Here is a 140540-nt window from a genome sequence, read left to right on the forward strand (position 1 = left end):
GAAGCCTAACGCAGTAAAAGTGAAAAACACCCTGACAGAAAACCACTGGTCCTTCAAGATTGGGGAGTTGGGAAGGAGGCCAAAGTCTTCATCCCGGATAAAACGACAGTTACAGAAATATGCGATGAACATCAAAGAGCAAAGAGGATCGGATGAAGCGCGATCGAACCGCCAACAGAGACAGTAGAAAGACGAGGGGTGAAAGCATAAAGAAAGCCCAGCGTCCCACTAGATCCCTTGTGACACCCAAACATTCACCATCGGATACTGGAATGTGCGAATAATACCGGTATACAGAGGAAGGACATCAGCAAAGATTGCGAGAGAAATGGAAGGATTTCAGCAGGCATTTTGGGATTCAGTGAGTGCAGATAGTTGGGAGCTGGGAGGATGAGAATGGCCTAAAATCAGACCACCATATACAGCGGGATGAAGAATTGCACGAGGGAAAAGTTGCCATAATGACCAGTTAGCAGGCACTTTAATCACTCATTGAATGGACACCCAACAGCGAGAGAATCATAACAGCACATTTCTATACCAGATACATGTGAGTGTCGATGATCCAAACATATGCCCCACATAATGAAAAGGAAGAGATGGAGAAGAACCAATTATATCAGGATTTACGGGGATCGATGCAATAAGAAAGACATCATTATTATCACAGGGGACCTCAATGCCAAGCTAGGAACTGATAACAGCGAGTATGAAAGAACTATCGGTATCCACGGACTAGAAATGTAAAACGAGAATGGAGAATTAAAGACTGTGTGAATTTTGTCAGACCAATGGACTTTTAATCACATGAACATTGTTCCCCCATAAAAACACGAGTGTCTGCTACTGAAACAGCAAAGAATTAGATTGGCCACCTTCTTATTAGTGGGCAGTGGAAATCTTTAGTTCTTGGCACCAAGGTATAGAGGTAAGCGGATGCCAAGAGCAACTACTACATGGTGAAGACTATGCCTATGCCTCAGCACACACAAGAATAAGATCAAACTGAAATCAAGATTGTTCAAAGACTGTATGGTACTTGACAAAAAATCAACCTAATATACAACAATTCTTCACGATAAATTAAAATCCATTGCTTTTTTTAACATCATCGACATCTGCTAAGTTGGTATTAAAAAGATGCTCGAGTTACTGAGTTTCTTTCTTGATCCAAATAAAATACATTCAGTTTTTCCCAGGTGTTGATAACATTTTTATTGACAATCCAATATCTGAGTGGTTTTTGGAGACTAGGTCTTCAAACAATCGATTGGAATTCCATGGGTACCAATTGCACTCCGCCACTGGCAGACCTATTTTTGTATTCATATGAAGCAGAATTTGTTCAAAATCTTATACGTGAAAAGAAGAAAACATTGCTTTGGCCTTCAACTGGGCATTAAGATATATTGACGACGTATTGTGAATTAACTATGAATATTTCCATTCTTATTTTGATACATTATATCTCAGTGACCTTGGCATTAAAGATACTAGTACCACAGTGTATGACACATCTGTTTCATTTCTGGATATTTTACTTGAAAAAGACGTTAATGGTAATCGAACATCCAAGTTTTATGATGTTTATGGGGAGCTGCTGAAGAATGCAGAAGCAAAGCTTGCCATGGAATACTTTGAGAAAATGCTAAACAGGGACACCCCAGAGTCATCGCCACAAAAATTACATGAAGAGGGAGAGGAGGTAGATATATCAATCGAGCCACCCACAACACAGGAAATAAGGGCTGCACTGAAAAAAAGCTTTGGATTAGGAAGACCCCTGGAACATACCAAATAACTGCAGAAATGTTAAAGACAGACCTGGATCAGACCAGCCAGGGACTGAAGTATACTTTAATCAAATATAGAAGGAGGAAGAGTCTAAAGAATGGACCGAAGGACTGATCTGCAAAATTCCAAAGAAAGGTAACTTACAGGACTGCAGCAACTGGATGGATGTCACTCTCCTGCCCCTAGCCACAAAAGCACTTAGCAGAATCCTCATCAACAGAATACAGACTGGAATTGACAATATCCACAGAAAAGATGACACAGGATTCTGGAGAGAGAGGGACTACCAATCAGATCTTCATCATCTGGAACATCCTGAACCAAGTCAATGAATAGAATGCTACCTTGTACATTTTTGTGGGCTTTGAGAAAGCTTTTGAAATTGTGCACAGAGACAGTCTTTTGGTCACGAAGAAATAAGGAATTCCTCCTAAAAACTAATTAAGATGGTCAAAGCCCTGCACGATTTTCAGTGTTCAGTGTTCCAACTGTGATTGTTGACAACGAGACAACAGACCCTGATGCCAAACAAGGATGCTGTATGCTAGGTTTCTTGTTCCATGTAGGGATAGACTGTGTGATGCAACAGACTGTCCGAGAAAAGAGAACAAGAATTAGATAGAACTTCACCACTATGCTTGAAGACCTTGACGTTGCAGACGACATTGCTTTACTGTCATCGACAATGAACCGCCTTAAGTCCAAGACAACAACACCGGAAGAAAACTCACCAAAAACTGGAAGTGAAGCTATATGCCAAAAAGTGCAAAGGGATGAAGATAATCAGCAAGAGTGAAGCCAATAAGACAGACGAAAATAGGGAAGCCGAAAAGGTATAGACAACTTCACTTAGCGCCAATGTCAGCAAGAACGGAAGAGGCACTGTTGACAGCAGAAAGAGGATATAATTGGCTGGCACATTCTTCTGGAACACCAAAGACATCAGGAGAAAGATCAAAGTATTCAAGAGTCTGGTTCTTTCCGTATTGTTATACTGATGTGAGACTTGGAAGCTTACCAAGACAGAGAAAAAGAAGATAAACATCTTTCAGAAGAAGTGCCTCAGCAGAATTCTTAAGGTCAGATAGCAGCAGAATATCGCAAAAAAGTTCTGGAGAAGACAGAAGTAGAAAACATCAGTAATGAGATGAGATGGAGGATATGGATTTGGATCGGTCATATTCGGATGACTGTATTGTGGCCTTCGGTGGACGCCTAAAGTTAGAAGAAAGCGAGACTTCTCAAGACACTATGGCGGTGGATGGTGGAGGTGAAGCGGAATAATTCAGACAGGAACTCTTCTAACACGGCACCAGTGGAAGAGAGATGTTCAACTAGGCCATATGTGCCTTCCAGCATGGAGAGAATAAAGGTTAAGGATACTAATTGGTTTATACAGACTTTTTTGTACTTTATCAAGAAGTGTTTTTTTTTTCAAAATTAGTTTGCAATATTTCTAACATTTGCGAAAAATGTTCTCAATGGTAGTTTCCAAACATCAGAAGCATAATTTACAACACTGCCTACAAACCAGACAGGAACAGCAATGTCTCATGAGTAAAGTATATGTTTCTAGAATTATTTTCTTTCATTCAAAAAATAATTGTACCTATAGTCTTTCTTAAAAATTCTTTTCTTTCATTTAAAAAACAATTGTACCTATAGTCTTTCTTAAAAAGACCGTTTATCAAACAATAATTGAATGTCATTTCATTAATTTTCAAGTAGAGTAATATTTGAAAAATAACAATGTGGGTCATGTTTTAATGGATAAAATGAATACGTTTCACTGCGTAGTTTAAATTTTTTATGTAAAGTTGCACAAAAATGGAATTTGAAGTGAAAAATATTTGTAGAGAATAATAAGAATGGTTTCAGAAGGGTAGAATTTTGAACATCACAGAAGGTTAAATTACAATTTCTTTATATTCTAAAATTTTTTTTAATCATTTGCAATGAAATTGGGTCAAAAAATATAAACCAATCCAGGCATCCATATTTTGTTTGTATCATCTGTCCTTAAAAATATTTCGCCTTTTGAGAGACGTTTTAAGCAATTATGAAATGAAAGTGTTACTGTAAATCACTAAATTTTCGCGACACCTTATTTTCGCGAGAAAGGATTTGATTCGTGATAAGCGAGACAAAATTTTCACGAATTGTGGTTATTGCTCTAAATAATACTAAGGAATACTATTATACGCGAGAATTATATTTTCGCGAGTACACTGTCTCGCGTAATTACGCGAAAATAAAGTTCTCTTGTATAAAAAGTGATTTACAGTACATTAAAATATAAGAATTTAGAAAATTTAGACTAACTATAACAATCAACTGTTATACCCGTAGTGTTTTAAATTCTATAAAATGATTTTTGAAGCTTTAAAGTTAAAAGTAACAAAATTATTGCTGCACTTCTTAATAGTAAGCGCAAGAGAAAACCACTTTAATTTCAAACATTCAATTTCATCATTTCCCTGGAGGCAACAATAAAGATATTTGATTAAATAAAGCATGAATTATTTTTGTCGATAAAACGATTTTCAGACTATACTTATATTTATTGAAACACAAATGAATGTACCTCTTCTCAGTACAAGGTTTTTAGCAAGATTGATGGGATATACACGGCGTAAACAATTGATTTTATTTAGAAAGAAAACATTGGAATACGTGCGGCGAGGATATACAATATTTGATATATCTGTCTCTATTGTAATAGTGGTGAGTTTTCCCCCAGCCAATGTAATTCTGTCCATAGAACTACCGGATACAACGGTGGGAAAATTGCATAAAAAGCACGGCGTGTTCTTTGATGCTTTGACAATACAAGGACACAATAAAGATGTATTAAATCGTGACATTGGTCCCCCATTTTCTATGGAGGAAATGATTAAATGCTTCGGAGGTTATTTCTGTAGAAATACGAACGTAGTTTGTGAATTTGCAGGTATAGCTATTTGATGGCAGGAAAAAAAACAAAGTAAGTATATGCAAAATAAATATGATTTTCACTGAAATTTTATTGAAATTTATTGTTTAAAGCAATTTTTTTTTAGAATTTATAATTTAAAAAATAATTTAAAAAAATGTTGTAAACAAATGTTATTTAAAGATTCTTTAATTTAAATAAATACTCAAAAAAGGGATTAACTAAAATCATTTGCGAGTACACGTATTGATAAAAACAAAGAATTATATAAAAAGCTTTTTTCAAATACAGAATCCCATTTCTTAAACAGATTTCATGTCCTTCTGGAGCCAGAGTTCTATCCTTGAAGAAATCAAAAGATCCCCTGAAAAGATGTGCCTGTCTGTTTAATTGTGCTGATGTATTTTGTTCTGCTCGAGGCCATAGATATCTTCGTGTGTTTTAAAAGTTTAATAAAGACGGTGCATTTTTAATGATGTATTGTCACACGCAGGTATATATAAGAAGTAAAAAAATACATATTAACTTTAATATTTCCGATATTACGTATACAGACAATAAATCTTGAAATCTCGGCATTGGATCACAAAGTCGGGTGAAACAGAGTTTAAAACACATTAACGATTTAGACTTTGTTGTTTTAAGACAAACATTAATTTCTTTATGAACTTTCTTGCATAGAAACCAAAGTGAGGACAGAGATTTGTACCAAGTGATTCCTTAACTCTACGGACTGTCGTTTTAACCTCTTGGAAAAGTAAATATTTAAGGGATTAGTACATGAACGGCGGTGGACATTGAGACTTATAAATGTTTATGAAATCTGATTTTTTAATAAATCAAAGTATCTGCGTGAGAAGCCCTGACCGATCGGCAAAGGATACTTGAAGGTTTATTAAAATGTTTATTTAGTGTTATTTTCCGTCAATGGACTTTTGAATACACAGCAAGTCCTGGAGTCTTCGGTCAGAAAGGACTGTTTGTAGAACAGCTATAGAACCGGGGAACAAATAGGCAGTATGAATTCTGACCAATCTGGAATGTTTCATGCAATAAGTTTGTTAAATGATAATATCCCTATAGGAATAAAATCCACAATCAATGATATGACGGATTAGAGCGCCAAATAACACATGACATTGCAATCCCTCGGGATAGATAACTGAAAGTCAAGATTTTCTCCATTGACTGCGAAAAGACTTGTAAGACAAGGGAACATTGCTTCTTTTCATAAAGAACACATGTTTGTGTTTTTAATAAACCAGAGAAAAAATATTGGGTGTTTAAACATTGTTACAAAACCTAGATTGTGAAAAAGTTTGATTAAAAATCTTCTAGTGAGATCATGAGGTCCAATATCGTGTCGCGTCCCACCACAACGCAGCTCTCGGAATACGGGTCTCTGGGGTCCTCCAAAACAAAGACGTGGAAGTCCTCCATGGAATACCTTAACAAGAAGAAGCAGACCAAATCCGACATCTTCCATGCCGAGTACGATCAGAAATTACTGAGACTCAAAGCAATGTTGATGTTGGATAACCAAACAGAGAACGAAGCAAAGGCAAGTAAACTAAACAGGACTGAAGAGACCGAACTAAACACCGTGAAATCTCAAGTCTGGAAAGAAAGTCTGAGTTACGAGAGACAGTATAGTCAAAGTGTGCGCCAATTCCGGGCCCATTCTGCCCGAGTGTTCCGTAATTCTGGACATCCTCCAATCAGTGGACTCCAAAGATCCCCGACCCTGGAATCATTTCCGAAGGACAAGTTGTTACAGCGTAGGAAGTCTCAGAACCGAGACGTGTTAACTCCTAGACACTGTGTGACTTGTGGACAAATTCAAGGAGTCATAAGAGCCTACGAAAAGGAAAGGACAAATAATAGTGACTTCAGAAAAAATTCTGAAAAAGACGAATGCCGGGTTCCTCAAACTGTATGTCTGTTTAATGACAGACAAATGAAAACGTTTATCCACTCTCTAGAGACGGAATACTGCAGTGAAATGCCGGATGTTACACAACTGATCCAGGATTCTAAATTCTACCTCCAACAAAACCCAGCGGACACGTCCAGGATCAGACCGCAATCATACCCACTGGAGATGATTAGGTTAAAAGAAAGAGTAACAACATTCTGTAGAAGTCAGGATAAATTTAACAAACAACATCCGATACCCGGGTGTGTAAAAATGGAGACGGATAAAGCCAGGATAGATCTGGCAATATCAATCAGAAAACGGCGGTAGGCGCCACTTTCATATAAAACAATTGCATAATCCAATTTTATGAAAAACTATCGAGAGATTGGATTCAGTTGGATAAAAGCCATTCTCCAATGTCAATTTTGCAAACAAATGTGAGAAGAAGAAAGAAATACCCTGTGCTTTTTTTTCCAAATGGACATTTCCTTATTACCGAGTGATTGTACTGAAGTAAAACCCCTATGTACATAAAACCCAGAGTTTGTCGATAAATCGCAGTTTTAAATTCTTCAAAATACATTGTATTTTCAATAAAAATGGAAATGCAGAGCTCTGATTTTAGAAAGCAAACCGAAAACCTAAGGTATTAGAAAATTTGCTGAAATACAGAAGGAGGACGTACAGAAAATGCATCAATGCTAATCCGTGTTTCTGTGGAATTCAAGAATGTTCGTATGACAGTCAGTTGACCTTATACAGCAATTTGTTTATTTATGATTTCGTGATTAACTTATCTTTTTCTGTTTCCTTTAAAACTACATTGAAATGTATATTCCACACTGGGGGTATTAAAATGAGTTTCATATCTAGAATTTCTATTGTTTGTGTCGCTTTGTGCATTGTTCTTTAAAACCTACTTAACATACACATGCAAGATTTGTTTGAAATGTGTTAATGTACACAACTAATAATTTATTGAAATGAATGTTTGATCATTCAATCTACCGCATTCCCTGTGTTTTTTATTAACGTGGAATTGAATTTGATTTATTTGATTAAAAAGTTGAGCACTAGTTGTTCTACCATGTAAAGGTTGTAAGAAAAATGATGTTGCAAATTTTTGATCACTGATTTAAGTCTTACAGTAGATGTAGTTGTACAATCCCGTAATTAAATAATTTTAATCGACAAAAAAGTCTAGACACAAATGATTTTAAGAAAAAACTAGTCGACAAAAGAAGGCAGCAAGACGATAAAAAAGGATTACAATTTAATTTGATTTCGTTGTTTTCTTTGCACTTAATAAGAATGCCCATAAGGTAAACAACGGAGGGCAGTGGCAGTGAACTCATTTTTATTTGAAAGATATGGTCATATATACTCACATTAATTTTCAAATAAAAATCAGCCAACGACAAAAAGTGGAACACCTCTGTCGTAAGCAACTCCAAAAGAGGTTGATTCAGAATAAAAACACTCATTTTGCGGAACATCTGATTTTATGTTTACCAGAGCCCCAGAATAAGCTTACAAGAACATGACAGGCAAAAAAGACAAAGATTAACACCACACGAACATTTAAAATTTATGGAAAATTTGCATTTTGAAGCAAACATTTCAGAAGAAAGTATGCTAGAGGAAATGGAGACATTTAAAGACATCTCTTATGGTTCTAGTGTCCGAGCTTGCTCTGCTCCAAATGTGTATTGTTACAATGGACATGAAAGCTTGATAACTGCTTGTTATCATCAAATTTAATGAATGTAAAATGAAGCTAATGTAAATCTAGTATAAATTTATATTAGCCTCTGTTTTTCTCTACTCTTCAGTGACTGTTATAAAGACCCATTAAAGATTACATTCAGAAATGATATAATAATAGCTGATTGCTTTGAAAAATATCAATATTTTTTGTTTACACACCGTAGAAACAAATCGAACTCTGCGAACCTATAGAACAAACGCAGAACCTACTGATGATCCTGTTGTAATGACCTTAGCTCCTTTGAGTCGTATCTAATGCTAGTCATGTTCCTATTTGAAACTACCTAAGCTCTTTTATTATGTCGTCTTTAATGCTAGTAATGTTGCTAATAGCTAATGATCTAAGCTCCTTGAAGTTGTCTCTAAAGCTATTATTGTTCCACCTTGTAATCTAAGCTCTAAAATCACATCTTATGCTAGTAATGTTCTCCTCGCTCGGTGATGAGCGGTGTTTCTTGAACTCAGCAATGTTTTAAGTTTGTTATCATTTAAGCTTCTTGAGCCTGGGGTCACTGCTACAGTGATGTTGTTAGTTTGTACTAACTTGAATCCGTGTTCAGTGCCCGTGATGTTCTTAGTTTGTTATTGTCTATGCTTTTTGTACTCTAGTGATGGTCTTAGTTTGTAATTAACTCTTGTTCTTTGAGGTAACAGGCTGTGATTTATCTATACAACGAGCCAAATGTTTGGCCTAAATATTTAACAATAGGTAAAATGTGTACAAACCAGAAGGATAAATCGTTCAGCCAATTTATTAAAAACCACTTGTGATATTTATTTGATTAAATGAAGAGTGTTTGTTATGCTGAACAATAAAATATTTGTCTATTGAAGTCCTCAAACACATTGTGTTAGCTTGCTTCTTTACACACAATAGAGCACTTAACAATGCAACATGACAATGACAATGAGAGCACTTAAACCCCTAAAAACTTCAAACTGATACATTGTGGTGAGATTGTTGTGATTTTATTCTGAGTAAACTTGCTTTACTGTATCTTATTAACCTTGGTCCAGTACCTTCTATGGGAAGAGAACACAAAAGTGTACAATCGAACAGCCATGAATTACCAAAATCGGCCCTGTCAGCATTACATTAACTTGAAGCCTTGTAAAACCCTAATGTAGGATTTGCAAGATTTATAACAATTTTAAGCTATATCTTTCCTACTTTTTTTTACAGTCGCATTAAATTGGTATTTTTTTTAATATCAAATTTATACAGACAGAATGTCTCTCCTTTCAAATTAACCCTTCATGTAGAATCTCTCGACAGAATTTATAATTGTCTCATAGTAGAAATAAAGTTATGTCGCCCTTTGAAAGATAGTGAAAACGAAAAATACCACAAAAACCTTGCTCTAGCCATAAGCATGACAGAGAGGAAATTGTCCTTTTAAAACAAATTTTAGTGAATATCAGTCAACTTGTAATTTTCCTTTCAATCTGTTCAAAATACATTAAAAGTAACCATTTAAAACTCTACACAGATATTTAGATTTTTAATATATGTCAAAAGTTGAATTTCTGAAAGTTAGTCACCTTTGTTAACCTTAACTTTAACACCCTCCCCCCTGCAATCGACAACATCAAAATGTTCGACTTTTCAAAAATTATACAACTAATATTCATGTACAACCATTCTCTATGATGAAGATAAGGTTCTTTGGCATCTTTGGCAGCTTTTTTTTTTATTTAATAAAATTTAAATGAAAAATTGAACTTGTTAGTTAACTTACCCAGTCATAAGTCATTATTTTGTATTAAAAAAAAACTGTGATTGTACACACTAGTACTCTGTACGGAATTTGAAAATAATAATCTTTCAAAATTTTTTCTGACAATATAATAAACAAGTCATTATTTTGTATAAAAAAAACTGTGATTGTACACACTAGTACTCTGTACGGAATTTGAAAATAATAATCTTTCAAAAATTTTTCTGACAATATAATAAACAAGCGATTATTTTTTGAAGAATATTACATAAAAACTCTAAAATCAGGGATTTGATTCAAATAACGCAATACAACAAACATGAATTTATAAATTGTACACAAATACAATGTATCTATGACAGAAATTTCCAGCACCTAAAAGTAAAGGAATTCCAAACTTGAGGTGATCGTAGTAAAAGAGAAAAAAACTTCATTAAGTAGAGGAATAAAATCAATATCTGGCATTCTGGTTTAATAACACTATATACTTTTTATCTATATTTGAAAACACAATGTCTTAAGCCCTTGCTCTTAACATATTCATTTTGGTATGGAACCAAAAAAAAAAGCCAGATAAAACTACAGGAAGAACTCTTAAAGTGTGACAAAAAGTTGCAAAATATGGATCTTTTGAACAGAAAGACAATGCAAAGAGATGGATTTTATCTATCTACAACTTTAAGCGATAGGTTCCAATTCATGACTTGTTGTAGTGTATCGGATTACTATACTCTTGTTCAAATATTAATTTTATTGATATATCTCATAAGTAGTATACAAACATGATCCGTCAGATGAAAGGAAACATGAATTAGCGGACATGACCATGTTATTGGCTTAAACAGTGGGATGACGTACTCTTTGACCAAAGGCGATCAAATTTTTGTGCAAAGACAACGGAGAAAAATCTCATTATGAAAGCAATATTCCATCGATAACCTTCTCAAATTGAACACTGATTGTTCGCAACATTTATATTATTACGTGACATCTATTAGTTTTGTTTGAATAATAATCATGTAAATAGATCAAAAAGATGACAACGAAATAATTTATCAAAAGTACATTAGATACAATACATTCTATTTCTTTTTCTGTGGATTTTAGTGTAGGGTTTACTAATATACTGTACTCATTGATAAAGCAAAGCATTTCTAACAATCTATTGGATTTCCATGGGTACCAATTCCGCCTTATTATTAGTAGACTTATTTTAAATTCATATGAAACAGACTATGTCCCAAATCTTTTACGTGAAAAGAATAAAACATTTGCCGTGGCCTTCAACTCGACATTTAGATATATCGATGAGGTAGTGTCAATTAACAATGGTCATTTCCATTCTCATGTCAATACGATATATCCCAGTGAACTTCAGATAAAAGATACCGTAGAGTCTAATACAACCAAGCTCTATGATAAACATGATGACAGCAATATACCTTCATCACCTACACATTGGGCTATACCTCTCATTTAATTTGATACGCAATAACATGCTCTACTTATGTAACACAGGCACCTGAAATTACTTATTTTTTTATATTAAATTAATAACCCCATACCAAAAAATTAGGTATGTTTTTATTGTATTGGAAAAATAAGAAATATCGGGTACCTGTGCTATGTATAATTTCTAAAACGAGGTAAACTATTGACAAATTGATGAAACAAGAATATCAGCAGTCTTGTTTTAATTAAGTCATCATTTCGTAAGTTCTATGATCGATACAATGACCTTGTCAGCAAATACAATTTATCATTGAATCAAATGCTGAATGACGTTTTGATTCCAATTCTTAGGCCATTATTTATACACTGAATTGTCGACGGATTTTCCCGTTATTTCGCGATCATGACAAGAGCACACGGCAGGTGTGACCGGTTGGCATTGGATGCTCAAACCTCCATGGCGCCTGATCCCACCTCTGATTTTTTGGAAGTCCGAGTTTGCTCTGCTCCTACTTTTCGACTGTTTAATGGACTTTTGAGCTTGAATACTGCTCATTATCTCCATATATTTCATATTTTGTGCATTTTCTAATCGACAGCAATTTATGTATTGGTATTCTTCAAGTCTCAAAGTCACATTGATTCCTACTACATGTTGTTTCAGAAAATTTAAAGCACAAGCTTGCCTATCTGCCAAATATATATATATATATATATATATATATATATATATATATATATATATATATATATATATATATATATATATATATATATATATATATATATATATACTTACCTCATATGCATCTTGTGTATAAAAATCTCAGATGGGCAATCTTGAGTTAGTGTTTATGTTTTTTTAAAAATAAAATTTCTTTTATAAAGCAAATATATTAGTGTTATTTATTTCAAGTTCAGTGGGATACATCCAATCAAAGTATGAATGAAAATGTTGTTACTAGATTTTAACAAAGAACTCTTATTAATTAATATTAATACTATAATTTATTATTTGAAAACAATTTCAACAAGCATCTCTTTATTAGCTTTTTAAACTAAATTCTGAATTTAAAAAAATGCTTATTAGATTTTATAACATGAAAAATAACAACGAATTCTTGAAATTTGGTCTCATAGTTCACAAAACACCACAGAAAGATGAGATTTTAAGTAGAATTTGATCACTTGTGGTCAGTAATTAAAAAGAACAAAAAAACAAAGGAAGAATTTTTTGTGATTTTGATTTTTATAAAACAATTTTAAAGTTTTCCCATGTCCTAGGTAAACTTAATCAAGGAGAGGTAACTCAAAATAATTCGTTAGATTATTAAAACAGTGCTTCAGCACAGGAGAAAATAAGAACAAAATGCAGTTACTTAATTATATATATACTATACCAATAAAGTTTGAATTAAAATTTATCCCAAAGCATTTTAAAATATAAACGAAAATTTCATTCAATTCTATAAAAAAAATTTGAGAGGGAAAGTTTGGTATTTTACAAAAGAGTTGAATGTTATATACATGTAAATTAGATAAAAATTTATTAAGAATTACATGTATACCAATTTCCCCAAATCTTTATGTTAACAATTTCTTTTTATTCAGATCAATCCCACAGCATAATTTCTTTAAAACTTCTTTAAAAACTTCGGCTTATTTATTTTACACTGAGCAATCATCTATTATTCAGAATAAAAAAAAAATGAATCAAGAATTACGAACACGTCTGGTTAGTCAGAGTATTATTTTTCACATGACTTCCTAGCTTTATATCTTTCATGTCAATATTTACCTGTTCTCAGTGAATTCAGAGCGATTTATTTCCCATAATAACATGACAGGTTCTCTGGGCTTGAGCCCCCTATACCCTCCTTCTATCTAAACTTGAGTAAGTTGAGTTGCCTGTCCTGTTTACGTTGTTAAGGGATGATTTCATTTTGAGGACAAAAAAGGCATTGAACCTATTTTCACTGTTTATATCAAGCCTATATGTTGAATATGAGCGTATGTTTATTAAAGGCAAATAAATAGCGATCAAAGATAATAATATTGTTATGATGTACATGTATAAGGTTTTGAAAGGATTTATCGATATGTCAGAAATATTTTGCAAAAAATATTTCAACCTTAGTTTATCTTAGTTATATATACTTTTTAAGTTGTTTTTGACGAGCAAATCATTGAAAATACAAGAAATTTCTTACTTGTAACTATTCAACATTCCGCTTATTCCAAAATATTGACAACGTTTAGATGTTAGTATATTACTTTAATGAAACATATGGAGATAACGAACAGTATTCAAGATCAAAAGTCCATAAAACAATACAATAGGAGCAGTGCAAACACGGACCTCCAAAACATTAGAGGTGGGAACAGGTGCCATGGAAGAGTGAGCATCCCCTGCCGACCGGCTTCACCCGCCATGTGCTCTTTGTCTGATCGTGAAATAACAGGAAAACCCGTCGTCAATTTAGTGTAGAAATAACGGACTAACAATTAGTATGAAAAACGTCAAATCGGCATTTGACTCATTGATAAATTGTATTTGCTGAGAAGGACATTGTATCGACCAAAGAACTTACGAAATGATGACTTTAAACGAGACTGTTGATATCCTTGTTTCATTAACTTGTTTGTCAATAATTTACCTCGTTTTAGATATTGTTCATTCGTAGAGCATACTCTTGCATCTAATCACTTGAGATATATAAACTTCGTAAGCAGGTGATGAAGGTACATTGCGGCATAAGTAAGGTAAGTTGACGATAGAAAAGTTGGAGTCATCACGTGTATTTTAGAGCTTGGTTGTTAAATTACCATTAGCGTCTTTTTCGAACAAAAATATTGAAATATGAAACAGATTTGTCAAACTCTGGGATCTTTTATCTCAAAATCACAAGGATATATCGTATCGACATAACAATGGAAATAACCATTGTTGATTGACAATGCGTCGTCGATATATCTAAATGTCGAGTTGAAGGCCTCTCGAGCTTATTTCTAAATAGTAAATATTTTATATTAAAATCTAGACATTTTGATATCAAAGACAACTGACTTCTCAATATAAACACGATTTGGAAATTTCCACATCTTGTGATCAGTCATCAGCAAAAATTCTTCGTTAAAACCACTCTGATTGTACGCAGATATCAAAAGGATGCTGAATTTCATTGACAACACTTATGTAGACTTTGGCGATAAAATTTTCCAACAAACTGCTAGAACTCTGATAGCATCTTATTATGCTCTCTTTAAACTTGATCTGTATTTCTATGAAGCTGACTTTATTCGAAAACTTCTACATGAATAGAGGAAAACACTTTCTGTGGCCTTTAACTCGACACTCAGATTTATGGACGATGTTTTATCAGTTAACATTAGTTATTTTCATTCATATTCCAAATCTGTTTCATATTTGGATGTTTTTCTCAGTATGAACGATAACGACCAACTGAAAATAGTCCCTTTTTTGACAAACGAGGTCAGGTAAGCTTTGCTTTGAAATCAGCAGTTCGTAAATTCTATGGCCGGTATGATAACCTTATTAACAAATGTAGTCTGTCATTTGGTCATCTTCTAGCGGATGTTTCGAAACATTAGTTAGACCTTAGTTTTTATACGAAAATTGAGTACGAAATGCTCTAAAATAGAGCAAAACATAGTGCTCACTGCGGATGTGCCCGTTCTAAAGGGGATGTTTTCTCCTCCTAGGCACCTACTCCATCTCTGAAATTTTCAGAGATCTGGGTTTTAATTATGCCCATTCCACATATTAGAATTGTTCATAGAATTTTATATATAGATAACGTCTCACTATCATCCTTTTTAGCTCACCTGAGCCGAAGGTTCAAGTGAGCTTTTCTGATCAAAATTTGTCCGTTGTCTGTCGTCGTTGTTGTCGTCTTCGTTGTCGTTGTCGTCGTAAACTTTTCACATTTTCATCTTCTTCTCAAGAACCACTGGGCCAATTTCAACCAAACTTGGCACAAAGTATCCTTGGGTAAAGGGGATTCAAGTTTGTTCAAATGAAGGGCCACGCCCTCTTCCAAGGGTAGATAATTATGAATTAGTGAAAAATTAATAGCATTTTAAAAAAATCTTCTTCTCAAAAACCACTTGGCCAGGAAAGATAAAACTCATGTGGAATCATCCTCAGGTAGTGTAGATTCAAGTTTGTTCAAATCATGACCCCCAGGGCTAGGGTGGGGTCAAAATGGCCGACCAAATTTTTACATAGGAATATATAGGAAAAATCTTTAAAAATCTTCTTCTCAAGAACCATTGAGACAGGAAAGATGAAACTTAAATGAAATTATCCTCAGGTAGTGTAGATTCAAGTTTGTTCAAATCATGACCCCCGGGGCTAGGGTGGGGCCAAAATGGCCGACCAAAGTTTTACATAGGAATATATAGGAAAAATCTTTTAAAATCTTCTTCTCAAGAGCCACTGAAGTAGGAAAGATAAAACTCATGTGGAATCATCCTCAGGTAGTGTAGATTCAAGTTTGTTCAATTCATGACCCCCGGGGCTAGGATGGGGCCAAAATGGGCGACCAAAGTTTTACATAGAAATATATAGGAAAAATCTTTTAAAATCTTCTTCTTAAGAACCAATGAGACAGGAAAGATGAAACTTAAATGAAATTATCCTCAGGTAGTGTAGATTCAAGTTTGTTCAAATCATGACCCCTGGGGCTAGGGTGGGGCCAAAATGGCCGACCAGAGTTTTACATAGAAATATATAGAAAAAAATCTTTAAAAATCTTCTTCTCAAGAACCACTATGCCAGGAAAGATGAAACTCTTGTGGAATCATCCTCAGGTAGTGTAGATTCAATTTTGTTCAAATCATGACCCCCGGGGCTAGGGTGGGGCCTAAATGGCCAACCAAAGTTTTACATAGGAATATATAGGAAATATTGTTAAAAAATATTCTTCTCAAGAACCACTGGGCCAGGAAAGATGAAACTCATGTCCAATCATCCTCAGGTAGTGTAGATTCAAGTTTGTTCAAATCATGACCCCCGGGGCTAGGGTGGGGACAAAATGCCCAACCAAATTTTTACATAGGAATATATAGGAAAAAACTTTTAAAATCTTCTCAAGAACCACTGGGCCAGGAAAGGTGAAACTTAAATGAAATTATCCTCAGGTAGTGTAGATTCAAGTTTCTTCAAATCATGACCCCTGGGGCTAGGGCGGGCCCAAAATGGCTGACCAAAGTTTTACATAGAGATATATAGGGAAACATTTTAAAATCTTCTTTTCAAGTACTTCAAAGCCATGATTAGTGATATTTTTCTATTTATATGGAATCATCCTCAGGTAGTGTAGATTCTACTTTGTTCAAATCATGACACCCAGGGGGGTTAAAATTCAAGCGCCCCCCCTCCCCCCAGTAAACTTTCAGTTTTGATCTGATATGTGCTTTTGCCTAGTCGATGTGCTCAGGTGAGCGATGTGGCCCTTGGGCCTCTTGTTTTCATCTGCATCCACAAATTTTATACATATGAGTTCCAGGTAATAATTCATGTATCAGATGAAAATTTATAAAATGGTCATAACTGTTATAGATTAAAGTAGACAATTATAACCTGCAACAGATCTAATCGATTTGCAGACCTACACCCTAAACTGCAGAGTTCATTAGTGACTAGACATAGAATGTGAAGGAATTCTACATTTCCTTAAAGAGATGTAGTGAAATATTGGAGAAACAGGCAAGTCATTACGATGAAGGTGAATTTTAATTTCTTATATATATTTTCTTTTGTAAACATGGATTACTTGATTTTAAAGGAGGAAAATTAAAAGAATTTTTCACATTGAAATAGAACTAATATGCACATGAAGAGGATAAGCTTTCATATGGCCAGTTTTTTTTTTTAAATGCTTTTACACCGGAAGTTAGTGTTGAAACAATTGTAGTATTTTAAAAGAATCTCTTCTATTTTTTTGCAATTTGTTAAATTTCAAACTTTGTAAGTCATTTCTCACCAGAAAGATATTGGATTCTGTAAATGAAAAGATCAGTTTGCGTCAGACAGAAAAACAAACAAAGTAGTTAAAGGAATGATCGACTGAGCACATAAACACTACAGTCTACATTGTAGGTAGTAGAATGCGCTCAGGACTATAGATTTAACAGGTGGAAGTTCGTGTATGACACATATAAATCTGTACGACGATTCTATAGACTGTACATAGCTTGTATACACATTATTGAATGTTATTGAATGACTTACTGTATACACTAATAATATTAGTTAGATAACCGTTACTTAGATCCAAGAGAGAAAAAAACTTATGTAAAGAGTTAAAATTTCAAAACAATGCTTTATTTATACAAAAGTTTCTAAACATGAATAATTATATTATATACTTTTACATTCCGAAGAGATTGGTAACTACCTTTGCTTTGTGTTACATGTATTATTGTCTTGCAATAAACTTAAAATGACCTTGTGTTATGTTTGAAGTGACTTTAACCTTTCCCCAATAATTTTGTTCTTACATTTGACATGAATATTTTTGTTATTTAAAAGCTACTTTTCTCGAAGATTTTCCCTTCTCGTTTTGAATCCTTTTTGCCACTGATGGACTGATGGTATTCTCTTCACTCTTTAGTAAGTCATCTCTCATAGGAATATCAACCATTGTCTTTGGCTGTCTCTCATGATGTTGGAGATTAACATAAGCCAGAAATGTAGTCACTTTACTCTGGATCCGCCTCTGGTTTTCTCTTTCGAACACGCTCAATTGTTGTCGTTCATTCATCTCCGTCATTTTGTGGAGAGAGCGTTTGAGGAATGCCTTGGAAAATCTTAACTCCCTCCTAAATCCTCCTTTTGGAACAGCTAATTCTTTTAATCGAGATGGGCTCATACCCTGTTTTGGCTCAAATATATGTTTGATCATTTTCAAATCATGAGAATTTTGATCACCGTCCCCTGTGCTACTGATGTTTTTATTAAACTGTTTATTCGATTTCTTTTTCCTTTTGTTTGGCTTTGACAAATCGTCTTCTTCTTCCTTCACTTGAACCAAGCCTGGAATGAGAAAACAAGGTCCTTTCTTTTTTCTTTGAGCACATGTGTTGCAGGTCGGTCGACAAACCGGTCTATGGCAGTCTTTGATTTTTGGTAACTGCAGAGCGTCATATTCTTTTCCATTTCGATTTCGAATATTCCAAGGATTATATATCTCCTGAAAGTATTTTGTCACAATATCAGTTTCATTTTTGTTCTCCTCTTCAAGGAAAGGATCATCCAAAAACACAGAATCATCATCGCTCATGTTAGGAATGTGTTCTAAAGCTGAACAAAAACCACCCTCTGATTTTGTTTGGCGATTTTCACTTCCAAGTAAGTTTCGCCTCGATCTGAAGTGCGAAACTCCGTCACCCGTATGAGCCCGAGGTTCATACTTGCATCCCCCTGTTTCAATATAGGATGGAACTCCTCGGAGTGCTCTGTTTATTTCAATGACAGCTGTTTCTCTTTTGATAAAGTCTGATTTTGAGGAGTGTATTCGAGATGTCATAAGATCGGGAATTCGATATGAAACCGCGGAAGACTGCGTCACACCTGAGAGAGAACGAGACGACAAGGTTCGAATCCCTTCTGGGCTACTTCCTGTAGACATATTAATATCCTTTAACGTCCTTCTTAACTCTTTTATATTCTTTTTATAATTCTCTGATGTGGATCTTTCATCGATACGTATAGAATCGATGGTCTCTCCAAGTCTGGCGTGTTCTGCTTGGTTTCGTTTTATTGCAAATTCTTCATTCGTGGACAAAACACCAGGTCCAGCGTAAACTACCATACTGCACTTATAAATGATGCAATTGGATTATTCACATGAAAGGAAAGTAATTCACGTCTAGAATTTTCTGGGAGATGGGTGTCAATTAGATCCCCTTTTCAATTTATGCCTTTCCCTTATCAAACAGATTATTTGCAACCAAACTTGTCAGTAAATGGATTTGCATGAAGCACACGTCTCAATAAATAAATTAGTATTTTGAAGGTAAAAGTTGTCTTCAACTTCGTGATTTTATATAAGTGGTCCAATACATGTACACTCTTTATTTAAATACTTCCATAGCTTATGAAACAAGCAATATGTTTTCATTCCATTACTTACGTGCTATCTGCACAAAGGGGTTTTGTTGCATGATGGGAAAGTAAACTTGTATCAAATCTTCCCAACAGCCTTAATAAGTGAAATGAATACACAATGTTTGATCAAATCTATACCATAATACATGGTAGTTCATTTCGCTTTCAGTTCATTGGGAACGGACATCTAGCAAAGCGGTGTTCGCTTCCGTTTCGTGTATTTAATTTTACAATCATCTGTTCGTTATTTAAATATTAGTCACAACTGCAAAAACCAATAGAACAACTCGCACACAGTCATATCAATCAAATATTTGTCTCGAGAAAATGCTTATAAAGCCTGCTGAATTGTAGAAGATAGGTCAAATAGTAATGTTTGGTGTTTCCTCTATACTGGAGGTCAAGCACGCGGAAGTCAATTTGTAGGTCAGCCGATGACGTAGAAATGTCCCACAATTTAAGACCATGCTAATAATTACAATTACATGTACTAAAGTTATGATACCTTGGTGTAAATTTATAAAGCAAGTAGAAAATATTGACATTTAGAAGTACATCATACATTCTTTGATTAACTGGATAACCCATTCCAGAACAGTACATGTACTTTATTCCTAAAACTAGTGTTGATCGCCATTTCCCCATCCTTTCTTCAATGAAAATCAATTAAGAAATAAAAGCAATGTTAAAAAAAATCAGTGGTAAATGAACTTGGTTGATCACGTTATCAAATCCTGTGAATCCCGAAGGGCTTCTCAGTAGTTTTGCTCACGTACCAAGCAAGTTCTGCTGATTTCTAATTGAGATTCCCTTCAAATTCTTTTAGCTTCATCACAACAATGATTTTAACTGTTATCTGACAAACCCTATTTCAAATGCCTCAACCCCTCCAGGATACAATGGGGTACATTGCATGGAAGCGAAGTTGTAAGTTGAAGTACGGTATATAAAGTTAATTTTTAAAAAGTTTTCGATTCTACACAGAAGAATCATATACGTTTAAACAAATTGGTATGTCATTATTCCAATGAACTACCGGGTATACAAAAGTTTTGTCTCTAGTAAGATTACAGTAAATTGCGAACACCTAATGTGAAGACCTTTACGATGTCCTCTTTTTTTTATACGGTAATATTGTAAATTAGATATTGTTGATGTGCTCTCTTTGTTCCTGTTTTGATCAAAACCAAATAACGTTTTACAGGAAGTAATTTACTTCATTCTCAGGTGAAAAAAGGTTTTACCTGTAGCAGAAAGACAAATCCCCGGAATCAGATTTCTTTTAATTAATGATCATTTTATACAGTCAATGTCTTTTCTTCACCGATTCTCGCCTTTTCATATCTATTATGGATACCCTCCCCCCAAAATGCGAGAAAAGACTACTCGTCAGATTCATTTCCTCACATGTAAAAAAAAATTAATCGTAAAAATCCCGAAGTAAAAATAAAACAACTCATTTTCGCGAGATTGCTTTATGGTATTTATAAGCTAGACAAAATTTTCACGAATTTCAGTCTTTGATCTGTATAACCTTGAATTGATAGTTCACGCGAGAATTTAATTTTGCGAGAAGACAGACTCGAGTAATTGCCCGAAAATAAAGTCCTCAAAAATAAAACATGATTAACATTATGGCTAAAATAGGATTCAAAATTCCTCACCGAATTAAAATCTTAATCATTTTTAGCCGAATCATGGTAATGAAAATAGCTTTACAATCCTATGGAATGTAGTTTTTCAATTATCCCATTCTTTTCTCGAAAAAACAGGTGGCTGCTCTACAGATGCATCGCTGTAGGTTGAAATTCATTAAAATAACATACTGATTTGATAAGCAAGAGCATGCTATACGTACGAACAATTTCTAAAACGGGGCAAGTTATTGACAAAAAAGTTGATGAAACAAAGTTATCGACTTGTTTAAAATCAGCATTTCCCAATCTCTATGGTCGATAAATGTCAGCAAAAACAATCTATAATTAACCGAATGCTAACAGACGTTCATTCTGATTATTAGGCCACGATTTACACACTGAATTGTCTACCAATGTGGCCTACGTCCGATCATGTCAAGAGGCAAAAGCGGGTGTGACCGGTCAACAAAGGGTGCTTACTTCTCTTTGGCACTTGATCTCGCCTCCTATGATTATGTAGAAGGTCTGTCTTTGCTGCGCTTCTGTTTTTTTATGGTTTGAATTGATTTATGAGCTTGAAAATTGTTCTCTACAGCTGTATACTTGTATTTCATTACAATTATAGATATTCAAGAATTATATGTACTTTAATTACCTCCAAATCGTAAATATTACATTGTTTGAGAAACAAACCTTATTTGGAGAACAAAAGATGTGCTTATTTGACGTATCCGTGAATGACGAGTTACAGAAAGTAACTTTATTTTCAAATAAAAAGCTAATGTAACTGTTCCACCAGAGAAAACCCAGGGCATTTAGTTCTTCTAATTAATGAACTTTTAGTCCTATCACGAACTCTTTCCTCTGATCATGATCTCGCCTTACTGAAACCTATATGTATGGACATCAAGATATTAAGAAACATTCAAGGAAAGACACGAAAACATAGGTTCTTCTCTCTTTGAAAAAATACTTTGTTATTAAGGTAGGATTCTTCTCTGGTTTCTGACTAGATGGAATATTCAAAGTATATTTGTTGATATGTCTTATATATTTAGATGTAAGAGATTAAAAAGACCATATTTTTCTTTCCTTATCACAATTATACAACTTTAGATTAAAATGATAAACAGTGTTTGAAAACTAGCAGGGACTATATTTTTGGCGGAATGGTGGCGTATGAAAATATCTTATTTTCTGCCTCTCAAAATTATTATAGAACATTACATTTAGTTATAATTTTCACGCAATCAAAGACTAGACGATATTTTCAAATGTAAGTTAAATTAATAATAAGGGACTAAAGTTTCAAAATATATCAAATAAATAAGATTTTTCACACATACTAGAACTATGTTGGCTTTTAAATGCTTCAAATCTAAGTACAGATTTGAGCCAAAAATCTGTTAAAAGTGTTATTTCTCTCTTAGTAAACGATCAAAACTTTTAGATTTCGTATCATTTTGTACCTTTAACTGACAACTTTACTATATGTGAAAATCAGAAAAAGTTAAATATAGGAAACATATAAAAATAACTAATAAATCCTAAAAAATTTAAGAAAATTAGAGGAAATTCGGATTAGCAAATATCCATTTTATTTAAATTATCCATGTCAATTTGGTAATATCATCTTATAGGCCCTATACGGTAGTATCTTTTTATGCAAAAAGAAAAACATTCAATCTTTTGAATTACAAGTAGGGATCGCATGATTGGAAACAGTAATTTTTTATTCTTAATGTCCAGGAAAAAGGTAATGACCTTGACCTGACCTTGCCTCTAATGTTAAACGGTCAAATTTAATCTCACTGATACCATCACTTAGTAATATTGTCCTCTTGATTCTGTGAAAATTTCATTAATCTTTAAATACAAGAAATGTGAGAAGAATCCTACCTTAAGCGTTTATATATATGACCTAACATTGGGTCGCATTTTGACTTACTACCAATTGTTATAACTTTGTTTTTATACCAAATTTCACTACTGAATATTCCGGCTACTAAATCAATACAGATGGCTAAAAGGGTGGTCGCCCGCGTAGCGCAGTGGTTGAAACGTCTGCTCTAGAGTCGCAAAGTAAGGAGTTGATCCTTACGGTGCAGTTCGAATACCACTGTGGGACGTGGAGACCGGTCCTTCGGATGAGACCGTATAAATCGAGGTCCCGTGTCGCAGTAGGTGCTGGTACGAAAAAGATTCCTCCCTGCTCAATTGTCTAAAGTGTCAGTATAGGAAAAGATTTGTAGCTCTCCACCGGCAAGTGGTGGCGCCTCCATATGAGTGAAACATTCTCGAGAGGGACATTAAACAATATACAATCAATAAATCAAAGCGGATGTGACCGATCAGAGAATGCTTACTCATCATGGGCACCTGATCCCACCTCTGGATTTTCCGGGGGTCTTTGTTTATACTCTGCTCACAGATTTTGTTTGTTGATTTTTTAAGAACAACCGCTTTTTGTTATATTCCCAATTTTAAATTGTAAATATATAAATATAATTATATTAAAAAAGAATTGGAGATGAGTTTGGTATTTTAGGCGACAGTCTCCTGTTTTTTCTCTATGTATTAACTATGATAGTGTCATATTAGAGGGTAAATTAAGTCAAACATGAAGGTTCATAACATTGGAATCGGATATAGATATGATAAAAGGCTAAAGTTGAACATAAATAATAGTTATTGAATATAGATAGGAAAAATCAAACAAGTGAGTATTGTTCGATTTCAAAGTACGAAAAAGTACAAAAGAATGGTAATTCTGTGGGGAAAATTAACGCTACTTACGAAGATGAAAACATACTTTGAAACCGTGTCTAAGGACCGTAAATATTGATCCACGTAAATATCTTTGGTATCACAACATAATTCAACAATATACAAAACGCATCAAAAACGCATTTGCCAGTAGATTATTTGAATTATAAAATAATGATAGCTACAGCTAGACATCGAGTTAGTGTTGAATGAGTTCCTGTGGAGTCTCTTTCTTGTTTGACTATCCCTTTTCTTACGCCAATCATTACAGTAAGAACGAATATAAAACTGCAAACGATTTGATGATGGTCAGTTGAATTCGATGAAAATAATTCTTTAAAAGCAGAAATAAAGATCTAGTAAAGGCTCTTTCACATTTTTGATCATGTTTAGTGAAATAATGATGTATTTATTGGGTATTTTAAAGTTCAATGAACTACAAATTTGTTTTATGTCTCTTGTGCAGCCTCCAGACCCGTTTCAGTAAAATGGCAAGTTTAATATATGTGTCTGTACATGTATTTCTCTATGCATTGTTTTTATTTAAAAACTCAACATTGCCTACATAATGAAAAAAAGTCCTTTTAAGGGCCGTTGACCTGATTCGATTTTCATCTTAAGTTCAATTGGATACATGTAGTTCAAAATGTCGACCTGGGCTAAAATAATTTTTATAAGTTTTATAAATGCCAACATGAGATAAGCTTCGTTCAGTATGCCACCTGCGTGGCGCAGTGGTTAGAGCGTCTGCTTTAGAGAGGAATTAATTCGTATCCCACTGTGGGACATGGAGACCGATCAGTCGGTTGAGACCTTTTAAAATGAGGTCCCGTGTCGCAGTAGGTGCTGACACGAAAAAGATCTCTCAATGCTCATGGTCCTTAGTGCCGAGTATAGGACAAAATTTACAGCTCTCCACTGGCAAGTGGGTTTCTCTCCAAATGAGCGAAAAATTCTCCAGAGGGACGTTAATTAAACAAAATGCAATCAATCAATCAATCGAATATGCTAGAGGATGGGCTAAAATATCAACACTTTTTCAAAATGGTCTTTTGGTATTTAAAATCGCATTATGCAATCAATGAGTGAATTGCAAACTATATGTATATGCTTCCGTTCGGAAAAGGCTACATGTACATGTTACTTCTTCAGCTGACATAGATTGAAACAACATAAAGCCCTTTCTCACATTTTTTAAATTATTAGGCTCATTTTTAATATTAAAACTGCATTTTTAAACTTAGGTGCTTATGTCTTTAAACTGATTCGTTACTCTTTAAATCTGAAAACATAACTGTTGATATAACAGAGGTTTCATCTACACATTTTTCTCCCTCAAAATTATCATTTTTTAATTTTATGGTCTTAAATGAAGGATATGGAGATAACGAACTGTATTCAATATCAAAGTCCATAAATCAATACAAACTAGGAGCAGAGCAAACTCGGACCTCCTAAACATCAGAGGTGGGATCAGATGCCATGAAAGAGTGAGAATCACCTGCCGACCGGTCATCACACCCGCCGTGTGCTCCTTGTCATGATCGGGAAATAACGGAAAAATCTGTCGTCAATTCAGTGTACAAATAATGGTCTAACAATTAGTATGAAAAACGTCAGTCAGCATTTGACTCAGTGATAAATCGTACTTGCTGATAAGGTCATTGTATCGACCATAGAATTACCAAAATGATGACTTTAAACGAGACTGCTGATATTCTTGTTTCATCAACTTGTTTGTCAATACTTTACCTTGTTTTAGAAATTGTTCATACGTAGAGCATGCTCTTGTGTATCGATTCAACTGAGATATATAAACTCCGTATGCGGGTGATGAAGGTATATTGTTGCATAAGTAAGGGAAGTTGACAATAGAAAAGTTAAAGTCATCACGTTTATCATAGACCTTGGTTGTTAGAATAAGATTACCATTTATGTCTTTTTCAAGTAAAATATCCAAATATGAAACAGATGTGTCAGGCTTGGTTGTATCTTTTATCTCAAGCTCACCAGGATATATCGTATCGTCACAGGAATGGAAATTACCATTGTTAATTGAAAATACGTCGTCCATATATTTAAATGTCGAGTTGAAGGCCACAGCAAGTGTTTTCTTCTTTTCACGCTTTAGATTTTGCAGAAATTCTGCGTCATATGAACTTGTTTGCAAATACAATCAATCCCTGTTTCTTTTGCTTTACCTAACATGTTTTACACCAATTGTAATGCTTTTATTTTGAAAAATTTTGGCTATAAATTACTATGAAATCACAATTTTTCGTAGGGGTTTAATTTTCGTTGTTTTTCGAGGTATGAAGAGACCCAAGTAATCATGTCCACCACGAAATGTAAAATGTATCATACATAACTACTCAATACTTCTCCATCCACGAAATCAAATCCCCACGAACCAATATATTATTTCTAAACCGCGAAAATTTGACCCCACGAAAATATGTGATTTTACAGTATTCCTTTTACCTGACCATTGCTGAGTGCCCATGACGTATTTGCACTATCAACAAGAGATGCTTACTCCTCTAAGACACGTGATCCCACCTCTGACGTTACCAGAGGTCCGTGAATTTGGCCTGATCACAATTCTTTTTCTTTCTTTGAATTATAATTTGATCACAGTTCGTTATCTTTAACTTTATATAAAAGTAGACTTTGATGAATAGATTTTTTGGAAATGGTTTATTTGTTGTTGAAGCTTTCGATTTACACATTAACCTGCTATTGGCGTACCCGTAGACTCGATTATGTAGGTCATTATTAAATGGCATTTGACCCAGTGTGAACGCGTTTCCCTACAAATAAATGGATTGTCAGGTCATCAGTTTAATCACACAGTCCATTCCCTAGACAGATACAAATCAGGAGCAACGTAAGCATAGGCCTCTAAACATCAGGGATGGGACACTCGCTGTGTGCTCTTTGTCGGGAAAAACGGAAAAATCCGTAGATACTCCAGTTTGTAAAACTAGTTAAACAATACTTATGAACAGTTCGTATTAAAGAGTCAGCTACCATTTGATTAAAATGATAGATTGAATTTGCTGACAAAGTCATTGTATCGACCATAGAATTTGCGAAATGATTACTTCAAACGAGACTATTGTTATTCTCTACATCACCAAATATGGTTTCTACTCATAAATATATGAAGATAATGAAGAGTACAAAAGCTCAAAAGTCATAGGATCAGAGAAAACACGGAACTCTGAAACATCAAAGGTGGGTTCAGATGCCATGGAGGAGTGAGCATCCCCTACCGGCCGGTCACATACGCCGTGTGCTCCTTGTCATGATCGGGAAATAACGGAAAATCCGTCGACAAATTCAGTATGTGGCTAATGGCCTAACAATAAGTATGAAAAAGTCAGTCAGCATTTGACTTCAATATAAATTGTATTTGCTGACAAGGTCATTGTATCGAACATAGAATTACGAAATGATGACTGTAAAAGAGACTGCTGATATTCTTGTTTCAGCCATTTGTCTGTCTATATTTTACCTCGGTTTAGAAATTGTTCATACGTTAATATAATTAAGCATGCTCTTGCGTATCGAATCAACTGAAAGACATAAACCCGTATTCAATTGATAGAAGTATATTGTTGCATAACTAAGGAAATTTGACGATTGAAAAGTTAAAGTCATCACGTTTATCATAGAGCTTGGTTGGTAGATTACCATCAACGTCTTTTTCAAGTAAAACATTTAAATATGAAACAGATGTGTCAGACTCTATGGAGTCATTTATCTTAAGCTTGCCTGCTCATGTAAGAATAATGCAGAGACTCTAAGTTTAATTTTGAAATGTTTTAAAAAACAACAATAAATGCATTCTCTCTTTAACATAATTTGTTGATATCCATTAAAGTAAAATTCAAACTAGACAGTGAAAGGGGCGGGGGGTTTCAGCCATTTTCAGACTATTTCGATCTCCTTTAGAAGAAGAGCTCCATATAAAGATATACAAAAATGATCAAATTTTAAAACCAAAATGTATGAATTTTTTCTTTGCCAAATGAGAGTTGACAGCTTAAGATACCGTTTCTAAAAAAATAAGTTAAATCTGGTGATTAATTTGTAAATAATTTGTTGACCCCCTAGCCTCCTTAATTTGGAGATGCCTGTACAATGGTTTTCTTTCATCAGAAACAAGCAGAATAGACTGATTGACCTGATTACCTACTTTACTTTCTTCCAAAACAATTTAACAGGGTGTAATTTCGAGTCCTTGGCTTTACCCTTTGTTACCTATATGATTTTTTTCTCATAGAGGCTAACCAGCTATTTTTTTCTTTATACGTTCGTGACAATTCTATTTAATCTTCAACCCTTCCTGTCCTGTAATTAACGGAGAACTACTGTAAGAAATAAACTGTCACCTTTTAACAGTGTTTTCAGTAAATTCAATATTGACAGAAAATCTCCACATAGGTTTTAAGCCATTTAAGAAAGCAATCAGGCAGGACTTTCATGTTGCATATTTTGATAACAAATATAGGAATGTTTTAATACCAAATGAGTTCGCACCAAATCATAAAACGCATATCATTCGGTAAAAGATAATATCAAGTCATTCTGGGTACTTTCTACATTTATAAGGTATGTATTTGAACAACAGGGGAGTGTAACTAATCACAGATTCTAGTTGTTATCAAAAAAATGTCTGATAAACGGTTTGAAAAATTAAATGTAAGTCTTGCATTGAGAGCGACTTAAACAAAGATAAAAAATGTTTCTTAAAAATGCTGTAATAAGTGGGTCTGCGATTTAAATAGGATTTTACAAATCATGGATAAAGCTTACATGGTTTTATTTACCGATATGTAGATCGGGACTGTTTAAGCAGGGTGTATTACCTCTAATTATGACTTTACCGCAATAGAAGACGAAATTTATAACTGTACAGCTGGATCTGTGAGAATCAGTGCTAATTTTTACAGAAAGTTTAAGGTAAGATTTTAGGATATGAAAATATTTTAAAATTGATTTCAAAATATTGTTACCTAGTCTGATCAGAAAATTTCATTGCTTTAATCAGAATTATTTTAAATGTTAATTTAAAGATATGTGCAAAATAAGAATAATTTACTTAATAGTTCCTTACCTATAATATTGATTTTCATAATGCAGTAAAAATCTTAAAGTGTTCTTTATTTTAAACAACGAAAAGTTTAATAATTATTTTTAAATGACGATTAATCTTAATTATCATATGCATATAACTTAGATGAAAAAAGAACTTTAATTTTTTCCTTACATTTTTTTTTCGGATGTCATCGAAAACTAAGGAATAATTGAATTTTTTAAAACAGAAACTTACTCCAACTGAATAACTTTATTTTTTAAATCAAAGGGATTTGAGTGGCATTTTGAACCTTGCATTTTCGTGCCTTATCGAGAAAGCACCAGAACGCTTCTAACATAATGCATTTATTCTGTTCTGTGACTGACGTGATACAGCCATTTTATCAGAGCCACTTTTAAAAAGTTAAAATTTAAAATATGCTCATTTTTTATTGAATATACGCAGGGTTACGTCTTCAGTAACAAATTGAAAAGCTTTTAGTCTCTTTAATTTGACCTGAATCAGAACTATATGTGGGTCAATTATACAAATTATAGTAAATCTGAGATTAGTCGAGTTGTCCGTCATTCGTTAATCAGTGAAACGATAAGGGGAAGAATAAGTCGAGGGGTAAAAAAGAAAACTGCGCCTTAAGAAACTCTGATGTCCATAAACAACACTATAAACTTTACATTTATCATATTATGAAAATAAAAATCAGAGAATCGTGCACGTCTTATTTTCAATTAGATAAAGTCACTTGAAAATCACCGTTTATCAATTCATACGTGAAAACAATGAACATTGTAAGAAAAAAAAGCGTAACATATAGATTGTACATTTTCAAGTGGACTTTAAATAACTGTAAAGAAAGCAACATAAACTCTGTATGTCAAGAAAAATCACGAGATCAAATGTCCTTAATAGACCACAAATAACGGCAACAGTTTTGGAAAGTTTCCCTTTTAGAAACTCTCCGTTAAACTTACTATAAAAAGCTGAAGCAAATATACATTATTCAATGGCTAGAGCCAAAATGAACTAGTCTGGCCTTTTCCTGATATCTTCAGTAATTATTTATCACTATGTAATAGAACTATGTAGAGCATCGGTGTATCATGGTTTTAAAGCGCCATTACGAGCTTCTTATGAACATAGTGTGTAGATAACGGATATGACTCGACCCTCTTTGAGGTAGAGTCATTTTAGGCCAAGGCTAAAATCAAATGGCATATTACTTGCAAATTCCCCAAAATGATGCAAATTTTGTCAAAATGATGCATTTAATAAAAAAAATGTTAAATTCTTTTCACCTTTTTTGCAAAATAATTTAATTTACGGGACCAATTTCATTGGCTGAATTAGAGGAACATACAAATTATAAAACCATCACAAGTGCTAAAACGTATCTGCAGCTAAAAAACATTTGAAACCTTTTTAATTTTGTCTACACAGAAATTAAATTATAAGGGTACATAATTTCAAATTATCCGAAAAAAAAATGTTCACATTCTTTTAAAAAAAAACTTTATTACTAACCCAAAATAACCAATAATCGATTCGAATATTTAAAATGCCAACGCTGTGTCTTTTCTCACAAAAAAAGATCAAAATATCGAACTGAGATTGATCTTCTTAAGCATGTAAACAATATGAAACGACCTTATAAGAGTGAAAACCCGGACCCCTGCAAACACTAAAGATGGGAGTAGGTGGCGAGGTTAAGTAAGCATCTGGTTACAGTACCGCCGTGATACCCTTATCTTGAGCAGGTAAACAGTAGTTGTCCGAAGTCAAAAATTAGTAAAATAGTAAATGTTTAGGAAACATGTCAGCTAAATAGGTTTTATTTGCAAACTAGGTCTTCAAAAAGACAATAGAAATTGAGAAAAGTTGGCTTTAAATTTGCATGTAGAAAGTCTAGTTACAATTATTTGTTTATCGGTAGACTTCTTCGAATCATAACTTGATCGTTCTCAGAATGTGCTGTTGCATACGGAGAAATTTCGGAGATAAAGACTATTTGCAGCTGAAAGTGTAAAATTTTTATATATAAATAAAGGAACCTGAAGATGAAAAAAGTAGTTACGTTTGTCATACAGTGTAGTTGTTTTGCCATTAATATACATAGCCATACGTAGCCAGCAAAACATTCAAGTATGTAACAATTTTTTCAAGCCCTGCTATATGTTTTTAAATTCGATTTCATTGGGGTATACTGACCAAAAAATGAAAGTAACTTTTGTTTATTGATAAAATGCGATCGATATATCTCAAAGTCGTATTTGATTGAAGGTCACACAAGGTTTTTTTCTTATGCACAGACTGATTTTTTCCATATGAAATGTAAGGTAATAATTTCTACTTTTCCCCCCAATTTACCGATCATGACAAGGGACACAGAGCGGGTGAGACAGGTCTTCAGAGGATGCTTTCTTTTCCATAGCATCTGATCCCACCTCTGATGATTTTGACGTCCGTATTTGTTCTGCAAAGCTCTTTTGATATATAATATATGTGAAATTCAAACAGCTCTGTGAATATATACCTTCACGTATTTCAAAAATGCAGTTTTATTTATGAGCCTTAAAAGAACTTTGTAAGCTGGAATCGTTATAAAATATAAATGTACTCCTTCTATATTTTAATCACATTTGATCTCTTCTAGATAGAGGGATAAGAAAGGGTACTCAATTGCCCTTTTATCTGTCTCATCTGAGCCTTAAATTTACATCAGGAACTCTCTATTTATTCCAAAAATGTGTAAATTAAGCTTTCCTCTTAAAACATTCTTCTTAAAAGGCTACATTAATCTAGAACAAGAGTGGAAAGCTAAATATAATACTAGTAGGTGATATCGGTATTTTCATTACATTAATTTTAAAGTATTTGTAAATATGAATATTGTTTCGTTTATTTTGCAGACCTTCATACTTATTCATAAATCATAAAAAATCCTGTCCATGTAGAAAATACGAAACCATTGCCAAAATGATCAAAACTGATAAAATAGCTCGCTAGAAGTACATCCTTTAAGATGGGATAATTCTTAATAAAATCTTGACAAACAAGCGCAGATATGGGGCCTATAATGACAATATACTGCTGCACAAATTAGGGGGAAAGTTCCGACGAAAAAATCTAATTATCAAAAAAATCAATAGATTGTGTGTATCCTTAAAAGTGAATGTATTAGTCTTAGCTTAATCAGAGAGAATGGGGACTTTCTACCTACACCATGGTAAGACCGTAGTATTTCTTACACTGATGATTTATGTTTTTTTTTTTTAGTATTCAATGAAATGCTTCCTTGGAGATTTCACTGTAGAATTCATTTTTGTAATTATTCTTAACGATTTACTTCGCAAGTCAGGTTAAACTACATTTTATTTCCTTGATTAATTAAAAAGTGTTTTAAAAAAATAGATGGAATTAAATCATGTAAATGAATTTAGAGAAAATGAATCTTAAAAAAGATATTGAACAAAGCAAAAAAAAAAAAAAAAAAAAAAAAAAAAAAAAAAAAAAAAGTTAAAAATTTAGAATCTAGACACCGCCTACCTGGCTTTAAGATTTAGACGCTGCAATTTTTCATGTAGGTGCATTAAAAAAATCAAAGCAAGTGAAATGTATATTTGCGACTTAGGAAACTATTCTGGTATAGACTACTTTCAAGGTCAATTTGAGTTTAATAACGCCATGCTCTACTCAAAATCTTTCACAATCATTACCCAATTTATTGCACGATATTTTGTTAACATGTCATTTTTATTGAGGCAGTTCAAAATCTTTTAAACCGAACATATCACAGCTGTCAAGGTGAAGAAATCTCATAGCTATAATTTAACATTGGATCATCGATTACGGATCATAAATAAAGCTTTTTTTTCATCTTTTTATTCAATGTATACAAATTCTCGGCATTTACTTAATGAAAAACTAAATAATATTAAAGAAACCTGGTATTCAATATTACAAGAGGTATTTACATTATATGCATCTGAAACCGCAATGAAATCATATAATCACTATGAAATCTTAAAAAAAACTTACGATAGGTAAGCCTGTCAATTTAATATCTAGAATCAAGACAGTAGAAGATACATATGAAATTATAAGGGCGGTATTCGAGAAATTAAATTTTATGCAATTGGATATAATGATACATTGTATGAAATTTATGGTTACAACGAACAATATTAAAGCTCAAATGTCCACTTAACAATTCAAAATTGGAGCAGAGTAAACATGGACTTCAAAAACATCAAAGGTTGGATCAGGTGCCATGGAGGAGTGAGCTTCCCCTGCCGACCTGTCTCATCCTTCGAAATACCCGGTATAATGATCACAAACATATGAGATTTATTTGATACATCATTAAAATATCTTTATTAAGTGTTTATTCATTTTTTCTCAGTTAACCTAAGATATATTAATCTATGGCTCAAAAACATTGAAGCTGAAGGCGAAAACAGTTAAAACCGTTGTACACACATATATATATATGTTAAATAATTGTGATCGATAAATTGTGTTTTTGGCTAAAAAGTGGGACTTTGATCATTTATGTAGTAAAAATATCATCTGTACTTGTATACATTCTTACCAGAAAGTTTTTGAAAAAGAAAGGAAAATAAATCTCCAAACCTGAAAATCCTATTTTGTAAAGGGATGGGGTTTTATTTTGTTTTTACGACCGAATTTCTTTATGTGTTACAAAATAGCCTTTCACCTTACATTTTCTTTAACTTTGCAATCTTCAAATTCCAACTTATGTTATCCAATATACCTTCATCACCTGCTTTATAAACCGCGAAGCGGTTTATATATCTAAGTTGTTATATCGGATACACAAGAAAGCATGCTCCTTATAATTTAATTCTAGTGTAGGCAATTTCTAAAACGAGAAAAAATTGACAAACAAGCATTATGACACAAAAGTAACGTCAAGCGGAGTAATACGTTTTTGACGTAACTCATTGTCGCAAATTCAAAATATTATATGTGAATGATTCAGCCAATGAAATTGCTTAATACAAGTGAAATTAAATTATATAGTAAAAACACAACAACAAAATTGGAAGCTTATTTCTGACGTTTTTCATACTGATTGTTAGTCCATTATTTATATACTGAATCTTACATGTGATTGTGATAAATTGTGTTTTGTGGCTAAAAATTTTGAACTTTCATGACAAAGACCACACAGCAGGTGTGACCGGTTCACAAGGGATACTTCCCGCTCCTTGTGATAAAAGATATCACCTGACACATCCTCTGATATTTTTGAAAAAGACGTTTATAGTAATCTTACAACCAAGCTCTACGATTAACGTGATGAACTTAACTATTTTGTATTGTTTTATATACCTTCATGATCTTGAATACGGAGTTTATATATCTAAGTTATCCATACTCAAGAGCATTCTCTAGTCATGATCATTTTTTTTAAACCGAGGTATGCTACTCACACATTAGTTGATGTTACAGGGATATCAACAGCGTCGTTTTAAGTCCAGTTTTTAAAATAATTTTGTACAATGACCCTCAGCAAATACAATTCATCAAATTAATCAAATGCTGACTGACGTTTTTCATACTGATTGTTAGTCCATTATTTATATACTGAATTGACGACAGATTTTTCCGTTATTGTCCGATCATGACAAAGAGCACACAGCAGGTTTGACCGGTTCACAAGGGATACTCGCTCCTCCATGGCACCTGAACCCACCTCTGATGTTTTGGGGGTCCGTGTTTGCTCAGCTCCTATTTTGTTTTGCTTTACGGACTTTTGATCTTGAATACTATTCGTTATCTCCATATGTTTCATGTTTGCAAATTTATTCCATACTCAAGAGCATTCTCGGCACTTTTTTAAAAACGTATGCCATTAGTTGATGCAGGGATATGGGTCGTTTTAAGTCCAGTTTTTAAAATAATGTTTGTTTGCCCTCTCAAGACTCATGATACAATTATTGGGTCGGAAGGTAGGTGGGTGGAAAAAAAATTCCAGAAAATTTCAACATTTTTGTTGAGGGGATAAGATTGATTGAATGTTGTTAACGTCTGTCTCGAGAAATTTTCACTCATGGAGACGCCACCACTTGCCGGTAGAGAGCTGCAAAATTTGTCCTATACTCGGCACTTACGGCCATTGAGCAGGGATGGATCTTAATAAAGAGGTTTCCTGGAATGTAAAAAAAAAAATTAAATCGGGCCATTTTTAGTCAATTATAAGATTTCTTTTTTCGATATTTGTTTGGAAAATTGAATGATTAGGCATGCATTGTCAAATCAAATCCCTTTTATCTACTGATTTCTTTTCAGAACCGAAATTCCATGCTTATACATGTGAGTCCGTCCAAAACTGGACTAAATGTTTTCTTAAATTAGTTTTTTTTTTAAATTCACTTTTAAATTTAGTAAATGTTGTCGGTTGTGAGTAAAAAATACATAAATGTCATAAAGTACACCCTGGTCACGATGTGTGAGGTAGTGCTGAACATTATGAAGATTTCTTGAATGGAGAGTGCACGACTTGTCACATCCTCCTACTAATTAGCGCTTCAAGGTTGTCCCTTTAACATGTATATAATCAATATGTTATCGTGTCTTTTAAATGTAATCTGGGTACACTTTACAAGGACTCGAAACAAAGTTAATTTTATTCTCCATACCAAATTGTAGATAGTATATGTACACTAATTAAGTTCACATTTTTTTTCAATTGATTGTGATTTTGTTATGTTCCTAAATAAAATATTATTAGCCTGTTGGAGATTTCCTCGCGTGTTCAAATCCACTGTACAGGGTGGGTATCGGTCACTCAGATGAGACTGTACAAGAAATGAAATTACAAATACGTATAAGAAATACCATTGCATAAAAATAAACTGAATCTTTATTAAGTTCAACTGTCGTTATTTGTTTGTTTTTAAAATGAAAAGGTTCGATGACATATCAAGATAGCGAATAGAAATCATTCTGATAACTTTATACAAACAATACAGATTTGGAGCAGAGCAAACATTGAACTCTAAAACCATCAGAGGTAGGATCGGGTGCCATTGAAAAGAAGGCATCCTATCGACCGGGATCACTCGATGTGTGCTCCTTTCCATGATCGGGAAAGCGGGCAATTCAATATATAAGGAGGGATATGGAGATAACGAGCAGTATTCAATCTCAAAGTCCATAAAACAATACAAAATAGGAGCAGAGCAAACACGGACCTCCGAAACATCAGAGGTGGGATCAGGTGCCATGGTGCCATAAACATAGCTTAACAATTTGTATGAAAAACGTCGGTCAGCATTTGACAAAATAATAGATTGCATTTGCTGATAATGTCTGCAAAATGTTGACTTTCTTGTTTCATCAACTTGCCTGTTAATAACTTGCCTTGTTATAGAAATTGTTTGTAGGTAGAACAAGCTCTTGAGTATCATGGTTTACTATTAATTGTTTTCTTCTATTTCGGTGTATTTTCTTCGTTTCTATTTCTGTCTATTTTTGTTCTTTTTCGGCAGGTAAGTTCGAGTTATTTTTACTGATGTTAAGAATAATCGAATATTCTCTATTTGGAAATCTGATAGCATTGATACCATAGAGATTCCCCAGACTCCGTTTTTTTTTCAGTGTACACATAGTCTGCCATCCCCGCGTGTGCTAGTCTTAGTTTCTGACAATTGATTTCGATACAAGGTTATATATACTTTACCTACCAGACAAAGAGTTTTTTAGGTGTAAACTGATCAAAACAAAGGTGTTAAATGACGTCAGAGGCCTTTAAACATCGCCAGAGCACGTGGAGAGATTCCACACTTGTGATAACGCGAGATGTTCCATTGTTGGCAACAGTCTTTAGAACAAGTCTCTCGCCAACAAAGGAACCGCAGGCGCTGCACAATACACCTTTAATCGTACTAAGTTAAGCTGGTTTTGCATAAGCTGTATATATTATTACTGGAGGTAAATATATATTGATACCTTCCTAATGGCCAGGCTACCAGAGCCTGGGTAGCTATCGGTAAGTACCTTTCCAACCTCAGTAAATAATATATATACATTCCCTTCGCAAATTATTTTGAAAACGAAATATAGTCCATAACATAAATTCTTTATAAAATAACTGTTAACATTATTATTTGTAAAATGATTTAAACTAATTTAAATTGAACGTTAAATAACTCATTTCTAACTTGATGCCATAGATATAATGACTGTGCTTACATATTATTTCCCCATATATATATGCATAACTTTGAAATATCTTGCAAAATGATTAAATTTAAATGATGCGATATATAAATTACGTTTTAATTCGATATATTTAACCTTCGAAATCTAATGCAGCACTATTCTATGTACAGTCTGCTTTGAAAAGAAATGAATTCTTTTTGTTGTTTAAAATATTCTTGTTCTTTTGACATCATCTCTGATACAATGAATATGTGTTATACAGCTAGGTATCGATTTTGGTTTACAATGCATTTACTTTATCCATGTTCGGAACCGGTTAGTAATGAGTCTCGGATATGAACACTGCATTAAGTTGCTGGTCATCAAATAAAAATATGTCTTTACTCGATAAAAAAAACCTCGCAGAAAGCAATGCAGGTTACAAAAAAGCTTTACGTTGTTTTCATTCATTATTGTTGCATTAATTTTTAATTCGACAGGAAAGGCATATTCACCTTAGGACTTCTACTATTTACACTGTATAAAGATATAAAGGAACGTGGATATCTATAGTCTGCCTTTCTTTGACCAAATCGCAATGAGGTTTTTAAAATATTGAAAGTGTTCTTTGCATCCGATTTACATATCTTGTTTAAGTTATCTGTGCAAAATAATTCTTCTTTACATTATGAATTGTTTATTTAATTATTTTGGTTGAACTCAGAAAAAAAAAATTCCTGATTTATGAAGAGTCATTAGAGACCTTATACTTTAAATCCCGATTAAATTCAAGACAATATTAATCCGATAACCGGCTTAATAAATAATTAAAGTGGTTTAACAACATTGTATAAGGTCTGATTCTAAAGATTGCAGGAGACGATTAGCCACAGGAGCTATATTTGTGATTTCTGGGCCAGAAAAACAAAAGGTAGTGGCCCCAAAATAGAAATATTACTCTGGAAATCTGTAAAAAAAAAAAAATCCTCATGCAAACGGAGTAAACAAATTATCGTTAATAAATTCGAAAATACTGTTGAAACGAACTTAAGTGCGGAAACAACTCGAGCATTATTGTTATTTCTTCCGTCGTCAGTTTGCTACTCCATCGGAAGTCAAATAATGTATTTGAATTGTCCACAACTACCCTATACACTTTGTAAAATGATATTTTTTGATTCATTATCAAACTATTGATATTTTTGCAGAATCATGGCGACATTTCAACACCTCCCGCGAGAAAAGATGGCCAATCCAGGACACCGTAATCACGGATCACTTCCGCTTATCTCAGCACCAATAAAGGAGATACCTCAGAAAGAGGAAGCGGAAGACACCCAACGGCTGACCAAATTACCGTCCATCTACATCCCCTCTGTACCCGTCTCAAGGTCACCTAATCTAAAAATACAGCTAACAGACTTTATCGGCAGCCGTCCCAACAGTCTCAAAGGAGAGAGGAACCCCGAATCGGACCTGAAGGTAAACATCATAGCTCGTGACAAGGCTATCCAGCTTCTTCAACAGTATAACGAAATCGTCAGAGGCGACGACAACCTGGCAGTGAAAAATTTACCCCCGATCAAAGTCTCTATCCGCCCTAGTGGAGCTGACTTAGGTTTCAAAAAAGATAAAATGTCCAAAAAACTTCCCGTTTTCACAGAGGGCATAAGTTCTATCAGTAAGAAACAGGAACCCTCGTTCACAGTGCCAAAAGAAAGTGTTATCAGGGCAAATCTTCCGAGAAATGTTATTGTGGCACAGAAGAAAAACCAGTTTACTTTCGGGATAAAAAATAACAAGAAACATAGGAAAGACGACAAAGGTGAAAACGTGCAATTCAAACAGATGAGGAAACTCGGGCTGGATAACATGCCTTCAGTGGACATGGGAAGGTATCTGAACAAATCTCAAATGGTGCAAGAAAGTGTAAACCTACGAAGTGGAGTAAAAGGTGGATACTTCAAATCACCAAGAAAAAGCGAAGACCGGAGCGAGGCACCGAACCAAACCAATGCTCAAAAAGGAACAGAAAGAACTCGAATATTGTCAAAGAAAAATTATCCACAAGCAACTCCTCGATCAGAGAGTAAGTTGAGTGTTGTGTCCTTGGGAAATTCACTGGGACCGTCTTACTTTCTTTCAAATAGAAGAAACCTGAAAAATGAGTCTCCACATTATGATCCTCGCCTCCTACACGATTCTCAAAGAATGAAATATCAGCCTCGTGATCCGTCAGTTTTTGGTGTGTGTTCTTTAGCTCCAATCCATGTTGGTGGACCATATCAAAGGATCGGAACGCTCGACCCAGTCCTACCAGGGCCACAGAAGTCCAATAAATCTCTCAAAGGTCCGAAAAAGAAGTCCCAGAAGGGCAAAAGGAAAGACGCTTATAGCGATATCGGTCCCTGGCAAAATGACCTAATCATTCCAACCGAATTTCAGAACGAAAATGGTGAGCTCCTACAAGTTGCGAAAGAAGAACATGAATTCATTGACAATTCAGAGACAATGTCATATCAAAGGGAACTACTTTACCGTAAGAATATGACAAGTCCAACCGGAAGTGAATCAACGATGACGACACAGACCCATATGGTCAATCCACCACCGTCTTATGTCTCCAGTAATGACGATGAATACTACAGACAGTTTGACAATCCTAGGGCTATGCTGCAGATACAGGAGGAACGCTCAAACCTAACTCTAGATAACGTAGAAGCACACAACAGAGAAATGAATGAAATAAATTCAGTAGCGACGAGTAATAGTATGGTGAGGAGAAAGAAAGATGGACGCAGAAGTCGAGTAAAACCGGAGCCTAAAATCGTTAACCTGGAGATCGAAGGAGAGAAAAGTGGAAGGAATTCAGTTATTGAAGATGGTTTGTTCTTAACAATCCCTTCCATCAATCCTGATAAGGAGCGAAGACCGCCTCGAGCGGAAGTTGATCGAAGCCATGACGACTCTCAGGCCACGTGGTATAGCACGCGCTCTGAATATGACAATCCTAAACTTGCTGTGAAAAACATCCAGTTGTATAATGACCAAAACACTGTTCCAAATACAAATGTTGTCACGCCAGAAATCAACGTCACTTCCGACAACAGCGATACTGAGATCATATTGAAGGCCAGTCATGAAGGTTCAAGAGAAAATCTAGAGAGACTAAACACAGAGGAAGAGTTCAAAAAGTTCACTATGTCTAGCAAAACCATGCATTTTATTTCACCATTACAAGTTATTGACAACGCCAAAAGACACTAAACTACCGATTTAAGCCTTCGTTATTTATAAACTATTTTCAATGAGATGTCGTTTTGTGTCACTCGCTAGTCAAAATGTTTTTTAATGAAACAAACCTCCATTTCTCGCTATTTTCATATGTAAATTAATACGATTCATAGCAATTGAATTAAGTTATTTAACATCGAGTCCTTGTACACGTATAGTGTAATACGACACAGTCACAATCATATCAATTTTAAGATTTTCTCGTTTATTTTTTTATGTTCCTTGTGGAATGAGAATTTGTTATGAGAATTAGAATCTCGATCTTGAATACCACAAGAGACATGGTACACTAATGAGTTGTAAACATTACATTGCGACACTTTTTTAATGACATTTTTTACACAATGACTGATCAAAGACATTTATGAATATGTATGTTTGAGTACACGAATAATGTTGTAAATATGTTAAAGTACATATTTGTTGAATTGTCCGTTTACAACCAAAGTGCTTATGATTCAAACCCAAGACAGTGAAGATGAAGGTACTAGTAAAATGCAAAACGAAAACACACACCCCACCAAAAAAAAAAATGATTTATATGAACGGTGGGCTGGTAATAAATATAAATTAATAGTAAATATAAAAGTTTTCCTGTCAAAATTAACAAAAGAACTATGTATTGACCGATTTTAGATCATTTGATAGATGACTTCAATCACGAGAACATATTAACGTTTGGGATTTGTACAACACGGACCTAATTTTTTTGGTTTTTTTTTTTATTTTCCTTTTGCATTGTACGAGTACCTTTTGAACACTGACCTTATGTTGTTCACTACTTGTTATGTTCATTACGATTAAAACTAATGGAAACCTTAATATGTTCACAACATTTATATGAACATTTAAAAATAAAGGTTAAGTTTCGGAGAATTTCATTGAAATCAAGGTAGTTTTATTAGCACACAATTTTCAGAAGTAGCTAGCTCAACTGATTTTTCTAGATTTTTTTATTTATTAACTTGAGTCCAGTCCGTTTTCCTATATCTTTCCCCCAAAATTCCTTTATACATGTATTTAAAATACTTTTGAATTAAAAAAAATGATTTTGATTTTGAGGTCAGAAAGGTAAATAAAATATGTGGAGATGACAAACAGTATTCAGACTCAAAGGTCCATTCAACAATTCAAAATTAGAGCAGAGCGTACACAGACCTCTAAAACATCAGAGGTAGGACCAGGTGCCAGTCTAAGAAATTCAGATGATGATAAAATGGTTTCCACTGGTAACTTTATTTTTCTTCACACAAATTCTTGACTGATTTATGACACTGCTGACCGTCCCTTGTCTTCACCTTTTACAAAGATAGGTCAATGCTTGACAACTTTTCTATGAATTAGATTAAGAATTAGATATCTAGAGCTAAAATTATCATTTATTCCTTTTTTGTAACAGTTTATATTAAGCAATCTGTTAGAAATGTGACAAATTCTTCCAGTACCAGCAAAATAGCTTCTCAAGGCATAAATCAATAGAAAAGAAACCCCTTAATAGATAAATCAAACAATATATATAAATTATAAATTTATATTGTAGAAAAAAATGATTTTTACAGAATAAGATCTTAAAAGGTAAGAAAAGGCAGTACATGTACTTCTAAACAGCTGTTTTCTCCATTTGTTTGTCAATTTCTGCAATGTTGAGGTTCATCATGTCAACTGCCATCTACAAATAATTATGAAATGGTATTTACCACATTAGTCTCTCTCAGGCGAAAATACGCAATAACCAAAAAAGAAACACTATTAATGTTATTATGGAGGGACACATGCATTACAGCTTTGTTTTATAAAGTATACCAAATATAGTTCTCCTCCCTATATTTAAACAGCTTTGTCAGTAACATAACTACCAACGTAAAAAGTTAAGAGTAAATTTGCCTTATGTGCATGATATTCTAAACTAAAAAAATGTATTATTTTACAAAACACTTCAATTTCTTTTATCTATACAATAACGAAGGATGAGTATAATTTTTCTCAAATTTTACAGGAAACACTTTTACAATTCATACTAGGATTACAGCTCAACAAACTTTTTAAGCTCACATGGTTTTTCGCACAAATTAAGGTCACTTTGTTATAATGTAATATTGTGTGATAAGACATCAAAATACATTTTAAAAGTATTTGTTTACATTATTTGAGTTTTATTTCATTTACTGAAACAGAATTCATACAAATCAATTGCTAGAACTTTAATATATTCTTCTGAAAAATAATTATTTCCATTTGATTTTTTGTATAATGTCAAAGTTGTCTTTTTATGGTTCTTTTGAAAGGATTGCAGAAACATAGACACGGGCACAGTACACTACTGTAACTTGTATTTTCTGTAAATTATGACTCTTTAGCGCAGGGTGATAATAGTATTTTTCATCTGTTTGACTGCTTTGTATGTTAATAAGGTTTAGTCACCTTTAAAAATCTAGAATCATGTAAGATTCATCCCACAGCAAAATTTTAACGTTTCAAACCGTAAATGCAGAAGAATTTTCCTTTTCATAGAGAAAAATTACTATTAAAGAAAAATTAAAAAATACTTTATTATCCAACCCTGTAGTATGGTTTCTCTCTGCAATGTTATCCCTTTTCGGCGCTAGATTTCGATAATACCCAGATGAGTATGGTAAATGAGCAAAGAATTTCTAAAAATACTCACCTTTAAGAAGAAAATTTAAAATTTTCAACTACATTGTATCAAAGAAAGCACGTTTTATATTATTTGTAAAAAAAACTTACCAATACCGATGAAACACCGTACCATTTATTGATTAATCTAAAACTCCACGAAACTTTAAAAGATAATACTTTTAAAGGACATTTAAAATGCACATTATATATGTAATATAACAATGTCATCATTCTGAAGTTCGGTAATTTTTATTACAAAAATGTGACCTTAATTTGTGCAAAAGACCATGTGAGCTTAAAAAGTTTGTTGAGCTGTATATTTATAATGAAAGATCGTTGTTTGAAGGATTAACAATAAAAACGATGTTGGTCCAAAATAGCACGTTTTAAAGCTTTGTCACGATTTTGATATTCTACGTGCCAGGAAAACGTCGGAACCGGCGCCATTATGAAAACTGGAAATTTCGCCGTCTCCAACCAGAACTTATTTTCGATACTTATGAACTGAATTAAATATTAAATTTACAATTTATCAATTATGGCACAACGCCTCTAGTACTCACCAATATCGATGAAAAGAAAATATCACTCCACATTTCGATACAGACCTTGAAAGATTTTAAAATGCACAAAATGACAACAAAACTCGACGGTATGATAAAATATTTCCACCGGACTGTATATTTTATAAACTAACAATAAAAACGATGTTGGTGAGCACTAAAGGCGTTGAACCATTGATAAGCCGGTTCTGACGTTTTACCGTTTTCCTAGCATGTAAAATATCAAAATCGTGGCCTGGAAAAATTCAAGATATATCGGACTAAAAGAATTTTAGATGTTCAAAGCATCAAGGTAGGGACATCATAAAAATTAGGTGTTCACAGGATGGAAATGGACATAAACTATTTTAAAAAAGAAAGTGGGAGTTCAAAGGATTAATGTCTAGGGATCAAATTGGGGATACTATTTAAAAGGAAAAGAAAGAGGGTGTTTAAAATAACAGGGTAAAGTTGGTGTTCAAAGGATCACAGTGGGGATACGATGAAAATAAGAGTTGATAATCAAAGGATAAAAGTGAGCATAACAATAAAAGGAGGAGTGAGTGTTCAAAGAATCCAAATCGAAATATCATTAAATGAAAGAGTTAAGCGTTTATAGGATCAAAGTGAGAAAGGATACAAATTAAAATGTCATCAAGGGAAAGGGTGGATATTTAAAAGATCAAACTGTGCATACCACTAAGAAGGAGGAGTGGGCGTTCAAAGGATCCAGGGCCCATTTTACAAAGGAACTTATGACTAAGACCAAAATTTAATTCTGCCTGTAACTTTCTATATTGCATTAATTTGAAAACGTTTTTTTTATAAAGCATTTAGAATGATATTTTAATGGTAACAATTTCAAAAAGAATAATTAATTTTGCAAAATTTTATAATCAACATAGGTTTTTGGTCTTAGTCAAAATTTCTTTTGTAAAATTGGCCCCTGAATTGATTCAAATGAAAGAGTGGATATTAAAAGGATCAAAGTGTGCATACCATTAAAAAGGAGGAGTGGGTGTTTAAGGGATCCAAACTGGAATATAATCAAAAGAAAGAGTTGAGTTGGTTTTCAAAGGATCTAAGAGGTTACATGATTAAAAAGGAGGAATGGGTGTTCAAAGGATCAAAGAGAGTTATTACACAAAGGACCAAAAAAAGGAGATATAAAAGGATGAGCCGGTGATTAAGGATAAAAGTGGGGATGTAATATGGATTAACAAACAGTTATTAACCTCAAAAAGTCCACTGAATTATTATACTTATTGGGTGCAGAGCAAACACAAATCTCTGAAAATGTCAGAGGTGGAGCAGGTGCCATAGAGGAGAAAGCATCCCCTGTCCTTTGTTTTGTCAACTTCTTTATCAAAAGCATTCCTTGTTTTATAAATTCTTCTTACACAGAGCATGATGCTCTTGTGCATATTGATTCAACTATGAGACAAACATCATGCTTAGGGTATATTGTCTCATGGGCAAAGGTGGTGTTCAAAGGATCAAAATGGGAGAAACTATGATAATCAAGGATGGTCACCTTCTGAGTCCAACACGGGGATGACATAATAGTTACCTATAATCAGGTGGATACAGCACACCCAAATTTTCATGTATACATGTATATAATTTTAGAAAACCTTGACACACTAAGGAATACCTTTCATTTGCAGAGATCATGTGCCTCACCGTAAACTGCTCCTGTATCAAGCTAATTTCTAGCTTGTAAAATATTTAATTAAAGAAAAAAAGGCTTAGAAGACAGGAGTCTTGTTCATCTTAATAACATCTATCCTGCCTAGGCTTCAGGGTAATGGTGTTTTATATTTAGTTAAATTATATTACAGACTTCTTTGATGTCTGAAGTAATATAAAGCTAGGTTACTTTAATGGTACAATGTTAAGCAATCAAGTCTGTGGTGTTGGTCTGTGAGCATCTTAAATTGATTCCTAGATATTTTACCTGTGTCAGATGGAAGTCCTCATACAGTAATTTCTCCACAATTCCAAAATGATCAACTCCAGGACTGAGCACACAGTCTACACTGACACCAGCTTCTGAAAGGGCCTGTACACAGAAATATAAGACATTGTATCATCAAGTTAATTCTTAAATAACAATAACTAATACTGATTGCATAAATTTAATGGAAAATAACCCTTCATCGATAAATATATAAGGAAAAGTTACGATTCATAAAAATTCAAGTTAGAAGGATAAATCAAATTGAATATACTAAAAAAATTTATGGATTAATAATTAATACTAGTCTATTTCAAATGTTCTAATGTTATGGAGAAAACAATCATAGGCATTTATGCCTTCTGTTCAATCCAATTCACTAAATATATATTTTGAACTAAATATTCTAATACCTGGAATGCTTGTTGTGTTTGTCTGTGGAATTCCTTTGGGTCATGTTCTGCCACTGCTAGGACTATTTTCCTGTTTTTGCTATGTCTAATGATCTCCCCCATCACCTTCATAGGACTGTTCTCCCAGGCAGAAGTCCTTTAACGAGCATTAATTAGAGCAATTACATTTAGTAGCCTTCTGAGCACATTAATTATACATACAGCAAATATATTTGATGTAACAGTGTATTGATATATAATGCTACTGTGTACCACTTTTGTTTTTGTGTAAGCTCTATTATAGAAATTAAGGATTTTAGTTTTATCTCACCTCGCTGTCAGAAACCCATGGTCAGTCTGGCTTCTGAGATCCGAGACCGACCATGGGTTTCTGACCATGGCTCACCTGAGTTAAAGGCTTCTCTAACTGACATATGTTCATTGTCTATTCTTGTCATCTTAATCAAAACTTTTCACATTTTAAAATTACATTAAATTATTTTATTAAATGTTTGAATTATTCCTATCTCTCTGATTGGTTGACAACAATGTAAAAATAAAATTGCGCTAAAGGAACAAATTTTTAAAGGTATAACAAATTATTTTGTTTTATAAATTCAAAACTACTTTTGCATATAATCTGTTCCTGTGCAAAGAATTTACAATGAGATGAATCTATACATTTACAGATAAAATAAGCAAATAAATAATGATTCACTTCTTTTTCAAGATCAATAAATAGAAAGAAATAATTGTAAGAATCTTCAATGGTTTCTGATCTCAATGTACTGTATCCAGTTGCTCAACTAAGAATACACAGTAATATGCGGCAATATAATGCCTGACGGTACATGGCCCATCGTCATGTTTTAATTCAACATTTAATATTAACTTTAATTTGAGAATTACTAAATCTTATCAAATATAAATCTATGGAGGATATAAATAATTGCTTTATATAGATTGACAAAACAAATATTGATTATGTCAATGAGTAGCTGTATGTAAAAGGAGAGTATACATACTCAGTCATCTTCAGGGGGTCATTAATGGGGGAGGGTATCAGAGGTCGTAGGTCAAATACTCCACTGATAATTATAGCACCTGTTCAATTAAAAAAAGATCAGAAAACGGAAATGTAAATGACTATTGGCAATTATATACTAGTAATAAATTGAGAAGTGAAAGCTGCACACATATGGAACTTTTCCTAATTTACATATAGAAAATATTCTTTCAAACTGTAGTACTATACCACATGTATACTATTTTACACATCATCAACAATGCAAAATTTCATCCCACATCCTGACATCACAATTAACATGTATGAATAATGTGATATAACCATTATGGTGTCATGGCAACCAATCAAATAAAAGAGAGAACCAAAGTGGGAGTGATAAAACTTGTTGCAGTAAGGAAAGAAACTTTGTTACTTCTCAGTTAAAATATTTCCTTTAGGTATCTATTTTCTAAATTCTTAAGGTTTTCAAAAGAAATACTGATATCTGAATCATCAAATTATTCATCTCTTTCATTTTATTATCACAAGTATCCATGTCACACCTTTGATGAGTGAGTCAGATGCCATACATTCTGACATCCAGTCAACAGAGAGCATCATGGCCGCCAGCTGACCGCCTGCTGAGTGACCACAGAGATAAACACCCCTACAATATAGTCAGACCACACAGATAAACACCCCTACAATATAGTCAGACCACACAGATACACACCCCTACAATATAGTCAGACCACACAGATACACACCCCTACAATATAGTCAGACCACACAGATAAACACCCCTACAATATAGTCAGACCACACAGATAAACACCCCTACAATATAGTCAGACCACACAGATAAACACCCCTACAATATAGTCAGACCTACAATATAGCCAGACCACACAGGTAAACACCCCTACAATATAGTCAGACTACACAGATAAACACCCCTATAATATAGTCAGACCACACAGATAAACACCCCTATAATATAGTCAGACCACACAAACACCCCTACAATATAGTCAGACTACACAGATAAACACCCCTACAATATAGTCAGACCACACAGATAAACACCCCTACAATATAGCCAGACCACACAGGTAAACACCCCTACAATATAGTCAGACCACACAGATAAACACCCCTACAATATAGTCAGACCACACAGATACACACCTCTACAATATAGTCAGACCACAGAGATAAACACCCCTACAATATAGTCAGACCACACAGATAAACACCCCTACAATATAGTCAAACTACACAGATAAACACCCCTACAATATAGTCACACCATACAGATACACACCCCTACAATATAGTCAGACCACACTGATAAACACCCCTACAATATAGTCACACCACAGAGATAAACACCCCTACAATATAGTCAGACAACACAGATAAACATCCCTAGAATATAGTCAGACCACACAAACACTCCTACAATATAGTCAGAACACACAGATAAACACCCCTACAATATAGTCAGACCACACTGATAAACACCCCTACAATATAATCAGACCACACAAACACTCCTACAATATAGTCAGAACACACAGATAAACACCCCTACAATATAGTCAGACCACACAAACACCCCTACAATATAGTCAGACTACACAAACACTCCTACAATATAGTCAGAACACACAGATAAACACCCCTACAATATAGTCAGACCACACAAACACCCCTACAATATAGTTAGACCACACAAAAACCCCTACAATATAGTCAGACCACACAGATAAACACCCCTACAATATAGTCAGACTACACAAACACTCCTACAATATAGTCAGACTACACAGATAAACACCCCTACAATATAGTCAGACCATACAGGTAAACACCCCTACAATATAGTTAGACCACACAAACACCCCTACAATATAGTCAGACCATACAAACACCCCTACAATATAGTCAGACCATACAAACACCCCTACAATATAGTCAGACCACACAGATAAACACCCCTACAATATAGTCACACCACAGAGATAAACACCCCTACAATATAGTCAGACCACACAGATAAACACCCCTACAATATAGTCAGACAACACAGATAAACACCCCTACAATATAGTCAGAACACACAGATAAACACCCCTACAATATAGTCAGACCACACAGATAAACACCCCTACAATATAGTCAGACCACACAGATAAACACCCCTACAATATAGTCAGACTACACAGATAAACACCCCTACAATATAGTCACACAGATAAACACCCCTACAATATAGTCAGACCACACAGATAAACACCCCTACAATATAGTCAGACCATACAAACACCCCTACAATATAGTCAGACCACACAGATAAACACCCCTACAATATAGTCAGACCACACAAACACCCCTACAATATAGTCAGAACACACAGATAAACACCCCTACAATATAGTCAGACCACACAAACACCCCTACAATATAGTCAGACTACACAGATAAACACCCCTACAATATAGTCACACCACACAAACACCCCTATAATATAGTCAGACTACACAGATAAACACCCCTACAATATAGTCAGACCACACAAACACTCCTAAAATATAGTCAGACCACACAGATAAACACCCCTACAATATAGTCAGACCATACAGATAAACACCCCTACAATATAGTCAGACTACACAAACACCCCTATAAAATACTCAGATTATACAGATAAACACCCCTACAATATAGTCAGAACACACAGATAAACACCCCTACAATATAGTCAGACCACACAAACACCCCTACAATATAGTCAGACTACACAGATAAACACCCCTACAATATAGTCAGAGTGTGTTAATAAGAACTTCAAAAATATAAATAAATCAAGAAAATCGCAACATCTTGATATATATGATAACATAATTTAAGACATGCCTAAAATAAAAAAAAATGTGTTGCAAGACTTCATGAATATACAAGCCATGTTATCTTTAATTGGCCATGTGTATTACCAGGTAGTTAGTATTATGAGTACTACCAACCTTGACTGTCGATGCTTGGCCATGTTTAGAATATACTTCATTCCCTGCTGTACCTCCGAGACAATTGTTTCTATATTTGCTGATTGAAGAAAAATCAAATTTTGTACCAGTTAAAAAGATTTATAATGACATGTATTTAGTTTAACACACTGCAGAAATCATAATAACTTAATAAGTTCAATAATTTTGATGTATAAAGTCAAATTCTGCTTGTACCTTTCGGTGCCAAAGTGTATTCCATTAAGATTGTCACAGCTCCAGCTTTAGTCAGGGGTCTGGCCACATAACTATAGTCATCTTTACTGGCAGTGGTAAGAATTATTCTTCTTAGTCAATGTACAATAAGCATACACAGTAAACACATTTACATAATATGCAATATGATATTGAAATTACACTTAAAATCGAAGTTAAAATTTGTAACCAGTTTTAAATTGTAATAGGACTTATAGTTATAACAATTTATGGATACATATCAATCCATGACCTAAAATACTAAACATGAAAACATGGGAATATAGTTCATACACACAGTGGATATTTACAGTGAATAGGCTCTTAAAAGTAAAATAATACTATACTGAATATGATGTTACAGTAATTCACTTGGGAAACTATGTACATTGTATAACCTTTAGAGTATTGCTGAATTCACAGCTTCTAAATATCAACCATAATCAAATACCAAGGCATGTAAAAATTGATGATTCTATGACTAAGGGCTTGTAAATTTTGAAGTTTAGCTAGAGCTTAGTAATCTAATATAGAAAATCTTCAATATTGACCAGTTTTGATCAAGAACATTGGATTTTCATGGCCCAATTGAGCACAGAAAATGTTAAATCCTAAAATGAAAATAAAATCTTTGGTAGAAGCTGAAAACTGACCTCATAGCCTGCCAGTATCCACCATGAATAAAAACAAATATGGGGGCCTCTGAAATCATTAAAAAGTACATCAGACAAAATCTGACAAAACTAGTCTTTTCATAACATATAAACTTCATATACTCACTGTATGAAAACTGTAAGACTGTAATAAATATCCAAACTATTTCGAGGTAAATGAATTTAGCATCTAGAAATTAGTCAGAAACATGTCTCTGGAAGTCAATACAGAAATATCTCCTAACACCTTATAAAAAATTCACATTTATTTGATACTATGTACCTGCAGGTAATGTATTAGCACTAAATATGTCCATCTTTTGTCCATCCGCCAGTCCGTATGAGATATTCAACTCACATTCAATGTCTTCACGAACCTTTTTACTTTCTATACAAAATGCAAGAAATAAACATGTTTGCATTAGTTGAAAAGATTCAAGTTAGACATTGTCATTTTTGCCCCACCTTAAAACAACTCTGTACCTTCTGCTGTCCACTGAACATGGTGAGTAATGACTTCCTCTGGACTTCCCTGCTTGCACCAGCGGGAGGGACTATACTGGTAGTCCAATTCCTGGGAATCAAAACCAAACAGAGCAGATAGTTAATTGTCAAACAACTAATATTATACACAGGCCCTGATAGACCTAGGTAATATCATGCTCTGTAATATACCTGTGACATTTTTTAACAAGAGGTCAATGCAACACAATACTCACCCAAGTCGTCTTATCTTGTATGTTTTAAAAAGTAAATAAATCATAACTCTTCTATCAATGCATATTAAGAACGTTCTCAAAGATTCTTTATTTAAATTAATATATTCCTGTGTGAAACTTTAATCCTACTGGTGGTATTGATTTGAACTTGTTGAAATTTGTACTACCTAAAAATTTGCATAATGTCATATTTATTCATTCAATTCTCTGTTCCATTCTTACGATGATTGAACAAACTGGAATCTGCAAAAACATGCGGATGCTTGCAAATTTTAAACATTCACTAATCATACAGCCATTTTGTTTTTGAGATGATTTTATGAAAGAAGAACCATAATATGCACTTTCTGAAGATGTCTGCATATTAAAGAGACTAATCAAAACCAGCAGCAATTCTTTAGATTTTTTAAATGCTACCAAATATTTCTACCGTTTTTCAATTATCTCCCCTAGAATAGGACCATGGATTTTCATGTGGTGTCTGGGTATATAGTGCAGTGGAATCTTTCGTACTGCTGCAATAATTATATGCATGACTGTGATTGGCAGTGGTTGTTTGTGAGAGGGTAAGGGGGTCATCCACTCGGACACAAGCATGGGATTTCTCTGGGTATTACAGATTCCTCCCACAGAAGTGACCCCCCAAACATCCTTGCATTAGGGTCCTTATAAGCTTTGAGCTTTCATGGGCTATCCTGGTATCTGGGAAATGTAGTGAACATTCATTCATTTATTCTCTTAAAAACCATATGTATGGTACAAGAGGTTCATATATACATATTTACAATAATTATGGACGAGGAGAAATTACAGGACAGACGGTGTCAAAAATTTTGGTGATAAGTATACACAATTTTCGTAAGAACATGTACATTAATTGTATGTATATATTGGTATTGAATAAACATTCATTTAAACAAACATTGAATCTCCTTTTGCATGACTAAAGGGATATGCTTTCTTTAAAGTTTGTTTGAACTCAGTGGTACTGCTAAATTTAAGTAAATTGAAAATCAGATGACATATGACATTCTGACCCAAGGTATTCTTTGATCAGAAAATCTCACTTGATCTTTTAGATAATGTGAGTTAATTTTTTTTAAAGTGCTGAACATGCAGGCAAGATTCAATTAAATGTACATGCATGTGTATGTTAATTTGTTGCATTCATCGATGTCAATAAACAGAGAAATATTGACATACATACATCTATTCTGAAATAATATACCTCTCTGCTCCATTTTCTCCACAAATGTTTGTCATAATTTTGGTCCTCCATGACATACACAGAACAGCTGTAGGTTAGGAGGTCACATGATTTTCACATGTTTCAGGCTCATAAACAGTATGTGTACTGTCTGCTCATTTCTGTGGTTAAACCAGGCAAACAGGAAGGATTCTTTTTTATGTTTCTACAATTAATGTACAGTACTGTAGATTTTAAACAGAGATTTCAACAACAATTATATATTTTTAATGTTTTCTCCCTGAACACCTTAAAAAGTATAAATCACCACGAGCCATGCAATGTTTAGAGTAAAGTGAAAGTGAAACCAGTCGGCACCAGCTTTGTTTTGAGGAGAACCAGTCAACAATGGCGTCAAAATTAAATCCTCCGTCTGACTTCGCTCCAGGGGGAAAGAAGAAAGGTACGTTTAACTTGGTGCAATGTTATCTTTATTACAGAAAGAAGAACAGAAAAATTAACTAGGCCCAGTATAAGCTGAAATGATATTGATTTACAATCAAGACTTGGGATTTTGGAAATAATCTTTCGTACTTTTGTCATGATCAAACATGTTGTTTTGACCCGAATTTCCTTACTTTGTTTACTATATCAACGCGCAAATTGACATTTTATTCTTCTGTCGATTAAAAAAAAACTATGTTGCTACATATTTTTATGTCCTTATGGTAATGGCGTTGCCAAAATGTAGGTTTATTTAAAACGTTCCCTATTTTGGGGATTGGTTCTTGCAAGGACCTGTGTATTACAGGTCCAGTACAATCTCAGATATATGGGTCCCTGGTTCTTGGCACCCTAGTTGTGTAGCTTTAAGAATCAAGTTGTAATATTCAGATTCGGTTTTAACATGAAGGGGTTTTATGTAACAGTTGTCGTGTTTTCATTTCTGACAGAGACATGTCTCTGGTTTCTGATCACACTTCATGTGGCTTACCACCATATTTTACCTTGAAAAGGGCAAATAACTCTTTTTATAACAATTTATAGCATATCGAACCCGAACCGGTATTCACAAAAAAAATACCACGATAAGTATTGTGAAGAACGAAATCGGGATACACCGGTTAACCGGTAATATCGCACAGCACTAGTCTTTGTAACAATGCTAAATATTCATTTTGCAAACCTGTGTTTAAAAACATCTATTCTGATAAAATTTGTTATAGATCTGGAAAAATTTCATTTCTAAAAGATATTACAGGCCTCTTAGTAACCTCTAAAATCAAGACACCAACATGCTCCCAATCAAAAAAAAATATTTGCCAGTGCACTTTTTCAGTTGTCTGGCAAATTTTTCTTAGATATGTTAATTTAGATAAGTCCTAGGAAAGGGGGTTGGGGTGTGTGTGTGTGTGTGTGTGTGTGTGTGGGGTGGGTGGGTTGATGTCTATTGCAATTATAAATCGACAAGCCTGCATTCTGGATCAATTGGATGGAAATTGCTTCTATTAAACTCTGTCAGGATTCAGAGAGAGAGAGAGAGAGAGAGAGAGAGAGAGAGAGAGAGAGAGAGAGAGAGAGAGAGAGAGAGAGAGAGAATATCAAATTCTCATTGTAAGACTCAGTGATTGCTACAATATATAGTAATATGTTACATGATTTGGGTTACAGAGGTATACACAGACACAGATAAGGTAGATTTACTGCCACCATCAGCTTTTGAGACACACACTGTGGATGCAGCTTGGAAGGAGCTCGCTCGAGCTACAAATGAAGTCATGCAGCTTAAGCTTGAAAACCAGAAACTGAGGTAAAAGTCTAACTGATAATCAGTGATACTGTATAAAGCTAAGGTAAAACTCTCAAAGATAATATTGAATAAAACTAATACTGTAGATTCCTTATTTTTCGCGAGTACTTTTTTATTGCGAACTGGGTCTTAAACTCAAATCGCGGGAATTATACTTGGCGAATGGATGGTTGATCAACAGAATTTACATAGATTTCAACACCATAAAAATAAAAGCGAGTAATTTTTTTTTGCGAGTGACGCTTCTCGTGAAATTACGCGGAAATTAATTCCTCGCATATAATTAGGAATCTACAGTATAAAACTCTAACTGATCATATTGTATAAACTATGTTCAATATTTTTCTATACGTCAATCTTTCCATTGACCATGTTAATTTTATCAATATTTTTCAGGGAAAGGAAACCATTACCTCAGTTCATTCCACAATATGTAAGTTGCAATACAGGGGTGTGTTTTACAAAAGAACTTACGACTAAGACCAAAAAATTTAGTTGATAGAAAAATTTTGTGAGAATAATAATATTGTTGAAATTGCTAGCATAACAATATCTTGTTTAATTCTTTTAAAAAAGATTAAAACAACTTTCAAATCAATGTAAATTAGAAATTTATAAACAGAATTAATTTTGGTTGTATTCCTAAGTCCTTTTGTAATATAATCACAATATGACTGTATGATTTACAACTGTAACAAAGAGTGCTGAATGCAACTTTTTTTTATTTTTTTGAAAGTCGGTTAACTTTTGCACTTTTCAAAATTGATACAGAAATCATACTAACAAAAGCTTCTACAGGATGTGTAAGAAATAAGCATAACGTGTATCATCTTTAAACAGGAAACCAGAGTTAAAGGAGATATATCAAAGGATGAAGAAAGAAAATATATAGATGAAATAATCAAGCAGAGCAGTGAAATATCTGACTTAAAAAAAGAAATCCAGGCTTTAAAATCCAGACAGAAAGAGGAACTGCTAGAAATGGAGAAGAACCACACGTATAGAGAAAGGGAACACGTACAGAAGTGTGCCGCATTATCCGCGGAGCTGAAGGTACAGGAGGAGAGATACGACACGGAAATCAGTAAACTGAGTTACGATCATCAGCGACAGATAGAAGAGCTGGAAGGTATCATTCAAGGACTGAGGGATGAACTGTCCTTGACCTTGTCTAGGGGAAAGTCAAGGTCAGAAGAACTAGAGGGTCAGTTACGGGAGACCCAGGACAAGTTATCTAGGAGAGTGGAGGAACTGGAGGCAGAACTGAGGTTAGGGTTACAAAATGAAAGGATATTTTAGTTTTAAATAAGTTACTGAAATAATAAGCTATTGAAATACAGGTTTTTTAATGTTATGCATTGAATATAGTGCAATAGTTTGTTAAAATATTATTTCCATAATGATTAAATAAATGTATATATACAGTATAAAGTGGTACAGTAAAATTTGCTTATTTGTGTTTGAAAAAAAATTTGCAATATAAATAAGTGTGTGTTTATATGGTAGATCCAAAAACCAGACACTAGAGAACCAAACAAGGCAAGTTATACAGCTGAAGAATTACATAGGAGAATCTGAAGCTGTGCCCAGACCTGTAGAAATCTGGAGGAAGGAAAAGGAGACACTAGAAAACAGACTCAAGGTTTGTGGCTCGTCAACTCTTATATCAAATTATATGTGACCTTAGTATAGACATTCATTATACACAGGTATTCTTGAGTATTGTAATTGTGCAAATAGAAATAATATTGTTGAAGCAATTGATTGAATTTAAGTGAGATTTATGTAAAATGACTTCATTTCCAGTGGTTTGACTGATTTCAGATTTGTGAGATAGACAAGGAGAATTGTCAGTCAAATCTGCAGTTGCTGAACATTAGGCTGAACTCAATGAAGGAGATTATGAATCTACAGGAGACTGAACTGTCCAGGGTAGGGCTTTTATTATTTGTATTGATATCACTGAACCACGTCAAATATTGATACTCGGATGCAGAGTCTTGTATATATTAGTGATTCAACCATCAGTCCCCTCCTTCAGCAGATATTTGTGCTGTGAACAACAATGTATACATGTCTTTTAATTGATCATTATTTATAATTCAGGCCAACAATGAAAAGCAGGACAAAACAAAACAAGACATCTTACTTCTTACCAGGTTTGTGTCACATTCTTAAAAGAAGAGTTTTCTCCCTGTTAAGCACATTCATGACTTTATGATTTAAAGAGTCACTACCTTTAACTTTGATACTTGTAATAATCCAAGTTTCTTGCAGATGGAGAGAAAAAGTTTATGAACTACTTGTCCAACAGAAATCATCCACCATTGTCCAGAAAAAGGATGAACAGAACTGGCAGGAAAAGGTCAGATACATGTATAAATAATGTCAGTGGAAAAAGACTTATGCTTATTATTTTGTACTACTAATTATTATATTACAAACTTATTTCTTATAAATCTAAAATTACTTCTTAGAATGTTAATTTCTTTCCTTAGAGAAAAAAAAAAAACACAGATTTTCAGTATTTGAAAACGTTTAATTTTTGGCATGAAAATGTAACTTATGACTCTTTTTTTTTTAATGAATTTGTGTTTAGGTGTCGGATGTGCAGAATCAACTGACCTCTGCTAAAAACCAGATAGTGGTCCTAAGTCACTCACTGGCAGACAAACAGGCACAGTTGGACATTGAGAAAAACAACAACAAAGTAAGAATCACACAAATCTGATAGGTCTGGTCCACAACAATACATGGAACAATAGAAAACGAAGAATAATTTTTTTTTTAATGATGATATGGGAAATTTAATGCATTGAAGATAATAAAAAAATAAATTTTACCCCTAAATTGCTCTGCTTTATTTAATTATGGAATAGAATTAATTGCATAGAGATTTAAAGAATATTTAAAATAAAGAATAAATCAAAAACAAAAATTGTAATTATTTAAAAAAATGAGGCAAAAAAAAAAAAAAAACAAATTGGATGTAGAAAATTTTTCTCTCCATTGTCAGAAACTAATCATACTGAATACTTAAATTTATGCATTTTATATCATACTTTTACAAAATAAGAATGGATAAAGATAAATGTTGTTTGTACCAGAAACTACAGCAGGAGGTGTACCAGGCCCAGCAGATGGCGCTCAGTCTGGACGATAGACTACAGGAAAACGCGGACAATGTGGAGCAGCTACATCAGTTCGCATACAGGTAAGAAAATACACACCCTCAAATACAGTGGCACAAAAACATTCATAACTCTAAACACATGAATTTTGGAGATAATGAACAGCATTGAAGCCCAAAGTTAATTTAAATTATACAAACCAGATGTAGAGCAAACATGTACCTTAAAAACATAAGAGGCAGGATCAGGTGCCATGGGGGAGCAAACATCTGCTGTAGACATGTGTAGCAAGAAAGGAGAAATGCACGAAGAAAACATATGGCTGGACCGTGAATTGAACCCGGGACCCCTGTATTACTAGTCAGGTGCTCTAAACACTGAGCTTTCCAGACCGATATCCACGGTCCATAAAGCCCGAACTTCTACACATGTCACAACCCTTGTGTACCTTGTCATGATCGGGTAAATGGAAAAATCCATCAACAAATTCAGTGTGTAAATAATGGCCAAAGAAGTAGTATGAAAAATGTTAGTCAGTATTTGACTTAATGATAGACTGTATTAGCTGATAAGGTCTTTGTATCAACCATATAACTTGTGAAATGACTTCATACAAGACTGGCGATAATTTTGCAGGGGTGTGAAAGAATTGAATACACTAAACGCACTGTCATACAGGTAAATTAATATTCAAAACACTGTGCATACATTAAATAGATATTTAACATTATGAACAGGGTTTAATCATGAATATACATTTACATGTAGAACAAAAGCAGGGTTCGACACTAACGGTGGACCGGCGGCCTGAGTCCACCAAAAAATTGGAAGGTCCACCAAATGTTCTGGACTAGGTGGACCGTCGGTCCACTTAAAATTTAAACACAGTATTTAAAAAAAACTGTGAAACGCCAGGGCTTTTTTTTTCTTTAAATCGAAATCCGTAACTCAAATTATTAATTCCTACATACCTTTATTTTACAAGAAATAAATATACATGTAAATACCGGGAACATTCAACAGGACCTTGAATAAGAAGCATGAAAAATCTGTACCAAATTAGCCAGGCCAGTCTCTCCTCTGTTTACGTAATGCACAAAAAGGTGTGAAAATTACACTGGGTAACAGGAAATCGCTTCACACCTGAACGCACACTGTTGGAGATAATTGGAATTGATTGACAGCTGCATTTATGCTTTGTTTTTTCAATAGATGTTCAAACAGGCGTAATTTACATTTATGAACTATTATCTGCAGTTTCATTTTTTTCTTGATATACATTATATCACTACTTATTTGAATAAACAATAAATTTAGAAAATAATTAATTAATCCACATACATGTACCTATGTCAGTTTTTCAACGTGGTAAAAAAAAATACATAAAAAATTCACTTGTTTAATATTTGAACAAATTAATTAATAATTGGAATTTTAAATGTAATCTACCTTTGGAAGCGAAATAAATGCAGGTTTTCACCATTGTAACTTAATGATTATGATTAAAATATTTCTTTTTTTTTTTTTTTTTTTTTTTTTAAATTTTTACAATATTTCTGAAAAAAAACTGACTAGTCCCTAATTGATTTGATTCTGTCGACTGGTTAGATTTATGCTTTATTAGTCTGACTGGAATCGGTATATATTAAAGTTAGTTTTAATTAATGCCTTGTGTAATGATTCATTCATTAATTCAACATTTATAAAGGTCCACCAGATATTGAGAAGATCCACCAATAATTTTTGACAAGTGGACCTGCGTTCCACCAAGGTAAAAAAGTTAGTGTCGAACCCTGAAAAGACTTAAAATCTATGACATAGTATTGACCTAGCAATGCTAGTATAGATGACTCACCTCATTTTAAGTTATATCTCTTTGTCTGCTTAGCTTATAATCTCCTTCACTGATCTATTCATAGTTTAACCCTTCAAAAGATTTTCAGAAATTTTTTGACTGCACAAAGGGATATAACTCATGTTAATGTGGAGGTCATTTGTTTATGATTTGGCTTTGTTGCTAACTTGCTACTTAAATTTTTTTTTTTCCACTTGCTTTGATTGCCATTGTTTGATTATCTTATGATGAAACTGACGATAAAACAGATAAATTATTTTTTTTCATTCTTATAGTATCAGCAGTAAGTTTGAGGGAAATTTTGGAATCATGCAAAGCATTCTTGGATCCCTGAAAGCTTACGGACAGAGAATTAGCTTTGCTAGCAGTCGGATTGAAGTCTTACAAGGTAGATATAATAAAACAGTCAATCAACGCCTTGTATCTGTCTTATTATAAGTGGGGTTTGAGGATGATTACTTCTTTTTCCACAGTTATTTTCTCAACCAATTAATGCTCAAGTAAAACTTTATCATGTGAATTCATTCAGGAATTTATGCACGGAATGAAGCCATGAAGAAAATAAATACAGGAGATAAAGATACTGTCGATGCTTCTAGAGGTCAAGATAAAGATGAAAGGTATGAGCTTCCTAATTCTTTTCCATTTAACATATATGTTTCCCAGATGAGTTACCAGATTTAAGTTTTTGGCGTAGCTCTATAGTAATGACCTGTTGTGATTAAGCTTGCATGGATGTCAAGGTGCGTCTTGTAACCTTTGATTACCTATGTTAATAAATACATGCGAGATAGTTACTTTATACCAGTTAGTTTGTTTTATGTAGTTGGTACCCTGTATTTTGAGGTCACCTGAGTAACTCAGGTGACCTATTGCTATCCGTTTTCGTCTGTCGTCGTGTGTCGTGCGTCGTGTGTTAATATTTGAACATTTTCATCTTCTTCTCTGAAACCGCTCAACCAATTTCAACCAATTTTGGCACAAAGCATCTATGGGTGAAGGGGAACAAAAATTGTGAATTTTATGGTCCCCGCCCCCCTGGGGCCTGAGGGGTGGGGCCAAAACCACTAAAATTATTGCAATCTTTAAAAATCTTCTTCTTTACTCCTGGACATCAAGCAGGCAAACTGTTGGCATGAATGTAATGAGCATTGAGTCCTCTACCAAAATTGTGTAATTCATGGCCCCAGGGTCAGGGGTTCTAGTGCTAGGGCGGGGCCCTATTGATTATACAGTGAAAATGCATGATTTCTTTGAAAATCTTCTTTTCTGCTCCTAGGTATTAAATAAACTAATCAAGCACATAGTTATGATGAGCAAGAGTGCCTCTTTCAAAATTGTGAATTTTGTGGCACCAGGGTCAGGGGTTCTGGTGTTAGGGAGGGGCCCTATTGATTATATAGTGAAAATGCATTAATTCTTTGAAAATCTTCTTCTCTGCTTTTGGGTATTAAATAAACTAACCAAGCACATAGTTATGATGAGCAAGAGTGCCTCTTCCAAAATTGTGAATTTTATGGCCCCTGGGTCAGGGGTTCTGGTGTTAGAGCGGGGCTCTATTGATTATATAGTGAAAATACATTAATTCTTTGAAAATCTTTCCTTTGCTCCTGGGTTTTATGCAAATGATCCAAGTATATATATTTATGATGAAGAAAGGTGCATCTAGCAAAATGGTTATTTTTTATGCCCCCCCCCTCCCTGGGTCGGGGGTGAGGGGGGGGGGTACAATGTCTGAAAATAAATTGATGCTTTGAAATCTGGTCTTTGGTATTAATCAACCATTTTATGATAAAATTTGCAAAATTTTGAAATATGTGGCCCCAGGTTCAGTGGTTTCTTTGGGATGAGGTGCACAACTGGTTATAAAGTGGAAGTGCATTTTCTCTTAATGTTACTCTGATCTACCTCTGGGTATTAAGTAAATAAAGTAAGCATGCTGAATCTATAATTATGATAAGCAATGGTGCCTCTTTCAAAATTGTGAATTGTGAATTTCATGGCCTCTGGTTTAAAACATGAACCAAATTGAATTGTTTGAAAGTTGTTGCACAATACTCAGGTGACCTATAAGGCCGTGGGCCTCTTGTTTTTCTTGCAGTGACACTTACGTATCATCAGAGCTGGAGCGAGTCATGCATGAAAGGGACAGACTGGCCGCACAGTTAAAGCAGGACGCGGAAACCTGGAGTGAAAGGCTACAGGCAGCCACCGCAAAATGTAAGCACCCTCTTACCTTCACCCAGCTTAAGTTAAATGATTCTAGATTCATGGCTTACATGTTTTTCTTTTACTAAAAATAAAAGCATTTGTCTTGAGTATATTATATTAGGATAAAAATCCTTTTAGGTGGAGAGGAGAATAAAAATTTAAGGAGAACGGTAGAGGACTTAGAACAGGTGCTGCAGGAAAAGTCACAGGTAAGGTTTTATATTTATTTAATTAACAAAAATAAAAAAAAAAACATTATTGCAGCCAGGTTAAAAGGACCTTTAATTTTTTTTCTTTCAAACATTCATTTAAGGCTATCATTAGTTTTTATGCTTTCATATAATGCGATTTTTTTTTGTCTGTGAAATTTTTGAAATTGGTTGAAGTGGGTAGATGAAAACTTTGACTTTTGTAGTAAATGTTAACATGTCATTTGCACTTTAAATTTAGTGATGTTTTGTCCTTCAGAAATGCTCAGCCCTGGAGGAACTGTCTGAAAAAGTTCAGGGTGAATTAGAGGAAGCTTACGATAACATAGATCATTTGAAGACAGAGTTAGCAAAGAAGGAAGTAGGAATTGAACAAGGTAATGTGATGAATATCTGGGACATTAAAAAAATATTAATGATCACAAGACTAGACTCTTGATCCATGTGAAAGGAGTTTTGGTCTGGAGAAGCTCAATTAATGAGAAATATAAGCTGTTAACTTCCATGAATAAGGTCTTGTTAGAAATGTTTGAAATGATTAGGACTATAAAACTGTTGATTTCTATGAGTGAGTTCTTTGAAAGAATATCTGTTCTGATCAGGAATGTATTAAATCTGCCCATTTCTTTCAGTGTGTAGAGATAACTGAGTTCCTTTTTTTACAGTGATAGCTGAGCAAAAATCAGAAATAGAAGCAGAATTTCGAGAGCAGCTTGCAGAATACGACAGAAAACTCAGTGATGCTAAAAGAGAGCACACCAAGGCAGGTTAGTAATATAAGGCACATCAGGATAGGTAAAGTATATAAGGCACACCAAGGCACATTAGTAATATAAGGCACATCAGGATAGGTAAAATATATAAAGCACACCAAGGCAGGTTAGTAATATAAGGCATATCATGACAGATTAGTAATATACATTAAGAGAAATCAAGTTAGGTAAAATATATAAGGCACACCTAGGCAGGTTAGTAATATAAGGCACACCAAGGCAGGCTAGTTATATAAAGCACATCATAACAGATTTAGTAATATACATATAAGACAAATCAAGATAGGATATAATGCACACCAAGGCAGGTTGATATTATAAGGCACATTATAACAGATTTAGTAATATACATGTAAGACACATCAAGATAGGTAAAATATATAAGACACACCAAGGCAGGTTAGTAATATAATATAAGGCATACTAGTAATATAAGGCACACCAAGGCAGATAAATAATATAAGGCACACCAAGGCAGATAAGTAACACAAGACACATCATGGCAGTCTAAGTTCAATAAGGCACACCATGGCAGCTCAGTTATTTAAAGCTCACCATGACATGTTAATGATACATGTATAAGGATTACCATGACCAATATTAGTAATGTAAGGCACAACATGATAGCTTGAAATTTTAAGGCACACCATTGTGGGTTAGTAATATAAGGCACTCCATAACATTTTAGTAATATAAGATGCACCATGACAGGTTAATTAAAAGAGGCACACTATGACAGGTTAGAATTATGAGGCACATCATGATAGAAAAGTATGTAAGGCACACCATGATAGGTTAGTAATACAAGGCACACCATAACAGACTAATTATATGAGGCAAACAATAAAAGGTAAGTAATATTAGGCACATTAAGGCAGATAAGTAATATAAGGCACATCATGACAGGTTATTAGAATAAGGCACATCATGACAGGTTAGTAGTACAAGACACACCTTAACAGATTAATAATATAGGGCACCCAATAACAGTTTATTAGAATAAGGCACATTATGACTGGTTAGTTATAAAAGGGAGACCATAACAGATTAATTATATGAGGCACACCATGTCAGATTAGTATTAGAGCTTTGTAGTATTACATGGGTCAGAGTATATATAACATCTATGGGTGAGGGGGAACAAAAATTGTGAATTTCATAAACCCTGCCCCAACTTTGGCTTGAGGGGTGGGCCCAAAACCATCAATGTAATCTTTAAATATCTTCTTCTTTACTCCTGGACATCAAGCAGTCGAAACGTTGGCATGATTATTATGTGCATTAAGCCTTTTACCAAAATTGTAAAATTCATGGCCCCAAGGTCAGGGGTTCTGGTGTTAGGATGGGCTCTAATGATAATATATAGTGAAAATGCATTAAGTCTTTGAAAATCTCCTCTGTTTCTGGGTATTAAACCAAAGAACTCTGTGCATAGTTATAATGAGGAAAGGTGCCTCTTCCAAAATGATGTGTGTCATGGCCCCTGGGTCAGGGGTACCATGGGATGGGGAAGCTCTAATGATCATGTACTGAAAATGAATTAATGCTTTAAAATCTGCTCTTTGGTATTAATCAACCATTTTTGATGAGCAGAGACGCCTTTTCAAAAACTGAAATATATGGTCCCTGGGTCAATGATTTCTGTGGGGTGGGGCACTACTGATTTTGTATAGTAGACATGCATATTTCTTTTTTCCTTTTGTCTGCTCGTGAGTATTTAAAAGTAAGCATACTAAGTGTATAGTTATGATTATCAATGGTGTCTCTTTCAAAATTGTGAATTTGATGGCCTCCGGTTTAAAACACAAACCAAATTCAATCGTGGGAAAGTTGTAACATCACACCCAGGTGACCTGTAAGGCCCGTGGGCCTTTTGTTCAGAAATGTCACAGTCTAGTGTTGGTGTAAAAGAGGTTTCTTACTTGTTCTTTGAAGAAATGATGATTAATTAATTCTTAGGACACTGAACCGAATGGAGGATAAGGTTCATTAATTTGCCATCAAATCCTTTTAGCCAGTCACCTTCTCTCTGCGGTCTCCATCAATTGATTGGTTATGTTGTACTGTACTGATCTGACTAATAATAAATCAGTGATTACAATCCTTCAGGCTACTTCTTTGTCTACAGACATTACATTTTTTCAAATCCCCAATTTATCAGAAAAAAGGAAAATCTGATGTTTTACCGCCAGCAAAATTTTCCAATGTTTCTCAGCTGTGTCTAACTAATGGTCTCTTATTTTATACAATGAGAACACCTTTATCAGAGTTTAGACACAGGTTTTCCATTACAGCAAGGGAATTCTTCACCCAGATTCCTGTAAAGGTGGTCCAGATTTGCAAGATTTTACGATCTTGACCTTTCATTTGACCTTGGTCTTTCATTCTTATTTTTTATTCAGCATATATTTTTCTGAAATTTTCTATAATAATATTTTGAAAGGTTTCATCATGTGTATTCATATTACTGTAATACAAAGACACAAGATCATCTAAAGAATACATATATATTACATACCCTTTTATATCATATTTTCAATAGTGTCAGGAGGGGGCATATAGTTCCAGTTTATCGAAAGGGCATACCATTTATTCATTTGACATGCCTATATGCTAAAGCTGCCAATTCTGTAGCTGATTTGTTTGTCTTAGGATATTAACTTTTTCCCTCGGGGTTTTTATGCAGCATGTTTATTATTTATCAATGCCACATCTATTAGGCATTTCTGGACCTTTTTCAAAGTAGATTATACAAAACTGTCAAATTCTATCTTTGAATTTAGGAAGATTTGGGCAATTCAAAATGTACTTGATTACATTTGGAAATATATGTTAAAAATTGTCTTTCCTATAACAGCAGGGTAATGATCAAGCAATCATCTCCAGGAAGTGTACATTTATTTTCATAAAAGACATTGCCCAAGGGAGTGGGTTAGGGCCACAATATGGGATATGTTATGTGTGAGGATATATATTGGAAAAATTGTTTTTAATTTTTCTAAACTGAAATGTAAGCATCCTCAGGTGTGCCGATCTAATTAATTCAAAGTTTGTCCTCCAGATATAGGATGATGTCACAATAGAGGATATAAGTTTTTACATTTGATTACCTTGGAAAAAAAATGTTTAAAATTCTCCCTATGAGTAGCAGGAGGTCCATAGGCATAATTAATGGTTTAGTTCAGACTCAAGTCTGTTCAAATGGTTAGTCCTCATTGGTAGGATGGGCTACATTAGGGAATCCAATTTTAACTTCTTTTGAATATGCAAGGAAACATAATTATTTAAATGTTATCTTCTCAAGAAAAACAAGATTATAGTTTGTTAAAATATTAGATTCAGATTTGTTCATTGTTCCCAGAGGTGTTGTGAGGCCTCATAGCAGATTTCATGTGTAGCAGACCTTTACATGGAAAGAGTACTAAAAGAAATTTAAAAAATACTTTCATGTGCTAGACGAATATATATAACTATATACCAGAATTATATGAATTAATGTTTTTATTCAAATTTTGGTTCCTTGGCTAAGGTTGAGATAAAAATCCATGGAAAATGAACATAACAATGTAAGCAGAACCTCAGCCATGTAACAATACCAAAGTTAAAAACTGCACATTTGGACAAATTATCCAATAGATATGTTGGTATCTCAGCAGTAGAACTTCAACATTGTCAGATTACTATTTATTGTCTTCTTTCTAACTCTGACTTCATTCTAGATTCACTTGAAGACCAATTTATGACATTTGTTAAAATATCAAAACATAAAAAATTAGAAATTCAAATATCATCAAATGAAGAATTAAAATTCATGAAAATTAAAATCATTATTATAATTTTATCTGATTTTCAGTGGTATCGTTACGACAGTTGGAACGACAGATGGCCAGGGATAAGGAGCGAACAACAGAGCAAAGCTTGACAATGGAGAAACACTACAGCCATCAGTTATCTACCCTACAGGAACAAGTCAAGTCATTGGAGAAAGAGAGAAATCTTATGATGGTCAGTCATCTACCACAGAAATGAACATGTGGTACCACATTAATTACAGAATTATGCCATGTGGTGCCACATCTATTTCAGAAATAGTCATATGGAGCCACATCTTTCTTATACAGGAATAGTCAAGTGGTGCCACATCTACTATAGAAAGTCATGTGGTGCCACATCTACCACAGAAATAGTCATGTGATGCTACATCTACGAAAGAATAGTCATGTGATGCTACATCTACTACAGAAGTAGTAATGTAGTGCCACATCTACAGAAATAGTAATGTGGTGCCACATCTTATACAGAAATAGTCATGTGGTGTCACATCTACTACAGACATAGTCATGTGGTGCCACATCTTATACAGGAATAGTGAAGTGGTGCCACATCTACTACAGAATAGTCATGTGGTGCCAGATCTTATACAGAAGTAGTCATGTGGTGCCACATCTACTACAGAAATAGTTATGTAGTGCCACATCTACAGAAATACTAATGTGGTGCCACATCTTATACAGAAATAGTCATTTGGTGTCACATCTACTACAGAAATAATCATATGGTGCCACATCTTATACAGGAATAGTCAAGTGGTGCCACATCTACTACATAGATAGTCATGTGATGCCTCTTGTACTACAGAAATAGTCATATGGTGCCACATTTATTTCAGGAATAGTCATGTCATGTGGTGCCATACAGGGATTAATCTAGGGCATATTTACTACTGATATTTGGTGTTTTTCCCCTAGAGAAAATTTCCCCTCAAATTTTTCCCTTTGATGAATAAAATATCCCTTTTACAATAATAAAAACCTCAAATATTATTTTTCCTTCTTAAAAACTGAAAATTTAAAGTAAAATTTTTCAGTATATGAGAAATATAGTTTAACTTTGCTATTTTAAATGTTAATAAAAATGCTGAAATTCAATTGGCCCCCAAACAGGGCTTGCCCTACACTTGCTCAAATGGTTCCCAGATCCCAGCTGATTTTACCAATTTCTCCAGAAAGGGTAGTTTCCCCAAAAACCTAGATTAATCCCTGCCATATCTAATACAGAAAAGGTCAGCTCATGTAGTGCAACACCTTCTACAGAAATAGTCATGTTATGTTGTGTCACATATACTAAAGAAATAGTCATGTGATGCCACATCTACAACAGAAGAAGTCATGCGGTGTCACATCTACCACATAAATAGTCATGTGGTGCCACATCTACTACAGAAGTAGTCATGCGGTGTCACATCTACTACAGAATAGTCATGTGATGCTACATCTACTACAGAGGTAGTCATATGGTGTCACATCTACCACATAGATAGTCATGTGGTGCCACATCTTATACAGAAGTAGTCATGTTGTGTCACATCTACTACATAAATAGTCATTTGGTGCAACATCTTATACAGAAGTATAGTCATGTGGTGTCACATCTACTACATAGATAGTCATGTGGTGTCACATCTACTATAGAAGTAGTCATGTGGTGCCATATCTACTACATAGATAGTCATGTGGTGCCACATCTACTACAGAAAAAGTCATGTGGTGCCACATCTTATACAGAAGTAGTCATGTGATGCCACATCTACTACATAGATAGTCATGTGGTGTCACATCTACTACAGAAATAGTCATGTGGTGTCACATCTACTAGAGAATAGTCAAGTGATGCTACATCTACTACAGAAGTAGTCATATGGTGTCACACCTACTACATAGATAGTCATGTGGTGCCACATCTACTACAGAAATAGTCATGTGGTGCCACATTTATTTCAGGAATAGTCATGTCATGTGGTGCCTTATTTAATACAGGAAAGGTCATGTCATGTAGTGCCATGCCTTCTACAAAATAGCCATGTTAATTTGTGCTACATATGCTAAAGAAATAGTCATGTGTTGCCACATCTACTGCAGAAATAGTCATGTGGTACTACATCTACTTTAGAAATAGTCATGTGGTGCCATTTCTACTACAGAATTAACCATGTGATGCCACATTTAGTATAAGAATAGTCATGCTATGTGGTGTTGCATCCAATACAGGAATAGCCATGTCATTTGGTGCCACATCTATTACAGGAACACTCATGTGTTTTTAGCTTAACATGTACTACAGGAAAAGTTATATTGTGTGGAGGGGGACACAACTTCTACCTGAATAGTAATGTCATGGGTTGCCACATTTACAGGAATAGTCATGTCAAATGGCACCATTATTATTATAGGAATTGTCATGTGGTGTTTCTATTACAGAAATGTGGCTGCACATCTTATATAGGAATAGTCACATCATGTGGCCCATCATCTCATACAGGAATAGCCAATGAATGCTTAAAAGTAATCATCAAATTTTACCAGATATAAATTTCTGCACACATTAATTTTATATATTAATACTGTAAAACGAGAAAATTTAGTGCATACGTATTTTAGCGCAATTACAAGTGGGAATGCATTGGCACAAATAAATTTTAGTGCCTGCACTTGTCTTTAAAATGTATAAATGTGATATTGTTTTCTTTCATCCATGCCCGTATTTGACTTTTTGGTTAGTCAAGCACGGAAACACATATAAGAAACATTCGTCAACTTTTAGTATGGTGCTGCAATCACATGGACATGGCACAATGTCAATTTTATTTTAATTGTAAATTTTGGGAAGTTCAAGGTCACTGGAAGAACAATTTCATAATTCGTGTCTGGTCCATATCTTTCTTATAGTTAAACTTGGTAAGTTCCTATTTCAAAGATTGCTCATGACTTAAGGGTGTGTCATGACCTTGACCCAAGGTCATCTGAGCAAGTTCAAGGTCACTGAAAGAAAAATTTTATAATTCATGTTTGGTACATATCTTTATTATGGAAAAAACTTTAATCTACTACTTCAAACAAAGATGGCTTATGACCTGAGGGTATGTTATGATCTTGAGCCAAGGTCATTTAAGTTCAAGATCATTGAAAGAAAAAAAATTCATAATTCATGTATGTTCTATATCTTGCGTATGGATAAACTTGGTGAGTCTTATTTCACACAAAGATTCCTCATGACCTAAGGGTGTGTCATGACCTTGATGCAAGGTCATCTGTGCAAGTTCAAGGTCATTGAAAGAAAAAGTTCATAATTCATGTTTGGTACATATCTTTCTTATGGAAAAACTTGGTAAGGTCCTGTTTTACAGAAAGATTGCTTATGTCTTGAGGTTGTGTCATGACTTTGACCCAAGGTCATTTGTGCAAGTTTAAGGACACTGAAAGGAAAAAGTTCATAATTTTGCCTGGTCCATATCTTTCTTATGGATAAACTTGGAGGGTTCCTCATTTACACAAAGATTGCTTATGACCTGAGGGTGTGTCATGACTTTGACCCAAGGTCATTTTTGCAAGTTCAAGGATACTGACAGGATAAAATTCATAATTCATGTCCGGTCCATATCTGTCCTATGGATAAACGTGGTGAGTTCCCATTTTACACAAAGATTGCTTATGACCTGAGGTTGTGTCATGACTTTGAACCAAGGTCATTTATGCAAATTCAAAAGTCACTGACAGAAAAAGTTCATAATTTGTGTCTGGTCCATATCTTTAGTCTTTAATTTTTTTTTATTAGGCTGCACCTTCATTCATTCATAAAAAAAAATATAATGAGCAATAACATTGCACTAAATATGTTTTAGCACTTCTCTCTTCTCTTCGATCCATAAAATATTCATGATTTGGCACCTCTGAAAAACCCTGCGGGGGGTATTTTGTCCCACTTGGACAGTTCTAGTTTAAATTTTGCATCTGTATAAACTATTTGAATATTAACTTTGTCAACCTAGAGCCAAATCATCCTAGAAAAAAGGAGAAAAAATGATGGGAAATGACTCTAATACAAATTAACTTGAAGAAATTGATCAAATATTGAAATTACAAAGGTTGGAACTTAATTGCAGATTTGTTTGAGTTATTATCAGACTTAGAATTTCCTTACAGGGACGGTTTCCCCCTTCTTTTTTTGGAGAGGGTATTTAAGGTTATTTGTTTAGAGCTAGTCAATAAGCATTTATAACTCAGCTACATTCCCTAAAGCATAAGACAATAAGACGAAGGGGTCATAGAATTATTTCCAATTACTTTGATTAGCCTCTTAATGTGAAATTATCCAAGGATAACAGGCAGTCATTATTTATTTACAATCTGTTTTCCTTTCTAAAACCTGACAGTAAATGCTTCATTTTCATTAATCATTTTTGGAGGGTACCGCTTTCTGCATTAATGAACAATTTTGTTAATCAGAAATTCAAAAACCCAGTAAAAATTGACACCTGCACTCCTTCCAATAATTGCAGGCAACACTGAGACAAGAGGGATTGCTGAGCAAAGTCAGGTCACAAAGGTCAGAGCCAATCCAGATACAGGAAGTAGACGTCCAACAGCAGTTCAAAGAGGTCACCACCTATCACAAGAATGCCCCCGAAGAAGAAAAGGAAAATGGTATGCATGCCTTTTAATGATTTATTCATGTTTTATAGCAAAGACCTGAAGGATATTTTATATATTAGCATGATTATATCCTTCTGGTAATCTTGGTTATCTTTTGAATAATTAGAGCATTGTTAGCCCTATAAAATTTATTAGACCATATTAAAAAAGAAAATTCAGTTATTATATAACCATGTCTGATTAATGATCTGGCCACCTTTGTCTTCTTGAAATTCCCACAAGGCGAATGTTATCCAGCAGTAACATATTGAAATGTGAATGATCAAAATATCCTTTCTTGAAAATCGTAAAATTGTTATCACAGTGCATCGTGAAATATATTGTGGAGATCATGTAAGAACACAAAGCTTCCTGGACTCTCCTTATTTTTAGAATATTTGTTTCTACAGGGAATTGTTACTACATCGTTCTTAACAATCTGTTTTGAGTGATACTCTTTCGCTACTGAAAGTCGCTCACATAGCGCAGAGCTTAGTGCCTCTGCTTTAGAGTTGCAAAGTAAAGTGTTGACCCTTACGATGTCAGTTCGAATCCCACTGTTGGATGTGGAGACCGGTCCTTTGAATGAGACTGTATAAACCAAGGTCCCTTGTCATAGTAGGTGCTGGCATGAAAAAGATCCCTCCCTGCTCAATGGCCGTAAGTGCTGAGTAAAGGACAAAATTTGCAGCTCTTCACCAGCAAGTGGTGCCTCTTCAAAAATTATGAATTTCATGGCCCCGGGTCTGAGTTTCTGGTGTTAGGGCAGGGCTCTATTGGTTATATAGTGAAATGCATTCTTTGAAAATCTTCTCTGCTTCTTAGGTATTAAAAAACTACATACAAAGTTAAGATGAGGAAGGTTGCCTTTTTGAAAATTATGAATTTCATGGCTCCCTGGGTCAGTGGTTCAGGTGTTAGGGCAGGGCTCTATTTATTATAAATTGAAAATACATTAATTCTTCAGAATCTTCTCCTTTGCTCCTGGTTATTAAGCATATGAATTACCTATATAGCTATGATGAGCAAGGGTTCTTCTGTCAGAATTGTAAATTTCTAGGCCATGCTTGGTTAAGGGTACTGTGGAGGGGAGAGGTAATTAAAAGAATTAATGCTTTGAAATCTGCTCCTTGGTATTAATCAAACATTTATGTTGAGCAAGGATGCCTTTTCCAAATTTATGAAATGTGTGGACTCAGGGTCAGTGGTTCCTGTGGGGTGGGGACACAACTGATTATTGCTGAATATTACTTATTAGTTGAAATGCATTTTTTGTTCCCGTACTCTGCTTATGAGTATTAAGGAACCAAACTAAGCAGGTTAACTATAGTTATGATGAGCAATGGTGCCTGTTTCAATTTTATGAATGCCATGGCCTCTGGATTAAAACCAAATTCTATGGTCGAAAAGTTGTTGCATGATGCTCGGGTGACCTATAAGGCCCAGGGGCCTCGTGTTGGTTATCTAATGCTTTTTGTAATCAAGGTCATTGGTCTATAAACATCAATCCCAGGTGTACCATGGAAATAAATAAATTTATATACAGTCACTGACTCTACATAGATAATTGCTGACAGCTAGGGTATTTCTCTTGGGTGGAATATATCTATATATATCTATATATTTATGTAAGGAAGATTTTCCCTCTCGTATTCTTCTTTTTTTAAAAAAACTGATGTAGGTATAAGTTCATAGACCTTTGAGCTACCACAGATGAGCAGGAAAAACAATATTTCCTAAAGCTTGACACAATTATAATGTCTATATTACCTGGAGAATCCTTTAAACATACCAGTACAGACAAATAAATTAACCACATCGTAACAGTGGTAACTCAGTTCAAAATAGTCCAGACTAACTTTGGGAAAAAAATTGCTTGACAGTTTATTTATTTTTTTTTCAGTTTATACATGATATATTAATTTGGAAGTTAAATTTGATAATTTGAACATATGTCTTTCATTTTTGCATTTGAAAAGTTCACAAAAAGGATTGATGTTCGTGAACTTACAGTTTTGAGTCAATCATAAAGGATATTCTTCAGTGATATATCTCACATTTTTATTTACCATGTTTACAGGAGGTTAAAAAATTTAGATTGAAATAAAATTTGCCATCCATGCTTTTAATTCTCTCGAATTTGTTTCCTCCTTAAAAATGACTGCCAAGTTGTCTGATGTCATTCCTGTTATTTTCAGGGAATGACGAGGCACTATCAGCTGTTCTGGAGGATTTAAAAGTGTTAACCACCGCGGTAATGGAGGACAATGTCTCGGACTCCGAATCAGACAGCTGACGAGGAATAATATAAAGACGCAGGAGTGTTACCGTGATATTACGTGACAGAATAATCCAGACCCCTTGTGTGTGTCAGAGAAAATTAGCTGACTGTCAAATCAATGCTATGCCCTAGAAAAAGGAGAACACTGGGTGAAAGAGGATTGCTTTCATTGTTTCAATATTGGAACAATACTTTTTACATGACACAGATATATAATATGGCCTAGTAGGATTAGTTTGATAAAACTGGTCAAGGCTGTCTTTAAGTTGGATACAGCTTTTAGTTATCATCTCTGCAAGAAGAAATTGGGGGTGCTTTCACAAATGTTGAAAGGCAAAGATTTAGAATTATAAAAAATATTAAGAAGCATAGAAATAATTTATCATGTATCACTATTAATTAAGTTATATTGATCAAAGTTTTACCCAATTGTACTCGGAAGAAACATAGCTAAAATATTGATAAGATTAAAATTATTTGTTATTTTTCAATAGCATAAGAATTTCATGCCAATAAAGTTACAGTATTATAAATCAAAGTACTGTGAGTACTGAAAGACGGTGGCATGAATGATTTTGTTTGTTTGTTTCCAAATTTTTATTTCGAAACAATACTCATGTGATATTTTTAAAACCGTTTTTTTTTTCGTGCGTAAGTACATTGAAGCATGTTAATGAAGTATTAAGAGTCATTCTCTGTAAGAATCAAAGAATTCAGAAAAAAGTTGGAAATGGTACATCACAGATTTGGCTGATTTTTTGCATGCAATGTAGAAACACAATGTATAGAACATTTTGGGGGTTAATTTTTTATTTTGAGTCCCGGTTGCCATGGTAACCAAAACCACCATTTTGAGGATAAAAATACAGAGCAACCTACTGAAAGTATACCATCTTCATCATAAATTTCTATGTTCTACATATTATTTACAGACTTAATTGTTGCCTACTCTGATAGACTATTTGTTGGAGTAACTACCTCAACTGATGAAATTATTCAATAGTAGGTCATGAAAGAGTTGTTTTTCAGTGAAAAGTGTGAATTTTTGAAATTTTAACAAATTTGAAAAAATGCCAATTTTTGGCATCTTCTACGCATAGTAGCAAGAAAGCGCGGGCAATCCATAACAAACAACTACCATCACTGAAAAGGTCATTCCTTACTAAACAAAATATTAAATTTCTAGAGAGGTAATATTTCTTGAAATAAAATAAAATGAAAACGAAAATGGTTGCTATGGAGATTTTGGATTGATTTGCAGATTTAACATTCGGCTCCTTTTTGTACATTATAGCTTTAAAAAAATCAAAAGTAAAACAAATCACACTAATAAACGTCGTCATTTTAATATATTATGATAAAAAAATGTTCATAAGTTCATAATTTTAAAAAAATGTGTTACTATAGCAACCAAAAAGTCGGAAAAAATCAGTATAATTATTGACGTTATCATTATGCAGAATCTGTGGCCTCAGTGCATGATTTAATTTATTCATTTAAATAGATAACACTTGTTATATTTGTTATTTCACCTTTGTACATTTAAAAAAAAATATTTTAAAAATTCAATTGTCTAAAATCATGATGCTATGGTAACTAAATAGTTTTTAGTCTTCCTTTTTGTTTTTGTTCCCAATTTACTGACAAGTAAACAACAAAAAATATACAGTATAATTTGTCCAAACCGGCTACCGCCCGTTCCATAAAATTTGGCCGGTTTAGACAGAATCCGGAGTGCAGGAAAAATGCAGGAAAACATTAATTTTGAAAATCTCGTTGTTTATTTACAAGTTCATTATCATACATAATATAAAATATAATTAAATAAAGAAATCAATCACTATTTTGGAGTCTAGAAATTATAAAATAGTCTCTTATGACTTACTGTATTTTCTTGTTTTTCACGAAGTTTGAAAGTCGGGTGAAATGTAACCTAAATCAAAATCTACAGGCACGCATAATATAGGCCTACTATATATCAAGCGAATTATGTTTCGCTTGTCAAAGAGCTCATTCAATGTAAAAAGAGTAATGCACAATCATTTACGAGTGCTTATTATTAGATTGAACTTTTAATTTTCATGTATAAAATTACGTCTTCCCCCGCAGTATTTTGGCGCCATTTTGAAATGCCTCCAATTTTCGATCCCGATTTATATATTTATTTGTAAATCGCGTACACATTTATTTTTTTGTTATAATGTGGTAAAAGGGTCGAGTTAAAACAAAATTATTATTTTTTAATTGTAATTCAATCATATACTAGTAATTTTTTTCAACCGAGCTGTGTCACCGCCGCGTTTCACTGAGTTCGTTTCATGGCACTGCTAATGTAAACACAGATCATCAAATCCACCACGAAAGATGTTAATTGCTTTGAAGTAACTCAGGTGTGGCCGGATTAGAGGAAATAATTACCGTTAATTATGAGCAGTTGGGACCAGTATGGCCGTTCGGAATACAGAATAGACAGTATCCGGATTACACAGAATTTTTTCTAATGTATTTGTTAAAGAAGTGCATGGGACTAAAATTTATAGACGGAATGGACAAAAATCCGGAGTACACAGAGTCCGGATTAGACAAATTTTACTTGTAATAGCTTTATTTATGATTATTTTCTTTTTCAATCAAATAAATTGAATTTAATTGTATTTCACTAAATACCAAAATAGAAATTCATAATTTCTTTTAAAAAATCAATAGTTCAGGAAAATCCCTTTCATTGATATTTTTAATATACAAAATCTACTTCCGTATTACATGATTATAAGTCTTCTTCAATAAAATAAATCACATTAACCTTGTCATTAATTTTTCACTAACATGAAAAAAGAAAATAGAAATTCATAATTTAAAAATAAAACAGTTGCTATGGTAACCAAATAATTCAGGAATGATCCAAATATTTATTGATTTACCAGTATACAAAACCCATAGCACTGTCACAAATGTTTGATTATACTTCTAATTAATTAATTTATTTACCGGGACAAAAACAGATGAATTCAAACTTTAACTGATCACATATATCTGAATTACTGCAGCAGGATTTGTTTCCATTCAAACAATTAGTACCTATATAAAATCATGACCGATCTTTTTGAAGCAACTTGCTTTCTTTATTGAAACATATACACAGTTTACTTAAGTTTAAGTAGGACAAGCACATAGTTAAGAGTGCCCCCCCCCTTCCTCAATTCAACTTAATTGTTTTGCTGTTGTTGAATTGATCTTTTGCTGTTCCTTTAGTAAGGAATTATTATACCACCGCTACAAAGGAGAGGGGGGTATACTGATTTACTTTTATGTGTCTGTCTGTCAGTCTATCTGACTCAGGCTAGCTGCCTGTGCAGCTGTAGGTAACAAATTTTTGGTGTCGGTTTTCTAAGCAACTATTCATTGAAGATGCTTGAAATTTTACCACAGTATTTTCTAAGGCATACCATATATATTGGGTACCATTGAAGTTTAAATCTGGTGTCAACTTCCTGTTTATCCGTGTGTCTGCCCATACCATACATAACAAATTTTTGTTGCAGTTTTCCCAGCAACTACGCATTGCAGATGCTTGAAATTTTAGCACACTCTTTGCTAAGGCATGCCATATGGTAGGATCCATTTTTGTTCAAATCCAGGGACGTAGCAACGGGGGGGGGGGGGGCACGAAACAGGATTTTCGAGTTTGGGCAACTCTCAAATTTCCTTTCTTTTTTTTTTTTTTGCTTGTCAACTTTTTCAGGTAAGTAAAAAAAATTTCTCTGGTTGCCCCCCCCCCCACTTTCAAAAACGATGCTACGTGCCTGAAATCAGATGTTGACTTCCTCTTTATCTGTATGTCTGTCTGTAACTGAACTTGTGTAAATCAACATGATAGTCTCTATTAATTCAAATCAGATCGGGGATATTACCAGTGAGCATTGACTTACAGACTTCTTGTTTATCAAGTTGGTTGCAGGCCTTTTGATATAAAAAAATCCTTTTTGTTGCAGTAGCATATGTATAGTGTAAAACCCTGTCATGCAGCCATTAGGTATTTAAAAAAAATCTTGTTGAAAAGATGAATTTGACATCTCTTCCATATTATACTTTCCCCCTGAAAGAATATATATGTCCCTCAAATTTTGCCAAAACAATATGCTAGGGGAATAAATTATTTTTTATGTGGCTCATTTTCCATTTTTCCTTCCATCATTTACATTTTAGCTCAAGCACAAAGAAACTGTTGAAGAGAAAAATGTCAATCATCCACATTAAGAATGACAATCAAAATTCAATATGTAATTTAAAAATTTTGTGATTTTGTTCTTCATCATTTAGGCACAGAGGTTAAAATAAGTACAAGGGAAAGTGCAATTAGATGGAAAGCATATAATATATATATCTTTATTGCCCAAGACATACATCTTATAGCATTATAAGAAAATGTAACAAACATCAAATAATAGGTTACGTGACATGGTAATATAAACAAATGTAGTATATAATGGTAGATAGTAACAACCTTAAACAATATAGAGTTTATGCATATACTTTAGACAGAAAATGTTTTTGTGACACTTTCACGTATTTTAAAAGCATGGTGGAGGTAAATACCTAAATTGCACAGTTCCTTAAAGTTTTTTACACTTAACAGTTGTATTAATTTGAAAACTGAAGGTTTTTTCCAGTAATATTTTTTAATGTATCGACATCTAATATCACTAAATTGAGGGCATTTTAAAATAAAATGAAATTCATCTTCAATATCTAAATGGCACATTTCACAATATCTATCATTTGCTGGTATATTATTAATACAGACCACCGCAGCTCTTATTTAGGTCCAAAACACTGTCTGTAGGGGCTATGCTACTGAGAGTGAACTCCTTATTTATAAACTTTTGAAATTCAGTAAACAGAGAACCTCATTTTGACTCAAAGTGAGTGTAATATTACCTTAGGTTTTTTTTGTTAAAGTGAGGAGGGGGGAGATAAAATGTTACCGACCACTCCTATCTAAAACTATTTAGAAAGCTTCTTTTAAAGAATATTTTCCAGAACATAGAGTCCATAAATGGAATACTGAGAAGTCCTCATAAAATATGTCAAAATCAAATATAATATTTTTTTTCTTTCTCCACTATAATTTGGGCACATAAATCCACGGGCACTGGAAGTTAATGTAAATATATAGTGCTGTATGTGCATGTACATGTATAAAAAAAGCCTTTTTTTATTCATGCACATTTATATTTTAATTACATTAACTTCCAGTGCCCGTGCATAAATCTATGATTTCAACAACGGCCATTTTACGTGGCCCTAGTGACGCGGAGTAAAGCAAAACAGGGATAGGGAACCAGGCTACAGTAAAGTGTACACATTGTATTATAAATTTGGCTTCAGTTTAACTGTGACAGTGTTTTGCTATGACAAAAAATCTTAATAATTATGTAATTTATTTTCTCTTTGCTGCAATAAAATAATCTGTTAGGAAATAAATTTCTAAGTTCTTTCAATTTCATGCAATAAGTTCCTAAATGAAAGGACACATGTCACCCCTGATCATCCCTATTCACAAAAAAAATTTGCATAAACAAATTTCAGCCCTGCACAAACTGAAATCTAAAAGAAAATTGCAATTTTTTCACGTATTCAGTTTAGCGATGTGATTTCATAAGGTCAACCTTCAAAAGAAAAAAAAAATAAATAAATTTATCCAAAAAAAAAAAAAAAAAAAAAAATAAATGAATTCTAAAAAAAAATATGATGAAATACCTTGCATGACAATAACTTTTAAGCACCCCCCCCCTCCTTTTTTTCAAGCACACAATTAGAAAGCTGTTATGAGGTAGGCCTATTTAGCTTTTGTCATATACAGAATTGCTGTAGTTTAATTTGGTTAACATATAAAATTTTTATCAACAGATAGTTTATATAATTTTCATCCACATCTGATTTTAAGAAGAATGATAATATGCCTAGACTATAAATTATTGATATAATTTATTAGATTCATGTCATTATTTATGTTTTGGGTACTTTAATGTTTTTTTTTTTACTATAAATAGTACGTCATACCCTATTATTAATAATCTCATACAAAACATGTGCAACTGCCAGGTTTTAATAAATCTCTGCGTGGTAAATATTTCATTGGTACTTGCCTAGTGATCTTCTTATTGCTAGGTACCTTTCTACATCACAACCTTATCATTGGCGGATCCAGAAGGGGGGGGGGGGGTCCGGGGGTAATAACCTTATTATGCCACTCTTAGCTCTGAAGTCCATTTTACTGATGTTACTTTGTTTTAAACATTTTTTAAATGATGCAGCACTTGTTACATAGGCAGGAATTTCATAAAATGCAATCCATTTTCAAGTTTATCAACGTACTCTGTCTGTCTGTACACAAACATGTATATCTCTCAGACACAGTCGAGCCTGAGCAAACATTTAAGAGTTTAACTATGGGTAATGTTAAATACTTCACAAGTTGGATTAAAAACCCTGAAAATATCCAAAACAGACAGGATTTTTTCCTCAAAGTCGTTTTCTGCTGTGTATTTTCACTTTCATTTTCATTGATTTAAGCAAAAGATTTCCGAAAGGGGAAATAACTCTTGACAAAAATGTGTGTAAATACATATTTTTACAAACTTTACAATCAATTTATTTTCTTAAAATAAATAATACCTCTCCAGTTTTTTGATATGTTCTTAATAAATGTTTAAGGTAAAATTCAGAGCATCAGAATATTCCACTAGTGCCTGCGTTTTTTGTGTACATTGTTGTGTTCAACCCCCCTTTTTCAAAGCAATTTTATAATAATTTGGCAATTTATGGCAGGTCCAAATATTTTTTTTCAACTTCTTGTATAAAAAATACAAATAACAAATTATTTCAAAGAAATAAAAATAATAATAATCACCATAATTAATTAAATGTACTTTAATGGGATGAAATATCATTTTAGGTATTTTCCACCCATGTGCAAAAACAGGTAACCTGGTTGCCATGGAAACAAGACGAATTGATCACTTTCAATAATATTTTTGAAAATCGGGCTTATAATGTAATTATTTCACCGGGTTTCAACAAAATCCGTGAGATTCAATTTCCAGCCCATTTTGATGCTTACAGAGAATGACTCTTAATTTTTTGTCTATATTTTATCAAAAGAATTCAGATACACTAAGATATGATAAATAGATACTTGCGAAAAGTTTCATCTTGCAGCGCCTACTATTTTTCGAGAAAAACGCTTTGTACACGACAACCCTCGTATACTGCTCGAAAAAAAAAAAAAGATAGAAAAAAAAAAGAATAACAAGATATTTTTTTGTCTCTATTTTCCGTCGTCTCAAGTCACGATCGGAGTCTGTATATATGCGCATGGAGCTTTCTCCAGAATGGGAGAGGATATGGTTTGCGATAATGGTATTTCTCTTACGTAATATTCTAATAATTATGCAATAACCCTGCAAATCATTGCGAAATACATATTTACTGCTTTGTGAACACACCAGAAGACTGACCTAAATTTAGCCCACTAAAATCGCATAAAATCCTAATAATAGTATTATTTCATGCACATGTATTTGAATACCTTTTTTGTACACCCTTTAAAGGGTAAATTTACTAGAGGCACGTAACTTAGAGTTTCTAAATAGGAATGAAATATATGGGTAAATTGTCCGTTATAGTCTTTGTAATTATAGCTTTTACAAATTTTTATCCGTTGAGTCGTTTTTGTGTCCGAGATAATCAGACAAAGTCTTATTTTTAAAAACTAGAATGGTAATAAACTTAGCAAATTTTATGGCATCATATACCTCCAACAACCATTTTATTAACTGATTAAGATGTAGTGATCTTTTTTCTTCTTTCCTAAAATACATATATTCGTTTTACTAATATAGCATTGTAAACAGATATAAGAAATTCAAACAAAAAGACAAAGTTTGTTAAATTTCAATAAAATATTTTTAAGTTTTATTGTAAAAAAAAAAATCACAAAGCAGTATTCAAGAAACAGCCTGTGTTGTTTAGCAATTACTAGTATTTGATTTCGGAGTTAGATAGTGAAACAATCATACAATGAAATCTTCAAATATTTTTCTACAATTAATTGGTAATTTTAAAGAAACACAATGTGCGTACGAAACGGATTTTTCGAACATGTGAGAAAAAAACGAAAAAAATGTACGAATTGACATCTGTAGTTTGCATACGAATATACGAGTCGGTTTGTGTACGAGTTAGTTTAGTTCGGCGTAACGCAATGAATATTCATGAGGCGAGAAATATTGATAACGGCAAATATCAGGAATTAGGCTTTGTATCCATCAACGAAATGTCTTTGAAATAACTTGAAAGTATTTGTTAACTGTGTACATTTTATTTTCAAACATCGAAATAAGTCTACTTTCATTATTTTGACTCTGCAAAAATCGCCGCTAGGGTCCCTGTGTGTTTACACAGACCAGCAGCAATAGCCTGTGGCTATATATAGCCACCGTCTAAAAAGTCTATCCAATGTCTTCCTATTTATGAATTTTGTTCAAATTTCAATCATTCTTGCTCCAGATGGGAGCCAATCAAAGTGCCCTGTAGAACAGTGTTTATGATATCAGTGCATAAGGGTATACATGTACACAGCTAATTGTGCCACGTACGTGTTACATATGGTTGCACATAACACATGTTTCACGTATGTGAAATGTACGTATCACATACGTGTATTACAAACATACGTTTCACGTATGTAGTACAACGTGCGTATAACATGTGTGTGACTACATATGTTTCACATAATGAAATACTTTTTTTATGAAATACACGCACGTATTACATACGTTACACGTATGTGTAACATATGTTAAGTGCAACCATACGTTACACGTACGTTAATAAACGTACGGTTTACATGAGAATTGTCAACCACATGTTACACGTACGTTAATGAACACATGGTTTACATGTGTAAAGTCAACCACATGTTACACGGACGTTAATGAAGTCATGTTTTACATATGTTTAATAAAGCACAAATTTCATGTGTATTATAAATCACACATTACCGGTACATGTACTAATGTACATATATAAATTATGGTTAACTTATATTATAAAGCTCGCATTATTTACACATACGTTGATGAATATAGTATGTGTATTATCAGCCACGTGTTACATATACATTAAAATACATTAAAAAAAGGTGGTTTACATGTGTGTGAAAAGTATGTTCGAGAAACTTGTATATTTTGTAAATTCATACTATTACATCCATGTATGAGAAATGTAGGTTGACTATAAATCTTATCCTTTTCATTTTTATTTAATTTCAAATCTAATTAATTATTTAAATTATCATTTAGTTTTTGCTATTACGAGAAAAAACAATGCCTTAAACATTTATTGTTGCTTGGGACTACAATATTCATTTAAAATACAAGAACTTTTTGTATAAATGTATGGGTAGTAGACATCTGACCAAATTTTCAGTCTCTACCCATCTCGCTGAGATTAGTCTGTGAGCTTTCAGTTGTGATTGGGTTTAACCAAATATCATAATAATGTGTTTTTTAAAAAAGATATTTTAGATTTGTAAATATTATAATGATTAAAATCCATGTAACTTCTGATCTAAAGTCCCGTTATACATGTTATAAGATGGATTTTATAGATGGTCATATCACCATAATGGCTCTGTTAACTGAATAACAGGTTAAGCCCTAGCGCCTATATGATTGTTAGATATTATCTTGATAGGTTCTCCAAAATCTTTTTAAACTATTAAGTAAAAATAGTTAGGCCTAGTTGTGGAAGTAGTAGACGTCAGACCAAATTTTCAATCTCTACCCATCTCACTGAGATTACTCACAGACGTGTGCGTTGTTGACTTGTGAATGTCGCGCGTGTTTTGCGTCTTTAATGTTTCAATTAAGGTGTTTCCACCCTCACAATTTTATAGGTTCAAAGTACAAAAACTTGATTTATTTTCATTTAATATACTTTAAACTTTCCAATTATTGCAAAAAATGTATAGGTCACCATATTATTTAAGATGCGAAACATAAATAAACAGAAGTGTATGTCAACACAAAAAATCGCACATTTTTTGTTAACAGTATTATGAAAAATATGTAAAAACTGGTTAAAATGCATAATTCTGATGCTGAGTGTTCCTAAATACTTCCTACTTAAAAAATACTTTTGAATTGTGAATATCAGGGAAACTATTTTACAATAAAGCAAATGCCTAAATGAAGAGACCTTAGAAGGAGTTATTGCCCTTGTCAACATTTTTAAAAATTGAATAATTGATTAAATAAAGAAAATATGCATTTTTTAAATTCTTTAACTTAACAATATTTATAATTACACCTATTGTAAAGCATTCATCCAAGAGATATTGTTCTATTAGGTATGAATTTAAACTAATTACAGTTTTTGAAAAAACCTATGACATCATAGGAGGGTGGAATTACCTTAATTTCACATTGTTTACCTTACGTCCACGTTTATGTCTGGCATGATGTTATCAGTTCGCATTGGTTTAAAATCTACTCTAAAAACGGTAAACAAAGTTTACACCAAGTTCTCGTCTTGTATATCGGATATCGGTAGAGGTACATAAATATAAACTCGGTCATCGATAGATATAATCAATCCGAATTCAAGAGCAAAACTAAATTGAAAAAAAGAAAGAAAGAAATTCACGATAATTTCACAACAAATCTCTAATTGGAGTAAATGATTTACCTAAATAAATATCTAATGTACAGTGGGTACCGTCCGTATAAAACTTATAAAATATACTTTCCGGAATTTTCCAGCCTCCATTTATGTATTACATGTACGTTACCAGTGACGTCACTGGAAAGAGAAGTCTGACGTCTGCCAAGTTCTAGGGCCAAGCTAACGGTGAGGAATGCATAAAATCAACAATTATTATTTTTTTTTATTTAATTACTTTATGACCACTGATGACTGTGTGTTGCATGTAAACTAAGGGGGTGTTTTTTCATGCATTACATAAAGGAGACTTGGGTTATCAAAAACAGAAAATATTGACCATGTTGAGGCAGTGAGCTGTTTGGTTGAAACAAGGGCACGTCATGTATCAAAATGCAGGTGAAGTTTAAAAATACTGTAATAACAATTAAGTATTTATTTAAAATGTTTTTAACCTAACAAATAAGATGCAAAGAAAAAAAAAGAAACAACATCAATTTGATATAAAGTTCCAATCACTGAATTTATTTCTTTTTTGCAGTGTATTTAAAACATCACATTACTTATGGTAAAGAAAATCATTCTCTTTGAGGGCAATAATGGTGTAACAGTTTTGTTTTTACATAATTGTCCTTTTTCATCCTTATGAATATAAATTGTGTAAATGAGATTGTGTATTTTTATGTTATTTTAGATATGCATTCCAGGATGGTGACTGAAGCTCATCTTTGTAAACACCTAAATGCCTAAAATGAACTTCAAAACAGATTCTGAAAGTTTAACCAGTATTAATCTTATCTTAAATATGGTAATTATAACTTTTAAAAAGGAATAAGATTTTCTGATCATATTGCTTTTAGACTTGCAAATACTACATGTAACTTGAAGCTTTCCATGTAAAATTTGAAATGCAATTGAGTTTGACCAATTTCACACTACTAAGAGTTATCTTCCCTTGTCGGCATAACTCTCATTTTTCCCACTTTGCCCTTTGTAAGTTACCTGTTGGGCTGTTATTATTTTCAATCTTCAAACGTTATTGGACAATTTAGATCTGTACCTGTATTGCCAAAGTTTGGGGCAACATGAAAATCTTGATGAACATATTCATTACAGATTTTATTTTTAAGATACTGAAAAATAAATTGGGTAAGGTTACAGAGGGAAAACAGGGCCATACGTCGGATTGACCCCACATAGGGGAATAACTTTTGTAAAATTTAATGTGAAAGTTGTCTATTTTTTTTAACATATATTTTTTTTAACCTCAAGGACAAAAAGTATACACTTGGAACACACACAAAAACAGATGGGTCCATGCCAAGCTAAAGATTAATGCAGAAGGTAAGTTCAATTTTTCATTTCGTAACTCTTCTGGTTTTATCCAGATGGGACCTTAATTACATACAAGTTTAAGTCAGCTTCAGTATAATAGAAGGATATGGAGATAACGAACAGTATTCAATCTCAAATTCCATAAAACTATACAAAATAAGAGCAGAGCAAACACGGACCCCAGAAACATCAGAGGTGGGATCAGGTGCCATTATAAAACACCTATTTACTTACTTTTCGGAAAATAGCTTGTTTATCATCTCCCTTGACAGCAAACTATTTCCCTCGGCTGCATCTAGGGGAATAGTTGCTGTCTTGGGGGATGATAAACTAGCTATTGTCCTCATAGTCAGCAAATAGGTGTACCAGTACATGTATACTGTTTTTAGCTCTTCTGAGCCAAAGCCTTAAAGAGCTAATGCTATGGCCATATGTGCGGTGTGCATAAACTTTTTAGAATGTGGGCCATAACTCAAGATCCCCTTGGACAATCATTGTCAAATTTTTTACAGGGCATCCTTGGCCCAAGGGCTACCATTTATACTAAAACTAGGGCTTGGACCCTTATACAAAGGGAGATAATCAGGAAAATAAAATCAAAAGAACTTTATATTGACCTAGAATTGTTAAACTTTGTCAGTTGAGGCATCTATGGTTTTTGGAGAATGTCGACCAGAAAGTAGGTCACCATGACCTACTTATGGTATTTTATAGCTCTATTGAAATATCTTTAGTCCTATCTGGCTAAGAATCATCAAACTTTCTCGGCTGATGTATTTTGGGTCTTATAAACTTAGAGGCTTCAAATACTAGCTTCGCGGATTATAAAGCGTAAACTGGCCCAAACCAGGTTATCATCAAATAATTTGGCCAAGAATTATAGTCATTCCTTAAATATTTGACCTTGAACTTCTAGTTTAACCCACTGTTAAAAAAACTTTCTTTGATCTTAACTTTTGAGCTGATAGTAGTAGGGCTTTCATATTTCACAGATTTATTCTTTGTGACAAGTCCTTCCTTGGATAACAACAATTTTGACGTTTGACCTTGACTGACTTGCATTAACCATAAGCTGGCATATGGGGTATCAGTATAAGTACAAAAAACCACATCTTTTTTTGCGAGTTCACCCACAAATCAATGCTATTTAATGAATTTTAGATAAGAGAAAATTACAAGATAGATATTTGAGGACATAGTGAAAAAAAAATTTAATGAATTTTAGATTATAAGAGAATTACAAGGTAGATATTTGAGGATATAGTGAAAAAAAAAGTTTAAAAGATCATGGTTATGAATGCTAAAAAATTAATTATAGTTATTTAGTATTTACATATAAGTTCTACAGGGAATCAACCAGGATTAATATGTGAATAATAATAATGTTCAGGGAAAAATGGGTTTTCCCTTATTCCATGCATTTAATATTTTCTTTTTCTTTACAGATAAAAGAGAACTGGAGAAGAATGAATTGATGTTAACATACTCAACATTAAATATGGCTTAAATCTTAATTTGTCTTTTGTTGTGATTGCTTCAAGAGAATAAGGATCAGGAAATTTAAAGTGAAGGATAACCAGAAAGTGGATCATTCAACAGATGAAAAAGAAATAAGCCTTTGAGGGAAATTATGTCAAATGCCTGAATTGAATATTTAAATTGCATGTAATTTTTGTTTTACCAACGTTTACAATATGTGAAAAAAATGTTCAAAACGTGTTTAACCATGGTTTGACACATTTTTGTATGGTATTTAGACATTTACAATATGAGCAGTGCAAATAATAAACCCATTAAACATGTTATGAGAAACATATGTTACACACACGTTGCACATACGTTATTCATATGTGAAACGTATGAGTAACGTACGTGTACAATATATGTGTAACGTATGGTAGGCAATACGTATGTTTAACATACGTGACACGCATGATATTCACACGCGTGAAAACGTACGTATAACGTACGTGGTATCTTTTTCATGGAAAACGTACGTGAAGTCACGTACGTGTCACATATGTTTAACGTACGTGAAACGTACGTGGCACAATTAGCTGTGTACAGTGTATATGATATCTAATATAGAACCTCATTCTCTGGACAACAAGACTCTTAGTATATTATATGCATTACTTAACTCAAGGATTCAGACCTGGATATGATTTTCATTTTATGTTTACAGGAATTTTTTTCCCTAAATAAACTATATGGAGATAACAAACAGTTTTCAAGCTCAAAAGTCCATTTTAAAACAATATAATTCAGGACCAGTGTAAACACTAAACTCTTAAACATCATCGGCGGGATCAAGTTCCATGGAGGTGTGAAATCCCCTTAAATAATCTTAACATGTCTTAAAAGTGGAAAGAATCATTATTTCATTGATAAGAAAATGCATATTCAATGCGAGATGAAGTGGTTCTCATGCACCATGGAATGCAATTGGTAACCCAAAGGGGTATAAGGAATATAATAGTTTTGGAAGCAGGCTATCTATACTGTTCATATGCGCAATTTTCCTGCTACATTTGAAAACAAGATGCAAAGCATCTTTCAGTATATACCAGTTGACAAAGTAACTGAGTCTTCTTTCAAATGCTTAAATTTTATTTACGAAATGCATTATTAACAGAAATAGTTGCCTATTAGAAGACCATTAAGACCTGAAGTCAAGATGACTGTTTATTAACATCTATGGACTATTGATCTTGAATACTGTCCATTATCTCCATATGTTTCTGTTTACTCTATGAGTCTAAGATATAATTATAAGAAATCAACCTTCATATGAAGAATACAAATTGAGCAAACACGGATCTCAAAAAATTAGGTGTCATGGAGGAGTGAGCATCCTCTGTGGACCGTTCATACCCGCCGTGTGCTCCTTGTCATAATCATGCAAACAAAGAAAAATCTGACTACAAAAAGTGTTAAAATAATGGTTTCACAATTTATATGAAAAACATCTCTTAACATTCTACTAAAAGACAAATTGTATAATTATGCTAACAAGAGCATACAATTTGAGAAATGTTGACGGGTCTGTCATCTTCATTGTTATTGATTTGTGCTTAAGAAATCGAACACGGAGCATTTTCTTTTTATTTAATCAGCTGGTAGAGATAATTCAGTATGCTGTATATAGTGACATTTTGCTACAGAGAAAAGGATATCGAGGATAGAAATAATCTCATTACTTTATTACAAAGTTTTGTTGTTATGGTGTTAATGGTGAAGACACAACAAACAGTGATCAACCTCATAATAAAATATTTAAACATAAATTCCAGAGGTGGGATCAGGTGCCAAGGAGGAGTAAGCATCCCTATTGACTGGTAACATCCGCCGTGAGCACCATGTAGTGACCAGTTAGACGGAACTTTTCTTACTCAATTCAGTAAACAAAAGAAAGACCTAACAATGGTGTGAATCAAGTCAGACAAAATGCGACTCAATAGTAGGTTAATATTGCTTACTAGGTCATTACAACGACTATATACAAAATGCCGACTTGAAACAAGATTGTTGAAATCCCTGTAACATCAGCTTATTAGTCAGTAGCGTGCCTCGCTTTAAACATTGGTCCTATTCAGAGGAAGCTCTGGAGTAGCAAATAAGTTTAGAGACATTAACACCATAAGCTGATGATTCGAATGACTATAAAAATAACAGCAGTCAGTTGTAACAACATTTGAACAGTTGGGCTTTTATATTCAGTATGTCTATTTCTTATGACAAGTCGCCAGCGTGGAGCAGTGAATAGAGCTTCTGCTTTAGAGTCGCGAATTAAAGAGTTGATCCTTACGTCGCAGGTTCGAATACCACTCTGGGACATGGAGACCAGTCTTTCGGATAAGACCGTATAAATCGAGGTCCTATGTCGCAGTATAGGTTCTGGCACGAAAAAGATCCCTCTGCTGAATGGCCGTATGTGCCGAGTATAGGACCAAATTTGCAGCTCTCCACTAGCTTGCAAGTGATGGCGTGTCCATATGAGTGAAAAACTCGAGAGAGTTGCGTTAAACAGCATGCAATCAATCAATCAATCTTATGACAAGGTCTTCCCCTGTGTAATATTATTTGGACCCTTTGACTTTGACTTCGGAGTTTTAACCTATTTCAGAAAACATTTACCATAATTTCTTAATGGTTGGTGCTTTGACTTTTATACATGCTCTAGGTATAACTATTGAAATAATTCCTTATTTTGGGTAATAGCATTTGATTTTGATTTGCATTTGAAACTATTTTAAATCTTCTACATCAGTTCAACATTTTAAAAGAACTACGAACGATAGTATTGTTCTCCCGCCTACCTCCAAGTCAATTTTCAAAAGTTAATATATTTGAATGATTTTCCATATCTATATTCATATTTACATGAATTTCCATAAAACATTACTTATTTGGGAAAACAAAGACAGATAACTTTTAAATTTTGGTAAAACTTAACTGTATTTTTCACTATAGAAATCAACGGTAAACGGAAAATATTTTTAAAACATCCCCCCCCCCCCCGTGAAACAAAAGATCCTTTACACAGGTTATATAGACTGTTCACAAATTCTTACCAAAGCTTTTTGTGTTTCACGGGGGGGGGGGGGGAGACATATGTTTACTGAAAAAAATGACAAAAGTTTTAATTTTTCACCAATTTCAAAGGGTTAACAACTAAAACATATTATTATACCTCATTATAAATATTCTAAACAACGCGTTATCTGATTGGTTCTAAGTTGTCACGTGATCGGGCCGTAAAACTTCATATTTCCCGGCCGTCGGCACGCTTTTCATCATATTCCACCTCTTCGGAACACCTAGCGTATTTTCCCGCAATATAGTTCTCGTTCGTTGAACGAAAACTCCCGAGAGAAGTAGACGTCACAATAGCCTGGTTTACGTCACAAAACTGATGACAATGTGTTGAACAAAGGGTTTTATAGTAACTTTACGTAAAAAATGAAAGTGACTTTGAGAGCGGTGCCGAATTTGAAAGTTTATGTTTATTTCAAAGGTTTTGCTTGTTTCGGTATAAAAACAATTCATTGCATGAATGTTCGGGAAACATGAAGACTTATTCAGCCAAGAAATATCATATTCCCCTCGGGGAATATGATTTTTCTTGGCTGAATAAGTCTTCATATTTCCCTCACTATCATGCAATAAATGTATAGTATTTTATTAATGATATATGTTTAATTTTATATGCTTAAAACATAAGAAAAGAGGAAAGGAACATTTATTCACATTCAAAAATATTTAAAATACGGTGATGGTGTAAAGCCCGGTTTCAACGGAAAATATCGTCTACCCCCTCCTTTTTAAAGAGCTAGAATAAGGGATAATTAACTATTTTACACTGGTATTAAAATCATAAATCAATTATAATTGAACAGATCTTTTCATTCAACAAAGATTATATGGCCAAATTGTCATTAATATTGAATTAAATAGGTGTAAAATGTAGGCGGGAATCAAGAGTTAGCGTATACGTAGTTCTTCGAACAAGTAATAAAATCACAGACTCCGGTGAATTTAAAATATCAAAAATGCCCGATATTGACAATATAATGGTTTTCTTTTGTTGGGTTACTAGTACATATCAGATTCTATCAATTATCAACAAATGCATGCTTTTTATATCATTCATTAACTCCTTATTCCATTCAGCAGTAGTAGGAAAATAGCTCTTCAGAGCTAATGTTCTTTGTTTGATGTACCCGGCTTTAAATAAATATTATCTTATCTTATCTTATCTAAGGTAGATTTACTAGAAATTATAAGGACATGCTCTTATTTTTAAATATTCATAAATGGTGTGTTATGATATACTGTTTGCATGTTTTACAGCACATAACCTGGAAAAATATGTTAGTTATTGTCAAATGATCATTTAATGGAATCCCTAAGTCATTATTTTCTATGACGAAAGACATCATGTCTAGCTCGATTTGTTTAAAGAGGGCCATTAAAATGCAATGAAGAAAAATGAAAACTAAAAATCAGTTACATTTCGTTATTTCATTCCTCTAATGTAGTCGCCCTCGTGCATGGCGCAGTGGTTAGATTGTCTGCTCTAGAGTCGCGAAGTAAGAAGTTGATCAGAGATCGGTCGTTTGGATGAGACCATATAAACCGAAATCCCGTGTCGCAGTAGGTGCTGGCACGAAAACGATGCCTTACTCTGAGTGCCGAGTATAGGACAAAGTTTGAAGCTCTAAATCGGCAATTAAGCGGTGGCGTGTCCATGTGAGAGAAAAATTCTCGAGAAGGACGTTAAACAACAACAATCAATCATCAGTCAATCAATCATTCAGTGAAATATGTGAAGATAACGAACAATATTCGAGCTCAAAAGTCCAATAAACAATACAAAATAGCAGAGCAAACACCGACCTCCAACACATCAGGTTGGATCAGGTACCATAGAGGAGTGATAATCCTTTGCCGACCGGTCACAGTCACCGTGTGCCCCTTGTCATGTTTGGGGGAAAAACTGAAAAAAAATCTCTGACCAACTCAGTAAATACTGGCTTTACAATCAGCATGAAAAAAAGTCAGTCAGTATTTGACTATATGATAAATTGTTTTTGCTGATAAGGTCATTGTATCGACCATACAACTTACAAAATGATGACCCTAAACGAGACTACTAATTTTCTTGATTCATTAACTTGTTTGTCGGTAACTTACCTCGTTTGAGAAATTCTATATTCGTAGAGCATGCCCTTCCGTATCGAATCATCTGTGAGATAAAAACTCCGTATGCAGGTGACTAAGGTATATCGCTGCATAAGGGAAGCTGACGATTGAAAAGTTGAAATCATGTTTATCATAAAGCTGGGCTGTTAGATAACCATTAACGTCTCTTTCTAGTGAAATATCCAAATATGAAATAGATGGTCAGAATTTATGGTATCTTTTATTTCAATCTACCAGGATTTACTGAGTCGACATTAGAATGGAATGATACATGGAGATAACGAACAGTATTCAAGATCAAAAGTCCATAAAACAAACAAAATAGGAGCAGAGCAAACACGGACCTCCAAAACAGGTGGGGCCAGGTGCCATGAAGAAGTGAGCATCCCCTGCCGACCGGTCACATCCGCTGTGTACTCGTTGTCATGATCGGGAAATAACGAAAAAATCCGTCGTTAATTCAGTGTGTAGATAATAGAATAACAATTAGTATGAAAAACGTCTTATAAATATAAAACAGATATATCCCAGTGAGCTGGAAATAAAAGATACCACTGAGTCTGTATCATAGATATATCTATTTCATATTTAGATATTTTACTGGAAAAAGATGTAAATGGAAATCTTATTATGATAAACGTGATTACGTAAGTTTTCAATCGTGAAATTCCCTTACTTATGCAGAATCATCACTCAGCTGCATATGGGGTTTATATCTTCCAGTTGATTCGCGATCGATAGCCAAGAGCATACTCTATCTATGTACAATTTCCAAAATGAGGTAAACTATTGACAAACAAGTTGATGAAACAAGAGTATCAGCAGTCTCGTTTATGGTCATCATTTCTTAATTTTTATGGTCGATACAATAAACTTGTCAGCAAATACAATTTATTATTTAGTCATTTGCTGACCATATAACTTACGCAATGATGACTTTAAACTAGACTGCTGATATTCTTATTGCAGCAACTTGTTTGTCAATTAATTAATTCGTTTTATAAATTGTTCATATGTAGAGCTTAACTTGTTAGATTTCTAATTTCTGAACAGAAAAAAGTCTCATAAAGGGAACTTTTTTTAGAAACTAGTGTCAACAGCCGTTGTATGAGTTAATTTCTAAATATTTTGCATTAAAAATGTTGCAATGTTGGAGAAATTTAATTCCTTGTGGACGATGCAAGTTATCTGTATTTTCTGAGAAAAAATTCCACCAAAAGTTGATGTCATCTGCAGCTTTTCAAGAAAACATCCATTGAGGCATGTTCAAGACATCAAGATTAGGATATAGGAGGGCAGATAAAGAAAATTACTAATTGTGTGATATTGCAAGATGCAATGGACCCAGAGAACCCTTAAAACAAAAATCCCGACACAATTCCATGTTTTAAAAAAATGCTGGACCAGATCTGAATTAGAACCATACCTTTTTCTTTCTAATTTAAGTTTTGTTTTTTATCAACTGTGTTTTTGCGATTACTCATCATCACTGTTGTTAATTCAAATTATCATCATAGAAAATTATCAAACAAGTTAATGAAAATGTCAAATGTTAAATAGCAGTAATGAAAAAAAAATTGAAGATAATGAATAGTGAAATTAAAGTACCAAAATTATCGCTATGATAAAACAAAGTGTAAAAATCTTGAACTGTTTAAGTTCAAAGTGAAAATTTTAACTGCATTGGTTGAAAGTGTCAATTGTATTCCTAGGTAACAATAGGTCGGTTTTAAATGAGTTTGTCATTTAATCCAAGTAAATTATCTATGTTGTTTGACTCGAGCACGTTTTTTTTTTGATGATTTTCCCGTTCATTCAAATTACTTTGTCCTCCGGTATATGATGTATGAAAGTTAACAATCAATATACCAACACGAAAACATGCCAACAATCGAAAAAAATATACGTAACGACAGAAAGTAAATAATAAGTGTTAACCACTGTGAAAATAAAATTTCCTGCTACCATAGATCGTAAATTTGGGAATTCAGTTACAAAGTAATGTTGACCTTAGTAATCGTTTCTTGGGCATAATATAATCAGACATTCCATTCCTAAAGAGACTCGTAAAGACGAGACGTGGACGGGAATCATTCTGTACTTTAAAAAGCAATGGCACCTCTACTGCGATTAATGGGAGAAAGATTTATTTTAACGGTCAGGAGACTAGGTTAACCTTATGGTTTCTGTGCCTGTTGACAGCTCTCAATGCTGTACAAGTACTCTGTAAGAATCCAAACAGCTGGGGCCTCTTTGTTACTGTCCCAGTAATGGGAAATTAAGTCACTTATAAATACAAAAACATATCAATCTTTATGAAATAGCAAAATAAATTCAGTCTAATTTAATACATATAGTGTATTTTTTTTTAAAAAAATAAATGATGATGTTTTGAAAATAGAGGTTAATGATAGATTCGTTCCTGAATCTCATGAATTTTCAGAAATTGAATTAAATTTATCCGATAGTCCTGCTTATATTATCTATTCAATGAGTTATGCCACTAACTTATGCCATTAAGATGTTATTTTTTAACTAATTGATATAATTCAACCAACATTTTTTAAAAACAAAACAGTGTGCATTATACTGTATACAGGGAAATTTTCGCCCCCGTTTTATTTTCGCCCCTTTCGCCCTCTGCTTGAATGGGCGAATTTAAGACGGAGCGAATTGAAATCACACAGCATATTTTTTAAACAGAACTATGATTGGGCGAATTTAAAACGGGGCAAAACTGTTCGCAAGTGCAAAAGAGCGAAAATAACACGGGGCGAAAATAATCCTGTATACAGTAGTTATGACGTCAACTACAAACAATATGTACGCGTGCTCATCCAGAAAGTGAACAGGTTTTGAACTATTATATAAAAAAATATAATGGGAAATGTTTAAGAATGATTGGAAAAATTTAGTGTAAATTATTGCATAAATTTATCTGATTGGGTCAAACCTTTCGTATATATTTATATAATAATGATTATCTTTTTTATATCAGTTTATAACACCTTTTTTTACGCATGCCCATTTTACATTGTTAATCCTTTTCATAAAGCTCATTACACCTTTTTCAAAGTTCTTAGTATTGCCTAATCAAAATATATAATTACAGCAGAACAAAAGACGTAATAACACCTTTTCGTTTTCCTCACGTTATTAACCTTAAAGTCATAAAAATCCCTTTTCAAGTACAGTGCTTTTAAGCATTATAAAACCTTTTCATTTTGCGTATTAAAAAAAAAAATCAAACAGACTTTCATCTGTTTAGTAAATTATCTGATGCATGTTACATCCCCCGCCTCTATATTTTTATTCGATTGCTTAATTGAATACAATTTTTATAAATATTCCTGATTGGGAGATTCTTATTTTTTCTTTGCTTTTAAGTTATTTTAGTTACATACCCCACTGCCTTATCTTCGAGTCTCTCTTTTCAAAAATGTATATTTAGAAAAACCTTTGGAGCAAAAAAGTATTATTCTATTAGAAAAAGAACTATCAGGAAAATAAACTTGGAAAAAATCTGTCTTAAAAAGATTTTTTTCACTGAACATATACTGTAATTGAAAACAATATGATATCTGCTGAATAATATGACTTACAGGGAAAATTCATTAACTACTCATTCTGTATTGAAGTACAGTCGCACCTGCTGTTACGGCCACCCTTAATCAGCGGCCACTCCCCATGAACGGCCAGTTTCAATCCCCCCCGTTTATTTTTTCACTATATTTTAACTCAATTAAGCGGCCACCTGTCTAACGCGGCCAGTGGCCAGTGTTTTTAGGGTCCCGTGCGCTCAACATGCCTGTTTTCAGCGGCCATTTTGTCTGTTTGGTCATATGACTTCCTTCTGTCACGTGACCTCGTATCCTCATAGAAGCCAAACATGAACAGCTGATAATGAGTAATTACCAATAATTGCGGGTGTAATTTGAATTCTGGTCAGGATTAAATGATTTAATTAATATGTTTAAATGATATAATATTAACAAAGGTTTTTTTGTTGGTGTTTTTATATATGGAAATAAGTTGTTAAATATTTTCAGGATATAAACTCAATACACTAATTACAGTTTCGTCTGTGGTTATCAAGTCAAGCGGTCTGTCTAGCGCTGTAGCCCTATGATGTTATCTAGAAAAACTAAAAAGCTTTCCATAACATCAGGGAAATGCTAATTTGTTAGAATATTTCATGATTTTGTGTGATGTAATTAAATTCTATGGCTTTTAAAATTACCAGCAAAAAAAAAAAAAAAAAAAAAAAAAAAAAAACCAACAAAAAAACAATAACAGATATTTACAAAAATTCATGTAAAATGAAATGTAAGAAAAGGGGTTTCATGTGACTAGAATATTTCCTTGATTTTAAAAATAATGTTGAAATTGTGGATTTGGATACGTGTGAAAATAAATACACAACTGTGGTCGCAGTTTTTTATTCATTGATTTGAAACCTGGATTGAGAGGCCACCTGTCTTATGTGGCCAATTTGGCATTCTCCCACAAGTGGCCTCTTAAAACAGGTTTGACTGTAATTATATTATCATGTACCTTGCTCTGGTCTTTTCGATTTCCCCTATTGCTACATGAAATACTGTACATGTTTAGAGAAAAAAATATGAAACGTCAGTAATCTTTGGCATACATCTGACTAATTTGCACTTTGATAATTTGTTGTTCAAAATCTTTCAAATAATCTTAAATGGAAGTGCAATGTATTAAAAGATACTAAAACATTGAGAGAAAAATTGTATTCATAAAGGAGTACATTTATATTGGAAAATTTTAGTTAACTGAAGTCAGTGATGTAGAGAAATAAAGAACAGTAATCGAGCTAAACATTTTATTGAAACTATACAAATCAGAGCAGAGCAAATACATACTCCTAAACTTTCTGCTCGGTCATTATATCGACTATAGAATCTAGAATGTGGACTTTCAACGAGATTGTTTTCTTTGATTCATCCACGTTTTGTCAGTAGCTTGCTTCAAAATGTTGTTCTAACCTAACGAATCAACTGTGAGACTTTTGAAACGCACCACAGTGCTAGAAAATAACAAAATAATATACATTTATTGACTGAGTTCTCGGGCAACTTGCGTTTTGTCGGATCCAAGAACCAAACTGTCTGCCTAAGGCCGTTAGGCCGAAGGCAGACAGTTTGGTTCGAGGGTCGACAAAACGCATTTTGCCTGAGAACTCAGTCAATAAATGTTTTGTTATACCTTTCATTCTATTTTTTTTTGACATACATGTGTTTTTTACTGTCTTCCGTACACGTTGTGTAACATCAGGTTCGTCACTTTTGAACGCTAACGAATGAAAATGAGATTAAGCCCCGCCCAATCTGTAACGTAAGTAGTTCAACATCTCATCGATCAGTCCAACATCTCACATAGCGGTCCATCATCGACTTTTTATGCCCTCTCAGCAAAACATTAGAAATGTTAGAGTTTTTTCCGTATAGATTTGTATAGGAACAAATTTCTAAAGGTATAACAATGCAAATTGTATTCTTTTTTTTTGGCAGTAAAACCAAAATATTTAAATGATCATTACATTCATCTCTTCAACATCAGTGGAATTGTTCCTGTATATATTCGTCTTACTTGACAGGTCTGGGACCTTATATAAAGATCCTCGTCTTTCATACAAGTCAATGTTACATTCGTTATTCTATCCTAAAAGTGTCAGTGCATACAGAGTTACGTCCTTGACCTCGGGATCTCCTCTACGTTTTATTATGTCCGTCACGTTTCTTTACTCCTTCTTCTTTTTGCTACTATCAGTTTCAATCGCATCATCTCGGGTCTTTCCGTCATCGAATCACCGGATGTTAAAAATTTATATATTTCCTGTTTATTCAAATATAGGATATACGGAGTTAGAAGTCTCTACTATAGTATATTTTAAGATTTATCATTAAATTGAATAAAGTTAAACTCCATATTCCACAGATAAAAGGTCTCCATGCATTTATTTCAAAGATCGTGAAAAGGGAGGGTTGTCATGGCGTCTACCATATACATTCGAGGTCGTTTTTCCGCTAGTCGGAAAGGCCCGAGAAGTTGCGATTGTATCAGTATAGGATCTGAGACTCTGAATGTCAGGAGATTTCTATTATACGTTTTTATTAAAAATTTTTTTTTATTAAGGATCAGTACAGACTATGTTAGCTAATCTTCTCTCAACTGTTTTGTTGACCAAATTCTCAAAATATTCACGGTTAAAACGAACTTATGAAGGCTGGATCGGTCCATTCTGATTGCAGTGCTATTTTACTGGTGCCCTGAAAAGAAATTAAAATTTATGAGCAATTATCAGAAGGTTTATTACTAGGAGAAAGAAAGAAAAAGAAACTTATTTCACATTAGAAACTACAAATATTTAAATATTTGTCTAACTGTATTTATGTTAAAGCTTTACTGGCAGACCAAGGCAACATAGCAGCTATGTTTGTTTCCAAAATTCATAACAGAAGACATGTTAAGTGTAAAAATCTTGTCATTTATTTAAATGACGAAAAATGAAATCCATTTATAAAAACAATTACCAAAGAATTTGGCTGGGAGACATACCAGATTCATGGAAAGCTTGACCAGAAATGCAGTTCAATAAATGATTACAAAACAGTGGTCTCCCAGCCACAATATTGTTACAACATACAGATGTGATAATGCGGTAAAATACAACATCAAACTTAAAAGTGGTGCATAAAAAGCGCCATCAACCCAACGGGTTGAAGCACCACTCAAGATGTTGCCTTGGTAAAACCTCAAATATGATATAAAATGTTAAATTGTTAAAAAAAAAGTGGTTGGTATTAAGCTACTGAACGTCGTGCACATACAAACAGATTATTTACTCAAAACGCTCGTGGACAAAATTCGATCTGTAAGAAAAAATGAAGGATTTCAGTGCACCTAACATATAAGAGTCTTCTTACATGTAATCACTATGGTATAACACAAAATTCTGAACAGGAAGTAACAAGTGATGGAATTCAGCAGATAAATTACAAATGATGGTGAAACTTGCCCTAATGTATATAAAATTAAGTAAACAATTCTGAAAGATAACAAGGCATACAATTTGTGAATCCTTTAAAATTAACCTTGATACATTTACATAATTGAGAGGCCAAGGAATGAACCAGCGAAAAAATCAGTGGAATCTATAAAATTTGATGGAAACACGCTGACAACTTCTATGCCTACTAAGATTTAAGATGAAAAATATGTACAAAGGCAAACCTGAATGCAAAATCTGAATGCATTGCAAATATATAAAAATTTTAGGACATAGGCACCCAATTCTGACCCAATTTAGAAATATACAGTGTGACCTTCCCACATTATTTGACAGACTACACCTCAAATAATACAACACTTCTGCTGTAAACCAGGCTAGCTTACTTGGATCAGCTGGCATTTATTTAATAACAATAAATAACCAACAGGCATACATTAATGTGTATGTGATCAATGAAGTGATGTAATTTTTGTTAACTATATACAGTATATTACATGCTATGCAATATCTCCCTATCAAAGACATTAAAAACCGCCCAGGAAAAAACCATAGACGAGTAACTATGGAAAACCTGTGTCCGTCGCTATGTAAATAATGTCTCAAGGGAGAATGCCGGACGTGCATTCAGTGCAGTGCTTGGTATGTTTAACGCATACATGTACATGTACAATAAAACAAACCAAAAATTACGATATTGTTGTTTACATTATATATATAACATATTCATTCAAATATAGATACATGTATAAACAAAACACGAGCGTGTTCTGCGGAGCTTAGAATGCTTCAACACCTCACAAAATACTGCTTTCTCATTGGCCTTCCTTTGGCCATGGTTACCATAAACAGGTATATCCAATAAAATATGTTTCTATCATACAATGTTATCCCGCTATTCTACCACACGCAGGAAAGCTCTAATACGGAAATGGTAACAGGCAGACAAATTCTGACCCTGTTAGAGTATATACAACACGAAAATGGTAACAGGCAGACAAATTCTTACCCTGTTAGAGAATATACAATACAGAAATGGTAACAGGCAGACAAATTCTGACCCTGTTAGAGAATATACAATACAGAAATGGTAACAGGCAGACAAATTTTGACCCTGTTAGAAATGAAACAAAAAAACTGACATGGAAATAGGCAGACTAATTCTGACCCTGTTAGAAATATCCAATACTGACATGGTAACAGGCAGACCAATTCTGACCCTGTTTAAAATATACAAAACGGAAATGATAACAGGCAGACAAAATTTTAAACCTGCTAATGTTAAGTCATTTAAACTCTGGCTAGACAATAAATGTTTGGGATGGTGAGTCAGCAGCAGCTTTGAGAGTCTGTAAACTGGCATTTTGTAGTCTTGCTGGCACCATAAAGAATTACACAATTTCGGGTAGGGGTTGTTGCCAAGACAAGGGAGCAGACTGATGCAATTTTCAAAATTCTTTGTCACCTCCAAATAAAGTGTTCAGGACTGACGGAATATTTAAGTTGTCTGCAGAATTAGCTGCAGGGGAGGCCTCAATGGTTGCTTGCGTTTGGGACCTTATATAAAGATCCTCGTCTTTCATACAAGTCATTGTTACATTCGTTATTCTATCCTAAAAGTGTCAGTGCATACAGAGTTACGTCCATGACCTCGGGATCTCCTCCATGTTTTATTATGTCCGTCACGTTTCTTTACTCCTTCTTCTTTTTGTTACTATCAGTTTCAATCGCATCATCCCGGGTCTTTCTGTCATCGAATCACCGGATGTAAAAAATTTATATATTTCCTGTTTATTCAAATATAGGATAGATGGAGTTAGAAGTCTCTACTATACTAAATTTTAAGATTTATCATTAAATTGAATAAAGTTAAACTCCATATTCCACAGATAAAAGGTCTCCATGCATTTATTTCAAAGATCGTGAAAAGGGAGGGTTGTCATGGCGTCTACCATATACATTCGAGGTCGTTTTTCCGCTTGTCGGAAAGGCCCGAGAAGTTGCGATTGTATCAGTATAGGATCTGAGACTCTGGACGTCAGGAGATTTCTATTATACGGTTTCTTTTTTATTTTTTATTAAGGATGTACAGACTATGTTAGCTAATCTTCTCTCAACTGTTTTGTTGACCAAAATTCTCAAAATATTCACGGTTAAAACGAACTTACGAAGGCTGGATTGGTCCATTCTGATTGCAGTGCTATTTTACTGGTGCCCTGAAAAGAAATTAAAATTTATGAGCAATTATCAGAAGGTTTATTACTAGGAGAAAGAAAGAAAAAGAAACTTATTTCACATTAGAAACTACAAATATTTAAATATTTGTCTAACTGTATATATTGTGCACATATTGACCCGATTTCCATATTTTGTGTAAATTGATGTACTTTCTACAGAACTATGTTTATGATAACTTGATTTTTTTCTTGAGGGATCTGAGAAGTAAGCCTGATTTATTGTGCTGATTTAATTCAAGTTCGAATTACAACGGTTTATCCAAAACTAGTGTCCCAAAATATTTAAATTAAAAGTTGGTCTATCTTTTATTTTTAAAAGATTTAATTTACTTATAATATTTATAAAATGAAGAAGATTCATTTGCTTACTTATCCAATCAAATCAACCTGCATCAACCCCCATAATATTCTATCTCGTTAATATTTTTATTCAATGCTCTTTTACTCTGTTGAAAATTAATGTCTCAAGCTTAAATGTCACATGAGATATTGGTATAGTTGCCAAAGAACTGAATTCAATGTATTCCTTTTATGTATAAGGAACCCAGCTGCAAATTTTCGGAAAAAGGCAAGTAATTCAAGTTCATTATTTGACTACAAATGTGGTGATTAAACAATGGTTACACGATCTACGTTTTACTTTTTAAAATGTTAACATTAAGACATTCCTACATACATTGAAACAATAAACTTCTTCAATTATCGGTCCTTGAACTTTTATGGAATTATTTGTTGAATTGAATATTACGTTCTTAGGAACATTAATCTTGTACAAACATATATGATAGGATTTGCAGCTTTCTACCAGCCAAGTGATAACATCCATCATTAGAGAAACCTTTAATCCGATAAAAAATAGTTAAAACAAAAAAAACAAGACATTCTGCGTGTCATCTGGGGTATGATAGAGATGGGGGAGTAAATATTTCTGCTTTAAAGAGTTAGGTCATTCAATTACTAGTTTCTTCTTTTTTGTTTTCTTGAAAGCTGTAAATAGCACAATTTTTTCATGAAAGAAGCTGTTTTGGAAACGAAAACCAGGCTTATTTGTCATATTTATACAGAAAATTTAAACAGATGAATAGTTACAGATGATAGATAATACTTAAAGACGTTCGATCCTGAGCTTTTGAGTGGATTTAGGTCATGTCCTTTATTTATAAATTTCTGCATCATTTTTAAGGTCTAACATTAAATCTGAATTCTACTATGCAAATCGAACTATATTCAATGAAAAACGCGATTAAATTCCATTCAAGAAGAATTAAGCTAGGGATTAAATTTTGTGGCGGAAGGATTTTTAGAAGAAAATGATCAGTTTTTCCCTTTTAAACTATAACAGTACTGTTAATTTTAGATTCCTATTTTTCCATGCTGGTTGCACACAAGGCTGTTTTTTGCAGTGAAATGTGTTATGCTGGTTCTGAAATATATATTAGATTATTTCTTATGAATTCTTTCAACGAAATGTGACAAATATAGTCAATAAATTCTGAAAATCCGGGAAAAAATTGAGCCAATTTTAACGTAAGATTATTTAGTAATATCTGAAAATTTACATTATATACCCCCGCTTTTGATGTTATTTTCTAAATATTTAAGATAACTTTGACATATTTGCTTAAATTCAGAAAAAAGTTTAAGACTTTAAAATAATTTTCTTGCTTATTAAATTTTCAATGCCAGAAAAATCACATTTTATTAGTGCAGAAAGGTCAAATAATCGATTATTCGAAGCAATCTGAAGCTCTTTCTTAGTCACAATTTTAAAGTATCTTTTTTTAAAAATAGACTTAGAGTTCATTTTGTTTCATGCTTTAACTGGATAAAAATATTGGAGGGAAAACGTCGAATATGTAATTTTTAATTAAGACTCAAATTTCAGTGCAAAAAGGTCATATCAAATGTACTGTAGCGCCAAAAGAAGCGTATTGACCCCCATTTTTTATTTGAATTATAATTAAGCTATGTACGTAGAAACTAAAAATATACTTGGCAAAAAATGTTTAAGACTTTAAATATCAGGATCCAACGTCGTTAAGGAATCACTGTCTAGTTAGGAGACTATGCCAGGACATCAACGGTAGTGGGAAACATGGAATAATTTGCATAACGGGCTAAGCCTTATCTCTTTGTTCTGATACTAGCATCATTTTGATAAAAATAAGTCAGAATCTTCACTAAATCCATATTTTACAATATAAAGTTCTAACAGTCTATGTGATATCGATGTATTTACATACGGCCATCCCGTCTGATTTAATAAAAAGACAATTTCCGAGGACACTTTGATTCATTTCTATAAAATACATTAACGAAAAGTGAACTTTACGCTTTAGTACGCGGAAGTGAGAGGATAGATGAAAAGTTCCATATTTTGTGTAGATTGATCTGCTTTCTGTAGAGTTGTGTTAATGATAACTTGATTTTTCTTGAGGGATCTGAAAAGTAAGCCTGATTTATTGTGCTGATTTAATTCAAGTTCGAATTGCAACGGTTTATCCAAAACTAGTGTCCCAAAATATTTAAATTAGAAGTCGGTCTATCTTTTATTTCAATAAGATTTAGTTTACTTATAATATTTATAAAATGAAGAAGATTCATTTGCTTACTTATCCAATCAAATCAACCTGCATCAACCCCCATAATATTCTATCTCGTTAATATTTTTATTCAATGCTCTTTTACTCTGTTGAAAATTAATGTCTCAAGCTTAAATGTCACATGAGATATTGGTATAGTTGCCAAAGAACTGAATTCAATGTATTCCTTTTATGTATAAGGAACCCAGCTGCAAATTTTCGGAAAAAGGCAAGTAATTCAAGTTCATTATTTGACTACAAATGTGGTGATTAAACAATGGTTACACGATCTACGTTTTACTTTTTAAAATGTTAACATTAAGACATTCCTACATACATTGAAACAATAAACTTCTTCAATTATCGGTCCTTGAACTTTTATGGAATTATTTGTTGAATTGAATATTACGTTCTTAGGAACATTAATCTTGTACAAACATATATGATAGGATTTGCAGCTTTCTACCAGCCAAATGATAACATCCATCATTAGAGAAACCTTTAATCCGTTAAATATAGTTAAAATGAAAAAAAAAGACATTCTGCATGCCATCTGGAGTATGATAGTAAATATTTCTGCTAAAAAGAGTTAGGTCATTCAATTACTAGTTTCTTCTTTTTTGTTCTCATGACAGCTGCAATTAGCACAATTCTTTTTTCATGAAACGGCTGTTTTGGAAACGAAAACCAGGCTTGTTTGTCATATTTATACAGAAAATTTAAACAGAGGAATAGTTACAGATGATATATAATACTTAAGGAATCACTGTCTAGTAAGGAGACTATGCCAGGGCATCAACGATAGTGGGAAACATGGAATAATTGGCATAACAGTCTATGTGATATCGATGTACTGTAAACCAACTTTTATCCGAGACGACTTTATTTCGCGATTTACTAGGGATAAACTAGTTTGCGACGATTAATTTTCGCGTTAAAATCTTTTTTGATCTGTTGATAATAGACACATACACTTTAAGGACCGGTTCGCGGCAAGAAATATTCGCGATGACTAGCTCTCGCAAACTTCGCGAACATTTCTCGCACGCGAATAAAAGTTTGTTTATAGTATTTAATAACTAGACAATTTCCGAGGACACTTTGATTCATTTCTGTAAAACACATAAACAAAAAGTGGACTTTACGCTTTAGTAGGGTTATGTTAATGATAACTTGACATTTTTTTCTTGAGGGATCTGAGAAGTAAGCCTGATTTATTGTGCTGATTTAATTCAAGTTCGAATTACAACGGTTGATCCAAAACTAGTGTCACAAAAGATTTAAATTAAAAGTTGGTCTTTCTTTTACTTCAATAAGATTTAGTCTACTTATTTTATTTTATAAAATGAAGATGATTCGTTTGCTTACTTATCCAATCAGATTACATTGGATCAACCTCATTATAATTTATCTTGTTAATATTCTTACTCAATGTTTTTACGCTGTTTAAAATTATAATTAATGTCTCAAGCTTAAATGTCACAAGGGACACTGGTACATGTGTAGATGCGAAATAACAGAAATCAATGTATTCCTTCTATGTATAAGGAACCCAGGTGCAAATCTTCGAAAAACAAGTAAGATATTAAGATCATTATTTGTGTATAAACGAGTTGTTGCATGATCTACGTTTTATTTTTTGAAATTTCTATTTTTAACATTCAGACGTTCCTACATACATTTAAATAATAGACATCTTCAATTTTCGGTCATTGAACTTTTATAGAATTATTGGCTGAGCTGAATATAACGTTCTAATGAACATTAATCTTGTACAAACATATATGATAGGGTTTTCAGCTTTCTACGAGCCGAAGGATAACATTCATCATAGTAGAAGCCTTTAATCAGATAAAAAAATAGTTAAAAATGAAAAAAGACATTCTGCGTTTCATCTACGGGGAGTAAATAATATTCTGCTAAAAAAGTAATGTCATTCAATTACTAGTTTCTTCTTTCTTGTTCTCTTGACAGCTTCAAACAAGCGTTCGCTTCGTGATTGGGAGGCCCGGGTCTCTACACTCTAACTACTTAGTCACGTGGGTGACATCCCCGGGCAATGTTCAGTCGAATATGTCAGTACATACATGTATACCATGGCAATTACAGTGGGATATTACGTGTTCGTGTCGATATCAATAAATAGATTAAATAAGATTCATTTTATCTCGAGTTGATACAGGCATTACATAATACACTTCATTTGATAATTTAGATTTTTATGAAGTGTGGCATAGTATACCAGAGAAATACAGACAGAATCTCCAGTGTGCTTCAAGCATGTAGATAAGAGTAGTACTTGTTGGAATACCCGGTAGTTCAAAACCTTCAACGTCATTTTGAAATGAGAAATAAAATCCCAGAAAACGTACACCTGGATATCAGATCATCTACATTGGGAATGTAGTGTATGTAAAATGCAGCTTTTCGTATATAAACTAAGATACTTTTGTAGATATGAAATGCATAAAGTGAAATGCATATTCCTCTTTAAATCATATTAGACCTTGCGAAGATTACCCATTATCTTATTTTAGAATAACTTTTTAAAAATATATGTGAGGCCCTTTTTATAATATTTTAAATCCTACTATACTATTTCATGTTACCTTAAGGTCCATAATTCCTTATCACATTGGCTTTCATGATATTTTCTTTAAATAAATATGTATTATAATTGAAACACAAAAACACTACAATAAATATTATGTTCTCTCGCTACAAAATATTATAAATATGTTTTTACTTAGCAGTGTTTAAGGGAATAGTTGTAATTCACTTTATGCATCTCTCATATCTACTTAAAATAACTTTTAAATACTTTACTTCTACATTTAATTACTTGATAGCTGCAGCTATGTAGCGTTATGGTTTTATATATTTGTCTTTGACCATAACGCTACAGATCCCGTAATGCAAAATAGGTGCAATTTACGGCGCAATATTTTTTGCGCACTTTTGGGGAGAATTTCTAAAAGTTCTTAAAGTTTTTGAGAATTCATATGTTTTACCTTACTTCTAGAATATGCTGTTACAGGAGTAATTTAAGGAAAATCTTCATTCGTGAATATAGGATATTTAAATGCCACATTCTAAAAAAAAATGTTGCCCTCTAGGACAACGTCAACAAGCATTTTCTCTGTATGCCTCATCTCTATGCGGTGATACTAACATCATTTTGAGGTTGGATAAAAAGTTCCATATTTTGTGTTAATTGATCTGCTTTCTGTAGAGTTATGTTAACGATAACTTGATTTTTTCTCTTGAGGAATCTAAGAAGTAAGCCTTATTTATTGTGCTGATTTAATTCAAGTTCAATTTACGACGGTTGATCCAAAACTAGTGTCACAAAAGATTTAAATTAAAATTAGGTCTTTCTTTTAGTTAAAAAAATTATTATACGTATTATATTTTATAAAATGAAGATGATTCATTTGCTTTCTTATCCAATCAAATTAAACCGGATCAACCTCATTATAATTTATCTTGTTAATATTCTTATCCAACGTTTTACACTGTTGAAAATTACAATTAATGTCTCAATCTTAAATGTCACATGGGTCATTGATACATGTATAGATGCGAAATAACTAAAATAAATGTATTCCTTTCATGTATAAAGAACCCAGGTGCAAATCATCGAAAAACACGCAAGAATTGCAGTTCTTATTTTTTTTTATAAATGTCTGTTCAAACAATGGTTACACGATCTACGTTTTACTTTTTAAAATGTCTATTTCTAACATAAAGACATTCCTACACATATTTCAAACAATAGACTTCATCAATTATCGGTCCTTGAACTTTTATGGAATTATTGCGTCTTTTTGATGTCAACTTCAGAGTACTTGTGTGTACAATCAGGATGTTTTTAAACAAAATTAGTTTGCAAATGACCAATGACAAGGTACGCAAATTGACGAGTTTTATTTTTATTGAAAAAGCAACTGTAAATAATATCAGAAACACTGGACCTTCACTTATCGAAGAGAATGGTTGCGTATAAAGTTGAAAAGTTGTAAGTTTTTAAGCTGTTCATATTGGTAAAATCTTGTGATTTCAAAATTTTTGAAGATGATATAAAAAGGGCCACAGAAATGTTCTAGAAAACAAGTTATTGTAGAATGGGATAATGGACGACCTTTCGTCTTCAAGGTCTTAAATGATTAAAAGAGGAAATCGTCTTTATGCATTTTTTATCGACAAAGACATCTTAGTGTATATACGGAGAGAGCTTCACGGGAATCAGACACTTCCTGTACTGGATTAGTGTCAGTGATTGGATTCTATGTTAATTTAGGCGCATTTCTATCAAACAATAAGGGTCCTTCGGATGAGACCTTAAAAACCAAGGTCCCTTGTCACAGCAGGCGTTGGCACGATAAAGAGCCCTCTCTGCTTAATGGCCCTGAGTGCCGAGTGAAAGTCAAAACTTGAAGCCCTTCACCGGTATATGGTGACATCTCTACATGAGTGAAAAATTCTAGAATCGGACGTAAAACAACACAAATCAATCAATCATTAAACAATAAAACACGATGAGTACTTCCAGTGGTGAATAATGCAAGCGCAAAGTGTCATCAATAGCGTACGTTAGAGAGATCCTGCAAAAAAAGGATGTAGTTAGGTGCAAGAATGTAGAGGCGTTTTTCCTTTTAATATTGTTTTTAATTCATCGAAAAAAAACCCCAGCAAACAAAGGATATCTTTCTATAGAGGATAGTAGTGGCAGGTGCTGAACTACTCCTAGTATGTCCTTGCCCAGTCCTTCAAATGACAAATGATCTTAACGAATGGAAAATAGGCCGACAAAACTGTTTATGAGAGTACTCATTTAAAAGTAAAATAAGAAAGTTTAATTATAACAGTAGAAAAGTATACCTTTTCAATAGATAGAGAACCAAATATGCTTACTGTGAAAGCTATCTTTAATTGTACAATGCAGTTATTTAGCTGAAATGTATCAACAAAGGCAAAGTTTCTATAGTTAGATATAACTCCTTGATCACAAGAACATCCCTTGCTTTTTGCGTATTTCAAATTGGTCACAACCTGATTTTTCTACAAATATAGGGAACAGAACAAAAAAGGACCTATTAAAAACCTCAGAGATGGAATCAGGTACATTGGAGGAGAAATCATCCCATATCTACAGGTAACATATGTCTTTCTTCCTCATCATAATCAGGGACCTAAAGTAGTCGTCGTTAGATCGAAATATTTAGTAAGAAGCTACAACAAGAGACTCCTTTTTATGTAAAGGAGAAAGTCCGAAAACTGTCTATTCTATGAGAGAAAGAACTCCGAAGGGCGGAGAATAGTTTTTTCTGTCACAAAATAGACAGTTTGAAGACTATATACTACTTAAAACATTTTGTCTATTGTTAACTTAATATACTGTCCCAGGTGATGGTTATATGTTCGCTATTGTTACGTAACACACTTGATTGTCTAGAGAGTGAGGGTTGAAAAGAAAAGGGATGAAAATATAGCTGTATTGTTTAACTTAATAGACAGTGCCTGGTAAATTTAGATTTCAATGATAGCTCACTTGATTTCTAACTACTTCCTATGTAAAGCTTTATGAGTGAAGATGTCCTAATCGGACGGAGAAAGTAATATATATTTCTCCAAAATACAGGCCAAAGTATGAAAGCCCGGAAGGCTCATTCGAGATTCAAGTATCGGAATACGAGATTCGAAATTCGAGTTTCGAAATTCAAGATCCAAACTAACCAATCAAAAGCGGGTTAAACATTTGATTACTCCCCTTTGTTATGTTTCCGTTGAATATATCTATAATAAATGGGTCATTTGCTAAAATGATAATGCAAGAAAAAATGTTTTATGTATTAAAACGAAATAAAAATAAAATTTGGATTACATTTTGAAAAATACATATATAATTTTATTTTTCTCATTAAACAAAATAGTAAATACGTATATATGGAATATTGTATGGTCTTATCTTTGACTTGCAGAACAAGTAGGTCGGCTATTGTTTTTTTTTTATCAGATCATTGCTGCGTATTAGTATTATGAATCGTCTCTACACTGCACAGTAATTCAAGGGTATATATTTCATTAAATTTATAAAGGGTACACTTGAGCAGTGAGACTTGACTGCTGAATCGAACTGTAGCGTTATAAGGTTTCACGAGTATATTTTAGTCTTTGGCCATAACGGTATGGTCAGAGACTAAAATATGAAGCCACACCGCTATAGTTCTGCATCTGATTTAGACTCATCTACTAGTGATATAAGATAAAATAAATGCCGCATTTATTTTAATTCATATTGCCAATCTGTAGTGTATATATAATTTTTAATTAATTCAAGGAATCAAAGCCTTAGATGAACAACAGCGGGGACCCACTTATATGAAGATGAGATTTAGGAACAGCTAATAACAGCTAAGAAAAACGGGCCATAAATCTAATGTTTGATCCTACAATTGAACCAACAGTGAACAGCAGCAGAGAGTAAATGAAATAATTCATGGAAATAATGGGGATTCAGATGATGGCAAGTGTAAGAAAAAGATGAAAATTTGTGATTCCTGTCCCAAAAATGATTCCGTCTGCATTTCTAGTTATTTTATTTATTTTTTTTATTTTGAGAGGGTAACCCGATTAGTGCAATAAACTAGTCTTCCTCGGGGCCCTAGTGAGATTGTCATTTCCTCAGGAAATAAGCCTTTCTCTTTTAGAATTTAAATTGCTGTTGGATATGTTTTCAAACATTCATGGAATGGATCTACCACGTCCAGCATTTATGTACAAATATTGTGATGAGGATGAGATGTTCGTTTATTAAGAAAGAAACTTCTGGATGTATGTGGATGTTGAAAAATTATTTTGCATCAGGATATTATATATGTGTCTTTTTTTTTTTGCATTGATGTTCTCATTTCCAAAGATGATATACTGTTGAACATCAAATTATATTATGAACATTACATATATACAAATGTTTGATATTCATGCTGTTTATTAAATAAAAAATTATTTGCCTATTTTCATTACTAATGAAGTTCAGAAAATATTTTACATGTACTGTTTTCAACATTTAAAACCTGTACATTAAGTTATCTGTAATTGTACATTAAGTTGAAAAAAAGCTGTTTATAAAGTTAAGAATTGAGAGTTTTTTCAATTATATGTACAATAACAGGTGACTTAATGTACAGGTTGTAAATATCCAAATGTATTATGCTATATAATGTACTAGAAACACAAAGGATTACATAACAAAAATGTTTTAAGGAAATATTGAAAACTACAACTCTAGAACAACCTGTTTTAAATAAATCTTAACTGTCAGATGTGTTTTTTAAATTTCAAATCACTTAAAGAAGCTCAAATTAGAAAAAAAACTATTAAATAGTATTCACATATTCCGTAACAAAAAAAGATGATAAACTTTTGCTATCAAAAGACCTTTTGCCTGTTGAAAACATCAAATTTATATTGACGAATATGAAACATTATATATACAAATGTTCATCAGCAAATTCAATATTTTTATGCTGTTTATTATTTTCATAATAAAAAATTAATTTGCCTATTTTCATTTTTATTGAAGAAACAGTTGTTTTAATTTATCGCGAGGAAGGGTCCATAGGGAATAGGTGTTGATGTTAGTGACTTAAGAAAAAATGGCGATTTTAATTTTTTTCCAAAAGTTCTTAGGGTTTTTGAGAATTAGCATCTAATTATTTCACTTCTAGAATACCCTGTTATTACATTAAGTTATCAATATCAAAGTCCATAAAACAATACAAAATGTCCGAAACATTAGAGTTGACAACCGGTCAAAGATCGAGAAATCTTTATCATTTCAGTGTATAAATAATTAAGAATTAGTATGAAAAACGTGAGACATCATTTGACTCATTTATGAAACATGAGGGATATATGAAACATCTTTATTCATAACAATGTGACTTACTGACAACATACGAGCAGTTTCTTTAAACGCTCCTGTGATAGAACTGAGTTATCCTTATCTGTATGCGCTGATAATAACAACATTTTGATATAAATAAGTCGGAACTTTCACTCTGCTCTATATTTTACAATACAAAGGATTACATAATTACAAAAATGACAATTTTAAGGAATATTGAAAACATACAACTCGGAAGTGAGAGGTTTGATGAAGAAACAACCTGAATTTTAAATAAATCTTAACTGTCAGATGTGTTTTTTAAATTTCTTCAAATTACTTGAACAGTGAACTGACAGCTTTCTGTGTTGTGTATTATGGCTTTTGTAATATTATGAATTACATGTACAAAATGCAAGAACGGCGTCAGCACAAAATATCATATAAAGGCATTTTGTTGATTATACGTCCATCTTTCTTCAAAACATTTATATCAAATGAAACTGGTCTTAAAAAATATATATATACTAGTGAAAATTTCTAAGTCAACATGTAATTAAGTATGTAAATATCTATTGAATTATTTTAGTAGTTTAGAAGCATACAGGATTAAAAAGTAGCAAAACAAGTGCTAGTTGTTTTTGTTTTTCTGTGTTTCCTTTGTTCTCATGAAAAACTTTTCAACTTTTTTCTACATGTGTCCTGAGATTATGATGAAGGGCTTACGAAAGTGGCGGTGCCTTGCTGACAATAGTTAATTTGACAATTTTTATTGATGGGAGGTGTCGTTGGTCATTGATTTTTCCGGATAAACTCTGGATGATTTTGTTGTGTTTGTTGTAAATCTAGCGATTTCTAATGATTAAAAGGAATTTCAGGTATGCTTTGCAGGTTTTTCGGTCGGTAATTATAAAGGTTTTAAGTAAAATAAAGTCATACAGTGAAAGGAAACAGAACTCTTGTTAACAACGACCAGCTTGGGCCATTTCAACTTCACTTTCACGTTGTTGTGTGGACATACACCGCATTTTAATCAAACTTTTTTCTGTTTATATATATATATATATATATATATATATATATATATATATATATATATATATATATATATATATATATATATATATATATATATATATATATATATATAATTATAAAAACCTATTTTCATTAAATTGAATGAAAGTCCACGAAAAATTGCATTTTTTTCATATTTCAATTTATTTTATAATTTTTTTGAGAAAATTCACACTTACTCAGAAGTTGGACTAGGACTCTTCATCACCGCCAGGAATATGAAACACATATACATTTTTGTGCTCCAAAGCGGTTAATTTGATAGTCTATGGATTAGAAATAGCCATCATTATTTACACACTGAATTGTCGACGGATTTTCCCGTTATTTCCTGATCATGACAAGGGGCACACGGAATAGGACCAGTCGACAGGGTATACTCACTCCTCAATGGTACCTGATCCCACCTCTAATGTTTTGGCGGTCTGTGTTTGCTTTGCTGGTTATCTCCCTGAAATATATAGAGATAACGAGCAGCATTCAAGCTCTAAAGTCCATAAAACAATACAAAATAGGAGCAGAACAAACACAGACCTCCAAAACCTCAGCAGTTGGATCAGGTGCCGTGGAGGAGTGAGCATCCTTTGCCGACCGGTCACACCCGCCGTGTGCTCCTTGTCATGATCGTGAAATGACGAAAGAATCCGTCGCCAATTCAGTGTTTAAATAATGTACTAACAATTAGGCATATGAAAGCCACTATACAACAACTTCTAACACCTTTATACATGCATACAGTACAGAAAAAATTCAATCTACATGTCTCTTCATGCATAGTGCTTAAACATGCTTGTATGCACTTATATAGTTATTAAGCTCTTGGGTGTCCTTGTTTTGTTTCACCTCTCCGATTCAAAAATCAGATTTCCTCAATAGTGCAATAGTAGCAGCATAAAAGAGCACAAGAGAATAACGTGGGAAATATGGGTCAATCAAACACCCTTTGAATACTGCCCAAAATAACTACAATTATCATAAAGTATTAATTCTAATGACAAAAGGAAACCTTTGAAGCAGTGCAAATGGACTTTCTCTAATTGAATGATCTTGAAAGTTTAAAGTTTATTAGTCCTTTAAGATGAGAAAATCTCCCCAGAGAAAATTTGTATTAATCCTTTAAAAATTGCAGTATATAAAGGTGCAACGAGAGAGTGTAAATGACAGATTCTCAAACAATGTCCTAGATTTTTTTCTTCCTCTAGGTGAATCAAAATAATAAAAAAAAATCATTGTGCTATGTACCTCAGCTTAATATCTGTTTTATGATTAGAGTTCATATATATATATTTTAAATTATTGGCTGGACATCCTATCTTATATGCCTTTAAGTTAAGATATACGTCAAAGTGAGAAACTAAATTATATCTTAATCTCATATTTTTAAATTCCGAGTTTTGACGTTCTGATTGAAAAGGGATTCATATAATCAAAGAGTTTCATAAAATCTTCAAAGAATTCCTTTATTTAAAAAGAGTGAGTTGGTTAAGAAACTTAACTTTTCCGAACGTTTATTTTTGCAAAAGAACAGATTGGCGAAAATATGCGCTCCAGAAAATATGTACATCAACAACATGCCTTAGAAAATGAAATAAATAAAGTTTAATAAAAGTTAATTAATAATCAATTTTCAGCCCGACTTTCGGAAAATGATGAGAATACATGATAGGTATCTGACCTCCAGACGCCGTTTATTCTATTGGCACGTGCAACACACAATAGACATCCAGTGATTATAAGAGACGGGACCCATTATCCAACCTCCCACCAGGGAGTCGTTTTGGCTAGTTAACAGGCAATTCATTTACCTCTAGCCATTTAATCCCAATTCCTCTCAGAAGAACAAGGGATTATGAATTATTGATGAAGAATAACCTCTACCTTGCTTGAACCTTGGAAACAGTAGCTTTTGTTGTAGGAACAAGCAAACTTCAAACATCTACATTTCCAAACTTATCATACTATTTCATCTTATATGGGAAATTTTCGATTTTGCAAAATTTAATGACAAAGGCTTCGAGTTAAATTTTTCTATTGACTCCTTTCCATACATATATAGCAATATAGCTTTATCATTTTTATTTGGGTTTATTTCTCCCAGTTGATTTGACACAGGGGAGGTAGATTTTCTAATGAGTCTAGATACTGACAAACATGTTGATGTAACAATGATATCAACAACCCTATTTTAGTTTATCATTTGCAAGTTATATACCCAATATATTTTCGACACAAGGATTGTGTCAGGAAATATAATCTATCAGTAATCTAAATGCTGAGATTTTCACGCCTATTGTAAGGCCATTTTTTTACATTATGAATTGTTTTTCGTTATGTTGAAAAAATATTCGTCATTCTCCCACCCCACCTCCCTATTTTGTATATTTCTAATTTACTATGTCCAACATACCTTAAAGCAGTTATAATAAGTTTTAAGCCTTATTTTTGAGATATTGAATAACATTTACTATTCCCCACACTGTCTAAGTGGAGGTTTGATTCTCCATGTTTCTGAGTTCATTGCTCTTTCCATAATGGGATGGGTTTGTTGATTGATGGCAAGTTTCTTAAGTCACACTGCATCTGGAGAGGGAAAATAAAGTACTTTTAAAGACAACTAAAACAAAAATTACTTAATTTGCAAAAGATTTTATCATGTAATATTTGAAGATTTACTTTGAAATGTACGCACAAGTACTTTGAATTCGAGATCAAAAAGATGCTTGAGTTTCTTATTGCCAATATCTATGTGGTTTTTGGAGACCAGGTCTTCCAACAACCTATTGGAATTCCCATGAATACCAACTGAGTCCCATTATAAGCAGACCTATATTTGTATTCATATGAAGCAGAATTTGTACAAAATCTTATGTGTGAAAAGAAGAAGACATTTGTTGTTGCATTCATCTCGACATTTAGATACATCGACGACGTACAGTCAATTAACAATGAAAATTTCCATTCTTATATCGATAAGATATATCCTGGTGAGTTTGAGATAAAAGATATCACAGATTCTGACACACCTGTTTCATATTTAGATATTTTACTTGAAAAAGACATTAATGGAAATCTAATAACCAAACTCTATGATAAACCTGACAAATTTAACTTTTCTATCGTCAACTTCATTTACTTATGTAGTAATACACCTTCATCACGGAGTTTACATATCTCAGTTGATTCGATACGCAAGAGCATGCACTACGTATGAACAATTTCTACAACGAGGTAAATTATTGACAAACAAATTGATGAGACAAGAATCTCAGCAGGCTCGTCAGCAAATACAGTTTATCATTGAGTTAAATACTGACTGACGTTTTTCATATTCATTGTTAGGCCATTATTCATAAACTGAAATGACGACGGATTTTCCGTTATTTCCCGATCATGACAAGGAGCACAGAGCGGGTGTGACCGGTCGGCAGGAGATGCTCACTCCTCCATGGCACCTAATCCCACCTTTGATGTTTTGGAGGTCCGTGTTAACTCTGCTCCTGCTTGAATTGTTTTTATTGACTTTTGATCCTGAATACTGTTCGTTGTCTCCATATGTTTCATTTGAAATGCAACTTCTTCTTTTTATTGATTAATAATAAAAATCAATGAACTTTTGATCTGGAATACTGTTCATTTTCCTTACATTTAGTAAAACCTATCTAAAAATTGTTATTTAATGAACATATATTTCAGGGGATATTTGTACATTTTATACAATTACTTAAAGAATTGTTATCCCTAATACCGTGCCAACAGAAACCCTCGCAGGAAAAAGGTGCTGACAGAAATGACACAGTATAAATTATCATCAAATTCATCAGAAATATATATTATATCTTTTATTTGTTAAATTACATGTTCAGAATAAAAAGACTTAGTGTTTCACAGCGTTTAACATGTTGATAAGCTTTCACGGTATAGCTATTAGGTGAATTAAGAATGCATTGATATACATGTATATACTGAAAGGAAAATGAAACGCATAAGAACATAATGTGGGAAAATGTTTTGACTATGTGGCCGAAAATTATGAAAATTGGTCAGATGTGTATTTTGGTTTCTTTGCACTAAAATCGCTAGTCAAAACTACTCAACCATGAAATGTATGGCGTCACGTACGGGAAATGATAAAAAGTCAAAAACACGTGCATGTTGATGATGATAAGTTTGTGATAAAATTTTGTAGTGCCATACGATGCATTAGAGTTATAGACATCGTTCTTGCGTATTTGCAGTCAGTATAAATTTCTTGGAATCGTGGTATGGCTGACGGAAGCTACTGTGGGTTTTGTAATTGAACTCAATATTATATAAGTATTTAAAAAGGCAAAAACATGCTGCTGTACAGAATTTTTCAACTTTTCAACCAAATAAATTTTTTTTGGTTGTCAGAGAGTTAACATAAAATGTTTCCAACCAACCATGACGGTGACATTGGCGCGTAACAACGTCACAACAGGATAAGACTTTTCATCATGCCACCTCGGTTGTTGTCAAGGCATTATCACTCAAACTGATATTTATACAGCAGACAATCATAGTCATTTTTTCACCCTAAATTGACAGAAACTCTCTGCTCTAATCTGGGCCGCGAGCTTGGCCACTTTACGTCGCTTTTACTTTCAAACGCACACTTACGTGTCGTTTGCCTGATTTTGTTAGCATGTTTACACTGGAAAAATATAGCTCGTGTTTGTCGAGACTTTTTTACAAACATTCACGTGTACCAAACCTGTTGGGTTCTGTACATTTTATCCTAAATAGAAAATTCGTGGGATTCGATTGGGCGGGGGGATTTGTAAGCTTTGGAATAATACAGCTAATCTCAGCCATTAAGACTACCGTCGGAAGGGTTGAATGATAATGCTATGAAAAAGATAAATGCTCTGGTGAACTCAATGCACAGGAAAATCAAGTTTGTTACTGATGCGAAAGGGAGACTATGAGAATTTTTAGTTTTATTTTTGGGGGGTGTCGACATATTGATATCAATATCTCAGGAATTATCACTCAAAATCACACAAAATTTTGGTAACTTGTTGATTAAAGATGAATTAAAATGTATGATAACAATGCTGGAAAACATAGTTGAAATAATTGTTTTAATATATCTCAAAAGTTTAATATGCGTTTCTTTATCCTTTCAGTATATATATGGTTCATTGATACGCTGATACCGGAGATAAATCAAACTGAAACAGATAGCTATTAATCTTTTCTAAAATTGTCAAGTTTCAAGACCATTTGTGCCGATGCCCCTCTAGCTATGTTGATTTTTTTTATTAACACGTGCAATTAAGGTCAGACGATACGTTCATTAGATTTCTTTTTTGTATACTTACGTAATATAAAAAAATATAATAACCTTGAGATTTCCAAACTGGTTTCTAACTGTCTTTAAAACTTTAGAACGCTAAAATTTTTGATTTTGGCAATTTAATTTGTTTCCAAAAGGATTATATTGGCAATTCCATCCTCTGGTATTTTGCACAAATGCCTGGTAAGGTACTGCAATTTTTTGTGAGTTATATGTAACTTGTAAAAGTAGCATTACTTCAACGACAAAATCTTGGAAAAAAATATATCAATTAGGGAGGTATTGTCTGTCCTCAAAGTATGTATAAAAAGTTTTTGAGGATAGAAGATAATAACGATTAAGGTTCAGTTGAATATAAATTATAGACATGGTAACGGCCAATACCCTTTATTTCTATGCAGTTTATTTGCCTTTATTACTGGTAAATACAACATATCTGAATTATTTTCCCGGAGAGGTTCTGAGAACACCTAATTAATACTACATTACAAACCATTTTCAAAGGCAGACCTTTTTATCTACCTTATTATTCAACATTTAAGAATTTTTGTTTTATGTGATATATAATCATAAATGCAACCCCGGATATGATGCATATATTTAACTTTAAAAGAAATGCCTTCTTTTAAGAGAAAATTTGAAAGAAAAAAGTTTTCAATGCTTACTTTTTTGACCGATTTTTCTCTGCAATAATTAAGCTACTTTAATGAAATCTTATAGCAGTGACTACAAAGAAGTTATAACTTTGAACATTTTAATAAGAATAAACAGCAAATAAAACCGCCATAATCCCATTCTTCCGTTCTCTCATTCGAAGAAAAGCACAAAGGTTGTATTTCTTGGAAATCAAAGAAGGGATCTAGATCGCTAGTGAACTGTAAGAAACGTCTTTTCAATTCTATCATTAATGTAATTTACATGTGTATATATTAACAAATGGTGAACAAGTAAAATAGGATTTTGTCCTATGTGTCCACGACTAGATAGGTAGGTAAGTACGTGAAGAACGGACCTTTTCAAATGAGAAACGGTAATTAGTTTTAAAAGGTCTACGAATTCGTAGTGGCCTTGTCCAGTCTGTCATACGTATATACTCCTTTCCTCTCAACAGATTTTAAGATAGGAAAAAGTCATTTCATCGCTACTTCATTTAACAAACCTTTTGGATGACGTTCTCTTGAATGAAATACTCTAAAAGTCTATAAATTCAAAACAAAAATAAAAAAAAATAATTTTAATTGATTAATATTTTGACAAAATTAAAGTTTTCTCTTCATCAAAGCAATATAACTCTTCAGGTTAGAGATGAAAGATACCACAGAGTCTGACTCATGTTTCATAATTGGATATTTTACTTGAAAAAGACGTTAATGGTAATCTAACAACCAGGCTCTATGATAAATGTAATAGCTTTCACTTTTTTATCATCAACTTCCCTTCCTTATGCATCAATATTCCTTCATCACCTGCATATGGAGTTTATATATATCCGTTGATTCGATACGCAAGAGCATGCTCTGCGTATGAACAATTTCTAAAACGATGTAAATTATTGACAAACAAGTTGATGAAGCAAGAATATGTCTCGTTTAAAGGGGCAGGGGGGTTGCAGCCATTTTCAGACTACTTTGACCTCCTTTAGAAGGAGAGCTCCATATCAAGATATACAAAATGATCAAATTTTAAAACTAAAATATATATTTTTTTTTGCCAAATGATAATTGACAGTTCAAGATATCATATAAAAAAATAAGTTATATCTAGTGGTTAATTTATTGACCCCCAGCCTCCTTAAAGTCATCATTTCGTAAGTTGTATGATCAATACAATGACCTTGTCAGCAAATACAGTTTATATTTGAGTCAAATGCTGACTGACGTTTTTCATACTTATTGTTAGTCCATTATTTATACACAGAATCGACGACGAATTTTTCCGTTATTTTCCGATCATGGCAAGGAGCACATGGCGGGTGTGACCGGTCAACAGGGGATGCTCACTTCTCCATGGCATCTGATTCCATTTCTGATGTTTTGGAGGTCTACTCTGCTCCTATTTTGTATTGTTTTCTGGACTTTTGATCTTGAATACTGTTGGTTACTAGTATCTCAATGTTTCTTTAAAAACGTTCAAGGTGCAAAATTGCCACCTCTTACATGTAACCAGTACCACCTAATTTGGCTCATTTCACTTCCAGCGTTCTTTAATTTAAAAGAAATATTGTCTGTCAATAGCTTGTTTAAGCTTTGGACTTCATCTCCAAATAAAAAAACTACATGGTCGTTGTCAATAAGAAACTCAAACAACTGTTTAATATAAACTTCAGGGTATTTTTTGTAAGGATATTTTTAGTTAGGTTAGTAATCTAGTTTCAATATGGTATTTGAAATTTTATTTAATTGTTGGAGAAATAAAACATGCTTTAAACTGATAGACAATTTTGTAGAATTAGAAAGATGTAAAGTTGGATAATATCAAGGCCAGCTAAAGTTAAAAAAAATCTATTTGTTTTCAAAGATAGCCATTTAGGTTAAACTTTTACTGGATTTTTACGAGAATGGCCTACTTTTACAATCGACGGACAAAAAACCTAACCTATTCTGTGGTATAAATATATATTTGACTATCACTTATTAAAGTGATTGTTATAGGTCATTTCAGAGCCATTTTACATTGTCTACAAAAGGAATGGCAATCACCTTACCATCGATCATCTGCCTTTACACGTTGTCTATTATTTTAAGAAGGTATGCTTTTTACAATGTGTCTCCCCTGCCTCTTTTTAACATCAGTACAATCATTATATTTCTTATTCCTTTATCTCCTGTACACGGGGCTAATCTCTCGCAGTTGATTCGATATACAGGAGTATGCTCTACATGTGAACATTTTCTAAAAGAGGTTAGTTATCGCCAAACAAGTTGATGAAACAAGAATATATAAACAGTCTTCTGTAAATACATCATTTCGTAATTTCTATGGTCGATACAATGACCATGTTAGCAAATTCAATGAAATATATGGAAGTAACGAACAGTATTCTAACCCAAAAGTGTGTGAAAAAATGCAAAATAGGAGCAGAGGAAACACTGACCTCCAAATTTCATTGGAGAAATCAGGCGTCATGACGGAGCGAGCATCCCCCTACCGACCGGTCACACCCGCTGTGTTTATCTGACATTAAATGAAATATTAATGGACGTTTTATAATGTCAATTGTTAAGCCTTTGCTTACATAATGCATTATCGAAGGATTTTTCTATTATTCCCTGATCATAACAATGAACACACGGCGGGTGTGACTGGTCGGCAGGGGAAGATCACTCCTCCATGTTACCTGATCCCACTTCATAGATGTCGTAGAAGTAAATGCTTAATTGCTCTGCTCCAAAAAAATTATTTGATGACTTTTGGTGTTGAGTACTGTTCGTTATCTCACCACATATTCCATTATTATTTTTCCGAGGGGGAAATTTTTTTAAAGAGCCTATTTTCCGATGAGAAATCCGTCTCTAGAGCCAGCTGTAGTTTTCTGTGGGAAGATTTTGAAGGGAATTATATACTCTACAAAACCGATATGAATGAATAGAAGCTGAAAACGTACGGTACGTCTAACACCGTCCGCTTTACGTTTTGCATATATATTGTTTTGCATTCTGAACATATTGTGTGTAATAGTGTTACATCAATAAAAAGCAGATTAAATTTTACAAAAAATACGATTAACGAAGACCTGTATTTATAGAGGAATTTACATATTTGCCTGGAGGGCGAACCTTGCATTATTCGAAGCACATCTTTTTAATCAAAATCAGCCATAAAAGTTGAATATTATGAATGGTTGAAAAAAGATTTATTTCATATTTAAGGCAATTATCCTTTAAATTACAATAGATAATTACGAAAATTGATAATTAAGCCTGACAAACTACCCAACCAAAGTTTATAAAAAAGTGCAAATGAACTTGGTTGAGGTAATCGACTAAATTAGTTATGAATCCAGAAACACTGTCGACTTCAGTTTCCTACACTTTTATTTTTTATCAATATCATCAACCTAAAGCACTATGAATGAAGGCCAAAAGTATGATTATTCCACAGTAATTGAAGATGATGAATAGATCAAGTGCAGATTGATATTTTCATTAATGGTGTCAAGAATAAATAAGTACTACATTTTCTATATTAAAAAATTTTGTTTTTTTAAATTTTAAACGTACTCGTATGCACCATTTAATTCTCAGAAAGAGAAAAAATAAAATAATAAAATAGGAAATTTTTCTTTTCTACTTCTGTTCATTTTAAAATAAATAGAAAGCATGGTGTGGACTCTCTACCAAGATTGTGTTTTTGTCCCAAGAGCTGTGTTTTTTCTCCAGAATTGGACCTGGGCATGGGGTTCAAACTCCAGTTAGCAGTATATTGAAAATTTTCTTTACTCGTGGAAATGGTTTCTTGGGGGTGACAATCATTATTCCTGAGTCCATGATTTAAATCCTAAAACAGACCTAAGCTGTTTTTAATTTAAAAATAATCTACACCTAAATCGTTGCTTAAGGAAACTAAGTTGTCGAAGTCTTTCCACAAATGTATTACACAATTAATACCACCCAACATCCAAATATATTTGGTATGGTTCAACTAAAGAGATTAAATCGCAAAAATGTGCGAGGTTTAAGGAATCCCCCTCTTGCATCTTCCACAGCCCTGATTCTCCTCTGCATAGATGTCATCAGTATACAAAAAGTAAGAAATACCCGTTGCCTAATTTTAATTTTTGCAAAATGTACTCAGAGACATTAATCCACTCCACTGGTGAACATAAAGTCAATCTTTTTCTCCAAATAAACAACAGTGGTACAAACTTAACAGTATGGTTTGAAAGCCTCAGATTGTTCAATTTGTTCAGTTTGCCACCATCTAATTCATAGCGAACATGTCGTAATGGTTGATTCAAACCCCTGTGTGTATTTTCTCTGAGTACATTTTGCAGGAAGGTTTCGAAAAAATTAAAATTACGCAACGGATATTTCTTAATTTTTTGAAAGAATATAACGATTATATAATTGCCGACTGTATTCAAAAAAGATTTAGTGTAAATGAGGTGGAGATTACCCAGATTCCAGGAGTGATAGACTTATTTTGATGTCTACACTCAAACGTCATTGTCACGGATGATTGGAAAAAATACCTCTTTTTTTCCTGACGACATATTCACATATAATAGTCGTGCGCACAGCTGAAAATTATAAAATCATTGTACATTTTGTGATAAAATGTGAGATTGAGCGTATCAGTAGAGTAGTACAGATGTGTGCCAAAAGTGCAGATAATTTTATTTTTTCTCCATATATTTCATTGAAAACAACATTTTATAAAACACTGGAAATGGTAAAATTATGTCCAATTATGTCCAATTTCATTATCTATTTCATTACTTAAACCAGAAAATATGTAGCTATCTTTTTTATTTATTTAAAGATTATTACATATTAAATTCTTATTAATAGATAGTTCATCACTTAACTTCAGTTCTAAAATTCAAGATCTATGTTGGCTATATAAATCATTGTAAGTATGTGACTTCAATTTTCAAGTGGAACTTATATTACAATATTTTTAAAACATAGTTGCTGATCAGTTAAGAACTGTATTTGTGCTCAACAACAACAATTACTTTGATTATTAAGAAATTTGTTGTAAAATCTGTCAAGAATCATTGTCATACCAGCAATTTTACAAAATGCTGTTTTCAGTGAAAAATAGAGAGAAAAAATAAAATAGTCTTCACTTTTGGCTCACATCTGTATATTACAAACATTTCTGAATATTGGGCCACTTCAGTGGACAATCATTTACATTTTTGGCAGCCAATTTTCAAAATGGCCAGCATACGTCACGCCACATTCATAAGCATACTTCTGAGTATTTTATTCAACTGATTGAAAAGTTTATAACTTTTATATTAGATAAAGACCCAATCGAGATTATTTGTATATTAGCTGTCTTTGTCGTTGTCGTCTTTAATTTTTCTATGTTCTGCCATATCTCAGGTCTAATTAAACTTAAAGCATGATTTTATCCTTGAGTAAAGATTGTTTAATCCAGTGACATCTCCTCTGTTTAAGTTGAGATATCTGAGCAATAAAAAGACTTCTAAAAATCATTGATTGATTCAAGTTTGTTCAAATCATGGTTTCTGTTGGTAAGATAAACCATAATAGGGGATCAAAGGTTTGCTGTATGAATGTTCATGGAAAAATTTCAAAATTCTTCTACTGGTCACGGTAGCCTATTGGTAGAGAGGCGCGGGTTTGATTCTCATTCGCGGCGCCGCGCCAAACCTAAAACATATACATAGATAGTGACTGTTCCTTCGCAAAGCGCTCTGCATTAGGAATGAAATTTACGGGTCTTTCATATGAGAACTAAGAAACGCAGGTCCCATGTCACGCTAGGCGTTGGCACGATAAAGAACCCTCACTGCTCAATGGCCCTGGGTGCCGAGTATGGGTCTGAATTTAAAGCCCCTCACCGGCATACGGTGCCGTCTCTATAAGAGTGAAAAGTTCTCGAATGGGACGTTAAACAATATACAATCAATCAAATTAAAATTCTTTTACTGAAGAACAACGTGGCTTTGCTTTAAAAAAATGCAGGCATCCTAAGGTAGTGCACATTCAATCTTATTCCAATCATGACCTCGAAAGATGAAGGTTTACATAGAAATATTAGAAATCAATAGAAAAAATCGATTAACCATCTTATGCTTAGACTATCTTTAAAATAATGTTAGTTAGCGTCTCCCATCCGAATAGCCCGGCTTCAAAATTTTCTAACCTCCAGGAAGCAAGATATTGTGTTCTTCTTATTCCTGATTTTCCCCATTCCGTAAAAAAAACCCCGATAATTCGACCTGCCAACCAACCCAATGTTTTTTGTTCTGTCGGGGGTGGGCAAGCAAAAAATGATTTCAAAGACGGTCTTGAATACAAACATTTCGAACTTGTGTGAATTCAAGTTTTTAAGTAACAAAATACGGTATTGTCTACAAACTGTGTATATCAACATAATTATTGACACTGGAAATAAGATGGGACTGAAATAGGAAATCAAATTTCATATGATGCATGTACTATTACATAGGAATAAAGTAAATCTTTCAAGGAAACTTCTCTTGTACAAGATGATCATATGAGATTACTGCCTACGCCTTGTGTATAACAATTTGTTAAGCCATTATTTCACACTGAGTAGCATTGTCTGAGAATATTTTCTTTTATCTATAAAGACAAAATCAAGACAACAACGTGACCGATCGATAGGGGATGCTTACTCCTCCACGGTACTTGATCCCAATTCTGATGTTTTTTTAAGCAGGTCCGTGTATGCTGACATCTCTGAATTTGTAACGCTCCATTAGATATTTTAACTTAACTAATTACTATTAAAAATCAATTACTATTTCATATTAAAAATCTGCAATTGAATAATAATTACAGAAACTGAAAATAGAATTCTGGAGTTTAAAATGTCTTGCAAAGAAAGGGATTATCCATATTTCCATTTTTATTACTTTTAGGTGAAAAAAAAACTGTTTAACAATGAACACTTAAATCTTCTCTGACAAAATTTTACTGGGATAAAGAAACTGAAAAAAAAAATAAAATTTTGGACCATGTTTATGGCACGCCAAATGTAAACTTTCAAAGATAAACTAGGTTTATCGGTTGTAAACCATAGTTTACGGACTGTAAACTATTTAACAACGTTAATCTATATTTTACATCTGTAAACCATAGTTAACGCGATAATCTATGTTTCAGAACGATTGCAAAACATAGATTATTTGATAAATACAGTTTCACGATTTGTAAACTATGGTTTACAACTCTTAACTATAGTTAACGATCTGATAAATATAGTTTCACGATTCGTAAAACTATGATTAGCAACTCTTAACTATAGTATACGATTGCAAATAAAGTTTACAAACGTGAATCTATGTTTATCAACAAAATCCATTGTTAACGCATTATAACTGACAGATAAACTTAGATTAGCATTCGTAAACTATAGTTAACGACCGTTAAATAATATGAAAACTAAAAACGAATTGTTAACCATGTGTGTAGATAAACTGTGAAACTATATTTAACTCATTTTTGTGAATTTGGCGTGCCATGTACATGTTCGTTACAGGTCATTGAATAATCTTTTTTGAAAAATGAAACTATGACCTCTTCGTTCTGGATATTAGGGAGCTTGACTCTGCAAAAAGTATGAGGAGAACAGGAAAATATACATTTGAAGAATTTTGTCAGAAAACGTTTTTCTCTGGTTCAGCCATATTTCACTTCATCTCAAAAATCCCTAAAACACAAAATCCAACAATAAGTAACAGGATACAAGGGATTGACTGCATTCAGATGTGAAGATAATATCCTCTCTAAATTATCTTTCAAATATAACAAAGAAAGGTCAAAGATTTAATGAAGCTCGTCTCCATTACTTGTATTTGGAGATTGTAATCTTCATCTAAGAACCAAATTTGATTTTCTTCTGTGCCTGTAGGATTTTCGATAAGGATATATGTAGGCCTAGGCTCAAGTGACAAACTAAATACTTTTAAAAATTGGTTATCTCATTGTCCAAATAGTCGTCAGATCTTGGATCAAATTTCTAGCAGGTTCAAGGTCTCTCACATTAGATCTTGTTACAATGTTTATATGTGTTTTATAATTCCTTGACAATATGTAGTAAGAGCAAAGCGGAGCAAGTTGCTGCTGATACTTCCTCATTATAGACAGTAATAAATCAGAATTGTCATTTACTGAAAGTATAAAACTAAGATAACATGTCAAAAATCAAAACTTAATTGTTCTAGCATGTGTGAATGTGCAGGCTTTTTGTCTTGCTTAAAGTCAAAGTCAAAATAGACTTTATAATATGGATTTTATAAAGGAACGACGTACAATTATTGAAAAACAAGTTGATGAAAGAAGAATTTCAGCAGTTTAATGTCATCATTTCGTAAGTTTTATGGTCGATACAATGACCTTGTCAGCAAATAAAATTTTTCATTGAGTCAAATGCTGACTGACGTTTTTCATACTAATCGTTAGTCCTTTATTTATACACTGTAGCGACGACAGATTTTTCTGTTTTTTGCTGATCATGATAGGGAGCACACGGCAGGCGTGACCGGTCGGCAGGCAGAGGGTGCTCACTCCTCCATGGCCCCCGATCCCACCTCTGATTTTTGGAGGTCCGTGTTTTCTCTGCTCCTGTTTTGTATTGTTTTATGGACTTTTGATCTTAAATATTGATCATTATCTTCACATGATTCATTCAAATTTCTGTAAATATCGAAAATGAATGCTTTCATGTATTAAAGGGTATTTTTATGTTGTAAAAACTTTCAACATTGATATGCATGTTTTTGTCTTTTTACCAGATTCCCTTCATGATGTTATGCACTTCACGGTTGAGTAATTCTGTACACCAATATTTTTAAGATTTTAAAAATAAAAATTTAAATAATTGCACCGTTAATCCGATCAATACCTACCAGTAGGTCCCAAGGCTGGTGTTACCTGTCCATTGGGGATGCTAATTCCTCGTTGACACATTATCCCACCATTGGTGATTGTGACGCTTTTTTCCCTATCAGCGATTCGTATTCATTAGGGAAACAATAAAATTAATCACTGTCCGTTATCTTTTTTCTTTAAAAGTTGGTGACCAGCCGCACTGAATTAACATGGAATCAAGTCATTGATTAAGAAATAGCTTGTTAAACACCATTTTGTATTTATTTGACCATTTAAAATGAGCGCTTTCAGGTCTTCAGTTTTAACTCTATACAAATCTTCACTAATGACGATTCCAGTTGGACAGTTATTAGAATAAGAAGAACAATAACATCTAGTTTTTTTTGTGTCAGATGATCAATATCTTGGTGTTGTAGCTGTTTTTATAAAAGATGTGTTTAGGAGCAACATTATGTAATTCTACAGGGGGAAGCTCCAACATTGAGTATTTCAATATTATGTAAAACATACTTAAACTTTAATAATAATAAAATTTTTCCATTTTTCCCTCTTAAAGAAAGTTTTTAACTTCATTACAGATATTTATAATTGGTTCCTCTTCTAGAATTTGCAAATGAGATACCATTTTCCTCGAACATTATTCACCTTTATTTTCTAGCGTAGGATATTCCTCTTATATTATGCAAATCCATTTAATGTCATGAAATTATAACACACTTTATTTATCAACTACTATGTCCACTGAATAACTAAGCCTAACCTAACCCTAACCCTAACCCTCACCCAAACGAAGATTAAGTTTCTTCCGAACTTCATGCAAACAAGGAATTTGATTAGCATCTTGAATCTTCAGCACAGAAATGAAAGGCTTCCTTATTTCTGCATTTTCCTTATTACAAATGAAATCGTTCTTCGTTTTGCTTAAAAATAATAATATATGTAACTGTTTGTCATATAGAATTAAATCAAATTTTCTGAATTTCTTCTCTCGATTTTGTAACGTCCACTAATATAATAATGTTTCATGAATAATTTTTGTACATTATAATACAATAAAAATTCTTTGAATAAAATTTCTAAAGCCTTAAAGAACTAAATAATAGTAAAATAAAAATCAACAGAATGCCTGATACCTACTCATAAGTTCACAATGGTATTAACGATGCAGGAATTATGTTTGTTTATTTGAATGCGCCACATGGTTTTTGAATGCAACATTTTAAAAGCTTTGAAGAACAGAATATCAGTTAACATCTTGCCTAATAGTTACCACTACTGGAATTAAGGATATGTAAATGACGAACAGTATTCAATATTAAAGTCCATAAAACAATACAAAATAGGAGCAGAGCAAACACGGACCTGCAAAACATGGGAGGTGGGATCAGGTGCCATCGAGGAGTGAAAATCCTTATCACTGGTACACTAGTACACCACGATTTCAAAGTAATAAAGTTTTAAAATGAATTAAGAAAAGTTATATTTTACAATTCGTACATGTACTTTGTGATATTAAGGGAACATAAATTGTAAAAAAAAAAAAGTTTTACGGATATTTTTGAAATTAAAACTTTAATTTTAACTTTGATAATACCAACAAAAAAAAACAAACTTTTTTGTGTTTCGATTTACAAAATGTATTATTCGTGTACATAACTGGTATTTGGTGTTCATGTCTTATTCAATACTCAAGAGTTTGCTCTGGTAGGATTAATTTTTAAAGCGCGGCATGCCACTTACATATAAGTTGATGTTAGAATGATCTCAACAGCCTCGTTCAAAGTTAGCATTTCGTAGAGTTTTGGTCGTTATAATGACCTTATTAGCAAATATGACCTATCATTGGGTTGTATTTTGGCTAACTCGTACATATAAATGGTAAGTCTTTTGATTTAACACTGAATTTGACTAACCCTTACGAAAATTTGCTATAGATAATTAAAGTTAATTATAGTCAACTGTAGTAAAAACGTAATTACTTTGATTAACTATGAAAGTTAGATCTGTACATTTTTTTTGATGTCAATGGCTGAAATCTCTTTAATTTAATTAAAACGGTAAAAATTAAAATATTGATTTGATATACACCGGAAAATGTTCCATTAAATTTCAAAAATGCGCATGTATATATATATATATATTGAAGAACATAAAATAATATAAACTGAAATCTATAAGAAAAATAGTGTAATTTATTACAGTAAAAATTTTAATTATCTGTAGTAAAAGCCTTGATACTTTAGTAAACTATATAGATGTCACCTACATTAAGCTACATAAGTGTTTATTTTTAGGACCTGACAATGCACAGTACTTTACTAAGGCACCAGATCCCATATCAGAAATTTCCAGGGATTTATGTTTAAACCTCCTTAGATCGATCCTTGCTCTTTATCTTTACCTTTTCCATTAAGTCAAATTTTAATTACAGTCAACCAGATTAATATAAAAAATTGCTCTAGAATTAAACATAAGGAGATAACGAATTCGAACAGTATTCAAGATCAAAAGACCATTAAACAATACAAAATAGGAGCAAAGCAAACATGGACCTCCAAACCATCATAGGTGGGATCAGGTGCCATGGAGGAGTGAGCATCCCCTGTCGACCGGTTACACCCGCCTTGCGCTCCTTGTCATGATCGGGAAATAACGGAATCATCCGTCGTCAATTCAGTGTATAAATAATGGACTAAGTATGAAAAACGTCAGTCAGCATATGACTCAATGATAAATTGCATTTGCTGACAAAGTCACTGTATCGACCATAGAACTTCCAAAATGATGACTTTAAACGAGACTGCTGAAATCAACTTATTTTTCAATAATTTACCTCGTTTTAGAAAGTGTTCATACGCAGAGCATGCTCTTGCTTATCGAATCAGCTGAGATATATAAACTCCATATGCAGGTGATGAAGGTATATTGCTGCATAAGTAAGGAAAGTTGACAATAGAAAAGTTAGAGTCATCACGTTTGCCATAGAGCTTGGTGATTTAATTACCATTAACGTCTTTTCAAGTACAATATCCAAATATGAAACAGGTGTGTAAGACTCTGTGGTATCTTTAATACTTTTGTTATTTCTGTTAGTTAAAGTTGCAAAGTTAATTTGATATTTAATATCTGTTTTGAAATAATCATAATGCATCCAATCACGTTCAAAAATTTGAACGGTCTTTGCAAATCATTTCGCTATATACGGATAAAATTCGCCACAATTTTTACGATTATGACGAGGATCAAACCAAAAGGCGCGTGACGACAGGACTAATAAATATCATTTACTCATTTGCAGGAAAGGTCTTTTGACGGCACAAGTAACAACAAGGTGTACACTTCAGTGAGACCTCTCAGTGACCAGATGTTAAGAAATAATCAGACTAAGGGAGGCAGGATTTAAGGCACGAAGCCTTACGTAGGGTTGGAGCTGTCTGCAATACTTAGACAAAAGCGTTTAGCATGGCAAGACGTCGTCACCTGAGGATGACACGTATAGACTAGGGTCGACGAGTCAAGATTCAATATAAGAAGATCAGACGGATGTTCCAGCGTCTATCGCAGAGAAGTTGAGAGTTACATAGTTGCATGCAAGAGTGTAGGAGGACAGTATGGAGAGGGTTCTCTTTTTGGTGCGGACGAGAAAGACTGGATGACATAACAGAGATTGTACAAATTCTTCAAAACCTAAACGTTGAAACGTATTAGAATATTATCTTGTACTCCAACCCGTAATCACATCTCATATCCAGGCAAATCGTGAAAAGATTCTAATACAGAACAATGTATCTCACCATACAACTAGAACGGGTCAACAGTTGCAACTCCGACACAACATCAACTCACTTAACTGACTTCGAAGTTGTCCAAATCTGAATCAAACTGAGCATGTATGGGACGAAATTGAGAGAATAAAACTTTTGCAGCCACAGCACCTACCGAAGCTTATAGAAAATTAAGTGAACACCTGAACAACCTTCCGCAGAGGTTTCTACACAAGTATGCGAATTAAATAAGTTGATGTCAAGGAGTTATTCGAGCGAATGGGGGTACACATGTTATTAATTGAGACGTTCATTTTGAAATTACTTCTTCAATGGTGTTATTTTATTAAAAGATGCAAAAGATGAGAACAATATTTTTCTACTCCGTGAGCGGCAATTCTTCAGGTGAAACAAAACGGCAGTTTTATATATATATATATATATATATATATATATATATATATATATATATATATATATATATATATATATATATATATATATATATATATATATATATATATAATAAGATTTATATAACATAAGTGTAATTCAAAACATATTGAGTTGCTTTATTCAATATTGAAAAAGCACCACTTTTGTATTTCATCATGAAACAGGATTACTTGAGGTATATATAAAGGAAATGTTTAAGTAACATTTATATATGTTATACACTTTGTATAATGTAATGTCAGACAGTTTTCTTAGGGACTCCTGCAGAATATTATTATACAGGACTATCTTAGACAGACATTTCGTGATATCTTGTCACATTAGCTAAAACATAATCAATTAAAGGCAACTGAAGCTGAAGAAGAAGATTATAAAATTAAGCGCACTGATCCCCCTCCCCCGACAAGTTAACTCATAGTGTCCGACAGAGTTGCATTATCGATCGTCAATTGTATATGGTCCTTGATAAAAAGGGTAATTCATTGATACAGCGGCAAAATCAGAGCGATGGTCGGAACAAGCAGACGCTAAGTTAAGCTAAAGTCAAAATGAATTGGAAAGTTAAGGTGATAATAGGATTTTTCTGGGCCCTGTTATCTGCAGGTGAGTTTACACCATACTGATAATTATGCATATAAATGGTACTAAACCTTTTTTTTTTTTAGAAAATCAATTTTGTCATTTGAAATATTGAATAACATTGCAGAATGAAGTAATAATTAATACTTAATAAAGATACCAGAATAGACTTAACACTGACCGGTAGATAACCCACGACATAGGGGCATAATTATCATCGTTATCGTGTTTTTACTAATTGTGTTTTTTTTTGAAAGTATTTTACTAAATATATTCCATTTTTACGACTATAGATAACATTTTGATTTTTGAAAATACATATTCTTTTAGCCACTTTCTGTTTAAAATTACAATTTTATAAATCTTCAGGCCCAAGAATCCTGTGTCACATAAAAAACTCTTTTCTATATAAAAAATACTAAAATCGTTAAAATATTAAATCTAAATATTGTTAAATAAACATTAATAACAAAATTTAAAATTCTCCTTGAAATTTGAAGTAATATAGAAAGTATATTCATAACTGGAGGCAATATATGTTGATTTTACATTAATTTGAAAAAAAGGAACAATTTGAAATTTGGACTGTTTATAGTAACAAGTAAACTGGGATAAGCTTTACTTAAAAAATCTTTAATATTCTTTATAATATAATAATCTTTTGAAACATAAATTGTTATAAGCTAGTGAATCATTTACGTTTGTGAATTATTTATAAACAATTGGCGATTGATTTTTTTTTCATTTTAATTCTTATTATAACAACAAAAAAAAAAATTGAAAGTATCATATGTTAATTTTGCAGAATGTAATTGCATTCCAAAAACCCGAACGCATATAAAAGAAAAAAATGACCGATTTCTTGGTCTGTAAATTTAATAGCTTGCTTTTTTTCCCCAATACGACTGTCTCGTTTATATATGGAATAGATAACTGGTTATAAAGGTATTATTCTCTAAGATATATTTTATCAATGTTTGTCATCCCGGCGCCTCATTTAGACCGAATCTGTCCGTGTATTAACTATAGTAGTGTAGAGTTTTCTTGAGATCCTCGCTGGAAACAATGCAATACAAGTATAAGAAACATTCCGATAGGTTTTGAAACGACAGAGACAAGTATCACATTCCACAAATCAATAGTTTTAACAAATGTTCTCTCTAGTGAACAAAATATACATAGGAGGTGGTCGGAGGTGTTAGCCAAGGTATCTAAATTTGAGAATAAGGATATTCTAAACCTCAACAAAAACGGCGTTCGATTTCTGATCGCTGGATCAGAAAATCCTAGTCAAAAACCATTTCATTAATCAATGTTTTGAGAAATGGATTTTTGAAAACGTTATATGAAGGTATCCCAGGATCTCTTATTTCACCTACACCTGTGACAGAACATTTATAAAATACCATAATTCCAAAACAAACTGTAATAAGGATTCGCTACATTTTACCAGTCTTGACCCAAACAAATGGCCTATTCCTTTCGTGTTTTGAACGGCAATTTTGTGTTTTTGAAAGACACATTTATGTTGTCGCCCGCGTAGCGCAGTGGTAATAGAGTCTGCTATAGAGTCGCAAAGTAAGGAGTTGATCCTTACGTCGCGGGTTCGAATCCCACTGTGGGACGCGGAGACTGGTTCTTCGGATTAGACCTTTAAACCGAGGTCCCGTGTCGCAGTAGGTGCTGGCACCAAAAAGATCCCTCCCTGCTCAATGGCCCTATGTGCCGAGTATAGGACAACAAAGCTCTCCACCGGTCAGTGCTGGCGTCTCCATATGAGTTAAAAATTCTAGAGATGGACGTTGAACAATGTACAATCAATCAATCGCTTTTATGTTTTTTTCTGGTAATATATTAATAAGGTAAATATATAATTAAATTTCAGATTTTAAAATTTTACACATGGATATATATTATACACACCATCTCTTCAGTGCATATGTATAATACCATCTGTACTCGAACATAGATAATTTAGCTTCATCACCACCTAAATATCCACTTCTCCTGAAATTCTATTATAACGAGAACAATATTAGGTATTGTTCTTTATTGCCCTGTGAAAGGAATGTAATACCCCTAACTTAAGCTATATTTAACGTACAAGAAATTCCGCTTAATCAAATTTTCAAATGAATACAAATCAGAAGTCTTACACTTGCTCTTTAAACGAAGAAGCACCTTGTTAAGAATATGGAAATAGCAATTTTGAGCCTTTTCAGTCAAAAAAAAGACTTTATTATTTTTTAAATACAGAAGAAAGATTTCAAATTCATATTTTAATATTCTATCCAATTTCTTCGAATATTATCTAAATTAGCAAGTCAGATACAAAAAAGCAAAATGATCAATTATATAATTCTGTTTTTGGGGAGTGTTAATGTTTTCCAAGAAGTCAATTTTTGTTCAATAGAATAGAACAATAATGCTCATTATATTATCCTTCTTATCGTAGAAGGTTATCCAAGAGGTCGTTTATGTTCATTAATCAGTTTCAGCATAGCATAATCATATCAAAAGAACCATAATAAATGAATACTGAGGCCAGATAAAACGTACTTGATGTTTTATAAGAAATTTAATGATTATTTGACCTTATAGTTGAATATTCTTAAGAAAAAATCCGTTCTACTGGATTATGGTTTTAAGTTCTAATGACATTATTTGAAAATTCCTTTTGATGTATAAGCTAAAATAATGAGTTCTTAGAATTATAAAAAAAAAATAACTGCAGCCCGGATGACCTGGTCGCTCTATACATACATAGATGGGAGAAGTTATTCAGAACTAAGGTTAACTTTACATTAAAAATATACATCAGGATGATCTTTCCCTTTACAAATTACCAGATACACAATATATATTAACGTCCATGAATTACATCTTCTAAATTATATGTTTTTCATATAGGCCTATAATTTACAAAGTTGTTTATCATTTACTATCGTAAAAACGACAGGTCCCCTTTAATTTATGTATTGTCATCGCTTAAAAACGTACTTTATACAGTTTTTGTTTTATATTCTTTACGACAAATATATTTTTGATGATACATGTGTCCGATTCTAATTCATATTCTTTGCAGCCATCTCAGTTATTTGAGGCTTAAAGCTTAAAAGGCTAACGTTTTTGTTCGATTTTCATCCGACTAGAATCTTTTTGTACATGTTTGCGAATATAGTCTCCATCATGCAGTTTAGTGTATACACCAAATATCGAAGCGGTTTGATAATCAAGACTAATTTCAATTAATTACTTCATTTATTTCCCGGGCGACACTTGATGGCTACATCATATTTTCTTGTTGACTGTTTGATAGAGCTTTATTTTGACCTGTTCCTGTTGTATCAATAAAGTCAAATTCAACTTATTCATTCGCTCATCTTTTTTATGGTAGCAGATAAGAAGACATGTTTTCATCGACACATATTGTTTATTCCCGAATAATTCATGTATTAGAATTGAACCAGCTTAAAAACTTTTCAACTTTATACACAATCATTCCCCACGATAAATTAAAGTCCAGGCTTTTTAATATCATTGAAAATGAAACTCGTAAGTTTACTTACCTTGTCATTGGTCATTGGTCATTTGCAAAATTATTTTGTTAAAAACATTCTGATTGTACACACATCTACTCTGAAGTTGACATAAAAAGATGCTTGAGTTTCTGATTGACAATATCTACTGTAAAAGTGATTATTTACGCGTGGGGGAAATTTGCACTACTTACGCGGTAAGCTAAGAACCGCGTAAAATACCCCCGCGAGTGTGGTCACAAAATATTTTCAAAATTCTGGAATAGTTCGAGATCAATACCGGTACTTATTTTGTTTGACCGGTTGAACCAGTCGTATATCAATCGTAGTTTTGAACGCACGTGAGTAAATAAATATATCACAAACTGTGATGAAAACGTAATTGTTCTTTTTTTTTTAATTGTGCGATGAAATGTGCATCTTCATATTTGAACAATATTTTTAACCAATGTCACGCAATTAAAGCTTCAAAACATCGATACTCATTTTCATTTCTTTTGTATATTCGTGTTTGTCTCTATTAATTTCAAATATTTAGTCATAAATGTTACATAAACTCACAGTCACTATAAACATACCTATTTAATTAATTGTCAACAATCGACACGCAGATACAGGTAAGTAGATCCCACTTTGAAGTTTGAGCTTGCATGAATAATTACAATAAAGCATACACCAGTTGTTCACACTTCATCGCATTTGACTGTGCACAATCCAGCAGTATAAATATTTCTTATTGATTTGTTTAGTTTGTTTGTACTTATTTTTAATTTTTTTCTTATCATTTTCAAAGGGGAACAACTCGATGTTAGTAACGATGGCCGCGTTAATTTTTCACGGTAACTCGTGCGACCGCGTATATTACACCAACGCGTAATGTTTGATGGTCACAAACTCGTACTTAACAACCAGTGTAAATAACTACTTTTACAGTATGTGGTTTTTGGAGACCAGGTCTTCCAACAATCTTTTTGAATTCCCATCGGTACCAATTGCACTCCATTATTAGCAGACTTATTTTTGTATTCACATTAAGCAGAATTTGTGCAAAATCTTATGCGTGAAAAGAAGAAAACACTTGCTGTAGCATTCAACTCGACATTTTAATATATCGACGACGTATTGTAAATTAACAATGGTAATTTCCATTCATATGTCGATACGATATATCCTGATGAGCTTGAGATAAAACATACCACAGAGTCTGACACATGTGTTTCATATTTGGATATTTTACTTGAAAAAGTCGTTAATGGTTATTTAACAACCAAGCTTTATGATAAACGCGATGACTTTTACTATTTTATCGTCAGCTTCCCTTTCTTATGCAGCAATATACCTTTATCGCCTGCATTAGGAGTTTATATATCTCAGTTGATTCGATACGCAAGAGCATGTTCTACGTATAAACAATTTCTTAAACGATGTAAATTATTGACAAACAAGTTGATGAAACAAGAATATCAGCAGTCTCATTTAAGGTCATCATTTCGTAAGTTCTATGGCCGATACAATTACCTTGTCAGCAAATACAATTTATCATTGACGTTTTTCATACTAATTGTTAGTCCATTATTTATACACTGAATAGACGACGGATTTTCCGTTATTTTTCCGATCATGACAAAAAACACACGGTGGTGTGACCGGTCAGCAGAGGATGCTCACTTCTCCCTGGCACATCCCACCTCTGATGTTTTGGAGGTCCGTGTTTGTTCTGCTCCTGTTTTGTACTGTTTTATGGATTTTTGATCTTGAATATTGTTCGTTATCTCCATATGTTTCATTTAAAGGAAAGCTATGTAATAGTAGTTCGTATAAAAGCAATGGCTTTTGATTTTCTGTACTTTTTATACGAATGAATGGAGAAAATGGCATTTGTTCAAGTTTGTTCTAATCTTATACGTGAATAAATGAAAACACTTGTTGTTACCTTAACACGACATTTAGATACTGTGTATTTACCTTAAAAAAGGGCTTCATGTTTTAATTACAACAATGCCTTAATTTAGGGATACCGCTAAGAAATCAGCAAGGATATGTCTAGCGCTAATTCATGATTACATCTTCATACCCAATGATTGCACTAAATTTTGAATACGCCAATATATGTACACGTAGTATATCGACAACATATATGTATTATCAATGAACAATGATAATTTCAATTCTTATGTCGACACGATATATCCCAGTGAGTCTGAAATAAGAGGTAACACAGAATTTGACACATCTGTTTCATATTTGGATATTATAATTCAAAAGACGTTAATTGTAATCTCACAATAAATGTTGATGACTTATGGAGGAATATGTTTTAATACTGGTGTTTTTATCCTTCAGTTGATTCGATACCCAAAATCATGCTCTAAGTATGAACAATATTTCTTATCTAAATCTAGGTAGGTTATTGACAATTAAAATGATGAAACAAAAATATCAGCAGTCTCGTTTAAAGTCAAAATTACTTCGTAAGTTCTAATTGTTAAGCCATTATTTATACACCGAACTGTTGATGGATTTTTCTGTTATGTCCCAATCATGACAAGGAGCACAGAAGAAGCATGATCGGTAGACAGATGATGCTCACTCCTTCATGGCACCCAATCCCACTTCTGATTTTTTGTGACATCATTTTTGTGTGTTTACTGTCTCACAGTTAAAAAAATGTACTAGTCTAGGCTTAAATTATTGTCAGAAGTGCAGTATTATATCAAATATTGTACTCCAGAATAATACTGGAGTCTGTAAAATGAAGGATGGTGTAACCTAGCCTTTACACAACGAATAAATTATCCCACAAAGAAACAAAAGTATGCGTTTAATATTCAAATCATCATCCTGTACTTCAATTCAAGATATATGAAAATCAACATCTCGTCATCCAATTCTAGCTATTTAGATATCAACATCGTGGAATTCAATACAAGCTTTATAGAATCCAACACCTTGTTATCCAATCCAAGCAAGGAAACTTCAAAAGTAGGAGCATCACAGAAATGCCTTTGATTGTGAAACTAACGGTTATCGGGGCACGTTACATGGTTCAGTTGACCCTTGCCATCGAATCAATTATTTTTTCCAAAAAAACATCCAAATAAAAGTCCATGTAAAGTTGTTCACTAAAAATGTTAGCATTCGGGGGAACAGAAGAGATAAAAAGGACAAGGTTACACTAGATATACAAAAACGCCTAAACAACTCCTTTTTACCTCTTAAAAAATAAATTAGATATACTACACAAAGATATACGAAAATACGACTCTTTTCTATATTTTTATACTGGTCACTTATTCCATATTTAATATTTTCTCTGATTAAGTTACTGAGTTCTTTAAAACGCATTTGTAGAGTGCCAAAACGAAAGATAAAATATGATTGGGTTCAGTTAAGGGTTCTCATTCAAAAACTGTTTATCATTTTGTAACAAATGTTTTGAACCCTTTAGCGCCCTATCCATCTGGTTAGATCGTCGTCACCAGTATCGTATTATGACAATAACCAATACAAAATGTATTGAAATTAAATATGTTTTAGTCAAATGAAGAATATGAAGATAACGAACTCGGACCTCCAAAACATCAGAGGTGGGATCAGGTGCCATTGAGGATTGAGCATCTCCTGCTGACTGGTCACACCCGACGCGTCCTTGTCGTCATCGGAAAAATAACGGAGAAATCAGTCGTCAATTCAGTGTATAAATAATGGACTAACAATTTGTATGAAAAACTTCAGTCAGCATTTGACTCAATGATAAATTGTATTTGCTGACAAGGTCATTGTATCGTCCTTAGAACTTAAGAAATGATGACTTTAAACGAGACTGATGACGAAAGTCTATAAACAATGAATAAAATTGCGAGTCAATGAATTACTGAAGAGAAATTGTTTAAGTAATAAATTTTTCATCTACAATGGTCTGAAAATGAAAAGTATTCCACGTTTTTAAACGTAATTTTGACAAATTAATTCTGAAAACT

General features: G+C 33.2%; 4 protein-coding genes and 1 long non-coding RNA gene across 7 annotated transcripts; 4 read left to right on the top strand and 1 right to left on the bottom strand.

The window, feature by feature from the left end:
• Positions 1 to 5319: 5319 nt before the first annotated feature.
• Positions 5320 to 7572, top strand: LOC134234825 (uncharacterized). The gene has a single exon (XM_062716873.1). It carries the CDS (start codon positions 6072 to 6074, stop codon positions 6969 to 6971), a length of 900 nt encoding a protein of 299 aa, XP_062572857.1. The 5' UTR covers positions 5320 to 6071; the 3' UTR covers positions 6972 to 7572.
• Positions 7573 to 28802: 21230 nt separating this feature from the next.
• On the top strand, positions 28803 to 40778 carry LOC134234817 (uncharacterized). 3 transcript variants are annotated; one of them, XM_062716864.1, is made up of 2 exons: positions 28803 to 29086; positions 38594 to 40778. In XM_062716864.1, exon 2 carries the CDS (start codon positions 38598 to 38600, stop codon positions 40650 to 40652), a length of 2055 nt encoding a protein of 684 aa, XP_062572848.1. In that variant the 5' UTR covers positions 28803 to 29086; positions 38594 to 38597; the 3' UTR covers positions 40653 to 40778. The 3 variants fall into 3 exon arrangements, with proteins under 3 accessions (XP_062572848.1, XP_062572849.1, XP_062572847.1); XM_062716865.1 differs by lacking the exon at positions 28803 to 29086 and adding an exon at positions 32394 to 32442; XM_062716863.1 differs by lacking the exon at positions 28803 to 29086 and adding an exon at positions 36690 to 37233.
• Positions 40779 to 42194: 1416 nt separating this feature from the next.
• Positions 42195 to 53256, bottom strand: LOC134234826 (kynurenine formamidase-like). Its single transcript, XM_062716874.1, has 11 exons — positions 53074 to 53256; positions 51610 to 51700; positions 51410 to 51514; positions 51127 to 51175; positions 50456 to 50541; positions 50240 to 50318; positions 47777 to 47880; positions 47233 to 47311; positions 46229 to 46364; positions 45816 to 45920; positions 42195 to 42348 (listed from the first exon to the last, which is right to left on the bottom strand). The coding sequence occupies exons 1-11, from the start codon at positions 53122 to 53124 to the stop codon at positions 42280 to 42282; spliced, it is 954 nt and encodes a 317-aa protein (XP_062572858.1). The 5' UTR covers positions 53125 to 53256; the 3' UTR covers positions 42195 to 42279.
• Positions 53257 to 53439: 183 nt separating this feature from the next.
• On the top strand, positions 53440 to 74276 carry LOC134234811 (coiled-coil alpha-helical rod protein 1-like). The gene is made up of 19 exons (XM_062716854.1): positions 53440 to 53494; positions 54703 to 54841; positions 55238 to 55274; positions 55682 to 56109; positions 56348 to 56483; positions 56666 to 56773; positions 56948 to 57000; positions 57119 to 57206; positions 57441 to 57551; positions 57949 to 58055; positions 60103 to 60215; positions 60357 to 60447; positions 61929 to 62047; positions 62177 to 62247; positions 62507 to 62624; positions 62913 to 63014; positions 66874 to 67025; positions 71356 to 71500; positions 73687 to 74276. The coding sequence occupies exons 1-19, from the start codon at positions 53440 to 53442 to the stop codon at positions 73782 to 73784; spliced, it is 2271 nt and encodes a 756-aa protein (XP_062572838.1). The 3' UTR covers positions 73785 to 74276.
• Positions 74277 to 84259: 9983 nt separating this feature from the next.
• On the top strand, positions 84260 to 87343 carry LOC134234827 (uncharacterized). Its single transcript, XR_009985266.1, has 4 exons — positions 84260 to 84683; positions 85189 to 85302; positions 85767 to 85838; positions 87275 to 87343. It is a non-coding gene; the product is annotated as an uncharacterized LOC134234827 (long non-coding RNA).
• The last annotated feature ends 53197 nt before the right edge of the window (positions 87344 to 140540 follow it).

The sequence above is a fragment of the Saccostrea cucullata genome, unplaced genomic scaffold (assembly GCF_032062105.1).
Source record: "Saccostrea cucullata isolate Sc308-1 unplaced genomic scaffold, CSIRO_AGI_Scuc_v1 ctg179, whole genome shotgun sequence".
Taxonomy (NCBI): Eukaryota; Metazoa; Mollusca; class Bivalvia; order Ostreida; family Ostreidae; genus Saccostrea; species Saccostrea cuccullata.

What these genes read in the sequence shown, in the direction of transcription:
- LOC134234825 (XM_062716873.1), top strand. Translation starts at nt 6,072, where the DNA reads ATGAGGTCCAATATCGTGTCGCGTCCCACCACAACGCAGCTCTCGGAA.
- LOC134234817 (XM_062716864.1), top strand. Translation starts at nt 38,598, where the DNA reads ATGGCGACATTTCAACACCTCCCGCGAGAAAAGATGGCCAATCCAGGA.
- LOC134234826 (XM_062716874.1), bottom strand. Translation starts at nt 53,124, where the DNA reads ATGGAGGACCAAAATTATGACAAACATTTGTGGAGAAAATGGAGCAGA. An exon ending in ATCTGACTCACTCATCAAAG is followed by an intron (nt 47,312 to 47,776) that starts GTGTGACATGGA and finishes TTAATTGAACAG; the next exon opens with GTGCTATAATTATCAGTGGA. An exon ending in GACCCCCTGAAGATGACTGA is followed by an intron (nt 46,365 to 47,232) that starts GTATGTATACTC and finishes TGCTCGTTAAAG; the next exon opens with GACTTCTGCCTGGGAGAACA.
- LOC134234811 (XM_062716854.1), top strand. Translation starts at nt 53,440, where the DNA reads ATGGCGTCAAAATTAAATCCTCCGTCTGACTTCGCTCCAGGGGGAAAG. An exon ending in TTGAGAAAAACAACAACAAA is followed by an intron (nt 57,552 to 57,948) that starts GTAAGAATCACA and finishes TGTTTGTACCAG; the next exon opens with AAACTACAGCAGGAGGTGTA. An exon ending in CTACATCAGTTCGCATACAG is followed by an intron (nt 58,056 to 60,102) that starts GTAAGAAAATAC and finishes TCATTCTTATAG; the next exon opens with TATCAGCAGTAAGTTTGAGG.